The sequence below is a fragment of the Chamaea fasciata genome, unplaced genomic scaffold (genome assembly GCF_029207755.1).
Source record: "Chamaea fasciata isolate MVZ Bird 193981 ecotype frontalis unplaced genomic scaffold, bChaFas1.0.hap1 SCAF_3, whole genome shotgun sequence".
In the NCBI taxonomy this organism is placed as follows: domain Eukaryota; kingdom Metazoa; phylum Chordata; class Aves; order Passeriformes; family Sylviidae; genus Chamaea; species Chamaea fasciata.
The window spans coordinates 42,436,554-42,580,235 of record NW_027094088.1 but is presented as its reverse complement, the minus strand read 5'-3'; the positions used below and the strand labels follow the sequence as shown (position 1 = coordinate 42,580,235).

Genomic DNA, 143,682 nt, shown 5'->3' with positions numbered 1-143,682 from the left:
TGAACACAGCAGGAGCATACAACTGAGTGCAGTCTTAGCCCAGGGATGCCAGCTGGAGCATCTCACATCAAAGAGCATGGAAAGTGGTATGGTCAGCCACAGGGAAGTGGGATGCGGGCATCCTATAGTTGTCATCTGTTGTGTATCCAGTAGCACTTCAGCCCAGTGCCTCCCTTGGAGAGGAACAAGATTTCATTTTGCTGGGTGCTTTCTGAAAGTATACACTGACACAGCTGTGACGTGCCTGGATCCACTTCAATGGGGGAATATACCAGCTAATAACAGCAATCTGAGATGACTAATAGTCAGCCCACGCTGTCCTCAAAACAAGATCCTAACTGTCTTATCAGGCGCTCAGTTCTGAAAACCAGCACAAATAAATTAAAGCAAATAGTATTAATTTTAAATTACCAACCAGAAAAGAAAACACTAAAGCCACAGGCCGCTATTACCATCAGCACCTGCAGGAATTGGCCATAACAAACATGTTCAGAGAATATAGGGGCAGGAAAGACTGTTTCTTCCAGTACTTACTGCACCCTCTGCCCAATGTCCTCTTGCAGCACTGAGCAAGGGCAGTGCTGTGTCAGCTCCAGGGCAAGATATTCCCTTTTGTCACAGTTCCCTGACCTTGCTAGAGTACAGCATGTTGCCTGGACTCCTTCTTTAATCAATGTTTTCAGTTCTACAGATGAGCACATGTACTTCTGTGCATCACTGTGTGGAGTACCAAGTCAGGTCAGAGCCTGACATTTGAATATTTTGTCATAAAGCAAAAGCACTAAAAACTTTGGGCTTGGATAACTAATCACAGCCCTTTTTAAAAGGAATTTATTTAAACGAGCATCAAAATGAAAGTGACAGCAGTGGCAGCAAGTACATTACCGCTGCCTAATTGGACCCAAAGAGAGTTGGGGGCCTGAAACGTCCCTTCATGTAGATTGGCAGAGAAACAAAAAGTGTACTAGACACATGCACATTGACTTTACAAGTCTTTAAATTTCTTAGTTTTCAGTTAGTCCCTGAAGTACAAAAAGTATTATATTTTTCCCTGTTCCCATGTTCACCAGTTCATAAGATTTGCAGTGGGAGACCTTTATTCACCATTAAACTGGAAAACAAACTTGACAGGAACCCTTTGTAGAGCTTGTTGAGTTCCTGTTCTGTCCCCCATCCAGGAATATGGAGCCAGCCCAGTAATTCTGCTACTCTGTGTCTCCTAGGCAATCCTGTTCAATGCAGACCAACTCCTTGTAAAAAGAGATGCAAAAATGCCAAGTACCAGCTGCTGCACTTACAAGTATACCTTGTTCCTTCACACTGAGAGCTGAAGATTTTACAAGGGATCTTGTATATCCTTGCAGAACTGCCCTTCAACTGTCCAGTACAGCCCTTTGATAACATGCTTTTGGCATCAAAATCAGCAAAATAAAAAGCCTTTAATTATTTCACTAGAAACAAAACTATCTTCAGCTAGCTGAGAGGTAGGGAGAGGTTCACCAGAAAATTGTTTGATCTGGGCTATTAAAAATCTAAATTTCCATGGCTTTGAGAATGTGGTCCATAACATTTTAGATCACTGTAATCAAATGATGGCTTGAGAATGAACTTCCTTAAAGTTCAGGATTGAGGGTTCTGTATGACTTAAAGAATTTCATACTAATTTCAGCTCCTTTGTGGTTTTTGAGAGAGAAATGGAGATAATTCCCCCAAAACCCTCAGTGGGCTGCCCCATAGGCAGGGTGTGTGCTCAGGAGCTAGAAGGGAGGAACTGCAATGGCCCAGCTAGATCAGCCCCAGATAGGGAGTCAGAGCCCCATGGGCAGAAATGCTCACTCTGTCAGGCCTTAGCCTCACTATGGGGCCAAAGTGAACAAGAGCACTCATATGAACGTCCCCCACCCTCTGTATCCATTCTTGCTTAAAGAAAGACATCTAATTTTCACCAAAAAAACCACACTTCACAATAAAAGATGTGCATTTAAAATGTGGAGAAGGAAAAATACAAATCCAGCCTCTATATTGGATACGAATATGAGACTAAAAATTATGAGGCTATGGCGGCAGCAAAATTTTTCTTACAAGATTCAAAATAGAGGAAGTCCATGTCAGGCTCCTGTGTTTAACAAAGCCATGTGACTGAATTACATGAAAAAAGATTCAATCACAGTAGAAAGTTGAGTTAGTTTAACAGAGAAGCTGTCACTTTTAAAGATGTAGAGAGTTACAAGATCAGATTTGTCGTCAGAAGCCAAACTGGTGAAATTTACCTTGTTTGCTTAGCAAAATAGAATATTAAGTATCATTCAAAACAGAAGCTTTAGAGAAATGCATAAACCTCTTTCTATGGAGTTTGATTTCAGAAAAGGGCAATTCTGCACATAATTTATCTTTTTCTGTGAATAAATTTATTAAGCCTAAGGAAGTGGAGTCCCATATGATCCCATAGTCAGATAGCATGATATGCAGCTGTGAGATGTGTTAATATGTAGTAGACATACAGCACAATTACACTGAGTCTTCTCAGAAGGGTTGCAAATCCAGTAAGAATAGTAAACTTCAGTCTTTTGTTAACTTAGCTTTGGTTACTGATTTCTCTGGCATTTTAAACGGAAGGGGGGAACCAGAAGCAGTGAGTGATAGAAAGCTCATTCATTAGAAACTGAATTTAACCCCAAAATCCTATTGATGTTGGTGAGTTTGGAGCATAGCTTAAATGGAGGAAATTCCCAGCACCCACAAATGCAGGCTTTGGGGTGAAGACTGTAGAGCTGAAAAAAGCAAGACAATACTTGTACTTACAGGAACCTATGATCTGGCAAAACAGCTACAATATTTGGGCTGTTTTTCACCACAAGTTTTGCAGGGTACAGGGACTCCTGTGTCTGTTTAATCAAAAGTCTGTGACCTGTACCTGACCTACCCTCACATTATCCTCAGCATGCATAGAGAGCAAGTGACCTTCTCTGCTGCTCCAGTGCAAATTGTTAAAGATTATTGTTGTCTCTCGGGAAGTCTTCAGGCATGCTTTGCTATTCCTAGTGAAATATGCTGTGGCTTAACCATTGATCACCAGAGGGCAAAAAGGAAAATTTCACCCCTCTGGAAAGAACTGCTCTCCTACAATTTTCTTATTTATTTATGAGTGTGTGTTTATTCATGTAGATTGCTGAAATAATTCTGGTTTTCTTTGTGAAATGTTTTCATACAATAAAATTTAGTCCTCTTTCTGCCCCTTTTCTGTTTGCTTGGCCTTGATTTTATTGCTGTTCGGGCTGGCAGCAAGGTCTGAACTCCCTGTGCAGTGAAACACTCGAACATACACTTTGAGGTATTGTGGCATAATGCTGCTTTAGGTTGACAAGGACATCCTGTGCCGAGCTGAGAGGCTGGATCTGGTATCTGTTGGATTTAGCAAGGTTACTGCACCAAAAATATTACAGGCAAAGGAGGCATCTTCTAGCTGAACTAAGCATGTAGAGTAAATATGCTCTGAAGATTATGAAAATAGTTTTACACACCAGCTCACACGCTGCAGAGCAGAGAAATCCTGGGCCAAGGCAGAGGCACAGCCAGCCCCATATCCTGGCCATGAGCTGTCCAGGTGCAGGCACCTTGGGGAGATTTGAAGGATGCAGTCAACCCATGCAGGCAACATCTCCAGGCTACAGACACAGTGACTGCAGGATTTACTGTGCTGGTGGTTACATCCAAGTCATTGCACATCCAGGCCAGCTGTTGCATCCAGGCCAGCATTCTCCCAGAAAAACTGGATGCTCATGGCTTTAAAGGGTGCACAAGTTGCTGGGTAGAAAATTGGCTGAAAGACTGGACCCAGAGAGTGGTGGTGAATTTAAATCCAGCTGGTGGCTGGTCACCAGTGTTGTCCCCAAGGCTCAGTATTGGAGCCAGGCCTGTTTTTTATATTACAGGATTCAAAACAGAGAAAGTCCATGTCAGGCTCCTGTGTTTAAAAAAGCCTTGTGACTGAATTACATGGAAAAAAATATTCAATCACAGTAGAAAGTTGAGTTAGCTTAACAGAGAATCTGTCACGTTTGAATATGTAGATAGTTTGAAGATCAGATTTGGCATCAGAAGCCGTACTATGAGGAGTGGCCAAGGGAGCTGAAGGTTTTAAGCTGGAGAAAAGGAGAATTATCGTGGACCTTAATACTGTCTATATACTGCTCATGAAAGGAGGGTGTAGCCAGGTGGGGGTTGTTCTCTTCTCCAAAGTCACAAGTGGTAGGACAAGAGGAAGGAGCCTCAGGTCACACCAGGGAGTTTAAGCCTGGGTATTAAGAAAAATCTCTTCATTGAAAGATTTCTTCATTTATGGTCAAGAATTGGAACAAAGTGTCCAGGGAAGCAGTGGAATCACCATCCCTGAAACTGTTTGAAAGGCTTGTGGATGTGGTTTAATGGTGGACGTGCTTAATGGTTGGACTCAAGGTAATCTTGAATATCTATTCCAGCCTAAATAATTCTATGATTCTCTGCTTAATAAGCACAGCCTGAACATTAATCATGTTGCCCTGTTTCAGTCAGAGTGCTACATGTGGCCGTCTCATAGTTAATCTTCTTGTGCTGCCATAGGAAAGGGAACACGTGCTTGACACCAACAGTGTAGCCCTTGGGTGCAATTAAACATCAGGAACTACTCAAACGTTTGTAAGGTTTCCTTTTCATGCACATCTGTTTGTTGACCTTTGGGAGCGAGACCCTTTCGTGGCCAGTTTTCAGTGATAAGAAGCTGCTATCACAAAAAGCCACTGTCACAGCTGGCATAACACCAAAGACAGAGCAGGGAGACTGAATTGTTGCTGGAAGAGGTTTGTCCCAGCCTGCATGGGGCAATGCAGGGAAGTTTGCTCTCCCGTCACCCTTGTTTTATCTGTTCAGTGGATAAATAAAGGGCTTCAGTCTCTGCAGCTGCAAGCTCAGCAGCTTTCTCCACCACACATCATTCAGTCAAAGATAAAAACAATTGTGTAGAGTCCCAGATCTCTGGTGCAAGCTGTTATTTGATTTATTTATTGGCACTAGGTTCTAAAACATGGTAGGTGCTTTTCTGCAGATAGGAGGAGACACAATTCCCAGGCTTTGAAGGCCTGACAGGAAAGATGCAGCATCCACAATGTACGCTAATATGGAAAGAGAGAGACAAAAAGAAAACTTGCAACATTAGATTAAGTGATTGTTTATGGTCATTACACAAGTTTCGGTTGTTTAGACAGAGTTGCATAGGCACACGTATCCCTTATGCATATACCCATTTACTGAATGTCTCATACATATAAACAATGAAATCAAAACTCACAAATTTATCCCAGGTGTAGTAGTTTGAAGGCAAAACAAATGAGAGGCTCCAAGTCAGAGATACAATTTAATAGGAAAAAAGGAAAGAAAGTAAAATAAAATAGATGCAATAATACAAAAGACCACTGACAGAGTCAGAATACAACCTGAGCGGAGTGATGGAAGCAGTCCAGATGAGGTGGTCTTCCTGAAGCAGTGATCCTGTAGAAAGGTCTGGTAGCTCGGGTCCTCTGGGAGTCCAGTGGGTAAGCGCCTCTCTGGTGTTCAGAGTCTCAGCTTATATCCAGGCTAGAATGCTTAGTTTCTCCCTCTGGGCAGAGCATTTCACAATGGGATGGTGAGTCATGTGATAAGGCCTGATGGGCCCATTAAGAGGAGGTAGTCCAGGAGGGGGTTATCTGTGAGCTGTGTAGCAAAGGTGCTGATGGGCCCATTAACAGAAGATAAGCCAGAGTGGAGGAGGCAGGGAGCACTGCCTCACCTGGTTTCAACAGTTCTTGAAGATGGTGATAGAATATACTTCAACCCAGGACACCAGGGAAATTAGGAAAAAAGTCCAGCATTTTCTGGCCAAGGTACCAGATGTAATCATGTCTCTCAACAACTACAGTGCTCAAAATACTGTAAAGGTCTTCAATACAGTGTCTGTAGAAAGTAATTGGGGTGCAAGGGACTGAACAGGAACTGCTCTAAATCACAAGAATGTCTTCCATTCTCCCATGAGCAGTGTCTGCATGAGAAAGAGCAGATCACTGCTCAGGGAGCAGACTCATGTGCAGGGAAGGTGTGCAAAGCACCAGCTGACTGCAGTCACTGCTTGCTGAGTTACTTCTGATGAAGCTTCTGCTCTGTAGACAGTCCCTTTTTGCAGCAATGACTTCACCATGACTGGCTCACCTGCATGATCTCAACCAGCTCCTCTACTAAGTCTGGTTAAGACTTGGTGCATTGGCTGCCTGATTTTAATCCCTGCCCAGCACCGCAACAGCAACGGGTACTCCTCTTCCTCTCTCCTTAGAAGGAGTTGCCATGGTGGATGTGAACTTTTCCTGATGCTAAGGTATTTTGGCAAGGGTTTCTTCTGGCCTTTATTTTGTGTTGGTACATTTTCAAGAATCCAGAAGAGAGTATGTGCCCTTTAATTTAAAAAAAAAAAAAAATTCTAGAAAGAGATGTAAAAAATTAAATGGGTACCCTGTTTCTCATCTAAGTGGACCAGTGTTTTCCAAGAGGTGTTTGAGGTTATTTCTCAAGGGTCATGACACTAGCTGCAATCACAGAGAAGGCAGTCTGAGTTACAGGCTATTATTTAAGACTTTGGACCATGTAATTGTTCCCTTTCTTCCTGAGATTAAAGATAGAGAAGCAATACTGTCTTTTTAGACAGGACTAATTGACATTCATAGCCTTTTCTAACACTTGGGCAGAACAGCCAGACTTTTAATGACTAGATCCTGTAAGTGGGTGAGAAGAGATGCTGTTCAGCCCTGTCAAAATGCCACAGTCATGGCACTGCTGCCCATTTGCAGCATATGGACTGACTGAACATGAGCTAGCATGTCAATTCCTAAGGTAAGAGTGCAGCCATACAAAGTTTTCTGAGCCGTTTTTGTGGATTGCTCAAGTGAAAGCCTTAGAAACTACTCTGGGGTTTGAGGCTTTTGCCTGAGAGCAAATGATCATTCGTCGCTTTTACTTAATATTCAAGCTGCGTTTGCTCTTTCTCCCCCACTGCCCCTTCCTTCCCTGGAGGCTGAGGTCACACAGCAAGCAGTGACTCCCGGCGCCTGACACCAGGGAGCACCTTGCACTGACTCAGCCAGGAGCAGCTCCAACAGGAACTCCAGGGCAGATGGGAAAACAGCAAGGGAGGGTGAGAGACACGCCTCCAGCACTATTCAGCACTACTGTCTTTCATCAGTCAAGCACTCCCCTTCCTCCCCCTTGAAGTGAACTCCTGGGTGCCAGTGAAGTCAGAGGGAGCTGTGCCTGTGGCCTCAGTGGGGAACAGGATTTGGTCTGAAGCTGCAAACTGCCACCTGAAATTTGAACCAAAGGTAAATGTACTCAGCCTTCCAGTAGCTGCTTCACACTAACTTCTGACATCTTCTTGCTGATACCAACTGACACCCAGCCTGGCCACCGCCTGAACCTCGTCCTCACCAGCTTCCTTCCTGGTCCTTTCACATCTCTCCTGGCTGTGTGTTGGTGCTCTGGTATGACTCACCTCCATCTTTGTTGCACAAACGGCCACGTTTTCTTCCAAGTAGCTTCCCTCACTTTCATCATTTTATTTCCTTTCTGGTCACCTTTTCAAAGGAGAAATTAAGGCAGAGGAGTGTCCATAACAAGGTGGCCTTGCCCTTCTGCAGCGCTCCCTGTACTGGATGTCCTGCCTGCTGGATATGGGAAGGCACGAGGGAAAAGGCACTTTTTCTCAGTGCAAAGCTCAGTGTTGCCCCACTCCTTCACCTTTACACATACAAGCATCTGTATGACCTCTTTTTACAGCACATCCCAGTGTGATTTTGCAGAGACTGTATTTTCTTTCCCACCCCACATTCATCACACCCTGTAGAATGCACACTCTGGACCTTGTTTCCTGGGGCAGCTATACCAGAGCACAGCCCGCTTTCCCTTAACTACCCTGGCTGCTGTACTCACCTCTGGACCTGGCATACTCTCAATCACTTCTGACTCTTCTCAGCACTATTTCTCACATGGCAGAGTCACTAGCTCTGCAAGAAAATCACTACAATGCATTCTGAGCATGCAGGTGCCCAAGGAGCACGGTTCTCCTCGACTCATTTCCCTCCTGCATTTTACCTTGCTGCCACATATTCTCTTTATCCATCATCCATTTCTGCACTTTGCCCTTATTACCTCAGCTCCTTCAGCCCTTTCCATCTATCCTATTTATGTGATGGGTGTATAATAACATTACTGAAGGGTTAGTTTCCTTTGGCAGATGACCTGTCCATAGTCCAGCTGAGTCAAATTTAGGCCTGAGAGTGAGGACTTGGTGAAAGCCTGGAGAAAAAGACCTGGAGGAAGAACAGGTGGTGATCGACATTCTACTGTCAGTCCTCAGACATTTCTATGATCTTCAATGGAGGTTAAAAACCCTATGCAGACATGCCTTTCAATAGATATTTCTTACAGTAAAATATTTTTAAATTCAAAGAGAAAAATAATGCCTGAAGAAAATAACCCTTCATGTGGCACAAAATACAATTCTGGACAACAACTAGATCTGCCTACATTCGATTCTTTTGCACAATGTCTTATGTTACCTTCCTTCCTTCTCTAGAAAATGCACAACACAGTGCACAAATGCAGTACAAGCAAGTATATATATATTATTTTTGTCATGAAACACTTCTTCTCATGAAAGATAAGAAACCCAGAGAGTATTTCAAACTGTTTTTATCTTTCCTGTAGCTATAAGTAAAACACATTTTCAGCATAAATCAGAGTGATATAACTATTTACACATCTTTTGCAGTGCCTTTTTTTTCCTTCTATGCAAAATTCTTACAGGATCCAATAGGAAATTACTCTTTCACATTCGGCTTCAAAGGCTACATTCTAATTTATAGCAAACATTCTCCTTTCTTGAAAAGAAAAATATGAGAGCAGATGATGGTGAAGGAATCTGGGAGACTTGCGGTATTAGCACTCCCTCTGTGCAACACATCCATTTTGGTGAGGTTGTGAAACCATTTCATTACAGGGTGCCAACCTGTGCATGTTCCAGATTTACCCAGCTGGGTTGCTGGAAGCCAGGGTGCAAATCCCCAGGTTATTATGCTGCAGAGACTTTGAAATGTGGCTGTGATGGTACAAACACCCTCTGGCTGCTCCTTTTCACTGCAGGGGTGAAGTCCCAGTGCAGGCAGACACAGCCACCGTGAAAAAGGGGAGTGCAGGGGCCGCACAACCTGGGTTTGGGGCAGAGGACCTGACTCCTGTAACAGGGACTGGGAGTGAGACTGTCCCACGAAGCTGAAGCACTGCCTGGAAATGCATGACCACAAGGTGAACTGGGAAGAGCTGTCAGCAGCAAGAACGGCAAGAGGAGGTGGGGCTGTTTGACTTGGCTCTGGGATACTGGCAAACAGAAGGAAATGTCGGCAAATGTAAAAATGTCACTCTTGTAACAGTAATGGACATTGCTGCTCCCTCTTTCATCAGAAATCCAAAACACTTGGAGGAGTGACAGGAAGAACATTGTTTAACCCATCAGGAGCAGGTGGACAATTGTGAAACAACAGCATGGAGAGTCTGGACACAGAAACACTTTGTATATCAGTGTAGAACCCACAAGAGAGCACTAGAAACACCAGTCTCACCTTCATTTTCAACAACCAGAAGCAGGAGAGTTTGAGACATGCAAAAAGACAGAATGTAATTTTGGGTCTAGCCCAAAACATTCTCTTCAGAGAAAAAGGATCAGGAATTTTATTATTGGTTTCTGTGGGGCAATAAGAGCATAACCTTCTCCAAGCCACCCACATTTAATGTGGAACAGAATTTTACTGTCACTAGTTGATGAAATTGCACATCAGCAGAACAACAATCAGCTGTCCTAAAGGTTTTGTTTTCTTGCTTTTTAGACCATATTGATCCTTCTCCCAAAATCATACTCTCAGGCTTGACTGCTGCACATGGTGAAAGCTACAGCATGGAAACATCAAAAATGTCTCTGTGAAAGACCTGTTCTGAAATGATGCCCAGGCACCACTTTACCAGCAAGTGCCACTCACGCCCACCGAGCTGCCAGGACACCTGGGGGTGCTGAGAACCTGCTGCTCCAGCTGGAGCTTGCTCAAAGGGCTCTGGGGCAGTGACAGTGGCACTGACAAGGCAGTATGCCATGACACAGCTGCTCCCTGTCCCCTGGCCTGCAGCACATTCTGCATTTGGCTGCCATCCGTATTGGAGCAAAAACCTTCTGAGCACCCTCAGTTTGTTGTACCCAGAAGGGAAGGCTCCTTGCATTGTGCACTTCTGAAAAACAAATGCACAGCCAGGAAAGTACCTACATTGTTTATCGTGTGTGTTTTTCCCCTCAGACAGGGCCTATGGATGTTTCAGGTCCAGTAGATGTGACACTTTGTGACAGACAGGACCAGAGTTGAGAGGTACAGCTAGCATGCACTTGCTAGAGATAGCCGTATTTCTGGCCATGTGTAAGTGCTAATATTCAGAGCTATTATTCTGGCAGTTAGCACAGAGGCAGCTTGCACCTCTGAGAGATATTCCTAGACAGCAAGGAGTTTATAGGCTGTTTACACTTGAAAGGATTTTCTTTGCAACCTCCACAAATACAAGCCTGCATATGTATGAAGGGTTGAGGAGTAGCTGTATGAATCTTAACAATGAAAGACACTAGGCCAGCATGCTCTGAAGCTTGCCAGCCAAACTCAGTCAGGCCTTTTTCTTCCTTTGTTCCTGCTCCCCACATATCTTGCACTGCATGATTTATTTATTAAGAATATTATGTTTCATTCAGTATATACACAGAGAGTGCTGAAAAAGGGGAAGGCTGCTCCCCCCTGTTGTGTCTGCAGCTTGCTGTTAGGACAAATGCACCTAAGCAGAAAAGCTGTGTGAGCAAAGCATCAAACAATAAAGTTCTATTAGAGCAAAAGCAATGCCACTGTGCACATTGAAATCAATGTTAATAGCTTCCTTGGAAAGAGCTTGCAAGGTAAATGTTCCTGAGAAGTGCCTAGCAGACATCCTGACTCACAGGAGCAAGCTGTATTCTTTATGACTCCCAGGTACTTACTGATAATACTTGGATGAGACAAGCAGAGGTTTATTGTTCACTGAGCTAGAAAAAAATATTAGTTCCAAAGTTTTCAGTGCTCATAATTTAGTTCTGAATCTTATAATACTCTTTTTTTTTTTCCTTCCCTTAAAACCCATTCACTTGAAGTCCTGTGAATGTATCAGAGTCAGGGCTTTCCTTTCTTGCAAAGAGGAAGTTTGCAGTTCTCATGTTTTATGGGGGAAATCTTTAAAAGATAACCCATAAGCTAAAAAAACCCAACCAAACAAAACCCAAACAAGTGCACAAAACAAATCAAGTCAAATTCAACAATCATCTTCATCTGACAAGACTGAAACTAGATACACACACCCTTTTGTCTGTATGAAGCAACTGATGGAGTTCTAATATGCACTTTACAATCACTTTGGTTCAGAATAGCAAAAACTAACTGAATTTGTTGAAAAGATGATTCCAAACCTTCGTTTTGCTTCAGCCCATTTTCCCATTGAACATCTGGGTGCAATTTGAGGTTTTGTCTCCTGCAGCTCCCCTCCAGCCTGCTAAGGTTTCCCTGGTGCTGATCTGCAGCAGCCTGGCACTCCCCCTTGCTGTTCTGGTACTGCTCCTGCTGCTGTCTCCCAGCTGGATGTACTGGCAGCCCTGCCCAGGGATGGTCCTCTCCGAGAGAGGGAAAGCTGAAAGAGGAATGCCAGGCCGGGCAAAGCAACAAATGAGGACAAAATGCCAAGGGGCCCAAATTCATTCCTCTCAGGCATAGAACACCTAGAGCTCTGATTGGCATCTTTAAAAATGTCCTGCACTATTGAACTCCCAGTAACCAAGCATCTGATGGAGGGACATGAAGGATGTCACCACCAAGTGCCTTTTAACTTCTTCAAGGTTCCCTAAATCATGATAGAAACATCCCTCTAAGTGCAGCAGCAAAGTTTTATTTGGTTGTACTGTAGGATCAAAGGGACTCCAGACTTCAAAAATTTATTATCTTACTTTCATGCACTGTAAATTTTGTGTAGAAAAGACATTCTGGAAAAAAGCACAAAAGCACCACTACATATTCTGAAAATATGGGGTTTTATGCTGGGAGTGGACTTAGTACAGCAACAGTCTCTGGTGCCCTGTGATTATGGCTCCTGGTGCTCTGGAAATTTGGATATACTAAAAAACAGAGATTTTGACACACTGATCTGCACAGCCTCATCAAAAAACCTGTTCTCTGTCTAGGTCTTTCATGTCAAGGGATGCTGTGTTTTCCTCAGGGACCATGAGAATGGGTCCAGCTCTGTCTTCTAGTCCTTTGGTCAGCGTTCATGACAGCTTCCCAAGAAGATCTGATGATTCTTCCCTAGTGGCATCATATCCCACTGCTTGGAAAATTATTATTCCTGCTGGATTAAGGCAGTTAGACATCTACAAGTAGAGAACTGTGCTCTGTCACTTTGCAGCACCAGAAGAATTTTGAGTTGTGAGTTAGAACTATGTCTGCACTCAAGGACTGAGAAATTGTCTTAAGGACAATACAGGAATACCTGAAAAATTTAAGAGTCTGCACATAATGCAGGTCCCAGAGGCCTTAGTCTCCTCAGCAGAGTGAGGTTTGCCAAAACACATAATCTGCTGATGGTGGACAGACAGCAATGCCAAAAAACAGTGGAGTCCCACTCCAGCTGTTGGACTCCAAAGTTTGGGAGTAGGAATTGTAACACCATTTAGCCTTTAGCCACTACCTGTTGAACTGCGGGCTGATACCAATGACTGTCATCCAGGAAAAAAAAAAAAACATAGCAGTGTATCACTCAGTTAGTGTTAATGAGCCTTGAATAATCAAAATTTTCAAGTTAATTAGGCTGTCTCCATCTCTGGGCTTGTATCACAGCATCCTGCCTCTACAGAACTGAAATACTGTTTTGTCCTGTGTTATCCACAGGCTTCCCAGCTTATTTTGTAAAGACATCAACAGTGGGGCAGGAGAGAAAACTCTGTAATTCCTGTTTAGGTAGTGCTGTGTTCCTAAATTACGGTCATCATGTCCATATCCAGATCAGTAAACAAAGAGATCAAGGACTGCTCTCTGGCACTGAGGGCAAGGGCCCAGTGCAGCCCACGTTTGCCTGGCCAAACTCCCCTTTCTAGGACAGCATAGGAGCTGCCTCCAAATTTCTTCTTGGGAATGACCTGGGACACACAGCATTTAATTATACCTCCTTTTTTCTAACAAACTTCTTGGATCTAAATCCCCTTTCATAATGGTGTAAACTGATACCATAGAGCATGAGCACAGGAAACAATGAATAAAGCCTTGTTCTCCTGTGGCACAAGCGTATTTTTCTTCCTCAGGAAAAAGATTTTTATTTCATTTTGATTTCTTCTCAAATTTTGCTCAGTTTTGCAATTAGCAAAAATCACTAGCATTATTAAAATGCAATGCACAGAATGCTTTCAAATGAGTGATGACTGGTTGTATATGTATCCACCCTAACATCTTGCCCTTGCTTTCTGTTACGTGACAGCATAAATCAGCGAAATCACTATATAAAACCAGTGTGAGATCGGAATTGTGTCTATGTGTGGTGAACATTATTAAAGGAGAGAGAATTTTTAAAAAATTCTTCCTTCCCATCATATCACACAGCATCATTTGCCAAACAACATGCCATGCTGCCTTCAGGCATATGATTAATGCCAATGCAGTTCCAATAAAGCTTACAAAGTGCACAGCCCGGGTCTCCCTGGAGAGTTAACAACAACAATGAGCAAAGCCTAAATGATGCTGTTCTTCATTTTCCAGTCACCAGAGACTTCCAGCCTTTTCCTCATTTTTGAGCATTAATCTTCATTTCTTTTCCAGAGTAATGATATTTCTCAGCAGTGCATAATTTTACCAGTTGGCTACAGCCACAAGACACAGAGTGTTGATATCAGCTGTCTTATTGAAAGGATTTTGCCTTGAAGTGCCACTTCCATTTCCCTTTTTTCAATTTGCTTATTCTCTTATTTGCATACTGTTTTACAATTTGTTGTGGTCTGGGTTTTCTCTGCTCCTTTGCTGGGGCTAAGGGCTTTGTTTCAAAGTTACCTAAGGTGTTCTGTGTGTCTTCTATGCACAGTACTAGGTGCAAGTCCCTTTGTGACTAGGATAGTAACTTATCAGGATTAGAACCAGCTGGAACATTAGTTTTCAATACAGAGAGGAGCAACAATGAGCTTAAATGTATATTGAAACATGGGTTAGATTCAAATACTTTAACAGTGGCGGAACTGCCAGGGCCCAAAGTTTCAGTGCAGTGGTTGGATGTGGATGCAACTGTAATGTCTCTGAAATCTGAAGGACAAGAAGTAAAAAAGAGTCTTTTCCCTCTGATCTTCAGGGGGTGTATGTGTGAGGGCATTAATAGCAGGCTTTCTTTGAGTCAATAAAATATGTTTTGTTAACCATTGACTAAATCATATGTGGCTTTTCTTGTTTTTTACCCCTTCTCCAACATGCTTATGAGAAAACTCTCATGACCTTGCAAGAAGTGATTCTTACAAAAGCTTCTAATAAAAATCTCCTAGCTGCTGTTTCCTGGGGAGCCCTGCATATGCACCGGAGTCCAGTAGGGAACCAGATACTTAAATCTTTGGTGGTACAGCTCCATGGAAATTAATACAAATTCAGTATGTTTTGTACTGTCAGCGAGATCTGACTTGATGCAAGACACTAGAAGTGCAGTGAAGCTTAATGCATTAGGGCATTAACTGAGCATGTGCAGGTGGTGAGACAAATATCCTTGTTTCACAGGATACATGAATTTTAAAGGAGCAAGCGAACTGCTGTTTTTTACCATACTATCCACCGTCCATCCCTGGAGGCAGAAAACAAGATGTGATGAGCCAAAAGTCTAATCTGGGGTGACAGATCCATTTTTACCATGGGAAAAACAGACACTTCACTATGAAATGACATCATCTTTAATAGTGTGGGATCTGTCACCAGCAGTTGTAAACAGAAACTGATTTACAATTCAAACAGCCTCCTTAGCCAGCAAGACTTGATTCAAATTTGCAATCCTAGATCATTTTAGAAGAGATCTTATAGTATCATGACTTTTTGCCCCTCCTTTACTTAAGGTTACCCAGCAAAGAACTTCTGCAGAGTCAGCGTATATGTCCTTCTCACCAGGAGATTTCTACTTTAAAATAAGTTACTTGAGAAATTTTCCCTGGTGCTGGGATCTTTAAAACAAAGGATCACAGGGCGGTGGCCAGTCCTTCAGCACCTAAGGCTCCTGCTCATTGCAAGCTATGCCATACGTAGGACTCTAGCATGACGTGGTGACAAATTTTGAATGCTGAGCACAGGCTTGAGTTCCAGCAGTCGAAGTCTGTGCTGTGGATTCCAGCCTCACACCTCTCTGTGGCTGGCAGCACAGCTTGCACACTCAGTGTCCCTGTGACACAGCCTGTCTCCTGCTGCAGGGCTCTGCTGCCAGCCTGTGCTGACATGGTCTGCCAACCCCTGCTGTCCCTCCTGTACAGTCACAAAGGCAAGGATTGCCCCATAAATTATCCTACGAGTCATCCTGAACATCGCCCTCCAAGCCAGCCTGCCCCCAGGGGGCCACCGACAGCTATTGGCCCTTTGAACCGGAGCTGTCTGATGTATCTCCCACTGCGATGCCCCATACCCTGCTGTCTCCCAGAGCACCGAGGGTGATGCTCGAGACAAATGTGTTACAGCATCTCTCTGAGAATGTGCTAGTGTGCAGATATGAGAAAATTGTCGTCATAAGACAAGTTGCCGATTATATCAATGCTTTATTGTACTGGAGCCTTCCAACTGAGCAATTGTAGCACTGTAGGAGTGGCTTTATTTATCTTAGCTTGAGTTCCTCTAAATTTGACATGAGAAAAAACAGCATAGGCCTTCTTATATTAAAATAGCTTACATTACTAGGCTGCCATAAACTTGCACCTGAAATTATAGCAAATATATTTTACATTAAAGGAAGACTCCAAAATCAGACATTTTTAGAGACTCTTCCCACAAAGAGGGTTATTAAATAAACCCTAAGGAAAACCAGAAGGCAAACGACCCTTTATAGAAGATTGTTACTGATGATCTCTACCAGGAAGGAGGATACAAGTGGAGAGCTTGAGCAGTGCTGGTGCTGCTGCTGAATTTTGAAATACTGCCACCTCATGTCAGTTTAGCAAGAAGGTACAACCTAGGCCAGTCTCCAGTGCTCTTCCCTCTGCTGTTTGGCTGGCAGCATAGAGCAGAGCAGCCTCACTCCCAGAGGCACTGCTGTCCACGTTATTCCTGCTATTTTTTAATTGAAAATTAACTTTATGTTCTTAACACTAGGGTTCTACGTCAGTTTATGCTTTAGGAGGTATAATTCTTTCTTCACCTTGAGTAGTCACCTGCTTGATCCGCTCTCCAGGCTCTCTGAGACAGCCTGACTCCTGCAGAGCCTGCAAACATGACATGCAAGGAGCTCAGTGAGCCTTGAAGTGCTCCTCTGGCTCCTGTGAGCAGCTAGTGGGGACAACTCCTTCTGCTGGCTGGCTCATTCCCTGCCCTGGGGTCTGCAGCCATGCCCAAGTGCCAGTCCATTGTACATAAGCAGTAAGTGGCTTGTGGGGTACAGGGACAGAGAAATCCATCCAAAGAGAAATGGGCTAAGCATTGGTAAATAAAACCTGCAGAATCCATGAGATGGCTCTGGGGAACTGCATAGCACACAGAAAATTCAGCAGATTAGGATGTAATTCAAAAAAACAACCTCAGGCTCTGTGCCACACCTAACATCCCCAGCTAGGCAACAAACCCAGAATAAAAGTGTACATAAACAGCCTTGGAAGTTTTGTCAACAGTCTGAAGGTGGGCATTACGGAGAAAGCAGCATCTTAATGCTGAATAGAGAGGTGTTTAAAATCTGCCTTAAATTAGGGAGATGACTACACAATTCTCAGATCAGGTGTTGGCCAGCCTCATCTCCTGGAAGGCTGCATTTTCCAGTCACCACACACTTTTCAGAGGGTCCCCATGGATGGAACTCCCTCCCTCTCAGACTGATGGAGACTCCTGCATGGAACAGTAAGTGTGGTTGAAAGTGATTCTCTGCTGTCTTTTTTTGAAAGTAAATTGTCAGAAAAAGCAGAACAAGAACAAAAACCAAACTTGCAGAATGGCGATTTGCAGATACTCATGTCTGAAATCCAATGGCTGCATATATATTTAGGTTTAGTGAATACCTCGCCTGGACAAAAAGTTTTCCCTTCTGCAAGGAGATAGGCCTCCCATGCAGGTGTGTAGGAGTTCCTTTTGCACAGTGGAAACATCTGGTAGTAAGTGTATTAATTAAGTCAGAAACTGAGCTGGGAGGAGAGGAAGGAGACAAGGATAGGAAGGAAGCAGAGCCAGCAGTTAGGCCCAGAGAGCTGCTACTGTGCAAGCTGAAGTGGGAGGCAAGGGAATTAAACTGTTTGTTTAGATTGTCACTAAGAAGAGAAAATAGAAACCATGGCAGAGGGGGAGGACAATACATATAGATGAGTTCAAGTAGTCTGTGTTTGGAGTTTGAAAAACTCACATCAGACCATAACTTCTCTGTCAACTCATCATGGTGCCATCCTTTTTTCAAAGACAGGAGAAGAGAGATAATCCCTGCTTCAAGGTGAGTCCCGGTGCTTTGTAGGCTGTGCATACACATGCATGTGCACCATGCACACACAAGGACACAACAAGCAAACACAGGCACACTTTCTGATGGGAAAATGTTCAGAATTGCACCCAGCACCTCAAGAAACCAAGGGATTACAGACTGGACTGTGAAAATAAATCTGTGCAGCCTGCACTGGTATTGAAAATCTACACCCACCAGTCACTTGGTAGCCACCAGTATTTGTCACTCCATACCAAGCAGAAGTTCTTTATATTTACCAGCTCAATTGCAATTCTGCTCACCTTAAGTTTGGGAGAAGCAGCAAATGCATCAGAATCAAAAGCTGACAGCAACAATACTACAACAATATGCTGTGGGAGGAGGAAAAGGGAAAGATAAGGCATTTCCAGAAGAGCTCAAGACAGGATGTTGGTGTTATCACACCACAGGGTGAGGACTGAAATCATACAACTTATTTCATTTAAAACCCTTGGGTTCATTCAATTTCCATACCCGAAGTTAAGCAGGCAATTTCCTTTCTCCATGAACAATTCAGCTCTGATGTGTATTTACTACTGCATATATCCTCTCCACCTTAGTGTGTAACAGTTCATTTTGGGCAATATTTCCTAACCATTCTGTAAAATATCTTTTTCTTTCCTATAACAAAACATTTGCAAAAAAGTGTGGCTTTTTTTTTTCAGTCAGTGGCTGTATATCAATCAGGAGGTTACCAAAGGTTTCTGAATGAAATGTTACCGCTGCTTGGGAGGACATCCAGAAGTTATCAAACATTTCAGCGGAGGAAGAAAGAAGCAAAGACTGACTCAAATCGAATCCAGGATTTCTTGTTTTTAGTAAGAGAGAACCAAATTTCTTCACAACTTTGCCAAAACCCCTGACTGAAGGCACATGGAAACACATGCCATAGCTTAATGTAAGCTGTCCCTGAAGTCCATGAAGACATTCTAGTAAGGTGTTTGTGGTCTTTGGCTTGGACACAAAACCCATACAAAGTACTGACAGGAAAAAAGATTGTGCAGAACTCAGTAGAGAGATTAAACCCTACCAGGGCAGGATAATAGGTGAATCAAGCTAAACTGGGTGCAAAGTTCTCCAAAATGTAGGTTGAAGGGAAGTTTTTTATTCTTAGGGAAAAAGGCTCTGAAAACTTTGGGGTCAAGTTCAACTTACACCAACATTTGTGAGACATTTTTGTTTAGGATTCTGTCTCACATTCATCCTAAGTAGAAGTAAGAGGAGTACCAAGAGAAAAAGTCCTTTCAGTAATCTAGTCAGGGGTGCTGAACACAAGTTAAAGCAAACTGGAAATTTGAACCAGACACCACATTTTGTGTTCAAGCTTGAAATTAAATTTCTCCCATGCTAAGTTTTAGCATCCAGGTCTTCCGAGTGTGAAATAAACTACATTAACTGAGCCAAGAAATTCAAAAGAAGACACCCTTCTCATGACAGGCTGCTACTGATATGAGAAACTCGTTGCATAGGACAGGTTTGCTTTGTACTCTCTGCAGGTAATAGAATAAAGGCCTAGCTATACCAGAATTCGAGGTAAAAACAGAGGTGAAATTCCCAAAGCTGTAGCCGAAGGTTTTCTTTATCTTTTTATGCTTGGACTAAGCCTTATAGAAACCAAGCTGGAGCTTTTTGCAAGATCCATCTATAACCTGGACCAAAATGCTTTTCCTCCACCCAGTTCATAGGAGTTCAGATAAGGATCTGCTATTTCTGTCTTTAAGCCCAGAGCTGACTGCTGTCAGTCTCATTAAATGCACAACATGCTCGGGAACTTGTTCAGGGCAGAGTTTTGCCATAGCGTAAAATCTAGACAAGGGTATAAAAGTTCCAAACATCCAGGGTAGAGGAAAGCAGGCCTTGTGGTGGGGCATCCCTGAAAGCAGTAATGAAAAGGTAATATTCCTTCCTTCCTTTCTTCCTTCCCATAAAATAAAGCAACAAATGGTATCTGGAGTGCTGACAGAGTTTGCTGTTTGCTGAGGCTGAGATATAGCCATCGGCTGTTTATCTAACGCAGATAAATAAGCAGATATCAGAGTAAAGGTCAATGAAGTATTTGTCCTCTCCCTAAATTACACAAGAGTGTGTCCTCATGCAGATCAATGTAATTACCCTGGCTTGTGTCTTAGCTCATTCCTTTCATCCCAGAAGTGAACATTCCTGCTTTTGACACGTAGGATAGTGAACAAAGTTCAAGTGGAGATGCACAGAGGGAAAGCTCCCTAATGTTGTCATGGGAAAAGGGCTGCTGGCCAAAACAATGGTGTCAGCAGCATGTATGCATATTCAAAAAGTACATTTTATGAATCCATGGGTTTGTATTCAGAGAATATCAGAAAGCAAACACAGAAAACTCCTCCACAGAGTTCACCCAAATATGTGGCCCAGCACACTCCAGGAGGAGGAGAGAACTGAGAGGGATAAGATTTTTGTGACTGAAAGCTTTTGTTTTCAGTGTGTGGACATACTAAATACAAAAATCATGAGTAAGAGGCATGGGAGAATATGAAGAAATCCCTTTGGAGCAGTTAGAGGTCAAACCCTGTTTCCCTGGACACGAATCAAAATGCAGGGTGCACACCAGCGAACATGCATGTGGATGTGGTTCACTGGCTCTGCATCAACCAGGACAAATGTGGCTGGACACAAATGCCGGTGTGTTACTCACACCTCTTTGAGAGAGTCCTCCTGGGCTACCACAGTGCATTGTTCTGTTTCTCCCCCACATCACAGGGAAGTCTTCTGGGGAAATCTCTACATTGAACAGGACGTGGAAAAAAATCTTCTTAGTTTTATTTGACAAGTGCCATTGTGCCCTGAGGCCTGACTTGCAGCTGGAGCTCTGCCATGCAAAGCATCATGCTACATGGAACAAATACCCATTCTGGCTTTTGGCATCACTCACTATCTCTGAGGAAGACTCCCTCCCAGGCTCTCATGCTCCCCCTGCTCAAGATGATAGTCCTCAGGAGAGCTCAGGACTCCAACTCAAGCCCTGCTCCAGGACACATGTTTGTGACCCCATATTCTGACTTTGCCTCTTCTCTGTTCTGCATCTATGACTTCCCAGGCCCTCATCAAAAAAAGTAAAGTAGCTGCTTCTTGCCTCCCTGACTGTATGCAGTGAATTTCCTCCTGCAGCTGGCTCCATTCCCTGTATTACATCACTAAAAGGTGGGATAATACAAGGACAATCTATCTTCATGTGGTGTAAAGACATTTGGAACAATAATGTTTTCCAAACCTCCTCCACTCATCTTTAGGAACTCCAAGCCTTGGAAAACCAGATGCTCAAGCATATAGTTCAGGAACAAGGCTGGTGCAGTGAATTAAAATCAGTGCAGGAAAGAATTCTGACTCTTGTTACAATGAATGAGAGAAAGCTGGATACTGTGGCTCAAATCGTCAAGCATTTGTGCTTTGATATAACCAAAACCTCACAGGAAATCCTGGGTCAAAATAGAAAAAATAGATAATTTATGGCGTTCCTAACATATCCACATCCTCCCCCAGCACATACCTGTCATTTACATTTGTTGTAGACTTTACTCAGACAACTTATTTTTTCTTGCAAAATACTATGATGTTTTCTATTTCTTTGCAGGAGAAATAAGAATACACACAACAACAGAAATGTCAGATAGGAATGAATAGGAACAAAAATAGATTTTATTAAAAGTGATTATGTACTCACAGCAAGAAGCTATCGCAGACCAATATCTTCAGCTAGGGTGAAAAATGGTAGAACAGTTACGTGGTGCCAGCTGAACAGATGCGGTTGTTCTAAGAACCAAAATCTGCAAGACAGACCAGAATTGTTAAAATAACACCTTCTAACAACCAATAGTCTTCTCCCCTAAGAAAGAAGATGAGAAATTGCTTGCTACTTTTTTCTGTAAAAGGTCCTGCTACAGAAAAAACCACATTTCAGAGGTGTGCTGGTGGCCTCAAGCCAGCAGGTTCTGCAGGTATCAGGTGATGTCTGTGTGGTGGATGTACTAAGGTGCTGTGTTCTTCTAGCAGGTGGGATGCTTGGCATGTGCCATGGTCAAAAAAATATGACTTACACCAGAAAAAAACTTTGTAAAGTGAGAAGCTTATCCTTTCTCCCTGCCTGACCCACACCCAGACTTTGAAACAGTTATCTGTCAAAAGCCACGGCGCTTCTTCCTCTGCTTTGCTGTAAATCCTCTGCCCCAAGTATCTGCTTGGATTATTCAAGTATCTCCTTGGATTATTCAGATCCCTTACAGGGCCCAGGAGTGCCCAGTATCCCAAAGCTGGCCTTGTTGACCCACTTCAAATCCTCTTGCAGGTGCATGTGAGAGCAAGCATCACTCAGTCCCCAAAGAGGAAAGCTGAGCTCCTGGGCTGTCAGGAGCACATCCCTCATCCAGTAGAGTAGAAAATAACCCACTAGAAAACCACAGCCTTTTGTTTTACCAATTAACACTTCCCACTATAGCTGATCCAAGACAATTGCTGAGTTATTTGTGGAAGGTTTTTTTTTATCTCCTGGACCGTGGCAGCTGCCACTCCTTTTCTTTTTCTGAGTCTTATTTCTGGTCACCATTCATCACCTGGCCAGCCAAGGAGTGGGGACACCCTGGAGGAGCAGGTTTCATGTGCTTTCCCACAGCCTCCCTTCTGAGGCATTACCAACATTGACTAAATACAAACACTTTGTGGATTTCACAGATACATATGCGGTATGTGCTTTCTACAAAGGCTAGAAAAATTTACTCCTGGGAATTTCACAACTTTCTTTTAATTAGTAAAATTGCTTGAAAGAAGAGGTAGATTGTAGTTCAAGGTTTTTCTCCATTTGCACATGAAGAAGTTATTTATTAGGTACAGTCAAAAAATATCTTTAATTTCCTAAGTTTCCATAAACCTTTCAGAAAGCAAGACCCAGCAGATTTGTGGAGGACATTCTGTTTAAGACGTGTATATTTAACAAGAGATTGAGGTAGCAGCATTTTTGTTCTTAATAAATGTAATGTCATTAGGCATTTTTCAGTTCATTAGGATGCTAACGAGGGATTACTAAGTTGATAATATAGTTATGATTTTTCTACTTGAAAATGAAGTGTTGTTAGTAGAGATGTATAATTACATGCCTCCTCACAGGGAGTTCTGTGTGTTCTATATGTAGACAAGGCAAGCCTGGCCTTTAAAAGCAGCTTCTGGCCATAGCTGAGGCATTGTTGGAACTAAAGTTTGGGAGCATTTTTAGGGGTATTAGAGGAACTTTTCTGTATGGGTGACAATAACAATCCCTGATTCCAACCATAGCGGCCAGATGTCTGAAACTACTGGAAGCCCAGTGTAAATTACTTGTTTTCTATGAACCCTATTTTTCGGAAGGATGGATCAAATTAATCATGTTATTCAAACAATGGTGAGGAAACCAATGACTGCAAGCACAGGGATATTGGTCCAGGGAAAGTGAGATAATTAATTGCAGTTGCTATAATCTGACTTGAGCACACCTGCTAAACCCAAGAAGCCAAAGCAATATTTATTTTGACACATTTTTGTGGGAGAATGCTTGGAAAGCTAGGGATTTGTAATGTTACCAGTTTATGTAGTTTGAAGTATGAAATATCCACAAACGATTGAATTTCACTGAGTTGTTGATACATGAGACCTACATGAATCCAATTAGGGCTATTAAAAGTAAGTATTATGGATACAGTTTCCAGTGTTAATTAATTGAAATAGTATCAGTTGGAGAACGCTCTTCTCCAAAGCTGCCTCAGCCAGCCCCTATGCACTATGATTTATAGCCACTTGGCCTGGAGGTGTGGAAATCTGAAGAGTGAATTACTGCTGCAAACTTATTCTTTAGCAGTGAAGTTAGACTATAATTCTATACAATTTGTGAGGAATGAAATAAAGAAATATTTTTCTTTTAATAATGATGTTGGTTTAGAATGTTGTAAGGAGTTGCAAGTTGAAGCCCGAAGGATTTCTGTGATGATTGCTTGAAGCAATCAGTGGGTAGCCAAAGTTTATTTAATTTTATTGAATCGCAGAATAGCTTGGGTTGGAAGGGACTTTTGTATATCATCTAGTTCAACTCCCTTGTTCAGTGGTTGCTGTGAAGATCAAAGTCACCAAGGGGGGAAAAAAAAGAATCCAGACTTTGGAATGTACATGTTCAGCATGAGCTGGGGCAAGGGAGGGGCTTCCTACATTTTGCCAAATACAAAGAACATGTATTAAGAGCCTACACATTGTGAAGTATTTGAAAGAGCCTGAAACAGGAAAAAGATGCTCATTATTGGGAAACCTGAGGGGCAGGTTTTCTTTTAACCCTACAAATGGTTTGAGGCAAAACCACCAAGACATCCAGTAGGTGCTCTTTGAACAAAATTCTCATTTTAGACTGGTTTTGAGTTATACAATATGCTTATTTTAAAAGATTTTTAGATTGGAGAATCTGTTGTATGAATTTCTGTTTAAGAAGAACCTTTCCTGAAAATTATTTGGCAAAGTTTTATGTGTTAAATAAATCAGTCACAAAAGAAAAACTTGTAATGGGTTCAGTTTATAATACACCATCTAAATAATGAAAGGGGATTAGAATAATTATTCAGCCAAATATAAATGGACAGTGAAATAAAAAAAAATTACTTAGTTGATAATAGCTAAGATAGTATACTAAAGTTTTACAACTTAAGAATGAAAGATCACTTTCTAATTTTATTACTTAAATAATTTAAAATATAATTACACTCACACAGTTTTATTATCTGCCATGTTGTTGAGGCTCATAATTTAAGAATTATTTGCATTTTGGCAACTCTTCTACTTTTTACAAACATGATTCTTGCTGTTGGGACAAGAAGACCCTGTCTGTGACATTCTGGAGTTTCTGCCTGTTCATGAGATGCTGACATTTATGCATAATCATCCATTTAAGGTCATTTTGAAACCAGCATATTTCAGACCAAGGACTAATTCAATGCCTCTCTTTTAAGTGAATAGCAGGAAGATACAAGCATTGCTCTCCAGCTTGAATTTTACATAAATGTACAGGGGTTTAGAGGAGCAACTGAAAGACAAGCTGTGCAAGCCCAGAGAAAACCAATAATTTGAAAATTTAATAAGAAAAGTTCTGGTCAATGGTGCATGACATACCATCCCCCCCCCAATAAAAAAAAAAAAAAAGCTGGCAAAGAAAAAGACTCAAGTCAAGGTACCATTGGCATACTTATTTAAAGTACAACAAAATGTTATACTGACAGAAAGTTCAGCAACTACTATAAATTTTCACTGAAATTTTTAGTAACCCCTAAGTATATTGTGGCAGAAGTTATGATTTAAATTGTAATATTAACAACAGGTTGAATAGAAATACTTTAATAACAGAAATTAATAGTGACACATGCCACTAGAAAATCTGATTGCCATTACAGGACCAAAGTCGTTATCAACAGTATCAAACATTGAATATGTACTAAAGTTAAATTCCAAAGAAAGGCTGCCTATCAGTGTGTAATCTTATTATCAGCCCAGTCAGGACTCTCCCAACCCTGAAGAAATATTCTAATTTTTCAGAAATATAGGTTGGTAATATTTAGAGTTGAGACATTTACCTAATCTCAGTGAATTTTAATGCACAGTGTGCAAGTGTGTTACTCAGAAAAGTCAAAAGAAACCATTTCCCTGGCTAAGAAGGAAAATGGATATGTGCTGGTCTTAAAAGTTTACTAGAATTCCTTTTGGTTACTCACAAAGACAAGATAATATGAAAATATGGTCATGATTTATATTTTGTGGAAACCATTTGTAGAGTGACAAGACATTAATCAACTTGACTGATGTTAATTTGAAAGGGGCAATGTAAAATCAAGAAAGCAGGACAGCATATTTAGGAGCAGGGGTCTTTTAAACCCTCCTAACAGTGACTCTTCTGAACTGCTCAGCGTTGCCTGACTGTGTTGGAGTAGCCCAGGCAAACAACTTCTTTGCTGATAGCAATAAAGTATATTTAAAAATTCTATATTTGCATTTTAATGAATCCTAGAGGTTTTCAATTTTCAATTTTTCAATGAGGAATCAGAAATAAATCTGGAAAAGGCAAGAGGTGTTAATTGGCTGGGGTTTTAATCTGAGGATGATCCAGAGCAATTTTTGCTAAGGTCTCCAAGAGAAAGCTTCAGTATCCTGGCCCTGGAGTTCTTTCCGATTTGTGTCTGGAATTTTTAAAGTATCTACAAATTGTTTATTCAGGTGCAGGACCTTCTCCTATCACTATGGATCATGAGCATGATTTGAGTTATCCTATTAGATCACAACTGGAAGTCTAGACTAAGAACTTAAATCTTGTTAGAAGCCTTTCAATACAATTTTAGCATTGACAGGCTATAGGCAAATCTCCCCAAATTTCCTTCAACAACATCAGATGGAGTGACACTACTACTAACTACTAACTACTACTAACAAATACATTCTGCAGAGGAAGGGTACCCAATCATGCACAAGATGCAGAAGATGAAAGAAGAACACAGTATAAAGCATCCATAGCTGTGGAGTTTTCCCCCATGAGAAACAAGAGCAGGCTGGTACTATGTACCCTTTTCCCATCATGCAGACTATCTTCTTATATGTATGCAGCAGAAACCACCTAGGAGATCATCCAAAACAACTTTGCATTGGTCTCCAAAGGAGGGATTGAAATCAGTCTTCTGTCTTAATCTGTGTGAATCTCCTTGATGTATAAGGTGCTTAAACACTGAGGTAAAAGACACATTACAAAATATAGAGTCAGGTATGCTGGATCAGTTGTAGCTTTTGCACAACTATCCCTTGTTACTGCTTCAGGAAATAAATCCGCTGGATTTATACATTTATAGGATTTCCATTAAGTCCTACGCTGTTTGCATTAGCTTTATATTTAAGAACCTTACACAGACCTAAAACTGATTTCTGGAACTGCAAGAGCTATTGTAAGTCTCAGCAGCAGTAAAATTTAATCCTGAGCCAAACATTAAACAAAGTCAGTGATATGTAGAGCATGGGCATCCGCCCATCAGCAAAGCAGTGTCAGAAAATTATCCTATTTGGTGTCCCAGAAGAAGCTAACCTACCTTGCTTCTGTTACATTGAATTGTTTTAATTGACTTTGTCCATCTAGACACTGTTAAAATCAACAGACAGAGTTTTCATGACTTAATAGACAGAAGTTGGCAAATATGCATTTGTATAGCTTTAAATATGATGGTGTTCCTGTAGACAGTCAACAGCAATTGGTATTTTCAGGTGTGACTAAAATTTTGTTCCATTCCATTTCTGTTTTTACTTTCCAGCACACAAAACCTTTTCTCTTCTTTTGCTTATGGACAAGAATATCTATATTCTCAGGCAACAATTCATCCACACAGCAATCATAGAGTTCCATTTGTGCTTTGAACTCAGCATGATTTTCTCCTTTTGTTTTTTAAAGTCATTGTTTTCCTATTGCTACGGACTGACAGTTGGCATGACCTGCTTTGGAAAAGCCCAAGACCTTTACTGGCAAATGCTACCTGTCCCTTAAAAGGAGAAGGTGTGTGAGAGTTTTCAAACTGACTGCTGCAAGGCAATCCATGTATCTGGTAAATTGCCCATCAGTTCTCACTGCAGGGGAAGTCAGGGAAAGTGTGGTCAGAAGTGAAAAAGCATTGTTCAGGTAGGTATGAGGGAGCTGTTTGAGGAGTCACGTGCCTGGTTACAGAGGTCAGGTACCAAACACCACGTCTGACACAGCAGCAGTGCCTATGAAGAAGATCCAACTGTTCTGGGCTCGCTGCCATCCTGACAAATGGGCACATGTGCAAGTATCCAAGTAGATATAGGCAGGTATCTGTTTTGGGATGCTTTAATGGGAACCTGCTCTGAATGTCTTTGCCCATGACTGAACTAAAAGCACCATCCCTGATCCCACATGGTGTACAGCTGCAGAAAAGCTACAAGTTCAATTCTGGACTCTGAGTCTTCCACCTATACCTGTTTCCAGGATAATTAGATTTCCAGAGTGATCCAAAGGGACCTTAATACAAAAGAACCAGGCTTAAACTCATGATTTTTAAGCAGACGGAGGGACTGAAGAGTATACCTGCCCTCATGGCTGAGAAAGGTATTTGCTCTTGTGGTTTAATCCCAGCCAACCGCCAAGTGCCACACAGCCACTCATTGAGTCCCCAACCAGTGAGACAGGGGAACGAACAGGAAGGGTGAAAGCCAGAAAACTCATGCGTTGAGATAAAGGCAGTGTAATAGGAAAAGCAAAAAGCACAAAAGCACAAAAGTACACAAACAAAACAAAAGAAGGAATTAATTCCCTGCTCCTCCTGGACAGGCAGGTGTTCAGCCATCCCCAGGAGACCAGGGCCCCATCACACATAATGGTTATGTGGGAAGGCAAATGTCATCAATCCAAACATCCCCCCCCCTTCCTCTTCTTCCCCCCACTTTATATACTGAGTAGGATGTCATATGGTCTGGAATATCACTTTGGTCATTTGGAGTCACCTGCCCTGGACGTGTTTCCTCTCAGGTACCCTCCAACTCCCTCACCAATGTCCCACTATGAAAAGTAGAAAACTTGGCTCTGTGTAAACCCTGCTCAGCAATAACAAAAACATCTCAATATTATCAACTCTGTGTTAAGCACAAATCCAAAACACAGCCCCATACCAGCCACTGTGCAGAAAATTAACTCTACCACAGCAAAAACTAGTACAGCCCTTCTGGGGCACTTGTAACAGCAAAAGTCATTTGTAAAGAGCTGGTGCCTCTGATGTACCCATTTGTAGGTATTGCTGTAGATAAAATGCACTTGAAAGACTACAGGGAACAAAAACATTGAGCTGACTTTGAAAGAGAAACACAGTGAGGGTCAAGTCTCAAGACAGACTTACAGATTCTGTAACATCTGCTGAAAAACATATCTTTCTCATTTGTCTTCAAACTCTCCTCTAACTGGTGATGACAGATCTGTGTGGGTTTTGTGTGACAGTGACAACCTGGAAGCTCAATAAGATCATGAAACACATTTTACAGAAGCCATCAGTAGCAATATTCAGCCACTAGCACCATAGGCTGATGGAAATCCATGCCCATTCATTTCAATCAGCATGTCAGAATTTCTTTTTTTACAAAAAGAAGAAATCAAGGAAGTTTCTTCATAAGCCACAAGTATTTTCAAATGTTAGTTTTCAAAAAAATACTGTGGAAAAGAATAGCTACAAGGCAAAACTAGCTAAAAGGTTATCTACAAGTGAAAGTGAACCAGGCAGAAATACAGTCATGAAAAATGACATGCATTACCAGAGACAGAATTGCATTTTGGGAGCTGAGACTCACTTCTTACTCAGATATCATTATATTTAGGCACAAATTCTTCCTTAAGACACTCGTGAACATGTCTGGTGGTCCTTTTTGTAGCACAAGGGAGTTTGCACACCTCCTGCACATGGAGCAGATCAATTATCTCTGTTTTAGAAAATGGAAGGTGAATACTTTTATTTTATGCAAAAATTGTTGTGTATAAAAAATCCACTTTAGATCTCAGGTATTCTGAATTTTATGTGTGCCTAAAAAAGAAATAACTCAAAGTCTGATCCAGTCAAATGTATCAGTTACTAAGAGATTTTCTTTTATGGAATGTTTTATAAGTATATAATAGCAACTTTGAAAATTCTGATCTTGCAGCTTTTAGAACAAAAATATTCTGTGGCTTTGAAGAAATTTATCACACATTTAGCAATGACAGCCTTAACACTGCACTGCAGAGTTAGTCTTCTCAAATTGCCTTGGCACAGATCACATCTCCAGGCTCAGGAAAAACCACAGCGAGATTTTAACCATAGGGACATCCCCTACATAAGATTCCCTTCTCTTCTCCCAACTCTCTTGCAGCTGCTGAGCTCTCCTTACATCCATGATGGATGTGCAGTGTGACATTCTTTGGCCTTTTTACATGGAAGCTGGCCTGTCCCAGGATGCATGGCTGCTTTCACGGCTGCATATCACTACCTTCAGGAGGGAGAGCGGTATCAGGAAAGCATTACATGCAGTTGCAACTTATTTTAACAACACTGAGGCTGAAAAGCACAGAAACTTCTGACCAATCTTTTGCTGGTCAGAGAGCTCTCTTCACTGAGCATAACGTGGCACTGCCAGCCTGTGTCCCACCAGATCTCCCTTGAATCACATCTGTGCACTAAAAAAACAAGCATATTCCAAGAGTTTCACAGTCTGTTTAGACTGTTTAATGAAAGCAGCTTTCACAGGCAAGGATGCCACTACAGGCTGCATGTATTATGGAATGCAACAGTCTAGAGAGGAAGATAACCATATTGAAATTTGGCTCTACCCACCAAACCTGAACAAAAGGTTGCCCATTTTAATTCCAATGGAATGATGAGCTGCCAGAAGCAAGCCTAAAAGCTGCAAAACAGTGTAACATCAGCTGAATGAACACACTTCCTGGCTGCTTCCAAAAGCAGGTGCAAGCAGAAGATACTGAGAGCATACTGGCAGCAATGGACCACTGGGGAGGCAGAAGGGCAGGGGACAGACAAAGGGCACAGGCTCTGGGAATTCTGTGGGGTTTCCCCACCAGTCTGGTGCCCTATCACTGGGCTTTCTCCATCAGCACAAGCAAGGCCTGGAGAAAGGAAGGTGAAATCAAACCCCCTGGGGTAGGGTTTGATAGTTCCCACTTTTAGGTGTCTGTGTTAGTTTTTCAAGGCTTGCACTGGTCTCCCACTTAAAAAAAAGAGCCAGTGGAGAGAATGTGATCCACTCTGTCCTCAGACACACAATAGTGATCCATGGGCTGAAGACCTCTCCAGAGGTGCCTCCCATTCTGCAGTGATACTGACTGTGCCCAGAAAGCAGTGATTGCTTCCTGGTGCTGCAGGAATCCCATGAAACCAAAGAGTCAGAATTGAATCCAGGCTGCTGTATTGTGTCTTCAAGGATATTCACTTGAGAAACAGGACCCAAATGAGAGGCCTTTTCCTTATATATGAGTTTTTCTGAACAGGGAGAACTGATTTGAGGGATGAAAGGGAGAACATGAACATGACCTCGTGTCCCTGAGAAATCTGCTAAAAAATCTTCTAGTTCAAGTGTATAGTATTAAAAACATCAAACCACCCAGCCATTTCCTATTGCTAAAAGTGAACATATGCAGCCAATTATATCCCATTATCATCATTTCACCAACAGAGAAGTTAATTGGTGACACCATGAGGCTAACTTCATAAAACATGGGTGTCAAATCAATCTGCCTGTATTCTAGACACTGGCAATGACTTATGTACACTAACAATATGTCCCAAATTTCTGTTGTCTTCATTTTCCTGTGCATCCTTTGACACGCTGAAATAAGTATTTAGGCCCCTTCACTCTATTTATGTGTTTCCTGAAAAATTAAATCACTAACTTTTTAAAAGTTGTGGCCTATAGTCTGATTTGCTTTAATTTTTTTTTCTTATTCTGTGCATTTCTTTTCTAAATATAGCATATCTATATAGCTTCATGTTGATAAAAGTGCCTCCCTGGACACAACACCTAAAGCAGATTCTGCACAAAAAAAAAAAAAAGACTTAATATTCATTCCAATATCAGGGCAAATTTGATTCTCTGTGCTATAGCATAAAGCTATCCTAAAATGAGCTTATGCCATCTTGTGGTAATTTTTCACAATATCAGGTTGTGCAGTGTGGCTCCTACTACCTACACCTACTGGTGAAGAGACCATGGTGAAAGACTAAAGCAGATGTTTAGCACACAGCATGGCGTTCTATAGCTGTCAGCAGCTTCCAGTAGCATATCTTGTGGTCTTCATATTTAGTTTTGGAAAAGTTCACCATGGGGCAAGAGAAAGGAGTTCAGTTACAGCACCAATGTACCTTTGCAGTCTCTCTCATCAGCTTTCATCATTCTGACCTAGCAGTGGAGGGTTGAGCCCATGATTTTAGAAGCATCCAACCCATAAATTTTCATACATAGCTACAATTATATACCATATTTCTCTGACTGTGATAATTTTAGTGGTGTAACACAGAGTACATGTAAGTCTTTAAAGAACTGCCCTGGTAACCCCAGGGTGATTCCCTGGCATTGGACTGGTTTGATCGTTCCCTTGCTCTGGCTCCAGATGGCCATGAGCAGGTGACAGCCTTGGTACAGTGGGAGGTAACCCTCTCCCTGGTGTGGTGCCAGCCCGTCAGCGCTGCTGTGGCAGTGGTACTAAACCAGTTTACACCTCTTAGGTGCTTGGTCCCTTGAGGATCCTCAGATACTCCTTGGATGCCTGAGGATCAGGAATTCAGACTACCTGCACACCATGTGAAGTGGGTTAAGGTCCTTCTAAAAGCAAGGTCCTAATCTAACGAGAAGGACTACTACATTTCTTGTTATTTAAAATACATGGATATCACTTTTCTACTTGAAAGAGAGTGATGCAATGTCTGCCTAATGCTGGTTTAAGTGCTAGTAGTTCTTAGGTGTGAGCTGCACATGCTCACATTGACAAATGTGTTCACAGATTGAAGGCAGTTCCTGTGGAAGCTGAAGATGACAATGTTCAGATGATCCCACTTGTTTTCAGATGAAGCCAGCTGGCCAAGGGCACTGCGTACAAGGAGATCACGGCAGTCTCAGAGGCTCCTCAGAGTATCAATGACTTGTCTTCAGATTTAATTTGGGTTGCTGGAGTCACATTCATCGCTGCTTCACATGAAGCTGATGGCAGCGGCTTCCACATATGCTGGGTCGCTTTCTGTATTCAACACGCAAGGAACAGGGAAGAGCAGCAGAATAATACATCGTTCCCCATTTCACCTGAGCACGCTAGGTCGGACTGGGTGCCACACAGACACAGCTAAGAGCCAACAGCAGCCTCCAGCTACTTGCAGCGCCTTCCACACACAGCCTTGCAGTGCCACCTTCAGACCAGAGCGAGACATCCCCACCACTTCCTCACGGCAAAGCCCATCCCACCTGCGGCTGCGCTCCAGTCCCGGACAGCAGCCTACGGCGGCGGGGAGTCAAAAACACAGCCCAGCTTCAGTTACAGACTTTGGTCCCTTACATAAAAAAGGAAAGGAAAGGCAAAAGAAAACAAAAGGATCTGGCCCTTTGCAGTGCTAAGTCACTCATCAAAAGCTGTGCTCAAATCTGCAAAGTCCTGGGTCTTGTTATTTTATCTTGGCAGAGATTTCACAGAATACCCCACCCTGAGTCTGGCTCCTCTTCCATTCCTATTATGGTACACTGGTAGTAAAAACTAGTAAAAAATGAGATTAGCACTTTTAGAGAACCATTAACATAACCTCCTGAGCAGTAATTTTACAACCACAACCAGTTATAAGCACAGTAACTCTGGTGAAAGTAATTTAGGAAGTATGTGACGTGCAGATCCAATATGACATAATACACCTCTTTTTACATAAGCCAAAAGCTTCTAGCAGATGTAATCAACAGAAATCATAAATCATGTGAATTAAACATTTGGCTTTGGGGGTTTTTTCACCTTTGCGCTTAAGATAGACGCTGACAAGGCTAATTCTAGCTACTTATGGTTTATTGCTCAGAAAGAATGATTTTATTAACATACAGGCCCAACATTCTCAAATTACTGAGGTATCAGCCTATATTTTCTAGCCTAGTGCAGTCTTTATTATTTCTGAATTTTACTATTTGTTCTAATTCATTCTTCAAGACAAAATTTCTAAAACACCAAATCCTATTCATCTCTCACGTTCTTCTGTCTTTAACATTCTTCCAACCTTCACCTTCCTCTTCAGTATTAAACTAATAGCTTTTATAGAAACATTTACAGCTTTAATGTGCCTTATTGATATGTGCATGTAAACTTACCAAGAGTGATTGGAAGCAAAGGAATGTGGTACTAACACAAAGACACATTTACCAAATACAAACTCCATAAAACAAAGTCATCTTGCAAGATACACAGAATAAAAAAAAAAGACTAATTTACCCCTTAACCTAAAGTTTGTACAGTGCAAGATGTCCAAATTTCCTTGTTCTTGCATATAACATGGATGCAACATGACATATTTTTAGTAATCTAGTAAAATCTGTTTACTTCAGTATCTTGGACTCTTTTTTTGTTTGTTTTTGTTTGTTTGTTTGTTTGTTTGTTTGTTTGTTAAGACATTCAGTTTGTGTTTTGGGGTTTGGTGGGGGTGTTTTGATTCACTGGGTTTGTTTTCTGGGGGCGGGGACAGGGGGAATTGAGCAAAAATAACCAACATCTGTCAGAGATTTGGTGATGTTAGACCGAACTACTTTAAAGCCCAGCCTGAGCCTCAGAATCTACCATTCTGGGGAACAGCTTTCAGACAGAAAGCTCACATCTATGATATGCTGGCATCCATACAGCTCATGTGAAGGCTCTTCAGCTTTCCACAGCATTTTGGAGAGCAGATGCCACAGAGAAACATTCACTTATGACATTTTAGGCCTCAATATCCTCTGTGTGTCAGGGCTGTGCCAACTCTGGGGACTTGTTTATACAACTTCCAATTACTGTTAATAATATGAACTCATGAAGGAGTTGGTTCTTTGAAAACTGTGGTGAGTTTGTCTTTATGTACCCACAACAAGAACAATCAGCAGATTCTCTGAGGAGTTCTTGGTGCTGGCTCAGCACATGTTGTTCCACTGATTAGAGATGGGAACTTCAAAGCTGACCTCTGACCAGCTAAGGATTTGGCAAGGAGGTGGCTGGGACAGGCAGAGGCAGTTTTTCCTACAGCTCGGGAGATGAAGGAGAAGTGGAAAGGATGTGAAGCTGTGAGCAACGAGATTAAAAAAAAGCCAGAAATAACAGAAGAGGAAATAACAGAAGAGGAATTTTTCTAAGGACTGGAAGAAAGGAGAACATGGAGCATACACAGGAAGTACCATTTTGGAATGGCATAGACAGAAAAGCTGTTGTGGTGGGAGCTGTAGTGCCCTTTGCTGTCAGACTAACCAGGGTTGGCAGAGCAGTTAAGACATCCAGTAAAGAATAATACAGGCCAGGCACTGTTGGTATTGAGCCCCTGAAGATTTGAACCAAACTTTGCAACCTTTTCTGTTGTTTTCAGCAGCTATAGCTGCGTAGTTACGATTAAGCAATTGCATTGTGAACATTGTACGTTCCACTAATCTTTTCTTATAAGAAAAAAGAGAAGGCAATCCCAGGATGAATGGTCTGTCTAGATGACAGCCGCCAGGAGTGAAGTCAGGAGGACCGAGCAGTACCTGAGGGAAAGGTCACGCCGGCAGTGGGAGATCACGACCACCGACTCACTGACCACCTACTCGAAACGGACCCCGGACTCGGGAGAGCAGAACTGAGCCTGAGCAATAAGCACCATGACAAAGGAGAGGAACGACGACCAAACAGGGGTTTGAGAACTAATTAAAAGTGTGTAATTCGTAACCAAGGAATGCCGGCACCTTCGCTTGTTAAAATGTATAAATCGCGAAACGTTCTGGTGACCGGGGAGCCAGCCTTTTGTGGGCCACCGCCGGGCTCCCTGCTTGGCGCGAACTGGAACAAAACACGGAGAACCGCAGGAACAGCGCCTCGGTGTGTGACCTGGCGCTGCGCACGAGTAACGAGCCCGCGTTGCGGCCATCACCGGGGAGCGCGTTCCGGTCGCCGCATTCCCTGTGAGGGGAGCGGGGCGGAGCATCCCGGGCACGTGCGCCTTGTTTGGGGGGCGGGGCCGCCGGGGGGCGGGGCCGCGGCCGCGAGCCGCCGCGCCTGCGCGTGGGGGGCGGGGGGGCGCGCGGGGCCCGGGCGCGCCTGCGCGGCAACGGCGCGGGGCGGGGCGGCGCTGGGCTGAGCCGGGCGCGGGCGGCGGGGCCTGCTCGGTTCCCTCCGCCGACAGCGCCGAGCCCGGGCGGGGCAGGCAGCGAGCAGCGGCGGCGGGGGTCGGCCCTCCCGGGATGTCGCAGAGTGCCATGTCCGAGACCTACGGTAGGATCCGGGGGCGGGGTGAGGGGATCCCCCTCTCCCTCCTCCCCTCCGGGGGAGCGGGCCCGGGGCTGGGCAGTGTCCCCTGAGGAGCGGGGAAGGAGCCGGTGTGGCGTGAGGGCTCCCCGGGCTCGGGCGGGTCCCTCTGTCCCCACTGCCCTGAGCCTCCAGCTCCTGCCCCGCCCCTGGCTGCCCGGCCCCAGCCCTCCGAGTTATCCTTCAGGGTAAACAGGGACCGGCTTGGGCGCTGCTTGCTGCGGTCCGCGGAGTCTAGAAGGAAAGTTGCAGTGCGTGTCCGCTGGGAGAAACTGCCCCTTCCTTCACTTGGAGCTGGCGGGTGTTCAAGTTAAGGTTTCGGTCCTGTTGTCTTAGACGTGCAGACCTCAAAAAGAATTGACTGTGAGAGTGCGTTGGGAGGGAAAAGATCAGTGGGTCTATTCGTATGTCCCAGTGTCGGCATGGGTGTCTGACTACCCCGGTAGGAAAACATCCGATGGAGTAAGTCGGAGTGCAGTCATTGACAGGGTGTGTCCAGTGCGTCGCTGGGAAGCATCAAAGAGAAGTGAGGAGTCAAAGAGGCAGGCAGAGCTGGTATTGCTGGCTAGGTGGAGGAGACGAGAAACAACCGAACAGTATTAATTTCTTTTCTGTATAATTTTATTTGAAACTCTGCTTTGAATAGATTTCTTTCCTACCCTTTCCCTACCATAGGGTTCTGTAATATTTTCCATTGTAAAGACACTGTTGTGCGTAAAAACATATTGTAAAGCCGTGTAATAGGTTCATAGTCCATGAGAGTAGGATCAGAATTGAATATGGAACAATTAAATAATCAAAGCAAAATTGGACACGACAACTCTGGAAACTGTTTTGGAGGCTGGGATGTACATCAGGAGTGAGCCAAGTGACCTGATTGTTTCTACTGTGTAAGTCATTTTGTTTTCAATACTGTAGTCATCAGTGCTTGATGTTCTGTCCTGCTGGTCAGTGCTTCAGTGTACACCAAATGCACAGAACCCAGGGGGCAAAACGAGGCAAAAGGGTGCGGCAACCCTTGAAGTGCCAGTATTAGGATACTGAAACCCTGCTTCTTTTGTCCATCTGTTCTAGAAACATGTGAAACTTACATGTAGAAACCAGAGGGGTGTGCTTTATCCATTTAGATTTGAGTTTAAATAAGTTCTTCATGCTCTGTACTCCTGTGATCTAGAACTGGGATCACTTTGGCTGTGCTTATGGTGGTCTCTGAGCAAAAGAGTTAGTAGAAAACCAGAGATGACAGCATTTCAGTGGTGCTCCTCCTTTGGTGCTGTAATACTAGGTAAGCCATATAGATGATTGGTATCTTAAACCGGAACAATTAAACTTTTTTTGCAGTGTTCCAGTGATGCAGAATAGGGATAGTAAGCCCACTGGAACTGTTGATACTTTCTGATTATTTTGGTATCCTACAAAGCAAGCCCTTGAAATAGAAGCTTTGTAGTTGTGGGTTGTTCCTGCTATTTGTTTAATTCTTGTTTGTTATATTACGTTTTGGAGTTTCTGTGTTTGTCCTGTGCACATGAAGGCTACAAAAAATTCAGAGTTAGAATGCTTGAGAGTGTCAAGTTCTGCAGAACACAGGAGAATAAAAGCTGTTATAGCATAACATATAACTAATGGCTCTACAACCTCTGTCCATAGCAGTAGTCAGTATCTAATTTTGCAGTGTCCTGTCCACATATGTAGCAGCCCCACTGATAGATCAAAGTTAGCAGTACCATGTGATTGAATTATGGATCTTGTGTGCTGGATGAACTCTCTGGGTTCAACGTGCTCACTGTCCTAACAAAGAGGGGTTTGTTGCTGACCAGCTGTTACAATGGCCATGGAGAATGTGAGAAGTGTTAGGTCCGTTTCCCCCTGGTGATACTGGATCCTCCTCCTGGAATCCGTATCGTTTGTAAATGCTTAGTCATGAATTAGGTTTTTCTTGTCACCTGAATTATGACCCGTTTTAATTATGTAACCTCAAGCTTTTTATCCTGTACAGGTAGGCTCAGAAACTGGCTGGTGGTTGGGTTGGTGTTGTTCTTCCCAAAGTTGTTTCGCTGTTTGACTTTTATATGACTTTAGTGTTGCTGTGAGGTTTCAACTTCTCTTTCTGTTGCAAGGTGGGTTATTTTTTTCAGTATTTTTTCTCAATCCATAGGGAATAAAGAGCCTTTCCTCTGGCCACCACTGTTAATTTCATGTCTCCTGGGGTTTTTTTCCCTCCCTTTAGTTTCTTCCTCTGTGTCAGATTCTGTCTTCTTCAAAGGCTTTCTGTTCACTCACTTTTCACAGCTCATTCTGTCCATTATTGAGATTCTTGTCTCTTCCCTCTTTTCAAACACAGTTCTGCAGCTTCTCAGTCTTGACACTGAATTTTGCTTACAATTCATATTTTCACTCCTGCAGATCTATTACATCAGTTGTGTATCTTCTGTTCTTAGCTTTCTTATCTGTTCAATTATTTATGTGTTCAGTTCAATATCTGTTCAATTCTTATGTGTTCGGTTTATTTCCCATGCAAAGTGCCAGAACCAAACCAAACATGAATACGAGATAACTCCATGAATTTTGAGACTAGGTTTGGAAAGAACATTTTCCTGCTGCTCTTGGGAGAAAAAGGGTCATTCTTTTAGAAGTTTGACATTTAACATTGGAAACAGATCTCTTATTCATAGGAAACGCTTTTAACTCAGGTTTTCTGAGATGTAATGGCCTTTCTGTAGATAATTGCCATATAACAACACATGCATGTTTTAGCTTGCTTTCCAGTGCAAAATATACCTGTTTTTGTCTTAAATACAGCCTGACAGAAAGTCATTTATCCTTAATAAATAAATGCAAAGCAACCTTTGGATTTTAAATGATAGAAGGATGGAATTTGTCTGGGCATTGAATAAATGCAGTGTGTAAGATTCAAGTCAAATGTCTTCACTCCTTAGTTCCTTGTGGTTTTTTTCCACCAGCATCTACAAATCCCAGTCTGGTCACATAAATTTACCATTGGCAGAGAATGTGTAGTCTTTCCATCTATTTGGAAATAATTCTTTTTGGTCTGGACAATTTGATTTGTCCTTTTCTGACTATCCCATTCCCTGCCGTTTGCCTGATGGTATTTGCATTTATCACTCTGGTCTTCAGTTTGTTTCAAATCTGATTTTATTTCTTAGAGTGCATAGCTCTTTCACTTGTAAGGAAGCAGAACTTCCCCCCTTTGAAGCATTCTTTGTGCAGATTGGAATAGAGCCAGGTTGATCTGTTCTACCTGTTTATCTTGTTAACTTTCTGCTAGAGGAAGGAGTAAGCATTGGGAATAGCTCCTCCTTTCATTTAGAGGCAGCATGTGCCAGCAGAAATGCTTCAGAGCCCTCTTTCCTCCTGCCCTGTGTAATGAATGAGAGAGTTTCCAAAGGGTCAGCATTAGTGAATATAAATTCCTCTCTGTAGCAAGGAGTTGGGAGTATTTCAAACTGAGATTGGGGATCTAATTTGGTCTCTCCCCCTACCCTACTGTATTAGCAGTGTAAAGGAAACAATTTAATTCCCACTGCATTTCAAAGACTAAGCTCCAGCATCTCAGAATCTGCTTGACTATTTCTTCTGCTGAAGCAGACTTCAGTTCACGGAGGAGGTTGCATGTCTGGGGGTGGTTGCCACATCAACCATCTGCTTTTGCTGGTACTTGAGTCAAAGCCCACAATTGTCTCTCTTCTCCTTTCCCCTCAGCTCACACTGAACCACCACCCCCAAAAGAAAAAAAAAAAACACAAAAGACATGATGTAATTTATGTAGTTTAACAGCTTGCGCTGCTGGTGCATCTTTAGGGTGAAGCCACAATTTTATTCCTTTTTGCCTGTGCTGGAAAATAAGTTTCATTTCATGCACCCCCTACCCAGTTTGGGATCAGGTGATGCATGTAACACTCAGAGGGAAGTAAGGTGATTCTTTGTAATTCCTAATTTCCTTAAACAGCCATCATGTGCTGCCTTTCATCTCCTCATGATTTCTGTAGTGCTTCTTTTGTAACCTTTCTTCCCTTTGGCACAGAGTTCAGTTTTGATCCTAAATCTCTTCTATATGAAAACGATTTTATTTCAAGGCAAAGTGCTTTAACTTTTCTAGACCTTTTCAGTAGCCAGCATGGCAGCAAGCATTTTTAACATCTGAATGATGTTTTCAGCTTTTCTATGAAGAAGGAACAACAGAATTCAAAAGAAAAGTTTCTCTAGGGTGACAGCGTTGGCAGCTGTCTGGAATGTTGGAGCTCTGAGCTGCTTTGTCAATTGGGAAAAAAAAAAAAGGAGATTAAAAAAAAGCAATGAAATGAAGCGAACTCCTCTGGGAAGAGGACACCAAAAAGAAAAACTAGAGCAATTAAGCAGTAGTGCAAACACTAGAATGTGAGTTGCATTTGCTGAAGTTGCTAAGAATGAATATATAGTTTGAGTCCACAGTGGTGGTGTAAAAGAAGCTGTCTGCCCCAAACTGTTTGATTTCTATACTTCCGAACTGTGCTAAATTTTACATACATCTGTACAGCTCAAAGAGAAAACATTTTGTGTCCTAAATCATGTGTTAAAATAAGTAATAAAAATATAGTTGATGTGGTACCAATTGTCATACAGAAAGACATTATAAGAAAGAAGTTGCAGAATAACAAGATGAAAAATGTTCTCCCTGTTCTTACCTGGTATTACCTTATTTGTTAATATGCTAAAAGTTTGTTAAACCTTGGTATTTTTAACATTTGGTCTTGGCAAAGCCTTTCTCTTGTCCTTCCTTGCAGTTGATTAAATGTGCAGAGTATTCCATATCTCCTGAACCATGTTATCCAGTGCTCACAGATAAACTGATAACATAAGTCTAAAAGCTTTTTGGCAGTTTGAATAATTTACATAAAATTGGAGTTTTAAATTATAGAAGCATGGTTATATTTGTGAATGTAAGTGTCTTCGAGTCTACATGTGTTTGGAAACCTTGCTATCTTTGGTGCAGAAAGGTTATCATTTTTAGAAGTGTTAACATTTTCATTTTATGTGGACTAAACACATTTCTCTTAGTTTGGTGGAATAAAATACATTTCTCTTTCATACTGTGGAAAAAGTGAATTGTAACTAGTTTCAAGTTTCATCTTAAAAAGCCCATTTGCTATTTTGTCAGATGGAAATTTATTTTTTGTCTACTAAGTAAGCAGGCATTGAACTGGCATCCAAGTGGTTTACTTGTAAGAGAGATTCCCTTTTAAATTTGTCTGGCACAATAGAATCTTGAGAGGAATTAGGAGCTTATTATGAAGCTCTGCTAAAATATATTATCAATTTAAAGGCATGAATATAAAATCCCCAAATAGCACTGTTGCTTTCAGAGCAAAATATAAAGCACCTCAATTTGAAACACCTCAGGCAAAAATCCACTGCTGTTCTGATGCTCCTCCAGACCAGTCCTTGGCAGTGACATGGTTGTCCCTAGGCCTGTCTGTGCAAAAGGGAACAGGGTGTTACATTTGCTGCTCACTGTGGGTTTGTGCTTTGCACAAATTCACCTTCGTGAGCCACGTTTGACAGGCAGTGCTTGCAGTTCCAGTGCAGATTAGTGGCGGAATTGAGTGTTGGTTTTAGTCCTTCCCTGGTTTAGGTTTGCTGTTGTACTACTGGCAAGAACACAAGTCTTCCCTGGGGGGGGGGGGGGGGGGGGGGGGAAAGGAAGGTGAACTTGAATTTATAATTGTTTTTAAGGAGAAAATCTGACAAACAGCATTCACCAGATGCAAAGTAGAAACAGTTTTAATTGGATTTCGGATTTATGTTTGGGAAAACGACAGAATCAGAAACAGATTATTTTAATTGTGTCTATGTCTCAGAATATCTTGTATTTTGGAGTGCTCTGAAAGTGGTAAAACCAGTGAGATTATACACCCACACACTTACTCACAAAGTAGTTTAAATATACAAAATGCTGTAAAAGGCAGCTAACCAGTGATATTTGATCCATAAAAATTAAAACTTGGCTTTCTTTGAGATGAATTTTTTCTTAACCTAATGCTTTGGGCTATTTATGGTCTCTGCATTTCATACTAACAGTGAAGACTTGATAGAGTGAAGGGTTCTCAGCTTCAGCATGTTTTGCAGTTGAGATGACACGAAGGGCCCTTCTGTAGAGGAGTTAACACAAAATTTTCACAACCTGAAGGAAAATCCTTTTTGTAGCTATTTCTTTTTTTTTTTAATCCAGGAAGCATGAGCAGCTGGGTGGAGGCGTGACGAATGGGAGGCTTTTGGAACAGAAAGTCTTGAGCATGTAAATGGTCACATTTGTGAGGAAGAAACAAACATTTTCTGAGAAGGGTGGAAGTCAGAATCTAGTCTGAGCCTGTTACAGCATTTGAAACAAGAAGGGCAAAATGTAAAAAAGCAAAAACCCTTAGTAAAACATTACCTCATTTTAAATATGAATAAAATCCAGAAGACAGGTGAAGATGAAGAATGGTAGACATTTCCACTGTATTTTTAACAGTGGGAATCTTCTTAGCATTTGAGGGACTTGCTTGTTCCTTTTGCCCTTGCTAGGGAGTGTTTATGATACACCATAACAAGTAACTCCTTCATGAAATGGAATGAACACATAGATTTGTGTGGATCCTAAATTAGATTTTCAGAACTAAGTATTAAAATGAAGTCCTGGTAGAGGATTTTATCAGTTCTTTGACTTACTTAGCATAATTTAGTTTTCTTTTTATTCTGCCATCCCCTGGGCCTATACCCTCATTGACAGCTTTGAACACTCGTAACAAAATTAATGTTTTTATTTTCGTTGATATTGCACACTTTATCATTTTCCTTGCATGCATACCAGATGTCTTCTGGAGACCTGCTCTGTTTCTTAGAGAAACTGTGTGATAAAGAGTAAAAAATCTGCTGCTGGTAGAAAAATAAATCGGGAATCTTGCATGAGCTGTAAAGGTTGCCTTAGTGGCAGTATATTAGGGGAAGCAGTTGTAAGCTTTCTTATCAGTTTATCATTTTTGAGAGCAGTAAGACAGGGAAGCTTTCTTCAGTCTTTAGCAAAACTGAAAGCAGATTTGTGGTGGTAGCATTAAAGCATTTTATGTAACTGTTAAAACAATAGGAATGCGCCATAAATCTTGAAAATGTGTATTACCAATGAACATTGATATAAATGGCTCATAAATAAGTAACAGAAATACATGTATATTAATTCAACATGTGGAGGAAATGTCAAACTAGGCATCCCAAAATAAAAATTATTTCTTCCCTCTAAATTTTGCAGAGAAATAACTGTGGTTGTCCCAGCTGTACAAGGACTAAAAACGAAGTATGGGTATTAAAGTGTTAATAGAGAAGTTCAAGTTACTGTAAATCTAAAAAACAAACAAATAAACAAAAAACCAAACCACAAAAAAACCCACAAAAAAGCCACCAAAACAAAACAGCAAAAACCCCACAACCAACCAACTCTCTCCCCCAAAAAAAAACCCAAAACGACCACCCCTCTCTGGAATTGTAGATTTTGAGGAATGATATCATTATATATTTGTGTTGACTGTAGTTAATAGCTTACACACTCCTCAGACACATTACTGGAATAAAAGTGAACCATTTACCTGCGATTCAGCCTATTTTAGCTGAACTCAGATTCAGCTATTTCTGCTTTGTTCTGTTTTTCTTGCCTCTCCATAAAGAAGAAATCTGAGTTCTTGCTGTGTAACATCACTGTTGCAGACACTGGATAATTCTTCAGATTTATTGCTATTTTGCTAATTTTGTCATCTATTCACTTCTCTTTGAAATAACAGCTACCAGAGAATAGCTGGCATGTGAGCTTGTTCTTGTAATGAAAATATGAGTCCATACTAAAATTCAGCAATTTTTTTTCTTTTTCTTTCAATCTTCAGATTTCCTGTTTAAGTTCTTGGTGATAGGAAATGCTGGAACTGGAAAATCCTGTTTGCTACATCAGTTTATTGAAAAGAAATGTAAGTTCATGTGGAGGACAGTGTGTCAGCACTAAGGAACATGGCTTGATTCTGAGTGAACTTGAAATAAGCCCTTGCTCCTAGTAGGGGCAGCTGTAAATTGCTGAGATTCTGTGATATCAACAGCATACATAGAGCAAGTATCTTAACTTTGTGTGTAAAAGAAGAATTGGCTCTTGCATATTCATGGTCAAGACTGTGTGCATTCCCATGAATCTTATTTTTAAATGGCATCAAAGTATTAGAAAACACAGTTGGAAAAAAGCGTATAAGAAGTATCTTGCTACTTATTAAAGTGAACTGGAAATTATTTAAAGCAGGCCTTTCTAGTAGTAAGTTTGGATTGACCTAACTGTCAAAAATTGTGAGAACATTCATTTCTGTGTGATGGCAGTGAGCTTATGAGCAGCACTGAATTTGATGGTTCAGGAAGTTTGTAATTTGAACACTGAGGAGTCTTGATAATACCTAAATCATTTTATGTAAAAAATTATTCACTCTAAATATTCTTCTTTTTTGTAGTCAAAGATGACTCAAATCATACTATAGGAGTGGAATTCGGTTCAAAGATCATAAATGTTGGTGGTAAATATGTGAAATTGCAGATATGGGATACAGCAGGACAGGAGCGGTTCAGGTACACTTTTCAGCCATTTTATTAAGTGTTATTATAATTGCTGCTGTGGGTGGTGGGTATTATTAATCTCTGCTTGTAAGTAGACAAAGCTTTTTAGTCACTGGAGTTGTTTGTCTGCCTTCATATTAACCTTCCAACCTGGACACAGTGACACAGATCATCAGTTTTGGTAGAGCAATGCTGCCTTGCAGGTTCTGAGTTTCTGCCCTTTCTTTCATTGGGTATTTTCTGTTATGAGTGGAATAGATGAACAAAATCTTGCTCACCAGCCAAATTCATAATTGTTTTTTAACTAAGAGTATGCACATAACTCTTATGTTTAGGAGACCTTCTATTGGTTGGAATAAGTAAATGTCAGGAAGCTGTAAACTGTTCAAAATCTGCATGAAAACAATTGCACTGTAAGATTATATATAGTTTTATTAGAGAATAAAAAAATCAGTCAAACTCTGTGGGGTAAATACATTTCTAGGAAGACTGAGATATCCTAAGTTTCTTAGAGAAAAACAATCAATTTGTCAGCTTATAACAACCAGTGTGCTTTTAATGCTGTATTTGAATAGTGTTCTACATCTGAGGCGTTGATGAAACTTCATAAAAATCTAGTGGATTCCTGGGTACATTCACCATCAAATAGGACATCCATTTTTTAATATATTTGGGGGGGGGGGGGGGTGGAGTATGTGTCTGAGGTCTCTTTGTTTTGGGAGAGGGCTTGGTTAACAAAGGTGAGTATGATGGTTGAAGTCTGAGTAATGGGCAGCAATCCAGGTAGGAGTCTTCTATCAGACGAGTCATCTGGATATACTTCGGACTAAATAAAGCTGGGCTGTGATTTGTAGTCTTCACGAATGAGGTCTCTTCAGTGTGTTGGGCAGATATCAGCCTCCAGTTCTGTATCTGGTCACGTATTATGATGATTTGTATACCTTCAGCACCACAGGGGTCATAATGGACTTTGAGAATCCTTGTACAGCTATATTTAATCAAAATGCTTCATCAAAAACCTGGTTGTAATTAGTCTGCTGCTGCACAGCTGATAACATTGTCTAAAAAACGTGTTTTAAGTATGTAAATAAGAATTCTGTTTCATAATACAGATTGTGTTATATTAACCCAGATTTTAAACAGTGAAGGCACTACAGAAATACATGTTTGTAATTCTATTTCAGGTCTGTAACAAGGAGTTACTACAGAGGGGCTGCAGGTGCTTTGCTTGTCTATGATATAACCAGGTAAGAAAGCCAGCAGCTCTTTTGCTCATAGACTGCCAGATCCAATTAATGCGCAATGATTCCTCCTCTAATCGAGATTGGGCAGGACATAAAGAAAGTACGTAAAAGAAGTACTTCTGTTTCAGTGCATATTTAAGCTTTGGAACTTGCTGAGATACTGTGAATGTCAAATGTGAACAGTCCCAAAGGGTTACACAAATGTGTGGGGATTGGGCCCCCAACAGCTGATCTAATGGGGGACTACATGCAGCCACTGGCTCAGGAGGCCTTGCCACAGAAACAAGAGCGGGCTTCAGCCACCCTTTACCAAGGTGGGGCACCCTTTCTTGTGGAAACTGCTGGTTAGTGTGCTGGCATAGAAGGTCATCCTCTGGAGAATCTAGCTGTGCCTACACATTCTTTAACTGTAGGCAAGGATTCTGTTCTTCTCTGCATCTTTCAATATTTTAACATTACAGGCAGCCCATGGAACACCCTTACACATTCTTCCTGCCACCATTGACTGATATTTGTCGGATGAGTTTTGGGTTGGTCAGTGGCGGTTCACCAGGTCGTTGCTTGTTGTTCTGTGAGTGAAGGGTTCTCTCAGCAGGCTTTGAAATCTGTGTTCTGTGCTTAAGGTCAGCTGGAGTCATCTGTCAGTCTTACTGCTTGAAAGCTTTCTCCCTGACCACTGCTACAATGGCAGTTGGTGTGTGCAGGGTTGTGGGAGGTCAGGACTTCTGGACAACTAACCAATGTGATAGAGCAGAAGCCATTTCTTGTTTACATTAAACTGTATTTATACATTCTAAAACTCTTGTTCACACGATCACGCATCACTTGGTTGGTGCCTCTATCTTGTCCACATGTTCAGTAATGCACCTTTCAGGAAATATGATTGGTTACAGTCCAGTGCTTCATGGCTCTCCTTTATCTAGTTCTTCCAGTCTTGGTATTCTGTTCCTTAGCCTCTTCTTTCTTATTTTAGAACAGTTTATGTCTTAGTAACCTTGATGAATTCCAGAGGGTTCTGATAAGAATGACTGAAGACAGTTTGGCAGGAGCACCCTGTGGCCTAAGCTGTTCAAATACATTGCTACACAGGGTGACTGCCTGCAGTGCAGGTTCTGACACTGGGGTGAAATTTCAGGCACACACATCTACACAAGCCTCGTAAATTCTTACAATTCTACTGGTAATTGAAGTATCAGTTGAACTCCATCTGGAACAATATCTTGTTCTGTTATCCCAAAATGTCATGCACAGAAGTTGAAACTGGATAAGACCTTAAAATCTTAGCTTTTCACAGTAACACAGTATTTTATAGTTGTGTGTTTAGATACTGTGATTAATTTAATTTTGATTTTTCAAGACTCAAGCTCTTAAATAGTTTCATGAAGGAATTTGATAATCTTCCTTGTTCATCACTGGTACACTGAGATGTGTAGGTGCCTTGCCTGACTACCAGCAGTTTGTTTGCCACAAACACAGATTTGCTGTCTGAGTTTTGGTGATCTGTTCACGAGAAATGAGTGTGTCCTAATAAAGGATTTCATTTCCTGCACAGCCGGGAAACCTACAATGCACTTACTAATTGGTTGACGGATGCAAGAATGTTAGCAAGTCAAAATATTGTGATAATACTGTGTGGAAACAAAAAGGATCTTGATGCAGATCGTGAAGTCACTTTTTTAGAAGCATCCCGGTTTGCCCAGGAAAATGGTGAGTAGTACAAAACCTTCCTGTAGCATTCCAAGACGCATAATGCTTCAAATCATTTACATTTTTGTGCGGTTAAGCTGTACTTTGTACCCTGTCTACAGAGAAGAATTCTCTCAGTACCTGAGCGCCAGAGTGGCAGTGCCTGCAGTGAAAACTACATGCACTGCTTATGTCTCATTACCAGTGGTTCTTCCACTCACAGCTGCTCCTTTAAGAATACCCTCTATGTGGAGATATACCCTGTAGGAAATATAATACAGCTTCAGGTATTGCCTTGCTTCCAAAAAAGGAGAAAATGAAGAACATGAAATTCCCATGTTTCAGCATCTTAAAGAGTGTGTAGATAATAGACAAAGTTGTATGGGGTGTGCTGCAGTTTGAAGGAATGAATTTTACTCATTGTAAACTGAGTTCAGTGCAGGGCATGGATCCAGACAACCATTACCTGGTCTGTAGTATTCAGAATTTCCAGCCTGAGGACATGATTCTGTGTCAGCTAAAGCCAGTCTTGATCTGAGCTTCCGTGCTGCAGTCCTACCAACAGCAAAATCTGGTTTTGCTTTTATAAATCAATTGAAGTCTTTTCTACCAACTCTGGTTACTGGCTTTGCTTTTGCATATAACCCTTATTTAATGAGAAACTGAGAAGTTTGGTTCCAAGTGCAGTTTTGCATGCATAGCCCAGGTTATCTTTGGATTCCAGCTTTCCAGGGTCCCTGAGTAAATTTTAGAGGATGTTTTTTTGTGGGTTTGCCATCAAAAGTTAGTTTTTCTAGACTATGCTTTTTTGACTGTAGATGTCTGAAAAAATATTTTTATTGCTCCTAGCTTTCATGCTTTGAACTACTATACTTGGTATTCCAGACTTGTTTTGAGGAATTTTTTTTTTGGTGTCAAATGCAGAGCTGATGTTCTTGGAAACAAGTGCTCTAACAGGGGAAAATGTTGAAGAGGCCTTTGTACAGTGTGCAAGAAAAATACTCAATAAAATTGAATCAGGTAAATTAAGCTTTATATTTATAAAATCCTTTCTTTTATCTGAAAATTAGTAAAAGTGCACATGGAAATATCACCAAAGACCTCTAGAATTAAAGCAAAAAAAACCCCCAAATTTTCATTCTGGTAAAATAACCTATTTGTTTTATAGGTGCTTCTCATATGCTTTAATAGGAATGGATGTCTAAGTGAGAGCTGTATATCCAAAAAGGGGTGGTGGTTTGAATTGTGGGTGATGTTTACCTTCACAGTCAGGTCTGACTGTAGGTTCTGTGTTCTGTGGGTTGCTGCATCCCTACAAATACCAAGCCTGACATTTGGCAGTTTTTGTAGTCCAGAATAAAAACCCAATATCATGGCAGTCATAACTTTAAATTCTGCTTCTCATATGTAATAGAGAATACAGTCAAGAGGGTATGAACAGTAATACTAAAAATTTCAAGGATGTTTCCTAGCAACTGTTTCTCTGAAGTGACCTTCCTGCCTCCCAGTTGAAATCATTTTTACTTTTGCAGATCTAGAATTATACCAGAAGCTTCTCAACACAAGTGGGCAGGTTTCTGCTGGAGACAGGCTTCTGTGTGTTAGGTGTCATTATAGCTAATTTGCATTCCAATTTTTCTCTTCTCTAGCTGCTTGATGTCTTTAAAGTTCTAAGTACTGGCCATATTGAAAAGTCTATCTTGGATCCTAATCACATGTTTCCAATGCCAAACAAATTTTTACATGAAAATAACGTGATATTTTTATAGGAATTTTCTGATTACTGCATCAAATCAATGCCGAACAGCAGCTTTCATTTTAAACAAACAAACAAGCTAACTAAACCTAAACAAACCCAAAACCCAAATGAAAAAACAATGTATAGCTAGTTTCTCATGGTACTGTAGTTTGATGACCGCTTTAAAGAGGTACTGCCACCACAGAATTACGTCTTATTTTCTGTGAACTGCTCCTGGCTTTTTTGTGCCAGCACACATCCACTGAATCATGTGAAAATGGAGACTGTAAGGAGCTTATGGAGGTCTCTCTTGGCCAGACCACCGTACAGCCATAAGAAGTTCAGTTCTGAAGGCACAGGGTGTGAAGTAGGCAGAAATGGATACCAGAAGTTGGAAAGGTTAATCATTTTCCCTGGGGGGCAGTTCTTTTTGGAATCTTTGTCAGATTGATCCATTGGTGTTTGACTTGCATCTACAGTACTGTTTTCTTTGCTTATGAGCCTCTGAAAGCAGGAAGTTTTTAGCTGTATTCACAGAAAACATTTTAGACCTTTCTTTTGTTCAAAGTAGTGCAAATGCATTTCATTGCAGCCTAACTCTGGGACAGATTGCTTTGTCATCATGATCAATGGCATATGGTTAAATTAGAGGAGAAAATGATTCAGGTTAGAAATTGCCTGAAAGTAGGCAGAGTTGAGATAATCTCTCCTTAAATAGATCAGAATAGAATTATTCTTTTTTATCTAATGTTAATGGGTTATTTGGAATATATTATTTGCACATGATCTATGTTCTTGTGACCATTTTGTTTCTCATCAGGAGAATTGGATCCAGAAAGAATGGGCTCAGGTATTCAGTATGGAGATGCTGCCTTGAGACAGCTGAGATCACCACGCAGAGCACAAGCACAAAGTGCTCAAGAATGCGGGTGTTAGAGAAACAAAACACAAAATCCCAAATACTTACTTTAGATACAGAAGGTAAGGCTACAAAAATCTTGGGGTGGTGGTCAGATTGGCATATTTCATAAATGTGCTGTATTGGGTGCTCAGCTTTTTCACAGTTAACCTGTAAAGTTACAGAGAATCTATTGAAATAATGCACAGTGGAATGGATTGGTGGTTTTATACTTTGTTTTTTCTTCTGTCATCTGCTGGGAAGACTAGTGCTCTTACTGAAGTATTTCTAAATCTTAGCTTACTCTGAGTAATGCTGTGGAATACATTTTCAAATACTCTATCCCCGAAATGCATTGTAGGCCTAATAGCCACCTGATGCACAGCAGAGAAAGTGAATCAGTTCTGTTGCATTGGGAACAAACATTAGTGGAAGTAAGCATTCACAAAATGTATGGTACAGTATCTTGTCCTAAACTATTATAAAGTCTTTTCTGAAAATGAAGCTTAAACACTGAGACTTGAAAAGTAAAGATAATACTAAATTTCAAACTTCCACTGGTTTTCTTGCCCCTACCTAAAAGCAGCCTGAAGTTATTCTGATTCCTGTCTGCTATTAGCAGAAATGTAAGCAGGAGAGTAGTAGTATTTGCTGCTTAAGCAGTGTTGTCATCTAAAGTAGTTCTTCTGGGGTTGTTGCAGCCTAGGAAACAGGTGTGCAGTGTTCTAAAGTTCTTCCAAAGATGTTCAGAGAAAGCAAGGGAGGAATTTTTCCCTTTAGCAGTTGTAGGGGAAGAGACATAAGTCACCTAAACTCACAAGAACAGCTCTGTGCTTGGTCTTTCTTATAAAAAGTTGTCCTTAAGACACTTCTCAATAGTCAGTGGATTTTACATAATTCCTTGCAGCATGCAGTGGCTCTTCGGACAGTCCTTTCTCCCTGTGTAGTTAATTATTCTGCTATAATTAATCTTTATTTCTCTAATACAAGGACAGTGCTGTCAAATAAGTACTGCAGGCATAGCTACTGCATCACTTTTACTGTATTCATTCATCAGCTTGAGCAGCGCACACAGCAGAAGCTTTATGGAACATTAAATAAGGCAGCATGTAATTCTTTTTTTTTCCCTGTGTTCTGGGAGCTTAGCTCCCAATTAAAGCCCAGAATTTTAAATAACGGATAAGAATCCTTGAACTGCATTCCTCCTATAAAATGTCATTCTTCAACTAAGAGAGCGCTGGAAAAGGCCTTTAATTTTATTTGGCTTTGGTGTGGCTCTACAGAAGTGAGTAGTTATCGGTCTTATTTCAAGACCTCAGTTTTCAGATTGAGCAGATATGGGTAATTAATGAAGTTCTTACATATTTTACAGCTGTCCTTGCAAATGGTGTTTGAAGAAACAGAAAGCTTGAAGGCTATGCAGTTTTTAAAAACATCTTTCCACTATCTCCAGACAAGGCAGAGCACTGCTGACAGAAAGGTATCCTGTGGTAGGGGCCAGGAATGTGCACAACATACAAGTCTGCAAAGCAAACTGGATAGTTTGGTGGACAATATTAAGGCTCATACCTGTATGTAAATGTTTTCCATTACCTGTTTTTGTTCTTTCACCTCTAGTTTAAAGCATTGCAATGTACTGTAAATAATGTAACAGTAAGTAAATTTACAAAGCATGGTATACTTATGTATGCTATTAGAATGTTGCACTATAAGCAGTTTAATATTTTATTTTTTTATCATATAAACAAATTTAACTGAGGTAGGCTTTGTCACGTTTGTTTGTTGCACAATAGTTTGTATTTACAACCTGAATTATAAAACCACTGGCAGCTGTCAGTGAGAGGTTGTTGGTTTATTTTTTCCTACTCTGTTTGCCACATTCTAACAAGCTGTTGACAGGATTGATTCTTAATGTGTGGTTATGACCCATACTTCTGGAATCCTGATATGTCAAGTTGGAAAAGGCAAGTTAAAGCACAAGAGCAGAGCAAGAATGCTACACTGAGCTGTACCCATCTTTCATTAGAGTTCTGTTTATTCCCTTTGTCCTGACATTTTTGGTTCAAATGGATGCTTATCTGAAAAGTATGCACCTTAGGTTGTCTCTGAATTAAATGGAATTAGGCATGCTTTGTACTTGAAAAGCCTGGGTTGAGGTTTATGAAGGCTGTTGGGTCCAAATTCTTTCATGTTATGTCACTCCTCTGATTGTTGTATTTAGGATTGGATTTGTTACAGAACTGGTAACAATTATTCCCAATGATATTTTCTTCCTCGTAAGAGTGTGAAGTGTTTCTTGAAGCAGCATAACTGTATTGTCAAGAACATCAGAGAACTCCAAAGAAACTGACCTGTGTTAGTCCTCGCTCAGTTCAGTTTGGCTTTCAGAACTGCAAATACTTACCAAAAGCAAGTCCTCTGGAGTAGGACAGTGGATGGAGCTGTCTCCTCCACCAGTCCAAATAGCCAGTTATTAATTGGGATGCGTCGTCCACCAGAGCTGAGGAGGGTGTTGGTTCCCAAACCCAAGACCAGTTCTGGAATGCTGAGAAAAGCTGAGGTACTGGGTAGTCTGTTTTCCACCACACACCATTCCATAACCCAATCAGGTTTCTTGGTGCACTGACAAAAGCTGAGCACAAGCAGAGCTAAAGGTTGCTCTGGTGTCACTGGTAGAGTGGTGGAAGGGGTGTTGGCTATTGATCAAAACCTTTCCTCCATTATGGTAGTAGTTGAAAAGAGCAGAGGACTGTTGCTTATAAATAGACATTTCAGGGGTTTCACAGGGATTTTCTTCTACTTCTTTCTGTCCCTTTTACATACAAGGCCTCTTTTATACTTGGTTCTTATGATCATTTTAGTTAAATCTCTCTGGTTTGAAAAGCAGTAAGCAGTTTATTATTTCAGTAACTGTCTTAAAGCTGTCCCTTTCCTCCCTGGAAGGAAAGAATAGTGTCATTATAATGAGTTTGGACATATTTTTACTATTTTTTAACATATACTCTCACTGTATACACATTAACCTGGTTAATGTGCATGTTTTATAGTATCTCAACCTTTTATGCTACTTATCTGGCTGACATTCTAAAAAGAAATTTTCTAAAATTGCAACTCTTTTAGAGAAATACTGTTGGAAGCAATAGCTCTCAGCAGTGCAAACACTATTGTTTACTACTGCTCTTCTGAGGGTCTTTTATTTCTAAAAATAAACATCATGCCAGTATCAGCCCTGGAGTAGATTTCAAGCTTTGGCAGTATAGTTGACACAGCAAACCAAACCTAGCTCACCTGAACAGTAAGTCATAAATAGGCTACATATGTTTCTAGGGTAAAATTCTTACTTTACCAAAGCAAGAGGGGTAGGAGTTTTACATGAAATACCACCAGGTACCTATATCTAAGGTTTCATTGGATGTGGAGCTTTAGCTGTTCAGCCCATTAAGAGATTTAAATGTCTTATTAAAGCCTGTGTCTTGCCTTTTAATGAGTCTGTTGGCCTACACTATTTCATTTAATGCCTGTATCTAGAACCAAATAAAGATTCTTCCTTGATTTTCTTCCAGCAAATCCTGTTTACTTGTACAAACTTTGTCTGTTAAGTGAAGTCAATAACATGACTATTTGGCAACTCACATAGAATTGACAGTTGCCTCATCCATTCTTTGTATTTAAAGAGATATGCAGTATGGCTCAAGAGTTCCCTTAAGAGCTATAAAAAGTGAATGCCCTAGAAAAACCTGATTAGTCTGTGCTCCTCATTTCCATTATATTTTATATGCTGGAAGAAATAACGTTATAAAAATCTCAAGAAATATGCTGTAAATCCACAGAGTGAAAATAGTCTCATTTGTTTTCTGAAGAACCCATGGCATAGAGAACTTCAGTATAGCCTTTTAAAATCTTTATTTTCCCTGTTTGCATGAGTATGCCTGTTCTTAGTGATACAGCTTCCTGTTTTTATTCTGTTACCCTTTTTCCTCCAAAGCTTTATGTTTATATCCTCAAAGGCATAGCATTTCAGATAGCTAGTATAGCTGGGTTTTTTCTTATCACAGTAGGGGAGGAAAGGCGATTCAAGTTGGGAAAGGATGTTAAGAATCTCTGGGAGAGTTACAGGAGGAACACAGGAGGCTGTAATGGTAACTATAATCTAGCTTCATATCCAACCTTAGTCATTAAAGAAGCCTGTCACTTGCATTCCAGGAGAGGATATCTGGGACAAGCAGAAGCCACAGTTTGCATGCAGGGACTAAAGTACCCTGTAGGGGGGAAAAAAACCTCCGACATCCCAAAAAGCACAGTACAAGCAGTCCAGGCACTTTGTGTCACTCATTTTACTCACATGTACAAGTTGACACTACACTATTAATAACAGACAATACAGAAGCATTAAAAACAAATACTGTTTAAAAACTTTAAAAAACACATATTGCTTCAAGCTTAGATGGTATTTCCCTATTGTTTTTAAAGTGAATTCAGTGCTAACAATAGCTGAGGCAGCTTCCCAATCACTTGGACCCCTAATTTCATGGGATTTCTTGTCAAGGTGTTGAGTCTGGCTCCATTTATGGCTTTGCTGCTGAGTGCACTAACTGAGCTGGAAAAGAAACTGGAACATCCAGGTTACCATACATTAGGCTCTCAGATTGCTAGCATTTGGTCCCTATCACAGTAAAAAAAAAAAAAAAAAAAAAAGTCAGAGAGGCCTTTATAGTTCAGTGGCACTACATGATACCATAAAAAATGAGAACAGATACATTTCCATACGTGTTAAAAATTGAATTTAAATTTGCATGTGCTACCTGGATAAGATTCTTACCAGAAACTGTCCCTTGGTTTTGTTAAGGTTGGCTCTAAGTTTAGCTATCACCTTGACTACTATCTCAGCTTCCTGTGAAAAAGTCTGTATTTCATAGTTGCAAAGATGTGACAGCAGTGACTGAACAGGCATGCTACTGTATTTTACAGGACATTCTTATGCAGTTTTCATGGTAACATTTTACACTGTAAACACTAGTCTTCACAACACTATAGTTAAACTGCAGCATTACACATTGTAAAACTCTTGCTTCACTTAGCTAAGTACTTCCAGAAACAAAGGAATAAACAGTCATTTTAATGAAGACTTTGGACAATTGAGTATTTACTGTGTTCTTACCAAAAGTTTTACTTCTAAAACAGGAGTGAGAAGTGTTCACCACTTGGCTAAATTCAAGAGTCCATGCAAGACAGAGTTTAGAAATTCCTTAATTGCTAGGAAGACGTTCACTAGGTTTTCTACTTTTCAGTGAGTCCAATTTGAAGCAAATGGCCACCTCCTGTAGGAATCTATGGAGTACACTTAAAGCTTTTACATCTGGAAAGTTCTGCTTTACAATTCAGTTGGCTTTTCATTTGTTAACATCAAAACACCAGCAGTTTTCCAGACCAAATACTTCACACATCGAGCTTGCAGTGATCAGAACTATACTATTTCATATACTCTAAGCAAAATAGTAGCTTTTTACTCAAATAATGCCCAAATGCAGGAAGGCTACCTGATTTACAGAATAATTTACCCCTCACTTCAGGCATTGTATTACTTAAACCCAGATAGTACCAACATAGCACCCAGGATTGTTTTGGCTACAGACAATTTGAAAAAGCACAACAATAACTCACAAGACCTTATTAGTGTCTCTGCTGTCTTCTAGTAAGTGATCTTTGTGGGGAACAGCTCTTGACCAGACAAGTATTAGGACTAGACAATTTCCTCAGTATACAGCAGCCTTGATGCTGTTGAAAATTCTCATTTGAACACCTGAACAGGCCTGTTGGAGATGTTTTAAGTTAAGTTTGGTTCCCAGTACTCAAGGCAGAAGACACTTAGGCCTCCTATAATTATTGAAAACACCAACACCTAATGGAAGATACATCTTATGCAAACATGGGTAACTTAAGGCAGGCACATAGTCATCCTGGCTCCTCCATTCCCTGTGGGAAGAGAGAACTGTAGAAGCTGTCTTCAAAAGCGTGGCAGGATGAGCCCTGCCCTACACAGTCAAGAAAACTGTTGAACGCGACAAAATGCACTGAGGGTACAATCCATCTGCTGTGGTTACATAAAGCCTAAAAAGCCTGTGGGCAGCAGGAACAGGCAAGTTTTTATTGAGTAAGGCTGTTAAACACTACTGAGTTGGTGCTTTGACACTGTTGTGCAAAGCTTAGGTGGCTTCTGGAATTGCAACAGCATCAGAAGCAAGCTAAGCATATTTACAGCAGTCATTTTAAGAGGAAAACACAGCATAAAAGGAAATCAAAAGAATCTCATATGGAGTAAAGGCATTCTCTGGAATATTTTTCCCCAGTTTTGGGCACTGTTCTAAAGTTTCAGGAAGTTCTAGGCTGTGGTTTACTTAGCAGTTGAAATACAGGGATTTTGCTGCATATAAAACATTCTTAATCATGCTGTGCTTTCCCAGACTTAAAAGCTGTAAGATCTTAAATAGGTAGCCTTCAGCAAGAGTTGTCTGTATTTTTATAGCTTTATGCTTAAAAGGCAGGTTAAAAAAAAAAAAAAAAAAAAAAAACCACACCAGATTTCATGGATTCTAGGACATTTTAACAAAATTAAAATTGTGAGTAATGAAACCTTTAGTGATGTATTAGACACCAGGAGGCAGCAGTGCTTGGACCCTTTGCACAATTACTTTCTTCAAGAACACAATCAAGCTTTTCACTAAGCATGTGTACTCTGTTGCAATAGTAATTCTGTAGTCCTTCTTCCTCACTGAGATTGTGGAATGAAGCTAAAACTAGTGCAGGTTTCTACTGCAGAAGTGCAATTATGCTTCCTGTGGGAACGTGTCCAGCCTGTAAAGCACAAGCTTCAAAACTATTAAACCGAGGTAGCCAACATATGTAACTAATACACAACACATCTGAACAAAACTTTGAAGCTCACAACTACAGCAATCATCTGCCTAAAGCGTAGTTAGCAAACTGAAAAAAAGATAATTTACAGCCACCTGAGGGAAACAAAACCACCAAGGATATCACAATGACTGTCTTACTCTGTAGAAGTAGGACCTACAAAACAAAAATGTTCAAATGTCATTACATCTTCTTGTTTGCTAAAGGATACATCCCTCCTTTCCCTAGCCCTTACCCCCTTCCCATCCCCTCATAAGTGAGGGGTTCTGCACCAATTTCGAGGCAGCAAGTTTCTCAGGACATCATCTACAAGTTTTATCAACAGAATTTTCAAGTTTAAACCCTTTAACAATATACTTGTACAATACCTCCAAGTGGAATGCATATTGCACTCTGACCCCCACTGAGCATAATAGATACTCTGAAGTGTTAAAAATAGACCTCACCAGAAAGGAGCCAGCCCTCTCCTTCAATAAATGCATTTACATGATTAAGTACAGACTAAGTGTGACCACGAGGTTAGTACAGTGGTACAGCTCTATATTTGTAGAACAAGTAACTGCTTATTGAGCGGCAGCTATCAGATAGTGATTGTCTACATTAGTTATTTGGTACAACAGGAACAGCTACAGCAAAATGATCCTGTAGCTGTTTCTTGCCCTGAAAATGCATGGTTAATTCTAATGACCTTAGAAACAGTGATAAAAGTTAGCATCAGCAGATTCACTAATCAAACAAGGTTGGTTTTGTTTGGGTTTTTTAGTTGTTTCTAAAGTTTCTGTGTACAGACAATGCTTGATATTTGCCTGCCTAAAGCATCTACATTTAATAGTGCTAGTTACCAGACACACTGGCTTCCTGTTGCCTGTCTTCATATGCGTATTTTCATAAAAGTGTTAAATAGTTTTATAAATACAAAGGCACCTCCATCGCTCTTTTAAAGTCCTTCCCCAATACCATCTCCCCATGACTTGTACTTTAAATAAGGGAAAACAGATTATTTGTAACCATGATCAGAAAGGTGTTTGCTTTGACTCCCTGTATGCTAAGGTTCCCCCTCCCACCCTCAAAACAAATCAACTGAAGCATTAGAAAAATTCCCAAAAGGGGAATTGTTTAAAAGTTTGGGTAGTTATATCTAAAAGCCTCTTCAAATGTTATGGCTCCAAGGATACACCCCACTGTGAGGTAGGTAGCCAAGATAAAAACATTGTAACAAATATTTTAACAGCTGGAAACTCCCTATAAAAACCTTGCATAAGTGGTTTGGTTCCTTGCACCAGTGTCCTGATATGCATTACTTCTTCTGAGGATGCCTAAGGGAATCCAGGTTCAGAGAGCTCTTGCTGAGTAGCATCTCATGTACTCTGTCATCCAGGGGTTGTCTGGTGGGGAGGGCTTTGTTCGCCAGGTGTTTTCTGCCTCTGCGGAGCGCACTCGCCTCTGAGAGAGCTTCCTTTTCTCCACTTGCCTCCTGTTCTTTGCTCGTAGAGCAGATTCGTGAATCTAAAAGACCACAGTTAGTATTACAGAAGGAGAACAGCTTAGGAACCTCTCAGGAATGACAAGGATCACTTTTCATCTGTCCCAGTCCCCATCCTGAAGGAACTGGGTTTGTGAGCAAGGTTATATTTTCTTCTCAAATTTGTACCACTAACTAAACACAGATTTCTTTTTTTTTTTTTCATGAAAACTGCTTCAAATTCTGTTCTACGTTATCTTTCAAGTTTCCAACTATTTAATGATTGCAAAAATCTTGAATGTTTCATAGTCTTACTCAGATGTATTCTAAAAACTTCTATTCTCTATCATTTAAAATCTTAAACACCCCTCAATATGCCTAAGCATCCCTTAAAACCTAAGCCATATTAGTAAGACCAAACCCTAGAGATTCCTTAAGAGATTTAAGATCTTAATTTTGAACAATGTGCTGAACACACAATTACATTTTTATATTAATTAATTGTTATATTTCCTCCATGATTCAATATGAAGAGCCAGTTTCTATGTTTGCTTGCTTCTATCTCCAGATTGCAAACTCTTATCTCCCATCTCAATTAGGGGAAAGTAACACCTTTCAAACATGCAAGAAAAAGTAACCTCAGCAGGCAGTGGGTAGTCAGTTCCTACATAAAGAAACATCCTCAGTGACAGACTACATCATTGGGAGTGTTTCAGAAATATTCTGCCTGTTCAGTCCAACCTCAAGACCCAAGCTAAGCTGTTCCATTACTGTTTCTAGCATAAAAAAATGTTAAAAGTCAAAGATGAAGTATAGATATATCTGCTCAAGTCAGACTTCAGCCTCTTCTAGGCTTCAACATAAAGCACCAGTCAAATGTTTTGAGCACTGAAGAAAGCTTACCAATGTAGCATTACTGTCCGTTATCAGGAAAGGCAGCTTCTTTCCAAAGCTCTAAGGCCCAAGCTCCTCCTTTTGCTCAAAGCTTGGAGCGGTCCAGGAAGGAAAAGCCTGGGCTTCAAACCCCTTCCAAAACAGCCCATCGAAGGCCAGCTCCATCTTGCACACTGCGACCACCCCCCACCTCAGTTCTCAGTTATCTTGTGTCCCAGATTCAGACTCTACATAAGTAGTAAGATAAGGACAAGACACTGGCAGGGATGCGTTAATGATTCTGTTTTACCAGCTTAGGAGAGTTTTAGAGAAGAAAGAAATCAATCTGTTATAACACTCCCTTGCTGCTTCTAAGCTAGGAAACAGAGCCCCAGTACAGCAGAATCCTGGTGCTGTCTATGACCACACAAATTTAATTTGTGCTATTTTGGTAATATTTACACCAGCCCTGTAATCCATCAGCCATCTGATAGACCATTCTGCTGTGAGCAACGTTTCCTACTGGCAACCCACCAAAACAGGCTGCTAGACAAGACATCTTAGCAGAAAAGCACTTGTACCATTTCAGTGAGGCTCCTAGTCTAGGAAGTGCCCCAGCTAAAGCCACTCTTTCACAGCACAAGCACTTCCCCAGTGTTTATACACCTGCCTGCTCTGGGGGTGCCTGGTGCTAACTGCCTGCTTTGCTCTTGTTCTCATGGAGTTCAGAATGCAGAAATACTTTTATAACAGCTAGTTTTGCTGGTAACACTGTAACAGCCAGAAGCAGAACATCCAGGATTTAATTAGAATTTGCAAATATTAAACCTGGGAAGTTTCTAAACCAACAAAAGAGCTCTTATTTGGACATCTCAAGGCTCTTCAGGTTTATTGCTAGGATCTACTGCTGGAATCTCCATACATTTAAATAAAGGGACCCCTGAGACATTTTACCTAGATATTAAGACATCTGTAGGCACTAAGTAGTCACTGCCTTTAAATGAAACAGAAGCTCTTACTTACTTCATTTACTGAAGCAGAAGCACAGACATTGTGAGTTTTCTGGCTCCCAGTATCTGTCTGTCTTTCTCCCCACCCATACAGAGCAAATGGATGTTTATTCTCCTTTGGTGCATCAGTCCTTTGGGGACTTTTGGCTGATTTTCGATCATTACGACTGGACAAGGCACTTCGACTTGGACGTCGTCCTGTACGGCTGGTTTTGTCTGCTTCCTTCACAGAAGCATGTTCTGCAGTTTTCTCTTGCTCTTCCTTCTCCTGCTTTTCTTGATCTTCTTTTTCTTTCTCTAAAGAAAGAAAAAAAAAAAAACAGTTATGCTTTAAGCTCCCAATGTCAACATATTAATGTCTGATTTGCACAGCCTCTCAATACATCATTGAAGCTGTGCTTTTTTTAGAAATTCGACAAGTCACTGCTTCCTTAGCAACAGACATACACCTTGTTTAAATGTCTTCATTCTTTTAGTGACTACAATACAGCTTTCACATACTTAAAAACACCTTTCTCTGGTGAGGCTACAGATAGCCAACAGCCCCAGGCAGAACTTAAAGACGGTATCCAGTGATCTTCTCTCTTCACTATTTCATCCTTGCATCACTCAGACAGCAAACAGATGGAGCACTGAATGCCACACAGATGCTGCTAGCCAGTCAGAGATGAAGTCTGATAAGACTATGTGCAATATTAAATCCCTCATATTATCAGCTTCTGCTGAAAAAGGTGATATGTTTTCAAGCTCCCTGTTTATACATATATCTGTTACAGTTTTCTACTTATGAAGGAGAGGAGAGTGTGAAGCAAAAAGCCACAAAGGGGTAGACATCACCTTTGATACCTGATCAGTGAATTATGTGGTATGTTTAAAATACCACACTCTGCAGGTATTATTCTCCAAGGCTCATTTGTCCCACACATTTAAGTCTTCCATAGCAAGGGGCCAGCCATAGTCCTCCAGGCACTTGATAATGGAGAGTAGGGTTTGTGAGAGAGTATTTAAAGGCTGAATCACTGCAGTTTTAGATCATCACTGAAAGCTGGATCGGCATTATATAAAATATTAATTAATTAGTAAAAACACAGAGAAACAACTGTTCCATAAGAGCCAATCTTCTTGCCCTACAGTGCAAGGCAGAAACTAGTTTTCCTTTGTTTGTGGCACCAGTGATGCCACACCTCAAATCCTTTGTTCACTTCTGGGCCCCCCACTACAGGAAAGACATTGAGGTGCTAGAGCATGTCCAGAGAAGGGCAACAGAGCTAGTGAAGGGTCTGGAGCACAAGTCCTGTGAGAAGCAGCTGAGGGAGATGAGGTTGTTTAGCCTGGAGAAAAGGAGGCTCAGGGGACACCTTGTCACTCTCTACAGCTGCCTGAAGGGAGGTTGTAGCATGGTGGGAGTCTCTTCTTCCGGGTAAGAAGTGACAGGACAAGCGGAAATGGCCTCAAGTTGCATCAGGAGAAGTTAACAGTAGATGTGAGGGAAAATGTCTTCAGTAAAAGCATTGTCAGGCACTGGAACAGGCTGCCCAGGGAAGTGATTGAGTCCCAATGCACAGACATACTTAAAGACATGTAAAGGAGTCACTTTGAGACATGGCTTAGTGATGGATTTGACAGTGCTGGGATAATGGTTGGATTGAATTTTAAAGGTCTTTTCCAACCAAAACAATTCTATTACTCTATAATGGGCAAGTTAATCAAATACACTGCTTACATACATAAGTGAAATACGACTATGGAAAAAGTACATGCAAAGAACCCTGTTTTCATTTTCCATCCAGCAAGTCTTCAGCAGTAGTGTGGACAAGCTGGAAGTGTATGCTAGACATTGAACATGGCCCCTGAACATTGTGGGCAGGCACAAGCAGACACTGTGATCTGACATCTCTGTGGCTTTTAGGCCAACCATGCTTTTTATGCACAAGGCAACTAAAGCCTTTTATTCACCTAAAAACATAGGAGTCCACTAGTAACCAATTCTTTTCAAGTCTGATCATTAGATGCTGTCTTCTGCTAGTCTCACACAGTGATCACTCAAACTCTGCTGACATAAACACACCAAACCTGCAAGTTTTCTACCACACCATCTATTTCTGCTTCTGGTGGGGACCAGCTCGAAGCCACCTCTGTTCCAAGTCTCAGCACATTTAGCCACCACCAGCATACACCGGTATGGACAGAAGGAATTCCTTCACTGTCATAGGGAGTTCTGGTTTAGGGCTTGCTTACATATCAACAGGTTGACCATGGACAAGTAGTGCAGTTTTTACCCAGGTGTCTTCATCATTAAAAGCAGAAGGGCTTGCCAATCCTGTGACAAAACAGCAACCATTCCTGATAATTGTTGTGATTTAAAGCATGTACACACCCAATCCAGCACTGCTTTAATCTCAATTCTGCATCCATCCAGTCCTGATGAAATAGAAGTTACCTGCATGGCACACTGGTTAAGATTCCATTTACTCTAGCATTCACTTGATGTTTGCAGGGTAAAGAGATTAAGGCTCGTCCCATGCCCCAGAATTCCCCTAGGGCAGGCCTTATGCTCCCTTGCTAGCTGTTAGCCTGGCCAGCACCATTTCTACCCCCTGGTGCTGTCCAGGCTTGCCCATACCCATCTTCCAAGATGTGCAGGTGCAGCATTCATCAACAGGGGATACTGCAGTTCAGCTGAGCATTTGGTAAAGAGTGGCCAGCAATGTTAAAGTATTTAGAGCTGTATTTGTTAAGAATTCAGTTGAATGACACCACAAAACAACCAAAAAAATTAGTCAAGGCCAAAGTAGTGGCATATTGAGAGTAAAAAAGGCTGGATGAATTTTACATGCCTAAATATTGGCTGGATATAGTTTCAGTTATTATAGACAAGGCTGGTAAAAGCAGCAGTGAGCTCAGTGTGGTGTTAGACTTGTTTTGCTTGTTTTCCCTGGGCTCTGGGACACACAGCTTCATCTCTGAAACAAGGCAGCTCATTCATCATGGCTGCAAACAGGCAGCACAGAGTTATCCCCTTACAAAATATTATCTGAGCATCTCCCTACACAGCCACTCCAAAGGAGGGACTGCCTAGGTCCATTATCAGAAGGAAGCACTGTTTTGAGAAAATTAAACTCTGAAAGGGAACATATTGCTGTCAACTGCAAAAAGAGTGCTTTCATTTTGGAAAGCTGTTCCATCCTACATTCAAGGGGAAAACGGCATCTTCCTTCTCTGCAAAGGGGGATGGAGCAACACTGACTTCATAAACAGCAGAAGTGGCATTTAGAGACTTAAAAATACAGGAAAGTGGGGGCTCTGCAATTACATGGATAGTTCAGCTTTAAAAAAACAAGGCAACAGCCATGCCTGGGGATGCTGCTCACCAGGATATAGCTCCAGCTGGTCCAGAAATGATCGAGCCAGCATGTCCCAAAATAGCAATAAAAGCATATGGGTAAATGGCACACAGAGTCCTGTGCACAGCCTTACAGTAAGTGCTGTATCCCAGAGTGTACTGTAGCACCTATGAATACCTGCTATTAGAGCAGGTATTTCCATGAACCCACTGCTACAGCGTATTTACACAGATCTCAGTTGGTGAAGGCACAAGATCTCTAACAGTTATTTAAACCTTTCATTTAAAACTACCGTTTATATCCAAGCCATTTTCTTAGGCAACACTTTTCACACAAAGTCGGAAGAGCAGCAGTTGACAGCAGGACTTAGAGCCAGCGGCTCAGGAGGAAGTCCAGGCACCAGCAACTCCTACCCATCTTCTCCTTCCCATGCAGAGCACCAGCTCCAGCAGACACAGGAAAGTCAGAACTGACCGGCTTGCAGCATTACAGGGATTAGACCGGAGAGGGAGAAAGCTAGAAACGTTCAAAACTGCATCATGGATGCTAAGCAGAGCACGCTGGATGGACAGGAGGGGATTAAGTGCTTAACAGGCAGAACAAGACTGTCAGGCCCACCCAATAGGGCTGCTGAAAGCTTCTGCCTAGAAGAGGTCACTTAAACCCTGCTGCATCTCCCCACTTGCATAACAGCTCCTGGCTCGGGAGGGAAGAGCTCCAGGGGAGCTGCTCTCTCCCACAACACTGCACCCACGGGGGGCAGACAGGACTCCCATTTCAAAAGGCCCTGATGACTTACTACAGATATCAACAGCCTTCTGATTATACCCACGGGCCAGGTCACAGGGGCCAGCAGTATTTCTCTATAAAGAGATGTGCTGGCTGCTTACAGCAGTGCCTCAGCATCAGGAGAAGCACTTTGTGCATGCATTGCTGCAGGCAGAACTGGAAGTTTCCTGCTTTTGTACCAACACCTCCCCAAATGGGGCAGGTCTCCTACACCTCTTGAAGGGGGTATATTACCAATTGTGGGTATCAACAAACTACAGCTGGACAGAAAGTAAGTTACTACAGGTGAAACAGATTGCAACATCATTTCAAGGCAGATCTTGCTTGAGGCAATACTGGGGCTAGCAGCCACACAGCAGCTCAGAGCTGATTAGATTCACACAAGCTTCATCTGCAGCAGAGATTGGAAAGTAATTACTGGATTGGCTTGATAGCAAAGCTTGTTTCCAAAGGGGAAAAAAAATGGGAGCAACTTTAAATAATAGTACTATAAACCCCTGAACTGACACTCTTGCCTTCTTCCCCGACCACAAGCTGCTCCTTCCCATGTACATGGGCCAGCAAATGCACCTGCAACACGATGACAGACAAGATCAGGGAACAAGTTTGAAATTGGATCTTTTGTTTAGTTCCACTAATCCAGATCAGTCACTTCCCAAATACTGTTGAGGCAACTCCTTTGATGGCAGCTTGGCACTGCTGTCACTTAAGACCACCGCACAAAAATACTGAAGGAAAAATGGCAATAAGGATTGAAAGATGCCTTCATGTGTGTGCAGCAGTGTGTGCAGCAGTGTCATTTCACAAGCAACAGGTCTGACAGCAGCACTGCTGCCAAGAGCTTCTATCTTCTACTTACCAGCCCACTGGGTTCTGTTGACAGCTTTGAGGATGTGTCTACACCACAACTACACCAGCTGATTTAGGTCAAGATTTTGTGGGATTATGTTTAAAGCACATCTGTGCCTGGGCACGTTCCACAGAACAATCCCACAAACAGCTGCCGCAAGTGGAGGGCCAGAAGGGATTAACCCAAAGTTGCCTCCGAGCACACCTTAGTATCACTCAGCCATAGCTTCAGTGCAAAACACAGTGACAAAGCACCTTTGTCCCACGTGCTGCCCCAGGGGCTCACACTGGTCGTGCTTTAGACCAACACCACTGAGCATTAAAGCCAAGCTGCCTACATCCACTTCCTCTTCACACACCAGAAGCATTCACAGCTTTTACAAACACACAGGGGCTCATTTTAATGAGAGAAAGGGGAAACCAGGGCAACACATTCCATTATGAATTGTGTTTACCTCAGTTACTAAACAGCATTAGTGCTGACCAGCCATCACCAGTGCAACAAGCACTGTCAATACCTCTCAGGCAGAAATCATGTTCCCCACAAAACAGCAGGAAGCAGCAGTAGCCTGGTAACAGCTAGGATGTTCCAGTATGTGGGTGGATGTCAGATTCAGAAGACAAAAGATGTCATCAACATGAGCACACTCAGCTACCCCCACAGCATTTTAGTGTAATTAAGTTTTCAGAGTAAAAAAAAAAAAAAAAAAAAAAAAAATCAGTTTAATAGTAGAAGCTTCAGAGTGGTAGTTTCTATGTTATCTCCTCCACATGCCTTAATTAGCCAGCCACTAAGCAGAAAAAAATACATCCTTACGATTGTCCAATACTAAATGAGTCACCTCCTTATATATTATATGTGCATTAAGATACAATAAACATCCACTAAATCCAGCTGCCTAAGCAGAGTTGTTTTCAGTCCTTTTGCTAAAGACTTAGCAAAGCTCTTAAATACTTGCAGAAGTTAAAAAATGTTTATCCTAAGCCATTGGGCAAAGAAATTAATGTGAAGTACCGATTTTTCTCCCACTGAAAGTATAAAATAGCAAGGACCTAGCAGAACTTTAGGCATTCCCTTACAGCACCCATGGCAAAGGTGTGTCAGTTACAGAAGCACAGTTGCCCAAAATCCTGCAGCCTGGCCTGCCACTGGTGCTCCACAGTCCCTTTGGCACTGCTGCAGGACTGAGGACACAACTGGATGCACTGGACAATCACAGACACCATCACTGACCACAGACAGTGCCTGCACAGCTAGCAAGCTCTTCTTCTCTGCCAAATCCCAACCAGAATCAGACTACCAAGTAACTCCAGCTGGATCTTTCCCTAGAGAGGAGTCAGGGAAGGAATCAGGGAGCTGGCTAATGAGTGAACAGAGCACCCTGGCCAGCAGCCTCTAGCCTTGGCAATGGTGGTGCCATTAGACTGTAGCAGGTTTATGTGCTCTATCCATAGGCTTAAGAGGAAGAATGAAAAGAAATTTAGGTCTACCACAACTGCCCCAGGCTTGTACATTTCCAAAGTGCACCAGAAAGGTTGGGAATGCCAGGTTCTGAGTGCAGCTTCAACAGCTTCCACCACCTCTCACTAAAAGCCAAGCCTTTAGAGAGCATCCCCTTTTCCCATGCAACCACTACCTGATCACTTGTAATTCCCTAGTTCTTCTCAGTGAGATACTATGTAGTTCTTCCACACATGCTCCCAGCCTAACTTACTCAAGCCCTGATTGAGGAAAGCAAAATCAGACCCACTAATACTCTGTTACAGGCGAACTGGGGTGCTTCCATCACTGCACAGCTGTTGTGGTTTAACCTCAGCCAGCAACAAAGTATCACACAGCCACACACTCCGTCCCTCTGCAGCAGGATGGGAGCAAGAATCAGAAAACCACAGGGGTTGAGATAAGAACAGCTCAGTAACTGAAATAAATAAAATATGATAATAGGAATGAGAAGGGAAGAATAAACCCAAGAGAAACCAGTGATGCACAGCTGGTGGCTCTTGGGCAACTCTGCCCATTTTATACACTGGGCATGACTTTCTGACTATGGAATATCCCTATGGCCAGTTTGGGTCAGCTGTCCTGGTCATGCTTCCGCACAGCTTCTGATGCACCTGTGCCCTGGCAGAGCATGGAAAACTGAAAAGTCCTTGATTTAGGGTAAGTACTGCTGAGCAACTACTAAAAACATCAGTGTGTTATCAACATTATTCTCATAATGAATCCAAGACACAGCACTGTACCAGCTACCTGGCATAAAAGTATCCCAGCTGAAACCAGAACAGCTTTGGGGAGGTGGAGTGCATTACCCCAGCAGCTGAGGCATTACCCCATGTGAGACCTGGGTACCACAGGCCCACCCAGCTGGCTGCAGAACCCCACATCACTAACATGCTCTGAAACACCAAACCTCTGGAACAGATGACAGCATAGTTAAAGCTTTTGTGTAATGTGGTATTTCTGAAGTCAATGAATATAGTTTAGGCTTGAATATCAGAGTACAGATCATTCTGGAAAGCTCAGGCCCCAAAGGGCATTGGATCAGATTAGTTACCCCACTTCAAACAAGCACGTCTAACACCAGGAGGGAAGAAAAAAAAAAAAGAAAAGCCCAACAAACAGGCAGCATGAGACTTAACAGTTCTCAAGGATTTTCCCTGCTACTGTGCAACAGAGACAGCTGATTCAAAAGGCATTTCAAAACACCAATAGCTGCCAGATACATTATTCTTCCACTACAGGTAAAAAACTAGAAACCATATCGTGTGGGATAAAAAAATACCAGCTTGGTAAGCTTGACCGTGCTATTGTCTGCCTAACCACTCTCTTAGAGCGTGAGACATCAAAAGGAAATTACTCTGTGCTAGAAGAGAACAAAATGTTACCAGCTCAGCACCTGTTCAGACTAGGAAGTTGACCACACTCAGCTGCTCACCCAAGATCAAACCTCAGGTGACTTTAAGAACCAAGTCCTCAGCCGAGACAGATAACATGTGCAGATCCGGGAAAGCAATTGCGTTAAGAGCCAGCCACCGGCATACAGTCCAGCTTGCCGCTGCTTTTGCCGGAGAACCTGCTTATATAATAGCAGAGATGCTCGGCTCCCATGGCAACAGTTTACATAAGTGGCTGTGACTCAGGATAAGAGTTACCACCACTTGGCTCTTTAAAGAGACACCTCCGACGCCGCAGCCATGGCTTCCCCGCAGGCCCCGCCAGGATCCGGCTGGAGGCAGCGGGGCCCGGCTGATGGGCCCTTCCACCCCCGGGCCATGTCCTGGGGGCGGGTAAGACAGGCCAGGCCGCCGGCGCCCCCGCACGGTCACCGGGATCGGGGATGGGCCCCAAGCCGCGGCAGGGCGGCCCGGGCAGAGCCATCCGTGCCCAGCCCCGCGGGGAAGGGCAGGGCAGCACGGCCCCACGCCGCGGGGAGGGGGCTCGGGCCGCACCGGACACGCGTGTCCCCCCCGCCACCGCCGCGCTCCCTACCGGGGCTGGCCCGTCCCGCCTCGCTCGGCGCTGCCGCCGCCGCCGCCTCTTCCTCCTCCCGCGCGGCCGCGGGACTGCTGGCGGCCGGGGGCGAGGGGGACCCGGCGGTGCTGCCGCCGCCGCTGCCGCTGTCTTGCTCCCAGCCGTCCCAGAGCCAGGGCCGGTGCGCCTGCTCCAGAAGCCGGCGGCTGAGGCGGTAGTGCAGCAGCTCCAGGTAGCAGGCGCCGCACGACTCCCACTTGGGCTCCTTGAAGCGCTTCATGTACTCCGTCTTCACCCGCCGCGCCGGCACCACCATGGCGGAGCCGGGAGCCGCGCCGGGAGCCGCAGCCTGGAGCCGGGATCCGCCGGCCGAGCCCGCCCCCTCCCGCTGCTACGTTTAAATCCAAACAGCGGCGTCCGGCCCCGCCCCGAGAGGGGTGGGACGCCTGGAGCGGGGGGACGGGGCCTTGAGGCGCAGCGAACGAGATGAAGAGAGAAAGAAAATTTAATCAAATACTACATAAATCAGAAATACACCAAAGCACCGCAGCCCTGGGCCCAGCAGTAGGGCTGCTGGGGCCGGGATGATCCCTGTAGCAAGAGAGGCTCCGGGAAAGCCCGGCTGAGGGGCAGCCTGGGACTGCCGGACGCCTGTCTGGGCGCATTGAAACCCAGCGAGTCTCTGCAGGGAGTCAGAATTTGAGGCAGCAGCAGCGGCGGCAGCGCCTTCTGCGTGCGGCATCCCGGGAAAACCGCGGGGGAGCTGCTGCCTCCCGGTCTGCTCCTGTGAGAGCAAAGGATGCGCAGCAGCCGGGGCCGGCCGGAGGGAGGCGAACGCCTCTGCAGCAACGGGGACCTCTCTCCATGTTGCACTAATCTGCTTTAAAAACCCGTCGCCAGAACAGGATTCGCCTAATCCAGCCCTGCGCTGGGAGGCCACCGTCTCTGGGGATACGAAACGCTTCGCAGACAAATGCAAAAACGGGGGCGGCCTCTGCAGCCGCCCTCTGCCTGCCCGCACACGGACACGCACCCTCGGCTCTACAGCGATTTCTGGATATTTCTTTCTCTCCCGCACCGTATTTAGGGCATCGCAGAGAATCGTGCCCCTATGGGACACGACTGTCCTTGAAACTGGTTTGCTGCAGAGCCTTTGCCACAGCGTCGCGCTGACTTCACAGTCCCCCTCTGGGAGGGGACAGCGTGATCCCCCGCCCGGCCCCACCCGCTGCCCGAAGTGCTGCGAGCGCCTTGGTTTGGACACCTGCAAACCGGAGTGCCCTTGCCATGCGCAGGCTCTGCGCAGCGGCTCTCCGGCCTCCCCGCCAGCCCCCGCTCCGACACACGGGGGCACTGACGGATTTTCAGAATCAGTTCTAGGAAACGGTTCTTTTTTCTTTCTTTCTTTCTTTCTTTCTTTCTTTTTTTTTTTTTTTTTTTTTTTTTTTTTTAACTAATAAGGATGCAAACAGTATTTTTCCTGGCCTTGCCCTGTGCGTCCCCTGACTGACACAAATGATAAAAACACAAGCTGGCACGGATTCCCGGGGTGGTAAACGCTGGCCCAGACTCCTCCAGTGAAACAAAAGTGTTGGTGGCTTTAAAGTGAGGGGGCGGGTGTTACACGCAGCACCTCTGCCTGCGCGGCAGAGTGATGCAATCCTCGATACAGCTAACATGACCGAATTGACTTAGTTTAATCGATGCTCAGATCGAGCAGTATTTAGCCCTATTTTTGCGTGTACTGGCTCAGGCTTCCCAAACCCGTGGTGCCCAGGCACGAGGGGGACAGAGATGTTGCCTGACCTTTGCAGGAGCACCTGGAGATCTCCCTCCAGCCTTCACAGCCCCCCAGCCCTTGCAGTTATTTCAACAGCCCCGTGACAGCAGGATGTTGGAGAAATCCAGTGTGTCCCTCTGCGATTCAGGAAAATGCATCAGGAGAGGCCAATGGTGACACCCAGTGCCTGGTGCTGCAGGCAGACACGTTGCAGATCGGCATCCATAAACCTGTTAAGTTCCATGTTAAAACCCATCCTAACTTCCCCAGCTCCCTTCAGCCCTGCCTGCTGCTCTCAGGGATGGGGCGTGATAGGGCTACTAGGAAGAGTCTGGGCAGTGTATTTACTGGGAAGAGAGGCATCGAAATAGAAGGGCACCTACTTCCACTCATCAGCCTCAAAAACGAGAGAGGAGCTCCTGAGAGCTCCTTGTCTCCAGGCCATGACACTCACGGTGCCCCGCCCAAGGCAGACATGCAGGAGTCTTGCCTGCATATTTCAGTGGAATAAAACCAGGCAGATGCAGGAGTTTTCTCCCTCCACCCAGTGCTATCCTGAGGGTTCTATTTGGGAGCTGCCTGGCTCATTTATTTTCCCCACTGATGGCTCCAGTAGCATCTGGGTTGTCCCTGATGGCTTGTCCTTTTGCCCTTAGTGGTCCCACTGGGGTCCAGCCATGCACTCAGCACCACCTGCTGTAACAGAGGATATTTGTTGGAAAATAACAGGGAACGATAGATTTTAAACCACCTGTAACTGAAGACAACATTAGAGAAAGCAGCTGTGGCAGTGCTGTCTAGAGAGGAGATCAGATTGCTCCCCAATTAACCTGGACCCTGGTTTCTTACTCTGGTACTGTGCTCAGTCTACATGAGCAGATGACGTAAGTGGATTTCACATAAACAGGCAAGGTCTGGGGGTTGCAGAGTTTCCTGTTTTTAGTAAAATGTAATTTTGTGCAAAATGTCATTTTGAACCAGCCTGCACAGCTTTAGCTGGTCACTTGTGGTTATGAAAATGCTGCTGTTCTTTCCACACATTTTATAGTCTCAATCTTTCCTCTCCCAAAGGACTTCTGTTCCCAGATGTCTTAATTCCATCTGAGATAATTTTCTTCTAAGTAACTGTTACAGTGCTGTGTGTTGGATTCAGTATGACAATAATGCTGGTAATACACTGATTAAGTCAAGAACTTTTCAGTTCCCGTGCTCTGCCAGGGAGCAGGTGCACCAGAAGCTGAGAGGCAGCACAGTCAGGACAGCTGACCCAAGCTGGCCAAAGGGATATTCCACACGACAGAACATCATGCCCAGTAAATAAACTGTGGGGAGTTGCCCAGGAGCCACTGATCACTGCTTGTGGGTAGGCTGAGCATCAGTGAGTGGATTGTGAGCAATTGCACTGTGCAGCATTTCAATTTGTCTTCAGTTTTATATCTCTCTCCCTCTCATTTTTATTGCTATCATTATATGTTATTGTTGTTATTATTATAATTGGTATTATTATATTTTACTTTATTTCAATTATTGAGCTGTTCTTACCTCAACCCACAAGTTTTACCTGTTCTTTTCTCCTGTTTCTCCTCCCCATCCTACCAAGGAGTGAGGGGATTGAGCAAGGACTGCACGGTAATGAGTTGCCAGCTGTGGTTGAACCATGACACCAGTTTAAAAAGACACAGTTGTATCAGAGGTATATGGATGCTCTCTGATAGCTTCTCTATCAGGAGGGGATTGCCTTTTGCAGAACCAAACTTCTCCTGGGGTGCTCATAAACCTACTGCCCAGTCAGTAATCCATGTCTCATCCATCACACAGGAAATACCAGTATAATAGGCTCCAGAACCTGACACACAGTCTGTGAGTTCCCATTTTCTGCAATTTTTCCCCCTTGAACTCTGCACTCTTCAGAAGAGGCACCTAATCTTCACAACAGGCTGCAAGGTGTCAATGTTCCATGACTAACAGTGTTGTTAGAAGCTGCCTCCACCTATCCCTCCGTTGTTCCGAGCAGGCTTAGTACTTCTGCTGTCGTGACAAGGAGCACCTAGCTGCACCTTCACACTCCTGCACAAGTTTCTCTCTCACAGTACAACCCTCCCAATCGAACAGTTTGCAAGTACATCCCGTAATGCCAGGGGAAGCGGCAGCTGCAAGGCTTGGAAACCACTTGTGTAAGAAGACTCGTGACAGAAGTGTGCAGAGACACCCAGCAGAGCTGACATTGTACCTCTCACATTACCTGAGGCTGATGCAAGCAAAAACCTGGACGGGGCTGCCAGGCACCTTCCCCATGCCCTGCCACAATCTAACCTTGACACCTAGAGTGCAGCAAGTGCCAGAAAACAGGGCCGCGCATCCCAAACCTGCTCCAGAGACATTCAGCAGATGCAGGGCGGGATGCTGAGACCGTCTCGGGTGAAGAGCAACTCCTCCCTCACCCCTCCAGCTACAGCCAAGCAGCTCTGGAAGTGCCAGACAAGAATCATTCCCCGTCCTCGACAGGGCAGCTCTGGATATTCTCAGTGTAGCTGTATAAACATTATTATTAATTTAATCCTAATGAGTTTTGGCTTCAATACCTCATGGCAGAGACTTCCATGTACTGAGAATAGCCAGTTATTAAATGATTCCTAAATGAGGAAGTACAACATTTATGAGGCTGATACTAACATTAGAATTTCCTCCCTTGCATACTTTGCTGCATTTTTGCCTTCATTAAAAAATGAAATAAAGACACCATTTGAATCATAACACTGAAATTCTAAACACGCTTTTTCCTTCTGAAGCACTTTCCTCCTGAGGATCTTATTTATGCCTCCTAATCCCTATTATTGCTCTTCTACACATAGTAAACCAGGTGGCCAGGTAGGTCACGAGTTTCTGACCAGATCCATGACAGATGACTGATTGATGCCAAACCCCAGGAGTCCCAGTTCCCTCCACTACCCCCAAATGAATGGGAGCACCATTCCAAGCAGAGAGGACAGCAGCCTGGGCTGGGAAACAGCCTTATTTCTGTCTGAAATAACCACAGTGAAGTCAAGAGCAGAGAGACATCCTGAGTTTTATGCAAAAAAGTAGCAGGTAATGAAAAATGAGCATGGATGTTATTTTGCAGATGTGGTCCAGAAAAACACTGGATAATCACATGAGTAGTTTACACATGGTTTTGACTTGCAGTCTTTTGCCGCTGCACCTCTCCCGAGCTCCAAGCAATAAGAGGAATAGTGGACAGTTTATATCCAGTAGAAATGGAAAAATTACATGTCAACACGTCTTTCAGACTGGCTTCCAGCCAAATCAGGAGCTGTCAGAGTCTGAAACTGGGCTGCTAGGTTTGCTTGGGTAAAGTCTGGAGGAGAAAGAAACCAGGGAAAATAAATAAGCTGCTTCTTAAAGAGAAATGCGTTTTAAAAGTATTTAACAACATAAACTCCAAATCGGCAAGAAAATTTTGCCAGATAGGGAAAAACACAACCTTTCTAGACCTGTAAACTCTGCTTCCACCTAGATCAGTGAATCTTTGCCAAATACTGGAGTTGCTGTCACCTCACAAAACAAGCCATCACACTGTTAATTGTGGCCTGGTTGATCCTGCAGATGCAGGTTCTTTGGTTTCACGGGCTATTATCCTTTTAAGGTCTACACCAGCTGCCCACAGGGTAACACTGTCATGGGAGAAGGATCAGAAGAGCTGGTTCAAATGCTCTTAGGGGAGGTTAGTCACCATAGTGCACATGGCTGCAGAAGTCTGCCAGAACTGCCTGATCCTAGTGGGAAACTTGATCACAGCTGTTGTGAGTTCTAACCTGCTGGGGAAGCCCTGCAACCCCTCTCTGGCAGCTCTGAACACAAATCCTGTTATTTGTGCAAGTCTCACATTTTCCTTGGAACAGCTTGAACCTTTTTACTGTTACACCTGAGTGGCCATGCCCCCAAGCACCCACAGCAGCAGAGTTCACAGCCACCTTAGCAGCTCCTCTGAGTCTTGTCAAAGGTCCATGCTTTCCACCTTGCTAAAAGATGAAAAGAGAGATGTAGCTCCTTGGGTTGTGTGCTAAGAATGTGGCCAGGAGCAGGGAGAGGCATTTCCCACCCCTGAGTGTCTTCTGGCTTCTGCAGTCCTGAGTCTTGGACTGAGCACCCAGAGAGGCTGGCTGTTCATACCACATGGTGTGAACGCAGCTCAGCTCCCACTTTTAAATTGTTACAGCAGCAAAGAATAAAGTCCATACTGCTATCAGCTCTTCTTTTGTCTTTTTTTTTTTTCCTGGCCCCTTAGGGTTGCAAGATTGCATACCACTGTTGACTGGTCAAGTGGGTCCCAGCAAAAGAGCAGATCTTACAGACTGCAGCAATGAGGGGCTTGTCCAGGCACTGCCCCAAAAACACATTTGCAGGCTGCCTACTCAGTCTGGGAAAAATCCAAGTTTACATGCCAACTGAGTAAGAGGCAGGAGAACTGGGAGACATTTCCCTTTTTACCTCCTGTTTGAGCAGCCCCAGTGACCAGCAGTCTCACTGGTGACCCCTGGGTCTCTGCTCAGCAGCTGTCTGTCCCATGGCCAAGGCAAGGAGCTGGCTTCCAGAAGTGCAGTTCCACAGGCAGTGCAGGAGCCCCACTCCCAGCTACAGCCTGAGTGTTTTCATGATATATGTGGGTTTCCCACAGCTCCTTACAAGCATTGGGGTGTGGGCACAGGTGGAGGTGACTGCTCACCACATCTCTTTTTCCCAAGAGGCTAGTGAATGGGGAGTAAATCCAGAGTCGGCTGCTCTCTAAAAATCCACATGTATTCCCTCCAAAATAAAGGCTCAGGGCCGCTGTGGGCACCTGCACGCACCTCTCCTTCACCATGTTTAAAGCGGATGGTTCAAAACAAAAAAACTCAGTCTGAAAATGCAACCCAGTCTGAAAACGGGTTTTGAATGTCAGGAATAACTTGTGTCATTTATGAAGTTCCCCTGAAAGAAAGGATAAACAGGTATTGAGGCAGTTCACCCTGTGGTGGGATCTTGCTCCCAAAAAGGTGATCGAGGCAGACCTGCATCATGCTCCAAGTGGCAGAGTCCAACACAGTCACTTCCAATGTGCAAGACATTGTTGAGTTTGTGGTCTCAGTAATACCTGCAGGATGCCACCTCCACAAGTCAGGGCAGGAGGCAGCCTGCGTGCAGCCACTCAGGGAGAGACAGGCAATGGAGAAGTATCTGAGCCCACACACTTTCCTTCAGTCTTATCTCAAGCTCATATGGCTGCCCAAAGCTGCTCTTGGCTCATACTCCCTTCCCTCTGGAGCTCTGGGGCAGCCATCTGGCCACTGGTCAGGATTACTTTTTTTGCTGTTTTTTCTGCTCATACTGCTTTTTCAATCCCAGGCACATCTTCCTCTCCTTCTTTTGGCCCTGGATGACACCCAAGAGGCTGGTACAGCATTTGCCACAAGCAAGGGATTTAAAATCTCTACCATTTAAAGGCTACATCTGAGTGCCCATCTGTCACTGAGAGGATATAAATTTTGGGGTCAAAACAGAGACACCTGTGCTGTAACTTGTTGCCTATCTCACAGCAGTAAGGGAGTGCCACTGAAATGATGAGTTCTGAAAGATCAGTCCTTCAGACCATCACTGCTGGGCTAGAGTAGGCCTCTGGGTGATGGGAACAGAAGCTGTTACTATAGCTTTGGGATGTTTCTTCCAGCATAGGAACCCACATGCCTCACAATTCCCCATATGGTAGCCCAGTGCCAGTCTGTAATTTAGCAGCATTCTGCACAGTGATGGACCAGTTTCCCAAGCAGTAAATTGATGGGTAATAACAAATGATCTGTAGAAAATAATTTAATGCTTGAAAAAACTTCACAGAATTTGCAATGGAAAGGCTTGGGAACAAGGCTGGCTCAAGTTCGTATTACCGAATCTGGTTTTAAACATCAGAAATTATTGGCAGTTCAATGCTGACTCTGGGCTGATTTCACTGTCAGTTTGTGAAATCTCTGTAACCTAATCTCATTGTTCCTCCCCCTGGAAACCAGTGGATCTTCAACACAAAAATACCCCCTCATCCGAACATAAACTCCTTTTGTGGATCCCAGTGCCATGACCATGTGCCTTGAGATTGTTCACTGAAGGTTGCCACAGCTATCTCATTTTTTCTCTGAAGCACCTCCAGCACCAGTTCTGAAAAACATTTGTTTTTGAAGTTATTCCCCAGACCTCCTAGAGCAGCAGTCCCAAAAGACCCTCCAGATCCTGATGACCACATGGGGTGGAGGAGGATGCCACAATGGGGACAAGAGGAAAACCTATGCAGGGAGCTCCTGAGAGGGGTTTACCTGCCCTCAACAGTACCCTGCAGATGAGCAGGAGTCCCAGACTCTGGGTGGGGGCCTGCAAAATTTCATCCCAAATAAATCCAGTCACATCAAGGGTTCAGTTCTGATCAGGGCTCAGCTGCTGAGCTGAGTTTCTAAACTCTTCCAAAATTGCACAGGGCCAGCAGAAAAAAAAAAAAAAAGAGAAATGGTGGTGAGGAAGGCAAAGGCAAGCTGGAAAATCACAAGCAATAGGCTGGGCACAGGCTGACAGCTCCCCCTTCTCTCCCCGCTGGCACCTTGGCTTGTCCTCACCTACACCCATTTGGGATGAGTGCTGGCCTGGAGGATGAGCCATGGGGGCCTGTTGTCCCAGCCTCTCATCCCAGAGATGCTGCCTTTGCTGGCTCTTTCAGGCAGTGCAGGCAGAACCTTGCAGGGAGCCTTCCTATGGGGAATGTGGTGGAAACACGCAGTTCGGGATCAGAGAGAGGCATCCCTAATATGGCCTCAGCCATGCTGACTGGCTGGGGGCTCCTGGGGGAGGAATGGAGCCCCTTATAAAAGTACCCAGGTCCTCCCACAAAGGCAAACCTCCCTGGACTTCAGCAGAGACACAGTGAAGCTTGCTTGATATGGGAATTTCATCCATCCTTTGGAGATTATCCAGGCTTTCTTGGGTTTCATATGGCATGAGGTGGTGGCCTGGTCTGTGCGTGACCTGGCAGATGCCAGCAGAGAAAGCCCCTTTTCAAGCAGCACACGGCTCCTGCCAGCATCATTCTGGGAAGGAAACCTGCTGGTATCCCCCCGCCATGGGCTCCTGCCTTGCTCCCTGCTCCCCTCTCCCTGCCAACGCAGCAGCAGCTCATGCCTCTAAGGGTGCAGACCAGTGCCACCACGCCAGCCCCCACTGACAGCTGTTCTCCACAGCAGAACCCGCAGCAGCTCCTCTTTGCTTTTGCTTCTTCCAAATATGCTCAGCTGCTCCTTTGTGTGCTAAAATCGCCCCATCCACACCCTAAGCAGCCTCCTCGGCCCCAGGAGTCGTGTGTGGGAAATTCCCCGACCTGTAGTGCTGACCAGGAACGGACCTTACCAGCATGCCCGGTACACAGGTCCGAGCCTTGCCACCGGCGGTGGGGAGGTGGCAGCACTGCGGGAGCCGAGCCCTGCAGCTCCAAAGGGGCCAGGGAGGGGGCTCGGGCCAGGGCTGGGGCTCACACGTGCTGGGGTGGCTGGAGCACAGATCTCCTGCCCCAGATGTTTGCTGTAGCACACGTGGAGAACGCTTGGAGGAACACGTGTACCAGGTGGGATACCCTGCTGGGATGTCCACCCCAAAAGGCAGCACAACCATCCCACACGGCCAACCCGAGCAAGTAGCAGAATGGATGGTGCTTTGCTAACAGGTATTCTCTGGCTTAGAAAAAAAAAAATATATTCGTTTAGAGAGCAGCTCCCTGATTTGCTCAGAAATATAAACCCATTATCTGCTGGCTGTGTGTCGGGGCAGGACGGCGGCGGGAGCACCACAGACATGCCAGCAGTCACACTGCAGTTGCTCATTCAGAGCAGGGCAGCCGGGGGCAAACGCAGCCCCCCGAAATAGCGCTCAAAGTGGGGAGCCAGCCCGGGCAGCCGCGGGCTTAAGAAAGAGAAAGAACCTTGAACTAAATGTCAGCACCATGAAGGCATTTGTTCAGGTCTCACAGGGGACTGTTGGGATGGAAATGCATGGCACACCTTTAAATGGACATAAAATGTGCCATCAGCGGGGTGGGATCTATTTTTAACCCCTTGGAGTCTGCAGATGTGCAAACCCCCTGAGAGCAGCTCTCGGCAGCAAGAGAGAGGCGTGTGATCATCCTTTTGGCTACCGGGCTGGGAAATGCCACCGCAGTCAGGGTTCGTTTATCCCCCAGTGAGGAGGGAGATTAAAGTCTTATCGTGCCCCTTCCTTTGCCTTGGTAGCAACCCCGGCCAGCAGCCTGAGCACACTCATACGTGCTAAGATCTACCAACCGCTACCAAAGCTGGTGAGCTTTGCAGTTTTCTTTTTTGGAAAAGGACTTTCTGGGTCTGCGTAAATAACCTCGGCATCCCCCTGGCTCTGCCTGTGGGAGGGACCTGAAAGAAATGCTGCTGCAAGGCAAGGAAAAGCAAGACACCTGGGAAGGGTGAGGCCCATGCCGGTGACCCGCTGGTGGCTGCGGGCGGCAGGACAGCCCTGCGGCAGGGGCTCAGCCCTTCTGTCACCACCGCTGCAAAGCCACCCGATCTGGATGTCAGCCCTCCTGGCCTGTGGTCTGGCACTGTCCTGCACCCCCCCGGCGCCTGCTGCATGGCCAGCAGGCAACACACACCCGGCAGCCCAAGCCCCCTCCAGTTGTGTAGTTGAAGCACCGGCCTGCCCTGGCGGGGAGCAGGGTGTGTATCAGCAGCCCCTCCCGTCACACAGCATTTTGGAAAACCACCCATCGTGTCTTAAGGGTCTCCTCATCACTTCCCTGGAGGAAATCCAGGTGTCCAGCAAACGCAGTACTGATTTCAAATACAAAGCAAACACTACAGCCATTTTCCCAGGTCTCTCCGGATTGAAATTTTAATACATTTGTCTCCAGGCACATGTTTGTCCCCTCTAGGGCTCTCCATGCTAATCCACTCCAGTAAAGCAGCCTCCTCACAAGGACAGTTACCAAAAAGGCCAGCTGTAATCAAAAAGCAGCTATGGATCCTGCAGCATCCCTACAAGAAGGGTACCTCAGTTCTGCTGTCACATGGCTTGACACTCAGATTTTGGTCCTCAGAGGATGGGGAGCAAGCAAAACCTGTGCCCAGTGGGAGAAGCCCCAGCTTGAAACACAGCATCCCTCTGAGGCACCAGAAATTATCTTGAGAGTGGTTTTGACAAATGGATGCTCTTGAAAAGAACCTGTGCACCACTTGTGAGCTGCTCCCCTGGAGAATGCTGACATCTGCATATATTGTTTATAATGAATTATCCACTCAGCATGGGGAACCTCTTGGCTCTGGAGAGTGGTGTCAGGCTGGCTTTCATCTCCCCAGCCTGCTGGTGGGAATCCAGCCTGATCCTCCTGTGAGCCAGACTTCTCCCTGCAAAAATCCACCGTGGTGCCCTAATCCCCTTGTCCCTGCCGCCCCACAGGAAATGAGCCATCCATATCCATAGAACACCACTGTGAGCTTTAGCCAGGCTGCTTCTGGAAAATTATGTGCTGATTTTGTCACTGAAAGGGGCCAAGGGTGGTGTAGAGGGCTGTTTCTGGAGCAGAAAAGGAGCTGGTTGCGGAGCTTGTCAGATCCTGCCCCAGCACTGACATTCACCTGCTGCCCCACTTGTCCTGGGTCAGAGATGAAGGGCACTGTGAGGAAACTTGGGGGATACAGAACTAAAAAATCTCCACTGAGCCAAGTCCATAGGTGAAGCTTACTGAGCAGGGCATTTTGCTAGCAGTGGCTGGTGAGGTGGCTGACTTTACTCCTCAGAGAGGAGACTGGGAGTTTGGGACTCTGGCCTGTGCTCCTGGCACTCCCACAGCTATGTGGGCATCCTTGTCAATGCCACAGTCCTGGTCCCCATGCCCTGCAAGACCAGAGAAACATATTCGTCTACTTCAAACGAGTGAAACACTCATTCATTTGTAGTTATATAGCCCTATGTGACTGCTTCCAAATGCCGTCCCTGTGGTGCTCAGACCTGTTGTCTACTCCCAAACCTCTCTGGAGGAAGGCACTCAGGATAGGTGAGTGAACACTATGGCAGTACTGCCTTGCTGAGCTGGACAGGAAAGAACCTGGCTTCCTGTGAAGTCCTTCAGAGACAAACCATGTCCAGCAGAAAGCAGTTAGTTCCTGTACAGAGAAAGTTGAGCAGGAATGAAACCAGTTCTTTCAGTCACTAAAATCTCAGAAACGGGATGCTGGAACCCCACCAATCTGCTTTCCAAAGTGCTAGTTTTGGCTGAGGTAGAGTTAATTTTCTTCACAGTTTGGGGCTGTTTTGGATTTGTGCAGAACACAGGGCTAATAATATCAAGATGTTTTCGTTATTGCTGAGCAGGACTTACAGAGAGCCAAGGCCTTTTCTGCTGTTTCTGTTGCCGCTCTGGTGAGGAAGCTGGGGGAGAATGGGAGTCTGGGAGGAGACACATCCAGGACAGGTGACCCAAACTGACCAAAGGGATGGTCCAGACCATATAACATCATGTCATTATATAAAGTGGGAGGAAGAAGGAGGAATGGGGGAATGTTGGCAGTGATGGCCTTTGTCTCCCCAGGTAACCATTACATGTGATGGGGCCCTGCTTCTGTGAAGGCAGACTCAGGACGTATATGTGTCCCACATTCAGCCCTCATCTCTCATTTGCCCAGTTATTTGCAGATGTCCACCATAGAAAAATGACCGACAGGGAAAAAATAAGATCATCATTCACCCAAACCACTCTTTAAAAGCAATTTGAATGAGTTTGTTCCTCCTTGCCTGTTGTCTGTGAAGAGGAGATGGACCAAACAGGTCAGGACTTTTCTTTCTGCCTTTAGTAGTGCCCCTGATGTGCTTCCCAGTACAATTTCCACTGCATTCCTCATGTCCTTTTGCCTCATCTCCCCCCTTCTGCACCTGCTTGATTACCACTGTGTTATCAGCAATTGGAAACACGCTTTATTGCAGCTCCAGCCAGAGCCCTGGGGAGGAGGATGCAGCCCTGGAGATCTGTCCCTCCTGTCCCGCACATCTGAGCCCTGTCAGCACCGAGACACCCCCCAGCCAGAGCCAGCCAGGGGGCAGTGACCCGGAAAGGGCTCCCCTGTGTGGCAGGAACCAGGGCAGATGCCGGCAGGGACCCCTACTGAGGCTCCACTCCACAGCTGCAGCAGGGAGCAGCTCCAGCAGCTCCCCAGCCTCCCTGCAGGCACTGTGCACAAGGAGTAAGCCACTGGCGGTTGGGTTTGTTGTCATGCTTCCCTGGAGTAACCTCCCCCTGCTCCTCCACACATCCTGGAACACCTGCAGGGGCTTGGCTCAGACAAACCTTCACTCTACACTTCATTCTCCACCTTGTGTCCAGCAGACTGAAGCCATCCACCCTTGTCTCCTGGGCGTTTTCATGGTGGAAGAGCCTAGCAGCACATTTAATCTGATCTTCAGAGGGCAGTCAGCATGCAGTGATTTTGTCATGTCCTTTCTAACTTCCCGTACTCCTCCAAATTATTCCCTGGTTCCCACACTGTGCCACTAGAATCCCCTCCACAACTTGAAAGGCTTATTTAGCCTTTAGTCAGATATAGCAAGGCATGACTTTATAAATAGAGAGGGGCATGGCTGGGGACTGTGCAACATGACTCACAAGCCAAAATGCCAGTGAAGAACTTATCAGACATTTGCTTGAAGTATTCATTTAGCAATACCAAGCCCTCCTTACAGTTACACCTACCAAGTAAAAACACCCTTCCCATAGGCAGTCAGTGTATTTATGTTACTTGCTCCAAAACTCTTCCAAAGACACTTACTGTTGTGCTGGTCAGAGATAAACCAGATTCAGAAAGGAAAATACCTCCTTGGAGCTTGAGCCTGCCATTGCTTCCAGCACTGCAGCTCAAGCACTCTTTCCCAGCACAAAGTCAGTGGCATAAGGATTACGTCATAAAACATTTTCTCTTTTAATGCCTTTTTTTCCCACCCATGTATCTTGTTCATCAAAACGACAACTTCTACAGAATACCTGTGGCCCAGACTTGGGTCTTACTGCTCTTCAGCTTTCTTGTATACCCTCATTTGCTCAACTGATCCTTAATTCAGACAGATTCTTCCACAGAATATGGAGAAAAATATATGTGAATTGTGAAATGAGCAACAAAATCTCTATAGAACTTGCAACTAATTCAATGCATACATTTTGTACGTTCCAGGTTCTGGACCTACAGTAGCAAAATTAGTTATTCCTTCTTTCTCCTTTCTGCTTCCTCTTGTGATTACTTTTATTGCTATGGCTTTTTCACCTAATCTGGGACCTGATCATCCAAGCACTTAAAAATTAACTGAATCTGCTGGTCCCCCCTCAGTTTCAGTGGGGCTGAATCAACTCCAGCATGTTTGCATTGCAGCAGAGGGCGTCTGAGACTGGGTACATGGGCTGAAACTTGGCTGCAATGCTGAAATGGAGCCAAACCAGCATGCACAAATAGTAGAAATGAATACTAAGTGTAATGCCACTACAGCACCCCAGAGCCTTCTCTATTACTTCTGTGCTGGAGAACATCCCAGACACCTCCTCTTTACGTGGCTATGCCTCCATCCCAGTATTTGTCCTGTCCTTGCCCAAACCCCCCTGCCCAGGCATGAGCCCTTCTCCTGCTGACCTTGCAATATTTTCCATGTTATTCTTTTCTCTCCCCTTTTTTATTTTTAAACGGTGATGCACATTCAGCAGGTGCACTCCCTGGGCTGCCTGCAGTCCTGCTGCAGCCTTTGCCACAGGAAGCTGCAACTGGTGAAGAAACCAAGCACCTCCAGTTTGGGCAGGGCTACACCTGGTTTCTGGATGCTGATCAAGGTTTTGTGACAGGAGTTACAACACCTTTCTGTCAAACAATTGCTCCTCCACATACCTCAAGGATTAAATTGGTTTAAATTACACCCTTTGTAATTTGACTTCGAAATTCAGCTCCAAGTTCCACTTAATACCATATTTTGCTGTCTAAGCAGAACCAATCTTCTTTATTAACCTGTCTGGCATTTAACTCATCAAATGTGAACAGAGGAATTCATAGCACCTTGACCATGCAGTCTTGGCCAGGATGGGCTGTCTTCAGTGGACTAACAAAAACTGAGGAAAGAGGGAATAAATCTCAGGTATAAAATCAATCACCATGTTTCTCCTAAAAGATTTATTCCAAGAAAGATTTGGCATATTCTCCCTGAGTAGACTGGTTTGAACACTGTAATTCTCCTAAATTTGCCACTTCTATTAGGTTTGAAGAGCAGTCTTATCACCAAGGGCTCTTGGAGGCCCAATATAGAGGCATTACACCCAGACCAAGGACAGAAAGTGCTGGTGTTTTGGGTTGCTGGTGGGAACAGCTTGGGAGGGACTCGGAGGTCTGGGCTCTCAGCAAGTCAAAGACTTGCAGGAGGCACAGCCAGAGAGCCCCAGAGCCTCCTGCGGCTACTGCAGCCACCAGCTTCTGGCTGCAATTGGAAAATGTTCAGATTTCAAGACTTTCTCTGGTATTTGTGCCAGGAAACTGGGCTGCATGACTTTCAGAGCTAAATTTAGGATCACAAGCATTTCACATTCCCCAAACACCTTCTATGACAACATCTCGAAACCCTTCATGAGCATTAGCTATTCCTCTTTATCTTCCTTTGAGATGGAAAATAGAATAGCCACTTTGCTGGCAATAAACAAAACTATGAATGTTGACATGCTCACGGTCACAGAGGAAAACTGTGATCCAAACATACATGCTTGGTATGGAAAGAAGAAAGGAGAAAGAAAACCAACTTTCCAATGTGAACGGCTTGGTTCCTGCAGCCACAGAAACATGGCCAGTCACCTGCTGCAGTGCTGCTGGGATTAAGTTGGAATAACACCATCACTACTTCTGAATTATTGGGAAAAGGAATTTCTGGTAGCTCTTCGTTGATTTTTATTTTTTTTTTTAAATTTTTCTAATGTTGAGGATAAGGGTTCCAGGACAAGAAATCCTTAAAGAGAAAATACCCTGTCTTTGGAAAAGTGCCTAAGTCCCCCTGCACCACTCCAAAAAACATGTGGCAAGAAAGTAGGCAGCTTTACCTCCTGGACCTCCTAATTTTCAGGGCAGAATGTAGTGCAGGACAGGCAGAGCTCCCCACGGTGCCCTTTGGTCGAGCTCTGCAGGCGGGCAGCCCATTGTTCAATGCTAGCAAACTCAAACCAATTTAGACTCTTATGCCTCTGTTATTGTAACTATTTTTTGTGATTATTGCTGCTAAAGGGAATTAAAAAGCTTTACAGAAGCAGATACAGTTGCCCTGGGAAACCTCTCGGGCTTCTTTTGTGTTGGTCTGCTTCAGATCACCTCCCGCTTGCATGGTCCCGTCCTTCCCTCTGCAGTCAGCCTTCTCCCTGCAGGCACAGGGAGCTTTGGGCAGGGCAGGACTGCTCTGTTACTGTCTCCTCCCTCAGCAGTGCTATGGGTCCTGTATTGCTCCAGCCTCCAGACCTTCCTCCTCTCTCTGGCTGTCCCCCTCCCAGCGCTGACCTTCCCAAGGCAGCACCCCGGCCACCATAAACGGCAGTGTAACTTTATTTTGCACTCAAGTAGATTAGATGATGTCTATGTGCAGGTGGTTTGAGGAACCAGTGGTGTGAGATGAGGGGTGACTCTCCTGTGACCACCATCAATCTGCCCTAGGAGAACCCATATTCCTGCCTGCATGCACCAGGCACCAGGGCAGCTCTTCCCCTGGGGAAAGAGCAGAGCTACATCCGAACAGAGATCTCCTTACACACCTGTACCTGAAGCCTCTCTCTGCTTTGGAGAGAGGACAACCTAGCAGAAGTGTGACAAAACGTGACTGCCACTGCAAATACAGCCCAGGTCCTTGTACCTTTGTGAGCCAGGCTCAAGGGCTGATGCCTGCTGATACTGACTTTGGGCTGCCCATCTCTGAGCACGTGTGAGAATCTTCTTACAAGGCGATCTTCCCCCTTTTCTCTCCTCCCTCCGGCAGTAGATTTCTCAACTTTAGAGCCTTGTTTACCCTGGAAGAGAGAGAAGCTGCTGGAAGCCAAGCAGTGAGGGCACAGGGGAGCAGGGAGTGTTTGTTTGGAGCGAGTTATGGTGGGAGTGATGTGCCAAGGAAGAAAACTGCTTCCAGGGATCTATATATATGCAGCTCCCTGAGGTGGGGTTACATAGAGGCTCATTCCCGGGCTGCCTGTGGCACTCCCTGAACATCAACAGCCAGAACTGCCTCCAAGCTGCAGCTTTATTTTCAGAGCGTGGCCTTGAGCAGCCGAGACAAGACGAGGTTTGGCTGTGGTCCCTGCAGGCACAGAGGATGAGCTGCCCGGAGTCCCCACAGTCCAGGGGTTTGCACACTGCTGGCCCCAGCACTGCACAGGGCAGTATAGTTTCAAGGTTGACAGGGTGCCCTGGAGGGGGGAAGGAGGAGACAAGTGGGGAAATGAAAGATTTCACCAACATCTGCTCATCCCCATCACACACAGCACACAGCCCTAGTGGGAGCCAGCAACGCTCCAGCTTTCCCTGTTGCGCAGCAATCAGCAGCTGCTTTATTTTTCAGATCTCAGACAAATGAAAAACCAAGTCTCTGCAAGCTGCAAATAAAACTACTTCCCAAAGCCTGCAGCCAGAACCTTTTGGTCCCTCCAAAATATGTTCTGGCCTTGAGGGTCTGAAGAGGATCCCCAAAGCTCCCAGCAATTCCCAGGAAAGTGTGCAAGGCTGGGGAATATTTTGAATGGTCCCGTTGCTAAAGCAGCCCACGCTGACTGGCATCTGTCCCACGTGGGAGCCCTGCACACCAGCACTGCCAGCACTTATCCACTGACTGGTCAATAGGTTACAGTCACCCTTGGGGACTCTATTTTCCAGCCCTGGGAGATGAACCATGAAAATCTAAAATCTATACAAAGGCATAGCTCTAAAAGTTTTCGTTGCTGTTTGGGGGATATTTTGTTTGTTTGTTTTTTAAGAAAAATGCCTGTTTGGTTCAAAAATAAATAAATAAACAAATAAACCCTGACAAGGAATATTCCATTCAATTTTTTTCCTGTGGATTAATGAAATAGAAGCAGCACAAAATTTTCCTATAAAATAAAGTTGCTTGAATCTTTGAAGTTCTTCATTTTAACACCTTACTTTCAGAAATAAAGATTGCCACAGAATTTTTTGCTGAGTTTCCTGTGAAAAATGATGAAAAATTTCAAGGGGCCTCTATTTTGTCCTTTTAGTAAAACTTATTGAATAAATATTACTGGCCAAATGTCCATTGGAGACACACAGTCAACAGAGTACAGAGTGGGGCTGCACTGATGTCAGGTCTGAGGGAGTGTTCGGGTCCTCTCAGCAATGCCAAGCCCAGTAAATTCAGTGGGTCACAGAGCTTTTTGTTTTGGCAGTTTTGGAACCTGAGGGGTGAAGAATGTTGGGGTGCCAGTTCCCTTTGCACAAAACCATAACCTTTGTGGGAGGTTAGCCCATCCTGGGCCACATTCTGCTCTCTGTGCAAATGCAAATTTCCACTTTAGCAATATCTGTATCAGAATAAAATTAGGAAACTCCTCCAGTGTGCTCATCTTCTCCAGGATTTCCTTTGCTCTTTTGATCAGAAGCTCCTTCGAGACTTTCCTTCAGAGCCCAGGTTTTCCCTTAGCTCCTTATATCATTGAGGGCATCTACAGCTCTGGGGGAAGCTTACACCAAAACCCAGTGATGACTGTGCCTCCCAAGCTCATCTAAACAGCCCCACATAATTTTTGTCCTTTCAAGGACCCCTCCTCTCCCGACATTTTCCACCCCTTGGTAATACTTGGACCGATGGCAACTTCTTGTGTTGCCCACTGGATGTAGCCTTAAGTTATGGAGGGCTGTCCAGCACTGGTCCAGTCCTGGATCCAGATGGCTGTGGAGCAAGCAGTGAGCTGCAGCCCAAGAGGATGTTTTTGGTGCAGGCAAGAGGCATTCCCCTTGTTTACCTTCCTTCCCACAATGTGTCAGAGTCCTGCATCCTTCCTTCTATCCTCTTTTACTCCTCTGATGCCCCATTTACCACTTTGCCTTTCTCAAAACAGAGGATGCTGGTCTTGGGGATTCTTTGTGTCCAGGTAAAGACCTGCTGCCAACAGCACTGTTAGAGGTGCAGGGAGGGTAATGAAATTACTGAGAGCTGCACAACAAAGACCAAACCCAGACTGCTATGCACAAGCAAAATTTTCCAAAACACCTTCCCAACAATGGGGCTTGTGAGCCGTATGAAAATCCAACTCACCTGTTTCCAAACAATCTGTGTCTTCAGGTGCTGAAAACAGTAAGGAAAACCCCAAGCCCAAATAGAAGGCTGGTTTCAGAATGATGAGTGTTTATGTTTGAAATTAAAACCTGAACAGGTTGGTTTCATAGGCTTAAGACTCAGAGCACCCCTGTTCACTGATTAAGCAACAAAAACAACAAACAAGACTTTTTTTTTTTTCAGCTGTAAGAATGTCCTTTAGGACATTTATCTTCAACTGGGTGAAATTGGCACTGGGGCTTTTGAGAATACCTGATGCTGTGGGTTAGAGTGAGACCAAATTCCACTGTTAGAGACAGCAGACAATGATATACCAATGGCAGCATCAGCCTCTTGGTGCAAGGCAGTGCCTGTGTAACGCCCAAATTACTGAAGGACTCACCTCTGCCCACAGCTGTGCTCATGAGGGGTCCTAAACACAAGTTGGTGAAATATCGGTCTTCATTCTGAAGGAGTAAGCATCTCCTGATGCCTTTGATTTTGATCAGGCTGAAGAGAGTGGCTGGCTCAGCATCACTCCCCTTTTCAAAAACCAGCTATTTCCATTGTGGGTTTAGGACCATAAATGAATATTACAGGTGAAAAAGTGGAGTGTGTGAATACTGTTTAACTCATATGGCTACTATTCTAAGCTAACTTTTATCTGTTCTTCTAAAACAGTCTTTTAATTAAATAACAGAAGCAGGTTCTAAAATCCACCTCATAGCACTACCTAATTCACAACTGGACCTGAGATCAGGGGTCAAGTCTGACTGAGGACTTAATGTCAAGCACCTCCCAAAATCCCAACAGGGAGCTGAGAGATGGGGTATGCACTCCTACACGAATGGTAATAGGAATTTGTTGGCTTTTTGAGAAGCAACTGTTTTTTGAGAAGCAACTAGTTTCCAGTCCCTCCCCACCCACTGAGAGCCCTTATGGCTGACTTGAGGCCCTCTCTGCCCTCAGATACGAAGGAAGGACCAGGGCAACTCCTCCCACAGGCTTTTGCTTTGGGATAGTGCTAAACAAAAAAAGTGAACTCATGTATGGGGCTCACTTTAATGCAAGTAAAATCAGCCAAAACCCGAAACAAATCTGCCATTAGCATAGCCATAGCAAAGCAAAAAACCTTCCTGGGCTGGAAGTTCATCTGAAAATTGCCTGTTTTTCCCTAGTACTGCTGTCCCCCAGAGGAAAAGAGCACCCTGAAACTCAGGCACTGCTTTCATGACAAGGTCCTGTGCCCCAGGAGTCCTCTTCCTTCAAAGGGCTTCTGCACGTGTGCCCTGATGCAGGAACATGTGCCGAGCCTGGTAGGACTTTAGGATGGCTCCCAGAGGGAGTGGAGCTCCCAGAGGGAGCACCTGGGGGTTGTGTGTGTGTGTGTGTGTGTGTGTGTGTGTGAATGCTGGAAATAAAGGGGGTCCCGGAGCCCCCTCGCCCCAGCAAGTGAGAAATGAGACTGGCCAGGAGCACCTTTCCCTCCTCCCATTCTGCTCTGCCTCCTCATCAGCAAACAGGCAGGCAAACGCCCGTGGCAAGGGGAAGCCCCTGGGATTTTCCTTCGGGCTCCTCGGGAGTTCCTGGGTACAGGATGTGATCCCGGGAGGGGGTGAGTTGTTCAAGGGGGCAGAGGAGGGGGTGGTCCCTTCGCAGGCAGCTCCTCATGGGTGACCACTGGCAAGGGCAAGCGTGTCAGGCAGGGTGAGGAAGTGGCCCTGGCTGCCCTCAGCCCCCCAGGGACAACACCACGGCAGGTGGGTTTCCCATAAGTGGAGTGGAAAGCTCTTTATTTAACCTGCACCCGCCACCTGCCCTCAGCCCCAGCCTTGCCTTCCTCGGGAGCATGCCAGGGCTACTTTTTTGGCAGGCTGAGCCAAAAGAAATATTTTGCAAGCAAAGGCTGCAGGTAACCCTTTCCCGCCTGGGACAGGCACACTGCGGAGTGTCAGGGCAGCCCCCGGCAGCAGTGTGATGCAACACTCAGCCACCCCCGAGCAGCCTGCACCCCAAGGGAGTCACAGACCTGGCTCCTCTGGCTGGGTCCTGTTCCCTCCCCAGCCCCGCTCCTATGTGGGGACTTCATCCCTCCACCCACTGCCCTCACACTATGGCCCCAAGTGATGGAAGAACCCGAGCAAAAGACGACAAACAACAGCGTTAGGGGTGTGACAGAATGACTGGTGATTTAATGCTTCTTGAAGTTTTTTGTTTCCTTCCGCAGGGCATTGGTTTTAAAAACAAACAAAACGAGATAAAATAAATTAATTTATGTACACTTTACATACACTGTGTCACATGGAGCTTTGCAGCAACAGTAACCAGAAATTGTTACAAAATAGAAAGTTACATGGCTGTTGCAGGCCCTCGGCCGCCTGCAACCTCGAAGGTTGTCATCCTGAGCATGATTGGCAAAGTGATCATGTAAACATGTTTAGAAGCATTTACGGTGGACAATGGATGGGCCAGCTTCGTCGTATTCCTGCTTTGTAATCCACATCTGCTGGAAGGTGGACAGGGAGGCCAGGATGGAGCCACCGATCCAGACAGAGTACTTACGCTCAGGTGGGGCAATGATCTGGAAAACACCAAGAGAGCTGAGGTCAGTAAAGATGACTCTGCCACGGGTGGTAGGCACAGGGCTGTGCACAGCCCCATGCTCCTAGGACCCTCATGCTCCAGCCTTACCTTGATCTTCATTGTGCTGGGGGCCAGGGCTGTGATCTCCTTTTGCATGCGGTCAGCAATACCTGGGTACATGGTGGTACCCCCGGACATGACGTTGTTGGCGTACAGGTCCTTCCTGATGTCGATGTCGCACTTCATGATGCTGTTGTAGGTGGTCTCATGGATACCTGCAGACTCCATACCTGGGGGCAGCGGGGGAAACAAGGCACGAGTTAAGTGCAAAGCAAGAGCTCTAAGTGAGGCTCTGGAGAGAGGGGAGGGCTGCCAAGGGAAGAGGGAAGGAGGGGGCACACACCGATGAAGGAAGGCTGGAAGAGGGTTTCTGGGCAGCGGAAACGCTCATTGCCGATGGTGATGACCTGTCCATCAGGCAGCTCGTAGCTCTTTTCCAGGGAGGAGGAAGAGGCAGCGGTGGCCATCTCGTTCTCAAAGTCCAGCGCCACATAGCACAGCTTCTCCTTGATGTCACGGACAATCTCACGTTCAGCTGCCAGGGGGAAGCAAAGTCATCAGTGTTGGCAGAGGAGGAACAGGGAGCACTTGCACTGCCTCCATAGGTCTGCTGGGACTCCAGACCCCCACCACACGTAAGCTCCCACCAAGGACTGTTTTTGGGGCTCGCAATGGGGTGAGAGCCCCAGTCTCTAGAAGTGTGAGGGCTGGAAGCGAGAGAGAACTTTTTGGAGGAGGGAATGGTGCTTACCTGTGGTGACAAAGGAATAGCCACGCTCAGTCAGGATCTTCATCAGGTAGTCCGTGAGGTCGCGGCCGGCCAGATCCAAGCGCATGATGGCGTGGGGCAGGGCATACCCTTCATAGATGGGGACGTTGTGTGTCACACCATCACCGGAGTCCAGCACGATACCTGGGGAGACAAGAAGCAGCCATCTGAGAGATGTGGCCCACAGAGGGTCCTGCCCTGGGGGGCAGAACGCTTGTCAGATTGGGGGCCAGTCCTGGGCGTCCTTTCTTGGGAAAGAGGGGCCAGCAGGACTTGGCACTCACCAGTGGTACGGCCAGAGGCATACAGGGACAGCACAGCCTGGATGGCCACATACATGGCAGGGACGTTGAAGGTCTCAAACATGATTTGGGTCATCTTTTCACGGTTGGCTTTGGGGTTGAGGGGGGCCTCAGTGAGCAGAGTGGGGTGCTCCTCTGGGGCAACACGCAGCTCATTGTAGAAGGTGTGGTGCCAGATCTTCTCCATGTCGTCCCAGTTTGTGATGATGCCATGTTCAATGGGGTACTTCAGGGTCAGGATACCTCTCTTGCTCTGGGCTTCATCTCCTACGTAGGAGTCCTTCTGACCCATACCCACCATGACGCCCTGCAGGGGAGGAAAGCAGGGGCTCAGCAAGCTCTCCACGGACAGCAGCACGAGGCTCCCCAGCAAGACAGGAGGATGCAGGGGGCTGGAAGGCAGGGGGGATCCGCAGCCACGGCTGTGGCAGGGCGTGCGGGGAGGCTCGGAGGGGGAGTGCGCCGTACCTGATGGCGGGGGCGGCCAACGATGGAGGGGAACACGGCCCTGGGGGCATCGTCCCCGGCGAAGCCAGCCTTCACCAGGCCGGAGCCGTTGTCGCACACGAGCGCGGTGGTCTCGTCCTCGTCACACATGGTCTCGGCTGTGTCTGCGGGGGCACAGGGCAACCGGGGCTGAGCCTCACGGCCGGCCGGCAGCCGCGGGCGGTGGCGGCGGGGCCGGGGCTTACCTGGGCTGGCTGCGGGCTCCGCGAATCGGGCAGAGAGAGAGGCTCCCGCTCCTCGCCGGGTCACTCGTGGCCGCCGCGGCCGCCGCAGAGCCTTTTATCACGGCGGGCGGCGGCAGCGACCGGCCCCCAGGAATGCGGCCCCGGCCGTCCCCATATTTGGGCGTCGGGCCCGGCGCGGCCCCGGCCCGGCGGTGCCCAAAGAAGGCGCTCCTGGCCCCGGCCCAGGTGAGCCGGGCCCGGCCGTATAAGGCGCGTCTGCCGGGCCCCCCCCCCCCCGCCACCGCCCGCAGCCGGGGCCGAAATAATCCCCCGGCACCACCGGCCCCGTTAAGGGCAAAGCAGGTGGGGGCGGCCGGGAGCCCCGCGGGGCTCGGCGGGGCAGGAGGCGAGCGGCCATCGGCTCCGCGGCCACCACGTGCCAAGGCTCGGGGCTGCGAAGGGAAACGCGTCTCTCCTGAGTCTTTCCCACAGCTATAGGTGAGCTCAGGGGGAGAAAAGAAAACTGGGAGAGAAGAAGTGACAAGGTAGATCCTTGGTTTGCAGCGCAAACGGCGACAGCCCATGCAAAACCCACAACTTTACACATCAAGTTAAGTCATGCATCCTTTCCTTGCTGTGATTTAAAAACGGAAAATAAATGCACAGGATAACATCTGTCAGACAAATGCCTGAAGAGAAGCCCCGTAAAGGATTAATCCTGGTCTGATCCCAGAAGCCTGACGTAGTTGTGAATGCTGGTGCCATTACGAGTGCCCATTGCTGGCCGCTGAGCTCGGCCAGGCAACACTGGAACCCTTCAGCTATCCCTGTGGCTCACCCTTCCCAAAAGGAGTGCGGTCTCACAGGCAAGTCATCTCTGACAAGCTGAAGGTACTATGCAAGTGAAAAGGAACAGTTCATCTCCTTCAGCTATGGGTATTTAAGCAGAGATTCCATGTGGGACACTTGGAGGATTTTAGAGATACTTGGTTTCCAACGGAAAGAGGCAGATTTGCAAGCAAATTTGCAGCCCTGACGCGATGTTGATGCAACTCAACTTTCAAGATCTTCTCTGAAGGCACAATTGGTCAAGCGTAAATCCTCTCAATGTTCCTTTGAAAATTTAGGGAGTCAGGCAAAAAGGAAGAGGAATAGTAGGCTAGAAGCACTGTGCTGTGAGGAGTCTCCTGAGAGTGAAGGTATTTCTGCAGGTGATTTCCTCCACTACAAGGCAGAGAAGACAGCTCAACAGAGAAGCAGACAACTTTTCTTCTCTGTTTAACTTCTGCATCCTCCAGGTTGGCAGCATTCTTCTTTACCTCTGGCAGCCATCTAATTCCTTCTGCTAGAGATTTTGAATTCCTGTCAAGTTATTGTATTAAAATGTGCCTCGTTCCTCAACTTGTATTATTTTCTTCAGTTCTGTCATCAACAGCTGGCAGTACGAAAATCGGAAGCCTAAAAGCACTTAAAGGCATCACAACCATTAAATCTATTTACAGAACTGTAGTGCATTGTTGTGGTTTCCAAAATGCGGTCAGTTGGGTTGAATCCGAAATCTAGTAACAGAAACTCTAATGTCACTGAAAGATAAACATCCTTAATCCTGCAATGAAACATGATGCAAGCATAAACCCACTCTATCCCTTCTGTTCCCTTTTATTTTTCTCTCTACCCCAATCTAGTTTACAGCAAAGTGCCCAAAAGGCAATGTTAAATTCTCCCACTTCTGAGTAAAATATCATTTTCTGCAGGTAGATCTGATGTTTATCTGGATTCACTAAATGAATGTGGTTTCTGTCTCAAGTCAAAAAGTACTTTGAGTTAGTTTCCAGTGCAGGGCACAAAGAACTCATTATCCACCATGCATAGCTTCTGAATTTGATCACAAACAACAACTGATAAACTTTCCTGCTGCTTTGGCGACAACAAAGAATTCAAATGTGTACCTCCCCTACTTTGTATGCTCTCCATTGCTGAGAAAATTACTATTTAAGAAACAACATATATCTTTATTCGAGAGGAGCTATCCATCCCCCTTAGGCAGTTTTAACCCTCATCTTTTTTGTCACAAGTTTGTTTTTGTTACACTTAGAAACAACCTAGAGCTGTGGCATTTGCCACCTTCCATATGCAGTGGTAAATGAAGGCATCCTCCTGGAGCAGTAATCTGAGACAGGAGTTTTCTGCACCAGCACAGCTTATTACATAATGAAGCAGAGGACAGAGGAGGAATAGCCCTGAATCCCAGACTCTTCAAACTTTCCAACAGAATAGAGAACTAGTTCAACATTACTAGTACAAGAACATTAAACATCTGTTTAGACATGGAAGTTATTTTAATGAGGCTTTGTTTAAGTAAACTCATTGCAAGTAGCCTTCTGTTTTGGCAATAGTCAGATGGAAAGCCGTTGTACCAATGCCAAGTGCCTCCCAACCCAGCAGTAGAGTAAAACAGCTGAAAATCCTATACAACTCATCCTTTCCCAAAACCCTGGAGAATGCTTTTACACCAATCATGATAAACATGACCCAGCAGAGAAGCCAGGCACTTTGAAATTACAAGGGTGATCAGAACTGCTTGCACTTGGAGCAAGCTTTCCACGGCTTGCCCTGCTGCTCCCGACAGAATACAGAGATCTGGCCAAGAGTCTAGGAAGATATGAGATATCCCCAAAGTGATTTATGGTGGACAGTCAGTTAAAGAGATTCCTCTTTAAGCAAAATTTTAGAGTCCAGGAAAAGTTAAGGCAGAACATACTTTCAGAGGGGCCAGCAATCATTTATTCCATTAGTCTCTTTCTCCCAAAACCCTTCTACGTTTCTTGATGTGAAACCACCCTCCAAGTGACATTCAGGCGAACATGTGGAATTCCTCCAAGGCTTTCAATGAGCGACTCTTTTGAAGCCAGAGCTGGGAGTTACACTCACACTTCTCAGTCATGCAAGACTGCAGAAGAGCAAAGTTCGCTGCTTAGAACAATCTTAGAAGATGACTGCTAATGCATTTCTTTCCCATATTAGTTTGAACCTCTCTACATAAATCTATTCTTCCAAACATGTTCAGACTCTCACCCCAGCTTACTGTATTAGTACAGGGAGGAGGGGAAGCCACGGAAGGGGAGCTGTGCTTTTAAAACTAGAAACTGGATTCTCTTCAACCAATTTAACTTCTGACCTTCTCAGCTGTTAGATCAAGTTGTTGCAGCAGGCATGGAGCCAGACAAGTAAAACATAAGGGCGTGCAAGTTGCTCTGCAGTCAGCTTCTGGCTCTTGAGCTACATGCAAAAGGAAGGTGCAACAGATAAGATTGCAGTAACTTTCACTGAAAGACAAAATTCTGATGTTAATCAGAATAATTGAGAAATTGATTTATTATTCTTACGATTCCCATGTCAGAGATAACTAACTGGGGCAGTGGGGTTAAAAGGGAAAGAAGTAGTGCCTACCAGTAGAGACCAAGGCATGCAAGTAAGTAAGATCATGCTGTACTCCCACACTTTTGTAACTGCTTTCGAGGTTTCTTCTGAGCCTAGGCACAAGCAGTTGCTGTGAATGACTGCATGGTGAGCTGCTAATCCCATTTTACATGTATGCTAGAAATAGCTTAAAGGGAAGTTAAATGGATACAATACTAAAATGTTTGGAAAGAAAGTTTAATTTAACAGACATGAACTGAAAGAATGGAGTATTTACTGGACCAGAAGGCTTTGAATGAGAGCTGTGCTTTTTCCTCTGTCACAGACAAGCTGAGTGATCAGTGACAAGACAGTTATCCTTTTTGTGCAAGTAACCTTCGATGCAAAACTGAAATTACCCAGTTTCTACAGCAACAAGTGTTGTACAAGGAAAGAGCGGAGTTATCTGATAGAATAACCTGTTGTTGCCTAAGTAATGTACACAGTCACCCTGCATTAATGTGTTCAGTAATTTCTCTGAACTGAAACCACAGCCCCAGTGGTGACAACACAAGTTTCCTGCCCTCTGCAGTGGGTCCCTGCATCTCACCCAGCATATCTGTGTATCCTTGAGTCTCAGATAGGACACATTCTAATCAAGATACAGAACAAAACAACAACTTCATGAAAGGCACAGAAAACAAAAACTTTATTTTTACTACGCCTGAAAACACAACTCAGCGTCCTCTGACTAAAGCATCAATGTTTATGCATTTAAGACCAAGTGTATTACTCATACAGACTTCATCACAAAGTTTTAGCAAAAAAACAAACAGAATATAAAAAAAGTAAACATATATTCAGAAGTTCCTTAGAAAAAATATTTTAAAATCCCACTGAGAATCACGCTTGTCCCTGAACGTAGAGTTCATAGTTTGCTTTCAACACAAATTCGAAGTAAGCGTTGTATTTCAAGTTGCCGAGTTCGTTTGCTTGAAGCAAGTCCTTCACCTCTGGTAAATACTCACTTAGCTGAACTCCTACAAAACAAAACCATTTATTACAACCCTGCTTAAAGTACTTTGCATCAGCAGTTAACACTATTTTTAAGTACACACCTGTGCCTGCCTCACAGCTAAATTACTTTTTTGGAATTGGGAAGCTCTGATTCTATTATACACATCAAAAAATACAATAAAGCTTAAACAGCCTGTAAAACAGAGTTAATTTTTTTTTAATCCAGAGTTCAGCAATTTAATGATTAAACCCAAAATTCAAGTCTTTACATAACACTTCACCAAAATAAAAATAAGTAATAAATAAAAGAAAGGAAGGAAAAAAGAAAGCTCAGTCATACAATAACTATGAATCAGCTGCAACAGTTCCACCGTAGGGTGTGCAAATCTTACAAATGCAAGGAAATTGGCACAAAATTGGAACTGTTCTGAAGAACTTAAGTTTTGTCTTTTTCACATGAAGCCTTATGTGTTCTGCAAAAAGTTCCTATGCAGTAATATTTAAAACAGGCTTTGACTCTCAGTTGGTTCCCTTCTCTCCCTCCCTCCTCCAACTGTAAATTCCATGGCCATAACTTCCTGTAGTCAACTTCAAGTGGAGAATGGGAGGTGTATTTTTTCGTTTTAGCTTTTGGAGAGGGAAAACAAAAGCAAAAAAAAAAAAGTGGTTAAAATAGATTGAGTTCTACTGAGTGACAGTCAATTAGTTATTATCCTGTATCTTACAGAAGAGACATTTACCTCCAGAAGACCTACTTTACTGTACAGTAACCAACTGCTAAAAATCTGTTGAGTGCCCTACTCAGCAAATAACTTACAGATACTGAGATTATAACCAAGGAATCTGCTTGTCTTTTATCCCCCTGAACAGTCTACAGAGAAAGAATTAGCTCCAGATGATTTTAACTGCCTAGTGGAATGAATTCTTTATTACTCTGAGAATTTAATAATGCTACCTTTTACATATTAGTGTTGATCTTAAGCAGCCTTTGAAACAACAATTTCAAGACATTAAATTATATTAAAGTACTAGACTTTACCTTCTTTCAATAGCTTCTGCAGTATTTTCACAAATATACTATCTTTAGATGCTTCAATTGGATCATCTCTACCATCTGAACAGGACCATCTGCAAGTCAAAGAATAATTTCGGGAAAGAATTACACAGATGAAATAAAAGGAAAACTAACAACATTATTTCTTTGATAAAATAAAATATTATCCACTGAGATAAGAACTACCTATTCTCAGTAATTCTATTTTACAACAGAAGAGATGAAACTGTAGATTTTTTTATTTTTTTTTTGGTAGAATAAAGCAAGAGAAGCAATTCTCCAACACAAAAAAAAAAAGTCAAAACAAAACAAAAATCAAGCACTGAGAAAAGAAATGTGGAAAAATTTGCAAAATCTAAGTTGCAGGCCTGTAACAGCACACACAGTGACAAAACAAATAGTTTATCTACTTTGTGATTAAACATGAAGACTCGTGAATACCAGTCTCATCTGTGATACCAAAAAATCCCAAGCAGGTTTTTCTAAGAGGAAGATTGTTTTAAATGACAATTTTTCATCCTTGCAGAGCTTTATACGCACCAGTTTGAAGTCAACATCAACCTAACTTGTTTTGCTGTGGTTCTAACCTTTCAGTTGTTAAAATTTCCTGTTGCATGTGCTAAGCTGTCAGACAAAACTGGTGCTCATATCACTCTCTAAACTACCATGGGCTCGTGGTACATGCTTGTAACAGATCTGGACCTGGATCCAGAAGCTATTATTGACAAATCCTCTGTACTTCACTGGTTTTACCCTGGATGTCTCTTCAGCTCCTAAATGTCTAGGATTACATCTTTAATTCCACTGGGAAGAATGTAAGGAACGGAGGGAGGGAAGGGGGATTTTCTCCCCTTGGGCACAGAGCAGTATAGTGCATCTGGAGCACACTCAGCAAGGCTCTCCATCCTACCCAACAACCTTACCACCATCTGTAGCCTTCAAGTTAGAAACCACAGGCCATCCTTAAAAACAGGTACTGTCGCATCTTGAATGTTTACTTTGCACACAGATGGAAGATAACACCACCTCTCTGTAAGCCTTTGTGAGCCCTGCTGGACTGGAAACTCAGCTGGGACACCAAGTTTTCTACTCTGGTTAGCAGCCAGAGTCGCCAAAATCTTGTCAGCATAGTACGTGTTTGAACCATTAAAATACCACATTCAAAACCCCGTGCTTGTCCAGGGTAGATAGAACATAAACAAATAACTGGACTGGTGCCATGTAGGAGCTCTGAATTCTTCTGTCTTTAAAATAAGAGGAAAGGGAAACACTTGGAATAGTGTAAACCTCTTTCTGCTTATTTGTGTTATATGTGGACATAACTTAGTCAGGCAATTAAGAATTATTTCCTAGACACCACTGCCCTTTGGAATTTATCCTATGCATAAGTGTGAATCCAAATGCTGCTTATTTCCATTTTAATCACAAATGGCACAGTGCATTTGGAATGTATTCTCTCCTCATCTTTTCTTCCTTAGGTCCCTCTTGGAATATAGGTGGGAGTTAGGAAAGTAGGAAGACTTCTGAAAGTTGGAAAGGAGAGGGAGGAAATGCCATTTGTGTTATTTAACCTGGGAGAGAACAGTACCACTGTTTGTTGAGAAGATTCTTGTGACCAATTGGACCCTGCCTGTATTTGGTTTTGAACATTCCTAAGACTGGCTTTTCTAAGCACTGTTTAGGTTTTGATCTCTTACAGCCAAGAATGCAGTTTAAACTCAAAAAAGTCATGAAATTGCCAGTGAGATTCAATAGCAAAACCTGAGTGAAAAAAAAGCTTGCAGGAGCGATCTCTGCCTATGTTATCGTATTAAAAAGCTTCTATTTGAGATGCTTCAAAGGCAAAAATCCCAAAACCAAACCAAACCAAACCAAAGCTTAAAAAGGTTCAGCATGGGTCACTTATTTTACCTCAGGAAAGGGTTCAAGAACAAAAGCTGCATGGGTTCATTTCTGTGTCAGGTGCCAGGACTGCACAGTAGGTTGTCAGTGAGGTAAACCAACAAAGTACTGCAGATTTTTTTTGCTGTGGTTTCACTTTACCAATAAGACATTCTGAGCAGTCACATTATACTTTACTAACCTTATCCTGTGAAATTAAATATTTTTGGTAAATTAGAGAATAGTACACTAAAATATAGTTCTGGAAAAGCTGTGTCTCAGTAACTTATATTTATACATACCCATCTCTTTGGAGAGCCTTACAGAGAATTTTAAGTTTAAGATCATTTACATCCACTTCTTCTTCCTTCAATTCATATAAGGAGAAAAGACAGGCAAATTAAAATTTTAGGGTTTTTTACAAAGAAATAATCACTCTGTCACACAGATTACACCAAGGAATTAGATTCTTCAATCACCAAGCATCATTTTTAACATATGTTGTTTTAACAGATGATCTGATTGGACTGTTGAAATACCAAACTCTGTTTCCATTTGAAATCACAGATTCAGACTTTCTACATCACCACTTGACTGCTGAAGACCAACTAATACAGTTTGTAAAAGGCATATTTTAAAATACCAATTTGTAAAACGTTGTATTCTAGGCAAATTTTATTTTTACCATGTGCTAAATGAGGAGTGGAGTCAAAGTTCTTTTTTCAGTATGGCCAAGTTAACTAACATGCATTAGGTGTCCACATTAGGATATATGTTTTGTGAATATATTAGTAAATGTTTTCATATACATTTGATTTGGAAAGGGTAGTTTCTTCATGGCACAGAAACCACCACCTCTGACTTGTGCTGAATAGTTCTACGCAAGTTGTTAGAAACTTTCATATCTCTGGGAAAAAAAAATTGAAATTGCATGGGTTTAGAGTAGTATTTATTTTATTGAGATGACAAAAAATACAGTTGGAAAAAAAGCAGATGGCAAATCTCTGGTTCAAAGCTATTTACATGTTGGAAAGCGGTGACTATCCTACATTACCTCATGACAATCAGTGAAACTGTCCAGAGGGAAGACACAAGAACTAAACTACTGAAAACAGTTTATCTTTGTCCTATTTGGAGACAGCCTGTAGGGAACAAGGCTCTAAAAAGAAACTATAGACTATAAATGGGAAGTGAAGATGAAGAGCGTAATTTTTCTTAAATCATCTAAACCACATCTGGCAGTATGTCTCCAGTGACTTGAAAACAAACTGAAAAAACATATCAGGGGTTGCTTTAATTACCATACATTAAGTTAATATGTAAATTAACTACCCTAACTTTAACAGTAATAAAAAAAGTCTCTAGGTTAGAAATGCTTCAAAAAGTTTTCCTACCTCATCAATATATTCCAGCAGGTCGAGTGCTTTCTTGAAGTCATATTCATTGGCTCTTCTGTTCTCATCACATATGAACATCTATGAAATCAGAGAGAATTAACATGGACAATTATTTTTAGCCTACAAACATAATCGGTATCAGGGACAACCCACTGTGGGAAGACCACCACATATTTTCTACTTGCATGACCTTCTCATGAAAATATGTCTTGATTCAACTGCTAGTATTTTTATAGTAAGGAATATACTTAAGGTTTTAGAGCAGCATTCCATCTACGTGACAATGGTCTGTGGACAAATGATACTGGATAGAAGGCTGCTGGGTTTCAAATTTAAGTGCCATTTAAGGCTGTAACATTCCTGGACTACTGTAGCCAGAGCTCAGCTCCACAAATAAGCTCTCTGAATTATTTTGGTAATTAAACTCAAAGCAGCACTTCAGCACATGCGTTGCCTTTCACCCCTTTAAAACAAGTTCCCCTCAGTATTTCGTATCCCCCAATAATAAATTAGTACCTCAAAGAAAAATTAACATCAACACTCTTTTAATTTACACTTTCTGAGTTTCATTTTTGCATTGCAAGTAGCAAGCATTAACACTAGTTTAACAATAAGAGAATTCAAAAGGAAAACTGTTGTGGTGCTAGCACTTGCCAAGTCCTGACTGACACTTTCCTACTCTTCCCTAATCCCACAGATAGCCTTAAAGACACAGGTAAGAACTTCACAATCTGCTATTAGCACAGTTCTAGAAAATGAGGAGAATGTAAACAAGCATGCTTGTTTACATGCTAGCTCTCGATTTTCCACAGGATTACAGAAAAACATAGAAAAATTGACACCCAGACATAAGCGACTTACAATGTATTGCTGTTATTCATGGAGTATTTTTTGTGTGCATCACTGGATGGTAAAAATATGTGGCAAACAAGGCAGAATAAGTAAGGTTACTGGCTCCTGGCTGATACCAGAAAGGAGTGTGAAAAAGGAGTCAGCACTATTACTTATCCCAGGGCTGGAACAGTTCAAATTTTTGTTTCACTATGGGTTAGATTTTCGTAAAAGAAAACAAAAGTACAAAGACTTCCGGTGACCAAAAGCCTCTTCCTGCTTCTAGCACTTTCTTTTTCTATCTTGCAGCATCCTTCTCCACTAAGGTGGAACTGTTTGTTCATTCTGCCTTCCAAGTTCTGCCCTACCAAGAATGTAAAGGAAGGTAAAAACTGTCTCACATCCAAAAACTGGTTTAGACCAGTAAATCAACTTCTGGCACTGATCTGATTTTCTTTTTCTCCTAGCACCACTCCAAAGCACATATTCAACAGGAAAAAAAAACCAGGACTAAAGCCTTCATTCTGATGTTTGCTGGTAGAAATGAAGCCAAGTTAAACTAATCCATACATCAGATCTTTAGGTGCTTAGCAAGTCATAGAAGGGATAAAGGCAGCTGTGACCTTCTCATTTATCACAAAGGGGCAGAAAACATACTGGAAGTTTTCCTGTGTAATGAAGAAAACATGAGACACTTACATCAATGAGCTGAGATGCAGACAGCACTGGCATATCATTGAGGTTCAACTGTTTCTCTGCCAGGAGCTGTTCGGGAAGTGTCTCCTGATGTAACAAAAAGCGCTCCTGCTCTGATATTTCTTGTAGTCATTTAAGGAAATGAATGTTTCATGTTATTAAGATGTAATAATAAATTCTGTGGCACAACAATAGCTGTCAAGTCACAATATTATTCAAGCCTACAAGTGTTTGTTATGAAGCGTTCTATTTGGACTCTCATCCATGGTCCCAAAGCACAGAAATACTTCCACTTCAATACTGCCATCCCAGGGAACTAGTTCTTACTTTCCACTCATGTTCCCAGTGTAATGAAAATGCACAACTCTAATTTTGTCTCAAAACTCCAAAATTAATACTGAGGATTGGATGGAAGCTGTTGCACTATGCAGGAAAATGAGCTGGTTGCAACTTTAAGGAGCTGTGCCATGGATATGTTCCATCTCATGAACTGCTCAATTTTTGACTGTTTTATACTTGCCAGGACAAGCTGCTTTAGGATGAGAAACCTGCTAGTCTGAGACATTCAAAATGGAATAATACCAACCACACTACATGAACCCTGCCCTTCCCACCAATTTCCACTGCATGTTAGAATAGGGAAAATAATTCTGTGAAGCATTTTACCTGTTTAGAGTAATAAGCAAAATGTGGAAGAAAGAATTAATCTTTCTTTATCAACAAGAAAGTGATATACAAAGAGTTAACATTTAAAAAAACTACATCACGTGTCACACAGAAATGTGTAGCAGAATGAAGTCTAGAATAAATTTTGGGAGTCCTCTAGCCATTGAAATAAAGCTTTGATTATCTCATTTGTCATTTTTAAATTTTCCTATTTAAAGGTGAGATTCCTCACATCAGCATAAGCATTTTCACAGTGATAAAAAAAAAATAAACTTCAAGATTTCATGCAATGCTATGCAACGTAAAAGGCAGATAATACATTATTATTATGAGCTAAAAATAATTTTTAAAACCTACTTAGTTAATCTTATTATTACCAAGCTTTTTCAACAGGATTAAAGAACTATTCATTACATGGATGAATAAATACTCAGACAAACAGAAGTAAGCTTAGCAGCAACCCAGAGTCATATTCCAAAGCTTCCCCCTGGTGGCCAGAATCCTTTAACCAGTACTGCAAAATTGCTTTTTCTCAAACTCACAGCACATGTACTGCACAAACAGTATTTTCCAAAGGGATAGGAATGGCAGAGCAGTGGAACCATTGCATTTGGTAATGAATTTTCCTGTTCACATCATTTCAGACAGAGTACAATGAAACACTGTCATGGTAACTTTCCTAGATACAGAGCACAAAAGCCTGAGAAAGCACTTCTTGATCACAACTGTATGCATTTGCAATTGCATTACTGCACTACAACACAGTTACAAGATTTCCTTGTACAGACTAAGAGCCTCAGGACTTGAGAAGAATTCAAAAGTTAAAGCCATTCTATAAATGGGATCTAAGAAATTAATTAATTTTTACCTTGCATCTGAACTATAAAATGCAGATTCGTTAAAATACATTCAGTGTGAATGGTTGACAACTCTCAGCCACTTCTCAAAGTACTACAGGTGCAGCTTGTTATTTTTACCATTACATGTTAGTAGAAAAAGCAGAAAGGTACAAATTTGCCATGCTAACTCACACAAGAAAGTGAATATTGAGGTTAGTGCCTCATGCTGTCTTCCTTGTGCTTCCTAAAATGAGCAAAATCATCAGCCCATTTATCCTTACCACACTAAGTCAGCAACCTCAACATAAAAAAATCAGCAACCTCCAAAATTAATGGGATTCTAATTCAGTAATTTAATAAGTTTTTTCTTCACTTTGTCCTGTTTTTATTTCCTACCTTCTATCTTCTCCTGTAGTATGTCTTCTGAGAAGTCTGATGCCAGGGCAGCTAATTTGCTCAAGCCAAGAAGTGTTTTCTTCTTTGCAAAGTATCGTGTCTCCATATTTGCTAAAGTCTGCAATGTTCTGTGAGCCTACAATTAATAAAGATGTTAGAAATCAGTTTTGTAAATTAGGATCAGAAGGTTAACAGACATGAATTTTATCTGAACAGAAGTCTCACAGCTATTTATTGTAATACTATAACCCTTAATTTTAGAAGTTGTACAATTTGCACAGTGAAACTCTGCATTACGCTCTTCAAGAAGAGGCTCTCTCCTTCAACAATATATTTGAAAAAACTTTTCATTGCTAATCAAAAAAAACCTACCTCATTCTGAAAGGATAAATTGCAACTTCATACATTGTATCTTTAGGATCTAATTCAATACTTTGCAATAAAAGTCAGGTAAATATGTTTTGACAGAACTTTTTCATGCACTGACTTACCTGTTAATTCGGGAATTTGAAAAAACAGAATCGTGTATAACTGCTGCAGTAACCAAATACAAAGCCAAGAACTTGTGTATCAGATAAAAGAAATAGTTTCTGAGCACTTACTCAGAAATGAACTATCTATACTGAATTAACTGTATATTTTAGAATCCTTACCCCTTCTTCAAAGTGCTTTGCCATGACATAGAAAACCTCAATTGATACAAATGGAATATTACAATATTCTCAGAGTGGTTTTTGTTTGTTTTGGTTGAGGTTGGTGGGTAGGACTTTTCTGTTTGTTTAAGAGGGATATGGCATTATGAACCCAGAATTTGGAGTAGGATAAATATTTCCACGGGTTTTATGCTCAACAAATGTGCATGTGGATTCAAAGAAGCCATTTTTGATTTGAAATACTTTTAACTGTTAAATGAAATGCATTTTTAAGTCCAACAGAAGGATGAAAAGACTGATCAGCAAGAAGAGGGGATGTAACTGGAAAGCCCAGAAGGCAACAAAAGATCATGTCTAAAAACAATGTCACATTGATCTATCCACATGCACATTTGCTATTTAAAATACTTTAAACTATGAATGTAAGTGATTAAAATTATCAATAGCTTTTTAACTTTCATGATACCTCCAAATTCCTTAGCTTTAACATGTTAGTCTTGAAAGAGAATTTTCAGGTTTTCCCTGGCTGGATAATATTATAATGCTATTGATACTCACTATACATCCCCAATGCCACCTAAGTAGTGATCACGTAGCCAAACCAAACTTCCTTGACAGGAAGTACCAGCCACCAGCCAGGGATGAAAAACAGCCCTAATTTCCACTATATGCTGCAGCAGCCTACATGAGATACCAGATGGTGCCTGAAGGGAGGCTTTCAGTACTCCAAAAGTACCAAATTAATTATCTGCCATCTTTCCCCTGACTCATCTGGATAAGCTGTCTTTTGATGGGGAGGAGTCATAACTTGGTAAATTACCCACTTGAATATGCACCTGACCTGTCCAACATATGGTATTTCCATTTGGCTGTATTTAAGAAACCCCACCTTTTGCAAATCCTGGCTATTGATGTCATGTAACCAGCTCAGATGTTCATGTGCTTGCAAGAAACTGGCCAGCTGTCCATGCTGAGCAATAGGCTGAGATAACAGCTTTCCTCGCTTTCCTTTTTCCAGATACCAGCGAAACAGGAAATCTGAAAAGTTCTGAACACAACAGAAATATTAACGAATTTTAAAAGTTACATTTCAGTATCTGGTTTGCCTTCTAAATGCTTTATAAAATACAATTGGTAAGAAAATAGTAAAAACCTGCTTGAAAAAGCCAGACACACACACACACACCACAAAATACAGTATTGATAAAAATCCTCATAAGAGTCCTGATAGAAAGTGTTTAAAGCATTCATGATGCTGATAACACACAGAATCCTTCAATTAAAGCAATGTTAAGTGCCAAAAGTAAATTCTTCATATTAATATAGGAGCAGGTATCACATCAATCACAATTCTTCTCATCTTGTTTTCATATCTGTTCCTTTGCCCTCTTTGAAACTCCATGCTTGCTATTTCCTTTCATAAACAAGTTTACTTCAGCTGTCACTGTTTTTTAAACATTCCCTCCTCCCTCCAAGTTAATCTGCAACTTTCCTTCTCTCAAGCATTGTTTAAGAAAGCCTGTCTTTTTAAGAGAAAAACCACCCTATTTTATCCTCAAAAACTTCAATGTGAAATAACTAATCAGGATTTCAGTTGGAGATTTAAGTTAGTTTCTTCAGGACAATAGTAGAGTAACATTAAATTTAATTGTATTAACAGTTTAAAAAATGTAGTCTGAGGAGGCCATCAGTCTGACTATCTACCCATTAGATTTATCTATGCAGCTCTACATTTGCCACAGTAACTTCTTTTCAGGAAGTTTTACATTTCCCCTTTAAAATAAAGCATGTGAAGAGGGGAAAAAAAAGATAATTTACGCCCTTTGAAAGTCAGGCTGAGTATTTAAGATGCACTATTTAGAAAGTTTGCTATAATCTCTGTCTATTACTGATACTTCTGTTTTATTTGTTATTGGGACAACCTTTATGTACTCTCTTTACTAGGAAGCACGTAGACTGCAGGCTTTCTCTTTCTCCAATATTTGTGGAAACCTAAACAAATTCATCTCACCAATTCTCACATTAAGCCCCTTTTGTTCCAGCCACACACACTTCAAGTAATCTCTACCACCCTTTCCTTAAGCTTTCTAATATTTCAGCGCACTTAATTTTTACACTAGATTTTAACAGACAGTGGAAAAACTGTCCAACAAACATGTAGCAGGACAATGCAAAAAACCCCAAAGCAGCCCTACCCTTCTACTCTTCCTAACTACTTTTATATTTATACATTAATTACTTTTCTAGTTATTTATACATTTAACAATTTCATCTCTTTTGGAAATTACCCTCAATTTTATATTATGTTAGTTTAATAAAACAACAGTGTAATGACAAGAGCACCTGAGTGAAGAAAAAGTCACAAAATGCTGAAAAATGTTAAGAGTGGGAAAACATCTCTGGGGCACAAAAAAGTCCCATGAAAAGGCACTGGCCACACAGGTTGTACCTTTATTTCTGCTGGCTAGCTTTGCCTTCCCCATGTAAAATACTCCCTTGAATATTTCACAGTGAATATTGACTTCAATTTTCCACATTACCCCTGTCTGTATACGTAATTACATACACACTAAAAAAAAAAAAAACAAACAAACAAAAAACAGGAAAAGAAACCCCAGAAAGAAATAATAAATTTTGCAACATTTCAGATGCAAACTTATTATAAAACACTAGCTAAAGGAAATAGAAGAGACTTGCCTGATCTGCAAACTGAGTCATGTAGCGTTGTAATCTGGCCTGGTTGTCTGTCTGCTCACACATTTGCACCAGGATATCAAAGTCGCAGTACTTCTCTGCTAAAGCAGCTGCCAACTGGTACTGTCCCAGGGAAACTAAGCAACCAAGAAAAAGAAGTTTTATCAAACAAGCTCACCTTTGTCTGAGACCAGAAGAATGAAAACAAGTTTCAAGTGCTGCCATTGAGGAGATATTCACACATTCCCAAAGGAACACTCCCCTCCTGCATACATCCCCGTGCACATGCATGCTGACAGACCTACCACCTCTGTCACACAGCACAAGCGGGGAAAAAGGGAATACTAAATGGCACCACATCTTCTATATCCTCTGGAAGTTAGCATCATCTGCTATTTGCACTGGGGGAGGGAATTCCACCCCTGACTTAACATCTACAGTAACAGTCACTTAAATACACAAAGCAAAAAAGCAGCAGCCACAGGCTTTTGAAAAAGAACAAGACAAATAAGGACAATTGGGCTTCCATTAAAGAGAAACTACTTAGACTCTTTCTTTTCATTCAGTTAAATATGTAAGAGTCGGCAGAAGACTTAGTTTTGTTTTTAAGGAAATATGAACCTTAGATTTAACATAATGATATAAAACGTATTTACAAGCTAACAGAGCCCATGAACGTCAGGAAAATGGGCCATGATAATTTTATGAAGCTTTTTCTAAGAATGCTCAAAAATTATCTTTAGGTTGTTCTACTTATATAATTTACTTCAGTAAAAAAATCAAACTTTCCCAAGTTACTAAAATACATTTACAACAACTTATTTCCATTTTAAAAGGGAGCTTTCCTATGGCTTACTCATTCAGGACTTGACCGCATCCAACACATTAAACAATGGGTAAGATTATTAAATAATCGGTATTCAAAAAGTAACTCTTCACTGATAAACACCAAACAAACTTTTAGGCATATAGGTTTATCTCGACTTGCAACAATATAAACATTTAGAATCCATTTACAGGCTACTTTCTGCCAGGCAGCCCAAGATAAGATCCTGCCAGAAAAATATAACAAGCAGAAGACAAAAATTCAAGCACCCAGGTGTCTAATAAGAGGTATACACATGGAGCGCAGTCCTGGATGCTAACCTGTAATCTGTTTTTATTTTGTAATTATCTCATTAAATCGTAAACCAGACATTTGTACTCTGAAAGCAACTGTGCAAAGCAACCAGGATTCATACCCAGATGCCATTTACTCTAGCAAATCAGCACCATTTCCTCATGGAATGGACCATTTACCCTGCGCGTTCAAGAACACGGGGAGCACTCACGGAGAGGGGACAGGAGCTCAGATCTTTTCTGGACATATTCCATTTCCACACTGCTGTAGCGCTCCTGATCAGCCAGACGATCCACAGACTTCAGCTGAGCAACGTAGCCATCCAGGAGGCAATCCAGGAGCGCCACCAGCTGCTCGGTCACCACGCTGCGGAGGTTGCTGTCCACCTGGGGGTACACTACCTTCAGGATGATCCCATGCTGACGCGCTATGGCCGCGCGGAGGCCACTGGAGGCTTGGGAAAACAACACGGGGAACGTTAAAGCAATAATCTAATCACCACAGCAATCCACACCACAGCAAAGCATGAGAAAAACATTACTATGTATAATGAAAAAAAAAAAAACAAGGAAAAAAGTTAATAAATGTTTTTATTTTAAAAATCAAAGTAATACCTTCACCACTTGTCATGGGTTTTGTAACCAAAAATAAAAAAAAAATGTTTATTCTATTCCATCTGTTGGAGGTGTTTTTTCTTTATCTGTTGTAACTCCAGGAGGGAGGGTACAACTGCCTTTCTGATAACATGCCAGCTGTTAAAACCAAGTGCGGCATTGTTTCTTATCTCTGCTCACCCTCCCATTACCTCCGTGGGGATATCTTTTCTTAATGGGCCATTAAAGCTCACCAGTGACACGACACATTACATAATCCCACTGTGAGATGCTCGACCCAGGGAGGAGGAGCCAAACCATTTCCATCTAGATAAAAAGATGCCACAAATGTCACCAGACATCCAGTGCTCCCACGGGACTCCCAAAGGAAGACTGGACTCATCTCTGGACCCTTTTCTCTACGGGACCATCTCTACTTCCAACAGGACCACTCCAGGAGGGCTTACTTTTGGACTGCTCCCAGCACCCTGACCATCAGGGTGTCAGGTTGTATTTCTGACTTTGTCTGGGGTTTTTCTAGGATTTCTTGTTTGTTCGTTGGCTAATTCTTTTGTACTACAACATTTGTATTTTTAATATCCCTGGTAAAGAACTGCTCTACCTATTCCCAAAATCTTTACTTGACAGCCTTTTAATTGCAAATTTATAATAATTTGGAAAAAAGGGAGCAGGGGGGGCTTACATTCTCCATTCCAAGGGAGACTCCAACCTTCCCTGGCAGACACCTGTCTACCTAAATCAAGACACCACTCCACCCCCACAATAAACAACTACTCCCATCTACTTTTACATATTAAACTGGGCCAAGATGTGGTAAACAAAAAGCCTGAACTAGGCAAATCTATGCTGCCAACTACCAACATCAGCTCTTTTTCAGAAGAAAATAATTACTTGCACTATTTCTAAGCAAAGTAAGAGAATACACACAAGGAAAAGGCAACTTCTCTTAACCTGATTTAAATACTTTCATTCAGTCATCAAAACACAAGATCAAAAGAGTTTGCATGGGTCCTGTTTTTGCGAAGAGGAATATGGATTGCAAGACTTTTGTCTTGGAAGCACTAAACAAATGTGTTTTACATGTAGAGGCTACAAGGAACCTAAGCACCAACTGGAAAGTGCTTGCTTGTGAGAACATATGTTCTGAAAATTTTCCACACTATTAAACCATCAAAACAGAACACATTTATGCAAGTAGAGAATCATCAGTCCTTTTGAAACAGCTATAGATCATATTCTATGATTTATTTTAATGTTATGTATCCCACAGATCTGCCAACCAGAACCAATGCATAAAAAAAATTATAAAAATTCCAGAATTGGTTGTTTCCCAAACTTGTGGTTTTACAGCCAAATTTGCAATGCAAGTTTCAAAAAAAACATCATCAGTACTGGACAAACTAAGTGTTCATTGATTCATCCCATTTCATTCACTAAATGAGAACTTCATTTTCACTTACTCCCACTGATAATCCTGTAGCAGCTTTTAACAGTAAGTTTAAAATTCAGATTGAAATTCATGTGTTCTGAAATTTATGAACTTGAAATAGTATTTTCTCACCTGTCCATGGAATATATTCAGGTTCTCTTTCTGGAAGTTCTCCTGTTTTGTATAAAGAGGCTCTAGACTGACGATACTGACAGGCAGCTTGTAGCATATCCTATTAAAAGGCAAGGATGTGAATATTTTAGTCTACCTCAGTATACACAGATCACAAAAGATGATGTCTTTCGTAATTTGGAAATGTTTTTTCAATATCCACATTCTTTCTACACCACTTTCTCAGCTAGACAGAAGGAGACATACTGACTGAGCAAGAAACCTCAGTGCCCAAACACAAGCTCTTCATAATTTGATACATATTCATGACTTCACAACTTCCAACAAAGCTGCAACTTCTCAAATTATCTTTAATAGTGGCTCAGGAGGAAAAGGAAAGTCCCTAATTCTGACCAAGGCTGTCTTTTCCTTCCTACTGTATTTGGACATGTGAAAAGCACATTCACTTTTCTTCTCATGTCAGTAACTCGGATGTGCTACACTTAATTTGCTCAGTGTTTATCTTGCCCTCCCACAAACATCTTGGTGAAGGCAGTTCTGTACCTTAATGATGCTGTTGACATTGACAACTATCTGGGCCCACTCAATTGATTCAATAGGCATATCTTTCAGGATTTGTTCCTCCTCTTCTAATAAGGATTCGAAGATGGAATCTATCTGGGATACCTTGAAGACAGAAAGAAAAGTTACACTGAACACAAATGTGTCCACTGTCAGCTGATACCTGAAAGCCAGGAGTTGTATAGAAAAATAAGTACATTAGTATAAATCACATAAATAGCCAAAAATATTAAAAGGTATCAACTATACTAATGTACAATGGGATAACCAGCTTATAGGTCATAGAACACGTAAAACTACAAAAAAATACCTTCTTTCTGGACTTCAATCTGAAAGGAAAAGAAAAAAATCCTCATTTCTCAAGACAACTCCATACACTTCCATTAAGCATATTCCCCCATCATCTTCTGGAATACTTGGCAGCAGAATCTTTGCTAGATAAAGTATACTGGATAACATATCTGCTTTAAAATAGCAGACCATTATTCCTGTTTTATTTTATATTTATTTTTCTCCCTTAGCAACTATTGTTCTCTGCAGTAAAAAAACTTCCTAAGAATAAATGTTTTGTGCATAGTTCTTCTCAAGAAGGAAGAAAGAAATAAAGATGGAGCACTTGACTGGAACACAGCATACACTGAGAACTAACTTAGCTTGACTAATGTTAGAAAGGAAAAAAATTGTAAGTGACTGAATTAATATAATGCCAACCAGGACAGCTCATCAAAGCAGCTCTCCTGTCTGGAAAGCTTCATACTCTTCAGTCCATCCCTTAAAAATTATAATTTAGTATGCATCTTATTATCTGTCAGAGAATTTCAGTTGTCTTTTTCATTGCTTATCCATATTGGGAAGTAAACAACTTTACTTCTGCTACATGAAATTTGTCAAAATTCACGTTTCAGCTGCAGACACAAAAAGTATGTACACGAAAGTGAAGAAAATAATACCACATTATCCCTATTTAAAGGGTAGTTGTGTAAGGCTGCATTTATTTCTACAGTTTCACAGGGAAAAGTTTCAAAGTACATTTCAAGCACTGTGACATTTACTACATGCAAGGCTATACAGTAATTCAGGAAGGACAGGTTTCTTACCTCCCTGAAGAACACATCAGCAGGGGTAAGGCTTGCTGGAACATCACATTCCCTCTTGTTTAATGTAATCAGTATAGCAGCATTCACCAGCTCAGGCAGCCTAGAGTGGTGATTCTTGAGAACAATAGCCGCTGCCAGTTTCTCTGCATGCTCACAGAGCAGCAGTCGAGTGGCCATCGGCATCCCTCGCACCGGAAAACTGCCCAGACGCTCAAACACACCAACCTTTTATTAAAACAAAACAAAACAACCCATGCACTTTAAACAGTGTTCTAGAGGAATCAAGACAAAGTAATAAACTGTGTGTGCCGATAACAAGAGCACTGTAGGACTTACCTGATGAAGAAACTCAATGAAGAAGGAGTGTGCTTTTGTCTTATCCTCTAGCTGATGAAGAAGAATGAGAGATGTGTTGCTGAAACCAGCTGCTTCTAAAAAAGGCAAAATCTTAGGTCAGAGCACCTGATATCTTCATTTCTGGATATCTATGGTTTTTCCTTCTGAGGAGAACTGATCTGTCAATTTTTATAGTGGTACCACACTGGTACGTTTTACAGTATATGCACACATTTATATACTGCTTACCATGCTATTTTTAATCTGTTTTTTTCAACTCTATCATGGTTGAAGTAAAACTTGTAGAAGAAATAAAAGTATCTTTAGATCAGTACTATTCCAAAGTACTCAATTCATTATGCTGCTAAAATAGCAGCTCACAAGCATATTCTAGTTTTAGCAGAATTGAGACCAATGTTTTTATCCTCATGGTGGACTAGCTATTGCTAAATTTATTATGCCCTAGACCAGAGCAACTAGAAACTACAGTGTTAACAGGCATTCGGACCTAATTGACTATGCATCCAGATTTTTTTGTATAAACTAAGTGTGCTCATAATATCAAGCTAAAAAACTTGGAAGAGCTATCACTGAGCAAAATTAACAAGATGATTTCCAAGAAGCTATCAATTTTCATTTCTGGCTTTAGTCAGGAATAAACACAGACAGGGTGCCAAATTAAAAATAAAGTTGAATCAGAAAATAGTAAGGATCAGATGCCTGACAATTTCCAACTGGCTGCTCCACACAACAACAGGAAACATCATCCATCTGGAACTATTTATATGAACTTTCAAATTAGGCCTATACTCTGTAGTGGCAACTACTACCTACAGGTTTGAAGCCACTTTCAAATTAAAACTTGTAAGAGACACCAAAGCATGAACAAAGAAGTCTCTTGCTGAAAACATGTTTGCTTTAATGCTTTATGTACAACAAATACTTGTAAACAGATTTCTCTTATCCTCTTTCAGGCAGACATAAGTACCAAAGCCCCAGGGGAATATAAGCTCACTCTACCCAGGGTCCAAGGTGACCAGAAGCTGTGTAGTCACACCAACAAAAGGCCTAAGAATGAACAAATAAGCTCTGTCTTTTAACAGATCTATTTTTTGGAAAATGATTCAAAACTACACAAGGAATCATGGAAATACTAAAGTGACAGCACCTGATCCTTGCAAAAAGTACCCTTCTCAGAAATAAGCTTTCCTTGCTGTTTGTGTTTACTGTATGAAGTCAAGAACTTATCACAGCAGAATGCAGGTTTATCTGGTAATATTAAAAGATGCATCTGTAAGTCTTTCTGGAAATGTATCTAGTGGCGATAGCGGGCAAGGGACACCTAAGCCTAAAGTATAAGGTTATCTAGAAGATTACAGATATTATTTCCAAAACAAACAAACAAATGAAAAATAAAAACCAAACAAATCAAAAAGCTCAAAACCCAACACATTACATTTACCTTCAGGTACAGATTCAGCCCATCTTGGATCAGAGGCAGGGTAATCATCCATTAAGTCCACACTGATCTGAGTCACTGCTCTATCCAGCTCAACATCAGAATCCAGATCTGTATTACTTGGAAAGAGCTCAATTACCATGCTTTGTGCATTGACTATATCTTTCCTGAAATTAAGGAAACAAAGTATGTTAAATAAAATCAAGCAACAGGATTATAGAAAAAAAAAACCCAGTTGACAGGATTTTCTGACACCCTTTTTGTGAAGTGCTTTAGATTATATACATCAAGCATTTTTTTCACTCTCTCTAAAGTAACTGTGGATAAAAGGTATTCTAATTCTTTAAAAGCACGTAGGCAGTACAACTTATAAAACAAGAAAACACAAGCCAGGAGTCAAGGTACACTTCTTTATTACCTCTATTATTACTATTTAAGAGAAAAGACTCATCACACAGAGCTAAGCCTGGATGTATCTGGTAGTTAAGTCACTGAATTTCTATTGCTCACTTTAAAATTTTCTCATTTTCTCAACTGCTCCCACTAATGGCAATAGAGGGGAAGCTCATAAAAGCTCTCAGGAAAATGCTTCAGCAAATATAATACATTATTTTTATTTCCTATAATTTCAAAGAATCTTCTCTTAGTCATATCAATAAGTAAAAGAACAAGAAGCAACCAAACACAGACCTCCAAGGTATGAAGTTGTACTTCTGCATAAAGAATTATGCCATATACACAAAACCCAGAGATTTGATTTTGTGGCTAAAAAATCGTAGTATTCCAAATGAAAAAGGATATTGCGAGTCTAATACTAGAAGTATTTATATTTTTCATGAAACTTTCAGTTTGAACACTTACATGACCAAGATGTCTACAAATTAAAAAAACCCCAAAACAACCCAGCGGTGCATCCAGAAAACGCACAAAGGTAAACTAAAGCAAAGGATACATTTGAAAAACCAGAACAAACTGAATCTTTTATTAAAAATGAAAGTCCCACCTTTACTACCCAGCAGGATGCGTTTCTAAGGAAATCGCAAGGGACTTTATTAGCTCCTTCAAATCATGAAGTGCCCTCAGAAAGGGTCAACCTGATCTTTCCATGGAACTTCCTATCCCCTCTAAAGATCACTAGGTCTGTAAAGATGCCAGAGCTCACTGCACAGCTGGAACACTTTACACTTCCAGTGGCTGCAAAGCCTTCCATTATTTGGCCTGCATCTATTCACTGGCCATCTGGACAGGCCACTGTTACACCTGTTCTGTGGAAGGCTGCTCCATCCATTCTACCAGACTATTTTTTTTCTGGAAAAAAACCCAGAGTAACTATTATATACACTAATTTTTTTCTAGTTTCATAAATATAAGCCAGATTTTTATTGAAATAACTTTCAACTTTCATACTGTTTCACACTGTTTTCCTTACTACCTCCCACTTCCCTCTGTTTCCAACCCCCTTGCACATACCCACAACAACATTATATTTGTTACCTGTGCCCTCAGATCACAGCTATTCCAGCCATCTTCAGCAGCACTTCTGTTTAATGACACTTCTGAACACAGGCAGAATTTGTCTAAATTCTGTGCCTGTTTACAGACCTTGTATTGGTATCCTTTATTCTCTGTGCCCAATTCCCTTCATTATCTTTTACCTCACATGAAGTTCTATGCAAAAGCATTCCTACTTCTTGTTACCTTAAACCTGTTCTTTCCCAGTTTTAAGATTCTTTAAGGAGATTAGTCCTTAGAGGGTTTGTGGGTTGTTTAGTTTTTTAAATACATAAATATTGTAAAAATCCCCTCTAAATATAATTAATCTAAGTCTACAGATCTGTTTATCCTCTTCTTTTCCTCCTTGGTTTACATCACTCAACTCAACATCAAACCTTTCAGGAGTATTGCACACCTCTCCACACTCCAACTGTTTTAATCAGGATAGTTTGACAAACAGGGTATTTTATTCCACTCATTCTTCCATATCAGCCAATCTGAAAAAAAAATCATCCTGCCCAGAGTCTGCCACCTTCATGGCCAAAAGTATATTCAAAAGTATTACTGAAAACAGCTAGGCAAATAAAAATGAGGATGGAAAAGTGTTTTCAACAACAAAACACCATTTACAAAAGAATAAAGAAGTCAAAATGCAAAGCTGAAAGTTGGTTTACTGGCACAAACGTACCCATAGAATTTGCACAGAGTAAGTGACAAGTGATAGAGATTACAGAAGTCTGCTCCTTTCTAGCACACATCCCTTCTTCACCAGCCCAAGTTGTACTTAATGTTTTCCTAATAAAGATGTGTGATATTTTAGCTACAACTAAAATAGCACAGGAATATCCTAACCAAGAGAATCTCTTACTCAAATACCAGAGTGCCTTCAAAATCAGCAAACAAAGTCTCAAAAACAAAGGGCAATTTCTACCTGCAGTACTGTAGAAAAGCAGCTTTCAGTAATTTGGTTTTATCTTCTTGAGCAATAATTTCTAGCCTACCAGTTGCATCAAATGCAGGACTCTGAAAATGCAAAACAAAAACTTCAGCTGAAAGCCAAATATGAATCTTCATTATGAAATTAAAACATTTTATTTAAGTAGTAATGCCACAGATTTAAAATAAAATCACCATGGGGAAGCAGTTGTGTTAATTAAGTCAAACACAAAACTCTAAGTATGTTACAATGAATGTCACACAGAGGTTTAACCAGAAAACACCATCTGCAAAGGAACTCAGACCAACTTAACTCTGCCCACCAGATTTTTTAATGATAATTATTTGAAGATTCAAACCCACCATTTTTGGCAGGATTTAAAAGGTATTCCTGAATATTGTCAGTTAATATATGACGATAATATTCAGTTAGACAGAAACAAGTCTAACTGCAGACAAACTTAACTAGAAACCAGTCTGTTAAGAAAAACACAGTTTCATCAGGGCAATCACACAATTCCTTCCACTAAAATACTAGTTAATAATAACAACTGACTATAGTGTTATATAGGCCTAGTGATAGAAAGCAACACACCTACAAAGAAAAAATGAAAATTTCATGGAAACCTCAAGTGTGAAACAAAGGGGGGGGGGAAAAGAAAGCTACCCAAACTGGCAGATGTAAAAATTTTTGTTTTGAAAACTGCCTTCATTACAAGCATTTGAGTCTCTGTATAAAAAAAACTTTAAAACCCAAACAAGCCAGGATTTCCACAGTGAAAATTCAAAAGTGACACAAAAAACAACTTTGCTTGTACCCTGTTTTCAACCAGGCAAACAAGTAACCATTACCTCACTTCTTGGTCCAGCAATAGACGAGGACAGGGCATCTTCAAGGTCTTCAGGAAGCACAGAAATATTTTCCCTGGACAAGATAGTGAGAAGTCCACTTTTTTTGGCAAAGAAGATGGGAAGGCTATTACAGGAACCTGCGCCTAAAATACTATCTCCTAAAATAAGGAGAGAGAAAAAAAAAGCAAGCACATAAATACCACTTTATTTTAAAACCAAAACATAGGAGTTTCACAGACAATTACTGACTTTTGTCATTAATCAACCAACAGTAATTGATAACTGCACCTGACTTAGAAATAATTGTGGAACTATTTGCTACTCTAGATGTAGACTTCCTGATAATGCAAGTGTTAAAAAAAAAAAAAAAATAAAGAAGAAGAGAAGAAAAAAAGTTCAAAACACCTTTGAAAGTCATGGATGACATACTTAGAGACATCTTGCACTGGGTTAAGTTCAGGGAAAAAAAATCAGCCCACAGTGAATGTTAGGAAAGAGAAAAACCAAGGAAAATGCCCCACAAGCAAAACTCCCATCCTTTCATATGCCAAAAACTGGGATCTGCTACATTTTAATTTGAAACACCGTAGAGTAACAATACTGGATGTCACATCAGCACTTCTCCATACGCTCATGAGAAATTCCCAACTTGAAACATTTACAAAAGTAGCACAAGTATGACACTGCTCTCTGAGATACCTAAATACTGTAAAAATATTGAATTAGGAGGTACCAACAAAATGTGATTTCCCTCCACAGCAAGTTACCTTGTATGCCAAATATGATTTTTTCCTGTGGTAAGGAAATTCTGCCAGTTCCAGTGGAACAAGCAAACACTTCATCTTCCTTATAAAGGTAAGCAGCATGGCTGAAGTAATCTGGGACTACCAGGCAGCACAACACTTCATCTTCTGACTGAAAGTGTTGAATACAAACAATATCACATATACAATCAATACCTTGGACATGCTAATCCATGCTGCCTGAACTTGTTTTAATTTGTTACAAGGAGGTATGAATGCAGCTTACAACCTAAAAACCCAAACAAAACCACTTTTAATTTACCCTAGAGTTTTAGATTCTGGGTTTTTTTCTCCTTCCATATGCATTATATTCTTGCTCATTTCACATGGAGAGGTAAGTAACAGATCAATTATTCAACAATTTTCACACTCTTCTTCCACCTTTGACCTTTAAGATGCTATTACAGGCAGCGGGGAGAGGGGGAAGAGTGGAAGACACAGCAAAATGTATTCCACAGACAACCAACGTGTCCTCCCCTCCCAGCATACCTAGCAAGGACCAAAAAACAGATCTCGTAATTCCTTGTGCTGCAACAAGAGTCCCAGAGTCTGAGATCTGTTTTAAATGGATTACAAGAGCATAAGATAAAATCACTCTGTAGAAACTTCCACAGACAGCACAAAAATTAAAATAAATCAGGAGTAGTCAGATTAGACTTATTTTTGGAGTTTTAACTTATACCTTAAAATGCAAAGCATAAACTTTACATACAGTTAATATTAAACATTAGGAGATGCTGGTACACGTTTTCCTCAGAGTATCACAAATACATGCTTCTAAGGGAAACTGATTTTCCTTTAGACAAAAACCTGACACATGATTTATGTACAGGAATACCCTGAAACACTGAACTTTCTTCAGTTGGTATCAGAATCTCCATAAGCATACCTGAAAAGATGGATTATACTGTGTGACCTCTACAACAACATCATCAGACATCTGATAGCCTTTATCTTCTACTGTTATCAGAGTGTAGTAGACAAGACATGGACGATCTCCAGGATGCCACGCTGCAGCAAGTATGACCAGTCCATCACTATTCAACAACAGATATCATATCATTGAGAGATGATTATTACACACTTCACTTGCACAAATACTAACAATCAAAAAAGAAAAAAATAAAGGTAACTAACTATAATCTCAACTAGATACTATTAAATCTTTTATTCTTTTAAAAAGAAAAACTATGCTATTTGTTCTTCCAAGTTACTTTATTAACAGTATTCATATTGCAGTACGAGACTGAACCAAGGCAGTTGTAATTTCATGCAATTAAATCAAATGCAAGAAATACTAAATTCTCTGCATCTGCTGGAAAAAGTTACAGTTGCTTTTTGTCTTTGTAAAATCAAGACAAAACAAATACACAACCCTGATAAAACGAAAAAAAAAGTAAAGGGAATTATTATCAGGTAAAGGATTTGTAATGGTAAAAAGACGATAGCATAAAATACAGGATAACTTAATTACCTAACACAAGGTGCTTATTTTATCAGCAGTTCCACTCCAGTAAAATTAAATTGCAATTACTTCGTGAAGTTTTTGCAGGAAAACAGAACAGATTTATCTCATTAATGAAGGTCTTACCAGATGCAAGTGGACTGCCTTACCGATTCTGTTGCAAATCCATGTATTGTATATTTACTCCTCCTTTAATATCTTCATAGTTACTTTCAGATCCCTAAAAAAAGAAATACATCTTTTGTGTAACTGTATATAAACAGGCAATCAATTAAACACACTAACTCTGTCCAGCTGGGCTGGCTCTTACCCAAATTGCATCTGTAACATGTTCTTTCAGGATCCTGTTGATATCCCAGCTGAGAATGTAACGTTCTGATGAATCATCAATCTCCCATTTGTTTAGATTTGAACTTGTTAGCACGTAAAAGCTTGATCTCTCTCTATCCCAAAGAACACTAGAAATCTGCATTTAAAAAATGAAAAAGCTAAAAAGGTTAAAGGAAAGCCTGAATATTTGGATAGAATAATCTAAACCACTCTCAGTCCACAAAAAGAATCACTTCCTTGGGCAATCTACAAAAGTTGCACTCAAGATGAGCATTATGATAACATCCAAGAGAAGTCTTATTTTACAGATAAAAGAACATCCACCCTAAATACATTTCTTGTACTTCCTACCAACTTCTGTGGAGTTCCTTGACAAAACTCAACCCAATCATCAACCCTTGGCAGTGCAAAATCAGAAAAGAAGAATTACAGGCTGCTTTCTTCAATTAGTAATGAGGCTATCCCTAGAAAGGGGCAGGACATGCAATCATTGCATATTCCCTGATATATTGCATATATAGGAAGGACTATTATTCCCAAGTTTCCTTTTATTTGGAGCTGAAAAGTAAGCCAGCATTTGCCTTTACAAAACTTACAGATTTATTTGGTTTCTGTCTTTGTTTCAAATGTCAAAGAAATATAAGTTACATAAATGAGCTGAGTGAGTCTTATTTTTTTCTGATGTCACACATCCTTATACAATCTCTTCTTTTTCTTTTCTTAAAACACAGGCTAGAAATTACAAAGAGAAAGTAAAGAAGATGAATGTTTCTCGAGCTTACCACAGCATCACTTCCAGGAGACAATATACCCAGGAGAGAAGACACCTTTCTACCAATTCCAGAAAACATGCCCTGCCCCTGTGGCAGAGCATGTTGATGAATCTTGCCAGAAGCATCAGGCATCAACCGGACTAGCTGACCTCTGGAAGATGATAAAATAAAGCTTCCTCCCTACAAAAAGAGAAAGCAACTACATATAAAAAAAACCAAACAAATCCCATTCTAGAAAACTCTACTGTCAGCTAAAATTCTTTATGTCAACTCATATGGGTAAACACTGAAAAAGACACAAGGCATCCTAAGAAGATGACCAACATCTCACGGGTACTCAGCACTAGTAGAGACTAATTTTCTTAACTGTGTGTGACATTTTTACCCAAGAAACTCAATTTCAGTTAAACAACAGAACTAAACTCTCACATAATCCTTGGAATCTAAGGACAAAAAACAGTGTTACCTTCAGAACATTTATTACAGATTTAAGACTAATAAAGTTGAGCACACTTTTCCATCTTTAGATTAGGAATAAACCTGGTATTTTAATATAAATCAGACTGTTTTACCTTTACTGCTGTGAGGAAACTGCACAGAGAGCCTCCAAAGTCTGTGAAAGTGTCTGTGTAGGATCCTTCATGTGCAAGATTGGGCCAGTAGCGCACAGAACCTTCACTGGTAGCAACCATTATTGCCAGAGACTTGAAGTGAAAAAGTAATTAAGAGAATAGGCAAGATGATGATAATAATAATACTACTAAATCTGACTGTAGCTTTAACTAAAACATGTTATTTTACATATCAAGATTGTGGGTGACAAAGACACGAGAAAGTAGCAAATACATATGGATGCACACTGACGAACATGGAACTGAATCACAAAAACATTCTGCAGCACAGTTTAATTCATGCAGGGAATGTTATACTCGTTTATTTTCTTAATGAATATTTTCTACTGGTTCTTGATTCTGATAATTCAGGGTCTGCTGCTGAAATGCAAACTAAACTCAAGAGTTGTAAAACAGGAAAGAGCCTGTGGAGAATTTCAGATGCCAAGCTACTATGGAAGACTTCAAATGCAGACTGTAATTTAACTAAGAAACTACTCTAGTGTCTTTAAGAGAAGTATCAAATCACATGGTTGCTCTTCTCTTCAAAGGCATAGGCCTACAGCACAACTCAGGAAATCACAGATACCAAATAAAAAGTGTGAAGCAAGAGACTGTTCAGGCAGAGATTTAGAGAAAAGCATTGTACTTAATCTATTGGTTGTTTAAAAAAAAAAGTAAAAATCACAGCACAATAGAAGAACTATAGCTGGGAGTTGTTACTGAGCTCCTTGGAGTTTTCTAACTAATCTTTTACTAGACACTGACTTTCAGTTCACAAGAACGATGAAATTTAAAAATACAATACATAAAGTATTAGGGTTAGGTGCACTGCTTCCTCTTAAAAGTCTTTGGATATGACTAAGTCAGAACATTTTGGGTTTCATGAGATAATCCCAAAATACTAAGATTGCTTTTCATCATCTGGAAGAGCAACACAACAACAAATCAAAAGAAAAGATGCTATTACATATTCTGTGCTACTGCTTACTTCCAAGGACAACTTCTTAGCCAGTTTTATCAGAGCATCACATATATTAACTGAAATCTAAGCTGAAAATGACAGGTTCTTTTCATGAACGATACAGGCACATTAACACACTTTCAGAACAAAACTGATCTTGGAACCTCACCCTCTAGCACAGTAACTTACAAAAAGCCACCGAGGAAACAAATCAGTCAAGACAGATTAAGTCTGTCCTTCCATAGTCAGCTTCCTTACAAAGACCAGTCAAGGGAGGGTGCTGGGGTTTGCCTCTCATCCATGGATACTGAGAATTAATCCACTGAGCGATGTTTTCAGCCAGCACTTAAACTCCACTTGGTCAGACCCCATTTTTGACTACCCTGGTGCTTGTTAACACAACACCCCTTAGTTTACTGTATTTTTGTTTGTTTTGAAAGCATGTCAAGTAATCCTTAGGAAAACTAGTATTTAATTTGATCCTATAAGATGCACACAGTGCAATTTAAAAGGACTAGCAGAATTTTGTTTACTTCAAAGGTATTTACTGCTATCAATCCTGACCTTTTGAATAGATGCCATACCACCCAAGGTTTTCAAATACTTTTAACTTATTCTTTTGATAAAAAAGGATATATTCAAAGTCATTCTTAAGGCTCTTTTAAACACTAAAATTTAAAATTTGATCACCTGAAGGGAAGATGCTTCACCTGAAGAACTGAGACAAGATATAGCTGCTAAACTAGAACTCCACTGGAAGTCACTGGGTGGCAGCTGCAATTCCTTGCACAGAGATAACTGGAAGAAAGAAAGACATGACATAATAAAGACTGGAAGAACTTTTTCCTCTGCCACAAAATCTTTATAGACTTTCTGACCCTAATAACATTTCAACTAACCCAGACACTGTGCAAGGGAACAAACAAAAGGTCACAAAACAATTTAAACAAGGTTATCACAACCAGTAAACAGCTAAAAAACATCTCCAAATTTTCAAATAACACTGATTTTCTTTATTATTTCTGAGTATTTCTCACAACACCACAATATTGGATTATTTCTTTTGGAGATTATTTGACTATTCCTTAATACGATATTCTTAAAAAATTAAACTAGAAGCACTTGAGAAAACTTATTAGGTACTAACAGGGTAGAGAGGGGGAACGCTCCTCCCCTCCCCTGCGCCCTTGAAGTTAAACAGCCAGAAAAATTTTAATCCCTTGACAAATCTCTCCAAGTGCCAGAATGTGTATACCTGACACTCCCCTGTAAGCGCAGGACCTGTATAACTAACATACGTTGTCCTGATTGAAAGAAACTGATTTTGTAACTACAGTTTTTCTCACACCACCACTGAAATGATGCTGGAAGAAATACTGTGCAGAGGGGATACAAAAATTCCTGACCTCAGAAATCTGGGTGAAACATACGTTCAGTACCTCTGAAATTACCCGTGTTTTTGGGGTTTGTTGCAAGTTGAAAACTGGTCCCAGAATAATCTAAGCCAATCTGTAACACATCAACTAGATCTTAATTATCAAAATAAGCTTTATCAAGACTACCTAACCTAAGAGCCACACCCATTAAAATATGAAGAATTAACCTTAGTGTCAAGGTGGCAATTAAAACTGAAGAGAGGAATACAAAAACTATAAGCTCTCTCAAAAGCCTGAGTTTCAGTTGCTGTTATGCTACTGTTGTTAGCATGACTTCCTATCAATCCTGTTGCTTTTGGGGGAGACCAGACAAAGTCCAGTTGAAAAAAAACCCACCCAACCCCATAACTGCATAACCAGTTCAAACAGCATAAAATACAGACTTTCCATCTTGACCCTTCAGTTACCTTAGCTACTGCAGACTGACCAATCTTCCAAATAATCAGCCTCTCCTTATGAACTAGCCAGGCCCATCCACTTTCATCCACCTGAACGGTCAGCTGGTCATCAGCTACATAAAAAAGTAACTTTTTTAACGCATTCAGATTTTTAAAACACTGCAAAGTAACCTTTAAACCAACAAACTTTCATTCTTATACGAAAATAAGAAATATTTTCTATTAAATTAGTTTCCATGTTAGAATTCCAATCTATTTGATCAACATATCAAATTACTACATCTAGTTTAAAAATCCATTTGATAAACCCTCAACCTCTAAGAATGAAAAAACAACCCTAAAACCCATTTCCATGTATTTAGAGCAGATTATAATAGCTTTGTAAATCACTCAACAATTTTAACATTATTTTAAAGATACATATTATGTTCCTCTTATATCTACTATAAAGGAAAAACTTAGCCACAGAGAAAAAATTGCTTAGGAGACCAATTTCTTTAACTCAGGGAAAGGTTTGTATCACTAGCGCTTTTGGAAGAGATAAAAAATGGGAATTGAAATAAAGAAAAAAATTAAGCATCCACTCTAGAACACGGCAAAATCAAAACAAGAAAAATGCGAGAAAGAACCAATAAGTAAAAGTTACTAAAAAACTACTATTAGCTTCCTTTATACCCTTGGCATTTTAAAATAAATTGCATAAACAGCATCAGAAGGGTATTTCCATGCATTCACACCCACATGGGTACTGTTTTAATTATTGTTACATAGATAACCAGGTTGGATTCAAAGCAAGGCACAGATATTTCAGCTTCCCCTGCAAAGTCAGCATTTCAACGGCATCAATGACACATTAAGAATTCCCTCACCTGTCAATTTTCATGGAGAAAAATAACATCAGTTCTTACCATCAGCTTTCTTCAGGGCTTCCATAACCTTAACAGGCAGAGAGGATCCAAAAGCCTTAACATCATAGTTAATAGTCTCAGTTGCTGTAGGAAGCTGGATAACTCTGGTAGGAGTCGCTCTTAAACAAAACAAAGCTACAGTTAACTTTTTATTGCCTCTTCATCAGTTTCAGCAGACATTTACTTCATGGGTATCTATTTAGAAACAGATTTATGTAAAACAAACATGCTTCCTCTGGGAACACCACCTAAAGCAATGATTTGGTGGCTTCCCTGCAAGTTGCTAGCTGTCATCAAATTCTTCATTTTTAAAGAACCGACTTTGAATGTGCGTTATTCCACCAGCAACAGACTCACTGTTCAGCTTCTCTACACTGTAGTAAAGACATTCGCAATGCCAGGAGAACCTCAGCAGAAGCTCTTCCCCGACTGCAGGGCCTACTTCCATCCCTAGCTCTGGCACTGCTGGGCAGTACATCTGTGCAACACTTTAAACACCATGATAGCTTGGATCCAACAGCACTTCTACCACCCTTACTTTGCTGCAGAGACTCGATTTCCTACCTGTTTCATAATAGCATTTATAAAAGCTGCTTTGCATCTTTCCCCGCCTTCTCTCTCTGGAACTGCACAGGTCTGTGCTGTCTTTTGTACACAATTAGGTGGGTAAATTTCTCTGCTTACAGAAGTTAATACCCTCTTTTTATTTCACTTCACAAGCGAAATGATGTCTCAGACCTCCCCGTGTGAAATGGAAAAAGCTGATACATAGCTAATAGACAATTCTGACACCCAGTCTGCAAAAATTATTAAGCAGACTAGAAGCGAAAGTTCCCCAAAACTGAAGATGGGCAATCCTCTTTAAGTCAACAAACAGCTGCTCCTGAGAAAAGAGATTATGAATCCTGAAACTGATCCGGGGCTCATGCTGTATCTCAGTTTGGATCCATATGGAAGGGAGAAGACAGGGGAAGAAGCTGGGGAGACGGGTGGGTGTGAAATGCCTGAACTCTATTTTCTTTTCAAATACGGGAGCTCTTATTATATTTATATATCATACTTGCATCACGCACGGATATGTTTGAGGAACCCGCGGATTCAAAACCTAATTAGAGGTATTCATAACTCTGAGCACGTGGTGCCGTGTATTTACGGCTCTAATGTACAGTACCGCAATGTAAGCCACACCGGCTCGGGCACCTAACAACGAGGCCGGCTCCGCGGCGAGGGGCGGCACTCACCGCGCCGACAGGGAGCCGCTCCTCCGCGCCGCCGGCGAGAACAGCACCGGGGAGGCGGCCGCCGCCACGACGGGCAAGCCCTTCTTGCCGCCCGGCCGGGAGAGAGGGCTGGGCGCGGCGCTGCCGAGGGCCCTGCGGGCCGACCCGCCCGGGGTCCGCGGGGAGGCGGGAGCCGACGGGAACATGGCTGTGGGTGCGGGAAGGCGCCGGCCCCGAGCTCCCGCCAGGCGCCCGCTGAGCGCGTCACCGCGGGGCGGGGCCGCGCGGGAACTGCCGGAAGCCGAACGGCGCCGAGCGTGACCGGGAGGAGCCGAACGGCAACGGGAGGAGCCGAACAGAGCCGAGCGGATCCGAGCGCGGCCCGCCCCCGCCCCTGCCGGGGAGCGGCGGAAACCCCGCGGCAGCGGTTGCTGGTGCCGGGAGCCCGCCCCGGCCCCAGGGGGCGTGTGGGACCGCGGGCTCCTCCTCAGCGCCGAGCTGGAACACGGTCCTCTCGCTCAGGTATTCCTGAAGCTACGCTTGGTCCTTCGGGACGTTCCTACGTCGATTCACAAGGGAGAGTTTGGGTCCCATTCCTCCCTGAGTTCATGCAATTAGCTGGCAGTAACCAGCTGGAGCAGGGAAGGCTGGATATGATCAAAAAGTGGCTGTTCAAAGACCAGTTGGAAGGACGTATTTTCCACTAAGAGTTGCCTTATCTTTAAAATAGCCTGTGCATCCCCAAATTTCTAATTAAATAAATAAATACACAAAACCATATTCCATGCAAACCTTGGCACGTTTCACATCTATGGTAAATAACAACCATGCACTACAACTATTCTACGGTATAAAAATTTTTGCCATGAAGCGGGACTAAATGCTCAGCGGCAGTGGTTTGCATGAAAAAGCTTTTAGAAGGTAAATATGTGCCACCCACTTGGGGAAGAAGTTGAGTTGAATGTATATTACCAACAAAGCAAATCAGTTAAGATAAAATTAACTAAAAATAGAGGGGGAAATCGCATAACTTTTCAAAAACGTTTTCTTTCATAATAGATTCAGGGCTGTTGGGCTTTCTATGTGGATTGTGGTCCCCTATGACTGAACCGAAATGCAGATGAGAAAAGCTTGAGCTGGTTCATCTGGCAGGACTGAAGTATGAGGCACCTGTCAGTGTCAGTGCTTTGTCTTTTTCATTCAAGTAAGCTCTTTTCGCTTTGATTTTATGCAAAAAGCAAAATACCAAAATTTAGTGGAGCATCACTATATTTACAACAGTATAGTATTCTTCTATATAACCTTCTTTATACATATGATGCTAAATCATCATGTTACTGTCAGGAAAAACAAACTAAACCAAACAAGGAAACGCACACACAAACAAGCAAACAGAAAAATCTGGAAGAAATTTCAAGCTGACATCCGCATTTCCCAACGTTCATGACTGGTGACATCCAAATTATTTTAAAAACTGAAAGCTACTCTTCACACCTCATTCCTAAAATATTTAAAATGATGCAGCGTGAACGCTTTTTGTTTTGCTGACTGAAATTTATCTATACTCAGCTACACTTCCTCAGGGAATTAGTCGGCTTCCTTTTGCTGTCCCAGCCCTGTCAGAGCTCCATCTTCAGGAGAGAGATACACTTCAACGTTCGAATCTCATTTTTGACACAGAAATAATTCGTACTGATACCAGTTAGAGACTTAACCAGTTCTTGACTGTCCCATAAATATCCCAAGGAATTTTTTTGAGTGGCTCTAACTTGAATAAAATCTGCTAACCAATGTGTTATGACAAACATTTGCCTTTCAGAGGACTAGAGCTTTTGTGTAGCTTTTCACACTTCTCTGTGGGCTGCAATACCTGTCAGGACAACTAATGAATAAAAGACATGAAACACTCATTCAGTTCAGCTGCAAGTAATTCCTGTAACCCGTGTAAATGAAGAATAAAGGGGCTCGTTGGATCCCATGTAAGGAGAAATTACATGAGTGAGGATTAAAGATGCAAACCTCTCTAAATACATTAACTAGTAGTTCAACTTTGAAACTAAATATTGGATCAGGAGTATTTTTTGATATCTTTAGTACAACATATTCTTCCAGGCAAATTTTGTCTGAAGGTAAAATCACATCTGGATGTAATTTTATTTTCATTCTGTAGTATTTCACAAGGTGCCAATACTGGGATTTATGCACAACCTTTTAAGCTTCCCCAAACTAGGTATATCAGCTATTGCCAGTAAGGTCTTCCAGCAACAAGTTTTTCAGGCATGGATGAGTTTTAATTTAACCTAGGAAGTCTCTAGCTTTTTAAAATCTCCTTGTGAGGTTTTGCATCTTCAGAGATTCTGTTGAGACTCTTCAATCAGAAACATGAGGCAAGCTGTTCACTGCCAAACATATCCCCCTGCAGTTATTCAAATTAATGTAATGCTGCTATTTTACTAGTTGTCCTTGAGAAGGCTGTTTACTAGTTTTTTCTAATAAAGTAGTTAGGCAAAAGTCATGATTTCTATCACTGAAATTTTAATTAACAATACAAAATTTATATATGCCTGTAAAAAGGACGAAAACATATATGGGAGGGCATGTTCTTTCAGATGGCATCTTAGAAAAGAAGTGAAACTAAAGAAATGGGAAAATAGAAAAGGGAAGAAAACGCATGCAAATTTTAGATTTTCCTATGTGATTTCATATAGTAATACACTTCCTTTGTCCTTATGTAAAGTCAATTTTATGTTTGGTTGCCTTTTTTTCTGTTGGGTTGTTTGTTTTATTAAAGAACTTTGCTCCAACTCATGCTTTCATACTCTCTAACGTGTTTTAATATGTAATTCTCCACAGGAACTGTAGATGGGGATCGTAGTCAAGTTCAGAACACATGATCACATTTCAGAACAAATGGTAACTGGAAGGACAGTGCAGTGGAAGTCAGACAGAATTTTCAGACTGTGTTAGTGTCATGCATTTTTGAATTTCAGCATTTTAAGACTACTGACAAGCACAAAACACTAAAGTTCCTTGGAAAGAGAGAGACAATGATATGAAAATTATAAGATTGTCATTTAATTACTTTAAAATACTGAATTTACTTGAGAATGGAGCACATCTTCATACAGTACATTACAGCAAACAAGATTCTAGACAGTCTCAAAGTAACACAAGGAGAAAAATCTATGCACTGAAATCATCTCAGTGTGACAGATATTTTTAAAAGTTACAATAGTTATTAGAAAGCTTTCAATAAAAAGTTTAAACACATTTATGTTTCAAAAGAATATTTTGTACATTTTGGAAAAATATAACATTTACTTTACATAACTGAAACATAAGTTATAGTTTTTTTAAGTTTCTATTATTCATATGTTGTCTCATACATTTTCTTTTAATATATCCTTTTCTCTGGATTGTAAACCTAATGCAAAAGTATCATTATTCTGAAGAAAAGCTTGTTTCTGCATTAGTTTCCTGAAAAGTCCATTTGGATTTGCAAGTAGTTCCTCATGTTTCCCACATTCAAGAATTTTCCCCTGGCCAAGGACTGCAACAAAATCAGCATTTTGAATAGTAGACAGACGATGAGCGATAATTAGGACTGTCCTCCCTTCCATCAGCCGGTCCAGAGCTTCTTGCACTAGATACTCATTTTCAGCATCCAAAGCACTAGTAACAAATGGGGTGGGGATGGGAGAGAGGAGGATATTTGTTATTGTAAGACCGGTTGGTTTTGTATGCATGAGGCTTATTTTGCCAAAAGTGCAAACCCTCTCTATTTGTCGTGAAGATGAACTGCTGGAACTGCAGGAAAGTTTTGTGGACATGCTCAGTGCTCACATCCAAGTAATAGGCATTACATTCTCATATGGAAAAATAAGTATGGAGAAACAACACCAAATTAAGTCAGTGGGAAAAAACAAACAGGTACACTGCAGAATAATCCTATCTTTTACACTAGGATCTAAGTTTAAACTAAGATACAAAAAAGCCTAAAGTAGATGTTTCAAAATCATGTTACATATGAATTTAACTCCATGAAAAATCACAGTGTACCAGCTATCCTTTCTGCCTTGCATAAACAGCTTTTATTATAGGTCTCCTAACCAAGTCCCACATTCTAGAAGGCATATTCTTTTTTGTGAGTAGAAAGCAATAAGGGGCTAGATAATGTATAACGACATGGAGAGAAAGAAAGAAGAGAGAACAATTTCCAAATCTGAGTTTTACAGGTACATAATTTCTAACTATTTCTTTTTTTTCTTACCTTGTTGCTTCATCTAACAGAAGAATTTTAGGATTCTGAAAAAGAAAGTAAAATTGGTTATAATAACAATTAAACAAGATCTGAATATTTATATCAGTAGAGAAAATAACCCAAACTTCCTTGATAAAGTTGAGAGTAAAAGCTTTAAACTCTATCTGGGACAGATGAGACTCCACTGCATCCCCAGCTATCCCAGTGTAGCAACTACTCATTTATTTTTTACAACTTTTTTACTTCCTCAAGATAAAGTCGATAATCCCATGAACCATATAAAATGCATGGCTTGAAATACAATCAGCTTTTCAGCATTTGTGGTAAAAGAGAACTGGTATAATGGAATTCCTATTAATCTAGCAGAACTGGGTGTGCCAGGATGATACAGACACCTGTGTGGCTTACCATGAATGTAAACTGTGTTCAGCAAGGACCAAAACTTCCAGCTGAGCATCAGCACCAAACTGCCTCCCTGCAACACCCAGTGGCTGTTCCTGAACCAAACTCTGTTGTTCTGATCCTCAGAAGACCCCTCAAATTTCTGCAGCACAGAACCTGCCCTGAAGCTAGACCCATACCAATCTTCAAAGAAAAAACATGACACTACATTGTGCCTGAAATATCACCATGTCCCAAATCCAGGCCACTTCCCCGCAAAGCTAATACAAGGCTTCTGAAGTACTAGTAAACTGCAACCCAGAAAAGAACCCATGAATGATAGAGATCTGAACACAGACGTTGTCATATATGCATTTAATAGCACCACATTCTTAAAGTCTTCGTTCATCCTTGACCTCATCTTATGGAAGTGGGCCATTACACAATGATTTAACATCAGTCGTGGCAAGAACTATCAAAAAAACCATGGATGAAAGATAGGAAGAAACACTGACATTAAGTAAATTGTCATAGGTTAAGCCACTCAGCCCTTTCAAACTTCATTAACATAAACGAAAGTTTTCCCTTTTTAAAATATTTTCTTACCGCTCCCATTGAAATACCTCCTCCTTGTTAATCCTTCCTGCCTCCCCCCTAGAAGCAGTTAAGTAGTTGTTTTGGGTGCTGGCTTACCTTGAGCAGAGCTCGAGCAATTGCAATTCGTTGCTTCTGTCCACCTGGGGGAAAAGAATCAGTAAAGTGAAATAGGAAAACAGATGTCAGGTAATTTTAACTGAATGTCTGGGCTGAGCAGAATTAGGCCCATGTACTTCAGTGGGGAATGGAGGTGAAGGGTGGATTCTTTTAATACTTATGGCAGGCTACAGCTTGGAGAAAACAGTGGTAACAAAAAATGATGGAATTTTTACATCAATGAATAGCATTAAGATTTTTTAAATAAGCAACATAAAGTCGTACCTGAAAGCAAAATGCCTTTTTCTCCAACTACAGTGTCAAATCCTTGTGGAAAATCTCTGATAAAGCTAGCAGCATTAGCTATTTCAGCAACTTTCTGAATCTCCTCTGCAGTCACAGTAGAAGGATCCTCTGCACCATAGGCAATATTTTCAGCAATAGAACAGGAGAAGAGAATTGGTTCCTAACAAATGCAAACACATAACTAATATGGTAGATCTGTAATTGTATGCATGTATTATCTATTACGTCAGATAACAAAAATCCCACTTACAAGACCCCACTTACAATATCCATACAAAGAATATGTAAGCTAGAGTTAATTGAATTAAAGACTAATAAAACCCCTCCTTCCCTAACACCAAAATTGACAGTGAAAACCAAGTAAAAATTGAGTTGTCTTTTTAACTGACAAAACATAGCTCTCAATTCCTAATATTTTAAGAAGAGTTTAGGAAGAGCTATATATTCAAACATCAAAAGCCCTTCCTTTGTACTTTGCCACATATCATCATAATGGAAGGGATGGAGCACCTGTCCTGTGAGGGAAGGCTGAGAGAGATGGGGCTGTTCAGCCTGGAGAAGAGGAGGCTCCAGAGAGACCAGATTGTGGTGTTTCAGGACTTAAAGGGGGGCTCTAAGAAAGACAGAAACAGACTTTTTAGCAGGGCCTGTTGTGATAGGACAAGGGGTGACAGTTTTAAACCAAAGGAGGGTCGGTTTAGATTAGGTATAAGGAAGACTTTTTTACAGTGCAAGTGGTGAAACACTGGAAGAGGTTTCCCAGAGAGGTGGTGGATGCCCCAATCTTGGAAACATTCTAAGTCAGGGTCCTTCAAGGATGGGGCTCTGAGCAACCAGATCTAGTTGAAGATGTCTCTCCTCAGTGCAGGGGGATTGGATCAGATGACATTTAAAGATCCCTTCCAACCCAAACTATTCAATGATTTGCAACAATGATGATTCTTTTCTTAACCTCTTCACAGATTTCATGGCATTATGTGCATTTAATTTGTATTCAAGCTTGCAACAGAAAACTGTGAAGTAGGACAAGTGATGTACATTGGGAAAATGTCTGAAACAAGGTAAGTGGGCACTGTTTAAAAAGTACAGCCATGTTCTTTGAATACCAGTATTGACCTCCTGCTGGTAATTTAAACAAAATAGATTCTTTCAAAAAGAAAAGTGCTAATGTGCCAACAGGAAAATCAATTTTGCACACAAGATTTTGGTGGCATTATTACATAAAAAAGTTGTTTTGAAATGCAACAAATACGCAGTTACTCTTATGCTCTAAACCAGAACATCAGCCTAACTGTTAATTGCACTGTGAAGTATCTGGGGAGACGAGGGAATGAACATTTTAATTGATGAAATGGCTTACTTTTAAGACACCATTGACTTCCAGAGTCTGGAGGTTGCTAGGAAGGTGGCAGGATAAAAGTTAAGTGCCAACTGTACTGTGTTTTCGTGCTTTCCTAATGGAATTATGTTTTCCTGGAAACTCCTCAGAACACAGAAGGTCAGTTTTTTAAATGGCTGTGTAAAATGTGGTTGTGTGACTTCCATCAATACAAAAGCTAATTAAGTGTTATGATTTTTATTACTTTCTTCAACAAATTATAGCAAGCATTAGGTTGGTCATACCTACATAATTTACAGTAACTTACCTTCCAGTGTCCACATGCATGCACACTTTTCTTCTAAACTAACATTTTGGATCTCTGTGATTGTGCAAAAACAGACTACAGAATACTGGAACTAGCTCTAAATACTTATTTTTAGAACAAAGCATGTGCAGCAGCAGTTATGGTGAGATGGACGGATTTCACTGAGAAGCAAGATGATGTTTTTTAAAAAAGAAGGAAAGTGAGGAAAAGGTAGTTGATCACAAAATTATTTCATCCACTTGGATTTTTTTTTTCTTCCTTACCTGACTTACTGTTCCAATCTTTGTCCTGAACCACAGTGGATTTAACTGACGGATATCAAAGCCATCAACGGTGATAGTACCTTAAGTTAGGAAACAGTGAAGTCAAGTGTGTTTGACAAGTACTGAAAAGAGTCTGAAGGAACAGCTGAGACTGACAAACCCTGGGGAATCACACACTGTACTGGTGGATCAGAAATCCAAAGCTATGCAGGCACCACCACAAGGTAACCATACACCCCAGAAAGAAACATGGACCTCAAGCACAGGAACCCCAACTGTTTATAAGGTTTATCTGAGATGCAAAGCACTAATTGTTGCAAATGAGAGCAACACACAAACCATACCTGAGATAGGATCATACAGCCGCAGCAGAAGGGATACAATTGTTGATTTCCCTGTACCACTTGGGCCAACGAGAGCCATAACAGAGCCAGCTGGAATGGAAAGGCTGAAATCTTTGAAAATTGATGTTTCTGGACGTGTTGGATATGCAAATTCAACATCTTTGAATTCCAAAGCACCTCTGAATACGTCTTTGCCTAAGGTGATTCCCTCTATATAACAAAGAATAAAATACAGAAATGTGAACAGAAACAAAAATTAGCTCAGCCCTCCTAGGACTTGTTTTACAGACAGTCAATAGAAATATCTATCTCCACATTCGATCTATGTATTACTGCAAGCCACAATTCAGGAGCACAGTGGTTATATTTCAGCCATGAGATAATCAGTGTGGTATACCAGTCATTCCTGAATGCAACTTCAGGTTGCTCACCAGCACTGAACCTGTAGGCTACCTACAGCAAGAGGGAGAATTTGCATCTTGCTAATACCTAACCACTAACAACAATCACTTCTCATAGAATTATCTGAATTAGTGAACATACTATAAACAATTGAAGCTTTGTCAATTAGGCGCAATGAAATAAAAAGGCACTGGAGAAGGCCAAAGTCCCGTTACCATAGAACACAAAAAGATAAACATTGCAAATCATTTATTGCCCTTTCACCGAGCCACAAAAGTCACCTGAAGTACCCTCCTCTGAACAAGAGCAGCTCCTATCACTGGAATAAAGCTGCTGCTAGGTTTGTTGCACTAAGAGACAATTTTTAGTTTTATTTTCTCCTTCCAGTGGAAAGCATATTTAATAAATTCAAATACCAATCAGAGGCCTAACTCTTAGGCAACAGTTCACTGAAATAAAAATTTCAGTTTGTGAAATTTTCCATGAATGAAACCACCATGAATGAACAACTACCATAGTTAAATAAAACCAGCTTCTTTCTGGAACACAGCATTTGACTTAAACAAGTATCTTAATATCATTACTAGAAAAAGCTGATAAATAGTTAAGACAAAGAAACAAAATTTCTTCAAGCCCTGTTAAAACTCAATGACACATATCCATACAAAGCAAATTAATTGGACTGTGGGGCTGCATTTCCAAAAGACAAAGTTCCCACCAACTTTGTGAAAACTGGCAGTACTAGAGCAGTACTCAAGTCATGTTTGTTTGTGCTGGAGAAGCACAGCTCAAACCCTTAATTCTTTTCAGATGCAGCACACAAGTAACTCCCAACCAGCCACAGGACATGGTAGCTAGTGCCAATATTTGGTTAAACAGTAACTGTGGATAGGAAACAAAGACACCCATCAGGAGGAATCAAGATTTCACTAGCTCTGCTCCTTTTTTTCCAGGTTTCCATTTCTTATCCAGTCCTTCAGTTTAATAATAGTAGCATTGGAACAGAAAAGGCAAGAGCATACAATTCCAGATTCTTTCCTTGACTTTAACATATGGACATACACATTGTAATGTTTCTACAACAGCCTGTAAACCTCCTTTTGGGAAAAGAAATGTATTTGCTAAATCCTGTGTTAGCAGCATAATCCTTATTATTACCACAGTAGCAAGTAATCACTTATCTTAAGTCTCAGTTCCAGTTATTGCATAGTCTATCCATGGTCCAAAACACCGAATCTACTGCAATACAGGAAGTCTGCTACCACAAGTCCTTCCTCTATATATCACTGTAAAAATACCTAAAAGCTACGTACTTGTCTCTTGTTTGGATTCTAGACACAAGAAAAAAGACATTATTATTTGTTCCCAAGATATTGGTTGTCACCAGCAACAACCAGAGTTCTGCAAAAATAAAATCTTGCCCCCCTAAATACGGAAGCAATGTGGGTAGTATTACTGTAAGGAGAAAGGTGCAAACCACTCAAAAATCAACACCTGCTGTAGCTGCACATCCACACTATCCCAAGAAGCAGAAGTCCCCCTATCAGCCCTACACTTTACTTGCTTTTATTCCCCAGTCATGCCTCAATCTCTGATTCCTATGACAGAACAACCCAAAAATTCAGTTTAGTATGTGTTGCTGAAAGGCCTCAAACTCTGTTTGCAAGTTAGGATTCAAATCAACATGTCTTACTAGGGGCTGATTTTCACTGGATCAGTATGAAATGTTTAGGCTTGCAATACTCTTGATGAAAACCACCTGGTTTTGAAAGCTTCTCTCATCATTTCTTAGCCATTAGAGATGAGCACGGTAAGCCTTTCAGTGGAAATACGAGATCTCAGAGCTCCTCCCTCCTCTCCTTTTTCTTCTTTCCACTCTTTTCACTCTAAAGAGGAAGTAGTGATGACATTCCAATCCAAGAAAATTCCAAAAAGCTAGAAATGACCATGTCCTCAGTCACATAAATTAGAAAGTAATATGATTTAAAATCATACTCTGAATTAAATAAATAAAAATAATTAAACCAAAAGCAATTAATTATGGCAAACATTTGTCTTCTAAATTTTTTTTATTAAAGGAATTTTTCATCATCTGTTTCATACTTAGGTAAAGTCAGAAGGACTTTATGACTATATCATTATGACTATATCTAGTTTCTTTGAAGAGAATGTAAGTCACAACTACCTTTAAGTGTTACACACACCCTTCTAAGGTATTGCTGACCCATAAGAGAAAATCAGTCTTTAAATAGTAATGAACCAAGAACCCACCATTAAATGGAAGTTGGGGCTTCCTTTCGATAAGTTCCCAAAGGCGTCCACCAGCACCTAGTCCTTTCATTAGCTCAGAATAAAAAGAACTTAGACCTAAACAAAAAGCAGAACAGTATTATGCATCCAGGTGCAATGGAAGACATAGAAGAGATAAAATTAGCATTATACTTTTCAGCAGCAGCATTGAAGGATCAGATGTGTAGGGGATCTTTTATTCCAGCAAACTGTTAAACATGTTAAATCCTATCTAGTCTCATTTAAGCGCTGCCAATAACCCTTATTCATCATTCTTAATATATCTGTAAAACAAATCACTCTGAAGAAAAGAAAATGTTAATACACTTCAGCTTACATATGCCGTTTTTCATTCACCTGTGAGGAAGAACAACATCCAACTTTAGGAAAATGGTTTTGCATTCAACCAGCTACATTCCCAGATCGTTCAGTAGAACTGAGCATTCTGAACGCTCTTCTTTGTCAGATAGGTTTACACTAATGCAGGGGAGGCTGAGTGAGTCAGCCACAGCAGAGAGAGGGCACAACACCTAAGGCTGAAGTGATGCTTGAGAAGGTGTGTGGAGAGTGGACAATGGAAGAAATGTGTCTCCCATGCCAGAATACTTCAAACAGTACTGGAGAAAGCAAAAGCTAAGCACAAGGCCTGCACATAGTACTGGGTCCTAGCTCTTCATAGCTGTTTGAATCATCTTGAAGGCAGCTTGGCTGAAGGGCTGTCCAGCTGACATAAACACAGAAACCAACATTGGACTAAAAATGGAGTAGTACATAGATACAAAATGTCCAATTTCTTAAATTTTTGTGTGCCTTTCAAAAGAAAGAAAGAAAGAAACTGATTTCTTTGAATTCATGATCTTTGAATTCCACCGGAATAAACATACTTACACTGTAAAGTGCTTACAGTGTTAAGAGTTATTTCAGGAGGGAAGAAAAACCAAGGTGCATATAAAAACATGTATATCAAAATGTATTTATATAATGGATTTACTGGTTTATTTTTGCAGAGCAAGAAGCTCAGCTCAAGGTCACAAGTCTGTAAGTGTAGGTAGGGTGTTTCATCATGCTGCTGCTGAGGACTATCTGAAAGTTTGCAACACTAACTATGGTGAGAAGCTGTCTGCTTGGAAAAAAAGAGTCTAAGCATCACATCCTAGAGCAGGGCATGGCAGGGGAAGGCATAAGCCTCACAGAGCAACTTCAAACTCAAACACTGAGGTTTGCAAATTCACAACCACTCCTAACAAAACCATTATATAATACGGGCAGCAAATACAAATTAGAAAATGTTTTTCTTTTTCATAACCCATGTTCCGTGTTTGGAAGAAAACACAGCAAACTTACAACGAAGAGGGGCAAAGTCACAGATTATGCAGTGAACTTCCCAGTTGTTGCACTGACTCCTATATGTATTGATGACATACACAGAGCAGACACAGCACTTGGAAGATTTATATGCCTTGTAGGCATCTAGGAAGGCTGGCCTCCTGCAGCAAGACACCTCTGCTTCAGAGTCCCCATTAGAATGAGCTCTGTGCAGAACTACATTCTACAATAATCTGAACTAGAATTTAAAAATACATCTTTATAGCAAATAAAAGTTAAGTCAATGGTATTTTTAGCAGTGCGTCTAATCTTCATTTATTTAATATTAGCTTGTCCCATGTTTTCAAAGTGGCCGGTATCTCTCCATTGACCAAACATCAATGATTTAAGCAGAGAAGAAACGGGGCTGGTAGTTGGAATGGGTGCCACTGGAATTTTAATATACAAGGAAGAAGGAAGGAAGGAGGTTTGTTAAATTTTGCCCTCAAGCACATCTTTGTGCTCCCTGTGATATCAGGCCTAGTCTTAAAAAAGAAAAATACAGGCAAGCTGCATCGCCCTCCTAGTCTATCAGAAGTAACAGACACATTTTAAAGAAGGTGGCTTCCAGCAAGTTGTAGAGCTTCTGGGCAACTTATCTTCATTTTTGCCTGTCTGCAGCCATGAAGACAGCTCTGTCAAAAAGATGAACAGCTTGTTGCTGGGCCAGAAGATTACAGAGTGTGGGCTTCCAGGAGGAGTCAGTGAGAAAGGAAAACCAGAAGATTAGCACCAAGTGCAGTATTCTGCTAGCACTTTGTTTACTCTTCCAGCTGAGGACACTCTATACTGAATTACAGCTAAATGTTACATGCCTTTCTAAATAGAGTATGCTTAACATAGACCCACATATTTTATAGCTTTACACAATACAGCAAGTATCTTAATTTAGACCTGAAGAAAATTAAAGTAATATATACTGTCACATGCACACATTGGAAAAAAAAAAAGACCTTTCGTTTGGGGAAAAAGAAGACTTATATTAAGTTATAGATTATTATTTTCATTAACTCTTCAGAAAAAAAAAGTAATTATGATCTCTTGAGAAGTTCATTTTGAAGACTTTTTAAGAAAGTCAGATTTTTTAAGAGCTTCTTCCCTCCTGCCCCTATAATGACTGTAATGCTTTGAAGTGAAGAAAATGTAATTTCTCATTCCATACCTCCAATGCTTATGCCAACCCAGAAAGCATACATTAGGAAAGATGAGAGTTCACCAACTGTCATGTAGGCACTGCCCATTAGTAATCCTCCTTTGTATAACACTGAGAGGACAATTAAGTTCCCAGAAAGGCCAGTCTAAGGAAAAAGGAAAAGGCAGATTATGTCACATACACCTTGAATTTCATCCTCTAAAATGTCGTTTCAGAACTTTCCTCGTAATGAAAAGAACTCTCACACTATAGGTATCTAGGCTTTTGAAGGACTGTAAATTCAACAGTTCTAACACAGAGCCAGGCAACAGCCAGCCAGCCAGCCATCCAGTGGCACGGTGCTATCCAACAAGTGTTCAAAAAGCAAGCAACTCTTTTTCGGCTTTTTTTTTTTCCCCCAAGGTGGAAAGGAACACTAAACATTATTCTCAACCATCATTACCAAGGAAGAATTGTTAGTCTTCAGTTACGTTCCAGTTTTAGAATTCAATTAGACAAACAGTTATGGGAAAATCCAAGCCTCCCTCCCACATCTGCGCACTCCCCACCTTCCTATCCGCTGATGCTCCTCTCCTTGGGGAGCCAAACCTGTAACTTCTCAGGGTAGGAGAAGGTTTCCACTGGTTTAATTCCTTGAATAGAAAGTGCAGCCTCAGATCAGCAGTCCCCAGCTATGGGGTGTGGTGCAGAAATTGAGGCTTAAAGTGACTTTATCATACCGTTTTATCTTGAGATGCAGTTTCACAACAATGTAGACTGATTTAAGTCCAGTCTTCCCACAGTTTTATGTAGGTTCAATTTATTCTCAATCATTTACTTGCAGATTTTTTAAGTATCATCGGGAGTTTTAAAATAATTAACACTTTGCATAACATGGTTGGCTTACTTTCATTAAATCTACTTACTGCTCCGAAGAAGCCTGCCCGAGCTAGTGCCTCTTTTTTAGCCAGTTGTAGCACATAATCCACTTTATTTGTGTACTTCTCCATTTCAGCCACTTCTTGCCCAAAAGCTCGAACTGTTCTGATGTTTCCGATCCGCTCTTCAGCTAACTGCATTGAAGCAAAGCACAAAACAGATACACAGAGACACACAATTTGAAATACTCACATTATAGAACATCTGAAAGTTAAACCAATATCACTTCACTAATCTACATGTCTTTGGATAGCACTGGAAAATTTCTCATGCCTTCCTCTCCCCACCCCAACCCCCTTTTTTCAAAATTCTATTAAGTTAAAAGCATACTGCATGCCCAGGCAGTTTAAAAAAACCCAAAAAACCTCAAGATTGTCTTAGGTGCTAGCAGAGACAGAAAAATATAAAAGTAGGGTTAAAAAGTTTGGCGTGAACATCACCCATAGGGAAGTTACTATTCACAATATGCAATAACACCGTGGGAAGGGAAAAAAATAAAGAATATGCTGTTCCATACTGAGTCATGCAAAAAAGCCTGCAGTTATTTCCTAAAACAATTCCACTCATTTGATCAAAGCAATGCTGGGGATTAATTTAACCCAACTACTAATGTCTCATTTCAACTCAGTATTTTAACTTCTAAACAGCAAAGTATTAATTCTAAAATACCTCAATTGCAACCAATTACACTAAGTTGTCAATGGACATTGTGATGGTCTTAGAAAAAATAAGTTCCACTTTTATAAGTAAAAGTATGATACAAAAATATAATTCTCCTTCTTCCATCTCCCATTCAACCTGGAAATTTGAATGGAACACAAAAATTGTTTGTTCATATGAAGTCCCACACCTGGTTTACAAAAGCACAAGCTTCCCACCAATGCAGTCTGAGGATGACAAATAGAAGAGGGCTAATCTTCCTTTTGCACAGTTCTACAAAGGACATCCCAAGTCTGTAACAGCTGACAACTGTGACTATTTTAACTAGAACTTTCCTAATTATATTTCTATGCTTTATAATAATGTTTTCCCACCCTAAGCCTTTGAGGAAAATGTTTAAGAAACAGGCTCCATAAACATGTAAGAGCTGACAGCAATGCATCAGGGATGCATTTCAGAGACAGACTTGCCAGCAAAGGAAGCATTCATCTAGGATGCTCCTGATAGCTTCAAGCTCAAAACCATAATCCAAAGAAAGTGGTTTTAAAATCCAGGTACCAACTTACACAGGACTTCATAGCCTGATTTTTTTATGCTCTCACAAAGCTAAAGCCTAAGCTCCTTGTCATTTCTTACATTTCCAAATTCCCAAGGCTTAATATCTCTGTATTATATTGTTATGGACAAAGGAAGCATGGTTGTTTTTGAGATCTGTGAATAAGCGTTACTGACATTTACCTTTCATACTACTCAGGTACAAAACTACAGAGTCATAACTAACAGTATAATTGTCTTCAGAAGATCTGTAACTTTAGAGATTTAAACCTAAATACATTAGAGCAACTTTAAAGTTAACTAGAAAGGTTACCTGTGTTGCTTCTGCAAGAGAATCTTGAGTCATTTTAGTAAGCTTTCGCAAGTATCTGCCATAAATCACAGCCAGGACAGCCAAGGGTGGCACAACGCTCAGAACAAATGCAGCAAGGCTAGGGGAAACAAAAAACTAGAAGAAAAAGGTATTGTCAGAGTTTAGCATTCAGATTAAAAATAATCCCTGGACTACTGAAGTGCAACTTCCCTTGCTACTCTTCCGAAACTAGGAGGGATTTAGTGCTGCTAGGCTTTCATTTCTCATGTTTTAGTTGTTTTCCAGGCAAAATACCCATTCTTCCACAGCATTTGGGAGGTTAGAACAAAGGACTATAAACAAAGCTGTCTGGATTTAATTTCTAGCTTTCTTGCTGGTTCATTGTGTGGTCTTAGTGAAACATCTTAACCTGCCAGTAAACAGGCCTACCAGGAAATCTCTTGGGGATGCTGAAAGATATAAGCTATTACACAGTTTCTAAAGTGCTTTCACAGCTATTACATAGATGGTGTAATACAGAAACTCTGAGGAGTGAAATATACAATACTTCTGGGTAAGTGAGGAACAAACAGATTGAGTCACCAGTACTCCCTAGCAGCCACAAATGGGTGGAACAGGGTATTTAATTTATTGCTGCAAAACTTATTGCTTGTAACGACCATCATCAAACCACCTAAAGAGATTCTCTTCATAAAATTTACTGACATTAGATCTAATGTGTTTTAATTTCAACTTGCTTTCTGTATTGAAAGATTCAAAATCAACACTGACAAAATTGACAGGCTTTATAATTATCTCATAATAATTCTTTTCTTGGCAAGGTTTTAGTCCACCTCTTACAACTGTCTCATGGCAGTATTTTGGAGCAGAATGTATTTTTTAAAGTTATCTCATTTCATCCATGGTAAGATAAAACCTTAGACTCCCTTCATGAGAGAGTACAGAAAGCCACTCTTATCAGCAATTCTTATGAGTGACAAAATAGTAAAGCTTTATAGAGGAAACTCTTAACAGATAATGACAATATTTAAAAAAACCCTTATTTTTACAAGGAGACTATTTGCTGTCTGTTTTTAACTCCAGGTAGGCAGCAGAAATTACTACATCTTCATTTAAGATAACTGCAAACAATGCACAAGCATAAAAAAATAACCCTCAAGAGATGTCAGATGTTCATGTAATCCAACTGTCCACCAAGGAATAATAACAGATGTCCTGAACTGAAGTCTTCATTAACAAGGTTCCTACATAAACATATTCTTTATTGACAGACTAAAGCAGAAAGACTAATGCTTGTAAAAGTCCTCAGCATTAATTAGACATGCAGTGCTGCCTTTGCTCACCTAGGCCTTAACCAGAATCAACCAACTGTAATGATTTTCTGTCAGGCCCTTCATACCATATTTTACCTATAACCATGGGAATGTTACCACTG

At 41.9% G+C, this 143,682-nt stretch overlaps 5 protein-coding genes across 6 annotated transcripts in view; 1 reads left to right on the top strand and 4 right to left on the bottom strand.

The window, feature by feature from the left end:
• The first annotated feature begins 35,676 nt into the window (after positions 1-35,676).
• RAB4A (RAB4A, member RAS oncogene family) lies at positions 35,677-51,861 on the top strand. 2 transcript variants are annotated; one of them, XM_066178765.1, is made up of 8 exons: positions 35,677-35,809; positions 43,750-43,830; positions 44,353-44,467; positions 45,640-45,702; positions 47,252-47,406; positions 48,310-48,405; positions 49,944-50,104; positions 51,394-51,861. In XM_066178765.1, the coding sequence occupies exons 1-7, from the start codon at positions 35,779-35,781 to the stop codon at positions 50,057-50,059; spliced, it is 657 nt and encodes a 218-aa protein (XP_066034862.1). In that variant the 5' UTR covers positions 35,677-35,778; the 3' UTR covers positions 50,060-50,104; positions 51,394-51,861. The 2 variants fall into 2 exon arrangements, with proteins under 2 accessions (XP_066034862.1, XP_066034863.1); XM_066178766.1 differs by lacking the exon at positions 48,310-48,405.
• Positions 51,862-54,337: 2,476 nt separating this feature from the next.
• Positions 54,338-69,091, bottom strand: CCSAP (centriole, cilia and spindle associated protein). The gene is made up of 3 exons (XM_066178764.1): positions 68,751-69,091; positions 60,292-60,575; positions 54,338-58,439 (listed from the first exon to the last, which is right to left on the bottom strand). The coding sequence occupies exons 1-3, from the start codon at positions 69,046-69,048 to the stop codon at positions 58,266-58,268; spliced, it is 756 nt and encodes a 251-aa protein (XP_066034861.1). The 5' UTR covers positions 69,049-69,091; the 3' UTR covers positions 54,338-58,265.
• A 20,924-nt stretch (positions 69,092-90,015) lies between these two features.
• Positions 90,016-92,367, bottom strand: ACTA1 (actin alpha 1, skeletal muscle). The gene is made up of 7 exons (XM_066178763.1): positions 92,259-92,367; positions 92,035-92,177; positions 91,549-91,873; positions 91,247-91,408; positions 90,839-91,030; positions 90,544-90,725; positions 90,016-90,433 (listed from the first exon to the last, which is right to left on the bottom strand). The coding sequence occupies exons 2-7, from the start codon at positions 92,161-92,163 to the stop codon at positions 90,290-90,292; spliced, it is 1,134 nt and encodes a 377-aa protein (XP_066034860.1). The 5' UTR covers positions 92,164-92,177; positions 92,259-92,367; the 3' UTR covers positions 90,016-90,289.
• A 3,954-nt stretch (positions 92,368-96,321) lies between these two features.
• NUP133 (nucleoporin 133) lies at positions 96,322-126,904 on the bottom strand. Its single transcript, XM_066178762.1, has 26 exons — positions 126,720-126,904; positions 125,479-125,597; positions 124,580-124,683; positions 123,427-123,534; positions 121,734-121,865; positions 121,171-121,341; positions 120,369-120,524; positions 120,208-120,278; positions 119,483-119,630; positions 118,558-118,705; positions 117,791-117,948; positions 116,934-117,025; positions 114,512-114,675; positions 113,050-113,144; positions 112,714-112,938; positions 111,599-111,721; positions 111,056-111,155; positions 109,092-109,334; positions 107,764-107,897; positions 105,956-106,114; positions 104,414-104,549; positions 102,516-102,634; positions 100,983-101,063; positions 99,891-99,955; positions 97,693-97,781; positions 96,322-96,676 (listed from the first exon to the last, which is right to left on the bottom strand). The coding sequence occupies exons 1-26, from the start codon at positions 126,902-126,904 to the stop codon at positions 96,540-96,542; spliced, it is 3,462 nt and encodes a 1,153-aa protein (XP_066034859.1). The 3' UTR covers positions 96,322-96,539.
• Positions 126,905-129,749: 2,845 nt separating this feature from the next.
• ABCB10 (ATP binding cassette subfamily B member 10) overlaps positions 129,750-143,682 on the bottom strand; it is a 22,657-nt gene continuing 8,724 nt past the window's right edge. The window contains exons 4-13 of the mRNA XM_066178760.1: positions 142,248-142,382; positions 140,707-140,853; positions 139,811-139,946; positions 137,266-137,361; positions 134,593-134,802; positions 134,249-134,328; positions 132,319-132,499; positions 132,034-132,077; positions 130,969-131,003; positions 129,750-130,370 (exon numbers count right to left, since the gene is read on the bottom strand). Coding sequence (XP_066034857.1) covers positions 130,079-130,370; positions 130,969-131,003; positions 132,034-132,077; positions 132,319-132,499; positions 134,249-134,328; positions 134,593-134,802; positions 137,266-137,361; positions 139,811-139,946; positions 140,707-140,853; positions 142,248-142,382 — 1,356 coding nt within the window. The 3' untranslated portion in view covers positions 129,750-130,078. The remainder of the gene's footprint in view (positions 130,371-130,968; positions 131,004-132,033; positions 132,078-132,318; positions 132,500-134,248; positions 134,329-134,592; positions 134,803-137,265; positions 137,362-139,810; positions 139,947-140,706; positions 140,854-142,247; positions 142,383-143,682) is intronic.

Coding starts and splice junctions, on each gene's coding strand:
- RAB4A (XM_066178765.1), top strand. CDS start 35,779: ATGTCGCAGAGTGCCATGTCCGAGACCTACG. Junction 43,831..44,352: donor TCAGTTTATTGAAAAGAAAT/GTAAGTTCATGT, acceptor TCTTTTTTGTAG/TCAAAGATGACTCAAATCAT. Junction 48,406..49,943: donor ACTCAATAAAATTGAATCAG/GTAAATTAAGCT, acceptor GTTTCTCATCAG/GAGAATTGGATCCAGAAAGA.
- CCSAP (XM_066178764.1), bottom strand. CDS start 69,048: ATGGTGGTGCCGGCGCGGCGGGTGAAGACGGAGTACATGAAGCGCTTC. Junction 60,576..68,750: donor GGCGGGACGGGCCAGCCCCG/GTAGGGAGCGCG, acceptor TTCTTTCTTTAG/AGAAAGAAAAAGAAGATCAA. Junction 58,440..60,291: donor CTTCTGCTTCAGTAAATGAA/GTAAGTAAGAGC, acceptor GTGGTCTTTTAG/ATTCACGAATCTGCTCTACG.
- ACTA1 (XM_066178763.1), bottom strand. CDS start 92,163: ATGTGTGACGAGGACGAGACCACCGCGCTCGTGTGCGACAACGGCTCC. Junction 91,874..92,034: donor TTGGCCGCCCCCGCCATCAG/GTACGGCGCACT, acceptor CCTCCCCTGCAG/GGCGTCATGGTGGGTATGGG. Junction 90,726..90,838: donor CTTCCAGCCTTCCTTCATCG/GTGTGTGCCCCC, acceptor CGCTGCCCCCAG/GTATGGAGTCTGCAGGTATC.
- NUP133 (XM_066178762.1), bottom strand. CDS start 126,904: ATGTTCCCGTCGGCTCCCGCCTCCCCGCGGACCCCGGGCGGGTCGGCC. Junction 112,939..113,049: donor TCATTGAGTTTCTTCATCAG/GTAAGTCCTACA, acceptor TTTTAATAAAAG/GTTGGTGTGTTTGAGCGTCT. Junction 111,722..112,713: donor CTGATGTGTTCTTCAGGGAG/GTAAGAAACCTG, acceptor TCTGTCTTCAAG/GTATCCCAGATAGATTCCAT.